At 26.4% G+C, this 144179-nt stretch overlaps 12 protein-coding genes across 13 annotated transcripts; 6 read left to right on the top strand and 6 right to left on the bottom strand.

Annotated features, from left to right (window-relative positions):
- Positions 1-2202: 2202 nt before the first annotated feature.
- LOC129613594 (uncharacterized) lies at positions 2203-3319 on the bottom strand. The gene is made up of 3 exons (XM_055527725.1): positions 3015-3319; positions 2571-2778; positions 2203-2351 (listed from the first exon to the last, which is right to left on the bottom strand). The coding sequence occupies exons 1-3, from the start codon at positions 3168-3170 to the stop codon at positions 2203-2205; spliced, it is 513 nt and encodes a 170-aa protein (XP_055383700.1). The 5' UTR covers positions 3171-3319.
- Positions 3320-17456: 14137 nt separating this feature from the next.
- LOC129613492 (elongation of very long chain fatty acids protein 6) lies at positions 17457-23170 on the top strand. The gene has a single exon (XM_055527592.1). The coding sequence runs from the start codon at positions 18810-18812 to the stop codon at positions 19737-19739; it is 930 nt and encodes a 309-aa protein (XP_055383567.1). The 5' UTR covers positions 17457-18809; the 3' UTR covers positions 19740-23170.
- Positions 23171-46969: 23799 nt separating this feature from the next.
- On the bottom strand, positions 46970-55210 carry LOC129613488 (neuralized-like protein 4). Of its 2 annotated transcripts, none has more exons than XM_055527585.1 (7): positions 54716-55210; positions 54162-54654; positions 51744-54118; positions 51369-51683; positions 50642-51309; positions 50476-50583; positions 46970-50419 (listed from the first exon to the last, which is right to left on the bottom strand). In XM_055527585.1, the coding sequence occupies exons 1-7, from the start codon at positions 54866-54868 to the stop codon at positions 48868-48870; spliced, it is 5664 nt and encodes a 1887-aa protein (XP_055383560.1). In that variant the 5' UTR covers positions 54869-55210; the 3' UTR covers positions 46970-48867. The 2 variants fall into 2 exon arrangements, with proteins under 2 accessions (XP_055383560.1, XP_055383561.1); XM_055527586.1 differs by having other exon boundaries at positions 51744-54109.
- A 716-nt stretch (positions 55211-55926) lies between these two features.
- LOC129613539 (N(6)-adenine-specific methyltransferase METTL4) lies at positions 55927-57396 on the top strand. Its single transcript, XM_055527648.1, has 2 exons — positions 55927-56490; positions 56555-57396. Exons 1-2 carry the CDS (start codon positions 56060-56062, stop codon positions 57213-57215), a joined length of 1092 nt encoding a protein of 363 aa, XP_055383623.1. The 5' UTR covers positions 55927-56059; the 3' UTR covers positions 57216-57396.
- Positions 57397-58722: 1326 nt separating this feature from the next.
- LOC129613510 (vacuolar ATPase assembly integral membrane protein VMA21 homolog) lies at positions 58723-59142 on the top strand. The gene is made up of 2 exons (XM_055527617.1): positions 58723-58854; positions 58912-59142. Exons 1-2 carry the CDS (start codon positions 58807-58809, stop codon positions 59140-59142), a joined length of 279 nt encoding a protein of 92 aa, XP_055383592.1. The 5' UTR covers positions 58723-58806.
- Positions 59143-59246: 104 nt separating this feature from the next.
- LOC129613509 (protein Exd1 homolog) lies at positions 59247-61329 on the top strand. Its single transcript, XM_055527616.1, has 2 exons — positions 59247-60017; positions 60078-61329. Exons 1-2 carry the CDS (start codon positions 59247-59249, stop codon positions 60360-60362), a joined length of 1056 nt encoding a protein of 351 aa, XP_055383591.1. The 3' UTR covers positions 60363-61329.
- A 2127-nt stretch (positions 61330-63456) lies between these two features.
- Positions 63457-92445, bottom strand: LOC129613593 (uncharacterized). The gene is made up of 5 exons (XM_055527724.1): positions 92319-92445; positions 77786-78548; positions 65007-65871; positions 63901-64741; positions 63457-63502 (listed from the first exon to the last, which is right to left on the bottom strand). Exons 2-5 carry the CDS (start codon positions 77969-77971, stop codon positions 63457-63459), a joined length of 1938 nt encoding a protein of 645 aa, XP_055383699.1. The 5' UTR covers positions 77972-78548; positions 92319-92445.
- A 1691-nt stretch (positions 92446-94136) lies between these two features.
- On the top strand, positions 94137-95875 carry LOC129613508 (NADH dehydrogenase [ubiquinone] 1 alpha subcomplex subunit 9, mitochondrial). Its single transcript, XM_055527615.1, has 5 exons — positions 94137-94216; positions 94277-94330; positions 94488-94920; positions 94980-95345; positions 95408-95875. The coding sequence occupies exons 2-5, from the start codon at positions 94291-94293 to the stop codon at positions 95796-95798; spliced, it is 1230 nt and encodes a 409-aa protein (XP_055383590.1). The 5' UTR covers positions 94137-94216; positions 94277-94290; the 3' UTR covers positions 95799-95875.
- Positions 95876-96555: 680 nt separating this feature from the next.
- Positions 96556-97684, top strand: LOC129613501 (aldo-keto reductase family 1 member B1-like). Its single transcript, XM_055527605.1, has one exon. It carries the CDS (start codon positions 96667-96669, stop codon positions 97558-97560), a length of 894 nt encoding a protein of 297 aa, XP_055383580.1. The 5' UTR covers positions 96556-96666; the 3' UTR covers positions 97561-97684.
- Positions 97685-97695: 11 nt separating this feature from the next.
- On the bottom strand, positions 97696-98304 carry LOC129613503 (copper transport protein ATOX1). Its single transcript, XM_055527606.1, is given in 2 exon segments — positions 97696-98030; positions 98223-98304. Coding segments are annotated over 2 exon segments (216 nt in total). The 3' UTR covers positions 97696-97896.
- Positions 98305-98983: 679 nt separating this feature from the next.
- Positions 98984-101626, bottom strand: LOC129613565 (uncharacterized). The gene is made up of 8 exons (XM_055527685.1): positions 101399-101626; positions 101065-101257; positions 100755-101000; positions 100580-100689; positions 100192-100383; positions 100003-100105; positions 99429-99469; positions 98984-99304 (listed from the first exon to the last, which is right to left on the bottom strand). The coding sequence occupies exons 1-8, from the start codon at positions 101522-101524 to the stop codon at positions 99047-99049; spliced, it is 1269 nt and encodes a 422-aa protein (XP_055383660.1). The 5' UTR covers positions 101525-101626; the 3' UTR covers positions 98984-99046.
- A 3811-nt stretch (positions 101627-105437) lies between these two features.
- On the bottom strand, positions 105438-106620 carry LOC129613542 (chondroitin proteoglycan-2-like). Its single transcript, XM_055527652.1, has 3 exons — positions 106503-106620; positions 106382-106422; positions 105438-106315 (listed from the first exon to the last, which is right to left on the bottom strand). The coding sequence occupies exons 1-3, from the start codon at positions 106507-106509 to the stop codon at positions 105506-105508; spliced, it is 858 nt and encodes a 285-aa protein (XP_055383627.1). The 5' UTR covers positions 106510-106620; the 3' UTR covers positions 105438-105505.
- Between the last annotated feature and the right edge of the window lie 37559 nt (positions 106621-144179).

The raw sequence follows: 144179 nt of genomic DNA, 5'->3' as shown, positions 1-144179 counted from the left end.
AAGAAATCAAGATAAAGAAAATAAGATTATAAGCAACGTATAGCTAGAAAATCTTATGTATCCTTTACTACTATACTCAAGAACGGATAAACAATACGGAGAGTGTTGCAAAAATATTATTATTTCGCTATAAATTTCAAATATCTTTACAATCATAAAATAGTTTTCTTTCTTTTTCTTGTATAACAGAATCGCGAATCTTTTCAAATTTATGATGAATTTACGATTTTTATTATAGTTTACTTCTCTTATCATAAAAGTTACATTTACCCCACCAAAATAATAGAACCAAAAAAAAAAGTGTGCTATTAAACAAACCACTAAAAAGAATCACTTTTTCTCTGTTTGTCCTTTAAATACTTTTGTATATTGTGCGGTCTTCAAAGTAAAAATAAAAAAATTTGAAAAGACAAAAATTATTTTTATTTATGCGAATTTGGGTCAAATTAATAGCCAGTTAGAACTCTTTAAGTGCGGGGACAATATTTATTAACATTTTATCGCGTCGTCATTTTTTTCTCGTTTTTTATAACTTTTGTTTTATAAGTAAATTTTCTATAATAATATTAATAGTTTTTGTTGTCTTTACGAAATAATTTTCAATTTTTATTTACTTTACATTTTTACTGAAATTTTATGTAATACAGATTTTCATTTTACAGAAAAAATTTAATTAATTTCGATGCATAAATTTCAAATGGTGCATAAAGTAATTGGACATTTTTAATATTAAAATTATGAGGGGGAGATGAAAGAGTGTGGTTTAGTAATTCCTTTTCGTAGAGTACAGTATAACTAACACTGCACTGCCAAAGTTAAATTACCAATACTAATTAAACTAAAATTTAAAAATTATCCACGATTTTTAAAATGAGAAATTACATTTTACTCTCACTATTTTTATATAAACGGAAAGATTCCATTTTATTTATATGTAATTATGGGACAGACTGTTGTACCATGAAGTGGCTTATATTTAAATATTACATACTTAATTGTTAACTTAAATTAAAGTTACTAATGTTATACCCCAAAATTTCTTATACAATTAATCGCGAATAAGATATATCAATACAATACGCTTTCCTTAGTTATTTTCTTACTTCTTTAATCATCATGGCCCGCTACAAAGCTTCTTCATCGCACTCTGTTTTTACCCATATTTGTTATTTCGGCCCAAATGTTATTTCTAACTGCAAAAATAATTTGTCTGCCAATAGTTTCGCATCATGTATTTTTGGGGCCGCCAATACCTCGTTTTCCTTGAAGATTCCTCTACTTAACCCAACTCCATTTTATTTTTTTTTATAGACATTAATATTTTTTCTTGTTTAATTACGGCCCATAAGTTGGAGTTGCTTATACGTTGAAGCCAGTATGACCCGGCCCTTAAACACCTATTTACAAAGACGTGCAGTTTATATGTTGTCTTTCTATGCCACCAAAATCTTTGAACCTTATAACAGGCTCGATTTTACACAGGCATCGGATGTTGTCAACTCTGTCTTCCTTGTATATGTGAAGGCTTTGGTTTAAAAAAAATGCTTTAAAATAATTAGTTCGTTAATATAATTACGCCTCTTAAATAGAAATTCTTCCTTTTTGTTAAAGACTTATGAAAATAAATATTTTCTAAAAATCTGGCCTTAAAATAAAAAATCATATACGATGAAAAGATTATTATATTACCAAACCTTTCATAATAAATAAATGCATTTTCTAAAAGTTTGTATATTCACATAAGTTAAGAAAAGCGAATACTAAAATAAATTTACGAAAGCAAGTAGCTTTTTCACAAAAAAAAAAAGGTTCGTGTACTTGCTAATAAACAAATTTCAGTATTGAAATAAGCTTTCTCTCAGCGAATTCGCTTATATATACTGTTTCGGCGAAAATATTTATGAAATATAACCGTTTTTTGCTAAAAAAACTGTTATATTAATTATTATTAATAAACAAAATTTGAATAAATTTGAACTATTTAATTTTTTTTTTCAAATTTTAAAAGTACATTGGGTTTGTAAATGTAAATTAATGCGTCTAAGCATTAAATGAATGAAATACTCTTAAAACTTATTAAGTAATTATATTAGAATTTTTAAAGTATTTTAATATGTATTTAAGTATATGTTCTAGTCTTATTTATGACAATTTCTATATTTTGAATATTTATATTCCAAATGATATCTAAACAACATACAATTATTTTTCAGTAAGTTCAGTTTGCAATAGAGATTCTAATTTTGATCTACGTCTAAATGAATTAGAATTTTTTGTATTTGGTAAAGTACTTTCATCCAATTGATTTTTATGATATCTAAGAATAATTTCAAATAAATCTTTTCGATAATCTTTCCATAATAATAAAAATAATATAAAATTAATTGAAGGACTAATAATACATGATAAATTAAATAATATTAATAAATAATCTAAATACAATTGTTTAATCATAAAATTTGATGGTAAAATAAATATTAAAAAATATGGAATATGAAATAATAATAAAATTGTTTTTGTATTAATAAAGGCTAATACTTGTGGCATATTAAAAATCCACCAAGATTTACAAATATTTTGATTTTGATTAATTATTTTAGATTGTGTAAGATCTAAACGTTTATAATATTGTTTTTTAAATAATACAATAAACATAATATTAATTATTAAAATTAAAATTATAGGCAATATATCAGTAATAAAAATTGTAATTTCTTTATATAAATTAATTGATGATCTATTGTAAATTTCTTCGAGACCAGGTAAATAGTACAAAACCTAAAAAGTAAATAATAAATGAGTAGCAAAATCTCTGAGCATTATCTTTTTGTATATAGTTTATAGTAATATAAGGAAGGCACTACTTTTTTTGAGCGGCGCTATTCTATATTCAAATTTACTACTAATGAGCCGCTCAAAGAAAACTAGTTCGTTGTGTAATTACAAAAATTACCTTCCTTATATCATTATAAATTATATACACAATGATATTATTTAAAGCAATACATATTTACATTTTGAAAATCATATTTGTCCGTTTTATGGATCAGTTCTTGATAGCTTTCATTATAATTTGTTTGTAATTTCGTTAATTCCCTTGTATCGTTATAAACTTCTTTCATCGCATTATCATTAACAATTTGTTTAACTAATATTGGATTGTTGTACATTATTGGAAATTTTATTATAAAATAAAGGAGAAACACAGAACCTAAAAATAAACAAAAAAAAATTATATTTAAGATTTAATGGATTCGATTTTAATTATTTCTAATGACACAAGAGCATTAATATTAGGGATAACTCATATGATCCAATTTCAGTTTCAATAGAAATTCCTTGAAATATTATAAAATATAAAGAGTATCGGAGATCTGATGGAACTTTCGAAACAGGTTGATAAAATATTTTTCGAGAAACAAAAAACACCTGGTGATATTTTGTTTTTTGGTTCCCCCTTCTCTGGTTATGAGGAAAACATCTTATTTATTCAAAATTAGAAAAATTTGTATAAATTTTCTGCTTCGAAAGTTCTATCGAGTCTCAGACACGATCTTTATATACTCTTTACCAATTGCCAAACATTTTATCCAAAGTTTGTCATTAAATTTATTCTTTCTAAAAGGATAGCAGCTAGATTTGTAATAACTTATTAGAAACAACAACAAAATGTAATCTAAAATTAAAATGAAAATTATAAATAAAATTATATGCTAAAAGTCGTTATAGAATTAACATACTTACTCATAGAACTTGCAATATTATCTATAGGTAACCTTATATACCAGTACGTTACATATCCAAAATGTAAAATTTGAAGATTTTCGAAATTTTGTACAAATATTAATAATAAATTGAAAATATCTAGAATGCATAAAGTTTTTAAAAATTTATTTGCTTGGGTTATTCTGCGCCTAAAATTTAAAAGAAATCAAAATCAATAAATTTGTTTTGTACTTTTTAAATATATAGATCGGAATACAAACTTTCGTTGCGTTTTGAGAACATAAATATTAATTAAATTTCCTCCAAGACCAAGAAAAATTAAAATTAATTTTATGCAAAATCTAATTAAATTAATTTCCGTAATCATTCTGTATTTCACTGAATTTGTACATAGCAGTTTTGTGAATTTTTATTAAATTTTCCCCAAATAATTTTCACATAAAAATGAATTTTGCGGAATTTTGCATTTTCATAGTAAACAAAAACTTTTGCTAAATAAATTTAATAAACTGAATCAAAAATATGGCGTGTCTATGTTATTGTCTAGCTAAAAGTTCTAATAAATTATTCCAATTTTTATTTACAAATCCAAAACCGAAGTTGCGGGTGCGTTGAATGAATAAAATATAAGAGAATATCACTTTCATTTGATATCTAAAAAATGTTGTGCGTGTGTGCATATGTGAATAATGCCGAAATAATCTGAAAATAAATTAAAAATAATATCATTTTAATATTAATAATTATATTACATTATTCTTTATCAACATATTATAAATAAGAATATGATATAAAATATTACGGTTCATTAATATCTAAAACATTCCAATATACATACATAAATTTCCGATATTTATGCGCATGTTGAACTACAACACATTCCAACAAAATAGTATTAATGAAGACTTTTATAATTCATTATAAAAATCTTCATTTATTAAGATTAAATTATTTTATTAATTCACAAAGGCTGTTAAAAATTACTTTAGAAAAGTTGCCGATACACCTCAAAAACTGTATACTTATGTATAATTTGTAGATACATAAGTTATAGTCATTATGGTAACAACTTCTTCAAAGACGACTAATATAACTATCCACAGATTTAGTTAACAATTTCAAACTTTTTGTAACTTAAAATGCAAGAGCTGAGCGCCCATCTGACTAACCGACATGTGACGTCAACAGGGTGACACTGCGTACTACACACACTAGCGGATTAACAAAACTTACAAAAGTAAATATGTCAGGTAAATATTTGATACGAGTATATACATATTATAAGCATGTATATATACTTTATGTGTGGTTTCTACATACAGCTTTACAAAGCTTAACATTTAACCACAAAATGTTAATTATCAACAATTTTTCATTTATCTTTATGACCGCAAAAAAAATTTTTATACTATATGTCACTATATGAAATAATTCAAAATATAAATTTTAAGTATAAAAGTAAATAAGTTAGTAAACCGGTGATTTTGCAGTGAAAATGCAGTAACATCGCACTGTTGCACAATTCAGCAACAACACCTTCTAAGCTGAATTGTATGATCGAAGGGGGAATCTTACTACCGCAGTTGGCATTTTGACAGGACACTGTTTTTTGGAAAAGATGGCAAAGCGGCCGGCGATCTCCTCATCGGAAGTTTGCCGTAGATGTTCAGACATCGGGGTGTTGGAGGACGTATACCTCTATACCAGCCCTATTTTAATGTGAAGTGCGCCTTAACTGACGATATGAGTAGATGTGGGAGTATATATGAACTTGGATGAATTTAGCGGAGAGAACAGTTTCATGGAGGGGGCGCCAAAGGGTCCTCTATTCACTTTCCTAACTAGCTTAACTAACTTAGCTGAATTGTGCTTTAATATCGTATTAATGTAATTTAGTCTGGAATAGTTTAACTTAATCCAATCAAATTTTAATTTCAAGTATCTAAAAGAATCTTAAAATTTTTCAAATAAACAGCTTCCATTTTTAAAGCAATACAAATATTCCATAAAAAGAAAAATAACAAGAATCTGGTAATCCTAACAATCATTGAATTTAACGAAAAAATTGCAGTGGCAGTAAGTGACAAAAACTTAATCTCCTTAACATATATCTTAAGAATTGTAATTTAAAAAAAAAAGAAAAGCAAAAACAAAGAACAAAGATCAAGTTCAATATTACAGCATAAGTATTTCATGGAAGTTTATCTTATACTCGTAATTAAAAATTCTGAGGATTCAAGTTCATCTAATACGAAAATCAAAGAGAAAAAGCTTTTAATTACATACTGTTATAACAAAAAGTTTAACTGTTGGTATCAATTTTATTCCATTACAGCGATATTCAATAAAAATTATTATTTCTCTCGTTTTCTTAACCTAAAAATACCCGATTTTAAAAAGCATCACAACTCTTATTATAATTGAATGAAATTTTTTTTTTAAGTGAAATGCAATTTTATCAAATACAATTACAAAATGCTATACTTGAATTGATTGAATTGTTTGCCCTACCATGTGTGTTTGGTGTGAAAGCTATTTTTCTTTCATTCATTAAATACTATATAAAAGTAAACGAAATGGCACACCTTTTATAATACAGCTAGCTATAAAATAAATAAAATAAATGAGGAAAAAATAGCTTTATATCACGCAACTGTAGGATATTCACAAGTATATACAATTAAATTGTTTTATAAGTTTTGTAAATTATTATTATTGGTTTTCTATTTCATATTAGTATTGGTTTTCTATTTCATAAGGTAATTTTATGAATATATTTAAAACATTAATACAGAGTTCACAAAATCCCAATTAACAAAAATGTCAAATGTTAGTAGCAAAATTGAACACTCATAATTTCAATTAAAAATTCATTAAATTTGCTGAACAAATAGTAGGATTACAACGAAAACCCCTATAAATATGCAATTGATTTAATGAATTCAATTCAATATACCCTTAAGAACTGTACGTTTCAGAATTATAAATTTTCTCTTCCCAAAAATACTGAAGTGCATTGTAAGTGTAATTTCAATCGTAATCACGAAATTTTAAAAATTTATGAAAAAAAACATAATGCTTCTAACTATGTTATAGCTCATTCAAGTACCAGTAATTTTTTTTTTATTGTAATTTTTAATAGCTCATAAATTTATGGCCATAAACTCATATAGCACACAATTAAATGATTGTTTTTGCATTATTGTTTGAGTCAAATGATTGCGTATAGCTGGTACCTACCATATTTTAAAAGATTTGTTTTATTTCTTTAATTTTCTTATTTTCTTGTCTTGTCTTCCTTTTTAAATATTCGAAAAACTTGTCTATTATGTAAAATAAAAAAGTTGTATATTAAATTCAACAGCTTATATGAATATGTATTTTGTTATGGTTACTTATGAACATAAGAGTTGCATAATAATAAAAACAAAAATTTGAAGAAAAAAAAATTTAATTTCTTTGTTTCTAAACTTTTTGAATGCTTTTTAAAGAAAAAAAATTTGCGCTACAAATATACACACTAATAATAAGTATATGTATAACAGTATACAAAGTGTTATATATAAATAATAAATTTATGATAATTATAAAAATCACCGTTTCTTCTTCTTGGTACAAGCGTACGTAACACCCAGGTGCGAATGTACTTTCCATTTTAGTCAAACAACATTATGCTATGTATGTAAGTATATTATGCAAAGCTTATATGATTAAACAAATATATGTATAACAATAATATGTATAACACATATAGGTACAAAACGGCATGAATATGGATCATTGTTTCAAAGCTTCAACTAAGTTCATACATACGAAATTTTTTTTTTGCATATTGGATTTTTGTTTTTATTTGCATTTATTCATTTTAAGGACAAATATAATTATGTTTTGAAAATCGATTGATTGATATGGTTTTAAAGACCTCTACCTATATATATGCAAGATATATATATACTACATATATATATATATTATAAATGTGCATACACTCGTATGTATATGGGGTTTATTTTGAGTATATAGTAGTAATGAGCTCTTGAAAATGGTATGAACATTGTGCTTGAAGTAAAATTAAAAAAACACGCAAAGAGACGCTTGCTTTACCCACTACAAGCATTTATTCTCGTTTATTAAAAATATATAATTCAGATTTCCTGTAATTATTAGACATTTTAAAATTCATCTAATTTTTAAGACAAACTCCAAAATAAATTTTTTTGAAAATTGTACAACTTGTCGCTTAATTAAAAAAAAAGGTATAATATCATAATAAAAACTTAATCAAATTAATTCAGTAAATACCCGTGTATACACGATGACCCGTGTATTCACGATGATTGACATATATACGTTTTACTCCTCTTTACATTAAGCTTTGTTTGTACTTTACACTGCTGCGTTGTATGAACGCAAATATTGATCACTATAACGCTGATGGTGGTGCTATCGGGAAAACAGAGGGTATAAATTTAAATTGTTGAATTTCAAATTTTTGCTTTAATATTCGTGAATATTTAATTTGAATATCGTATTCAAAAACACTATTATCGCAAAAATAACAGAGGAGTCAATGTTGTCATTATATTAATCTCAAAACCTTTAAGCAAATCATCTTATCGCAATAAATATTTTAATTATTACTTCATGATATTTTTCAATTATTACTATAATTGTTTTTAAATTGATAATAAATTAAAAACGAGAAAAAAAATAGAGTTGACCTTGTCAACTCTGTGATACCCGTACGAATTTGTTATCCTATGTGCAAATAAAGATGCCATAACTGACTAAGGGACACATTAATTTATGCAAAATTTCAATACTGTCTGTTTTTCATTTCAATACTGTGTGTGCCAAACTACTATTTAAGTTGTATGGCAGCTACCAGAAAAAGCTAAGAAATTTTAACAAATTTTATCAAAAACATTGGCCCTAGTAATATATTCGCTTGTGTGAAATTTCAATACCATAGCTTTTATAGTTTCTGAGATATAGCCAAATAACTTTTGAAGTTGTATGGCAGGTACCAGAAGCAGCCAAGTAATTTCAACGACTTTTATCATACACATTGGCCCTACTAGTGTATTCGTTTGTGTGAAATTTCAATACCACAGCTTTTACAGTTTCTGAGATATAGCCAAATAACTTTTGAAGTTGTATGGCAGGTACCAGAAGGAGCCAAGTAATTTCAACGACTTTTATCATACACATTGGCCCTACTAATATATTCGTTTGTGTGATATTTCAATACCACAACTTTTATAGTTTCTGAGATATAGCCAAATAAATTTTGAAGTTGTATGGCAGCTACCCGAACCGGTACCCCGATCATGTCCAATTTAAATAGGGTTCTGGCACTTACTACAATAAATCATTTGTGAAAATTTGGTGAACTTAGCTCAATTAGTTTTTGAGTTATCGTTCGGACGGACGGACGGACGGACGGACGGACGGACGGACGGACGGACGGACGGACGGACGGACGGACAGACAAAGCTAAATCAACTCAGAATTTAATGCTGATCAAAAACATACACTTGAGTCTATATCTAAGACCGTTATTTCTTAGCGTTACAAACGGTAAGGCAAATTTAGTATACCCTTCGAACATACGTTCGTACGGGTATAATGATAAACCATACATGATTTTACAAAATCTCTATTGATCTTATTAACGATTAGAATTGCATATATTTAAATATATAAATAATAACTACAATAAAAAAATTTATATTACAAAGTTCATTCAGTAATTCTCATAATAGGTATTAAAAAAAAAATATTGTTCACATCACGTCATATTTTAATAAAATGTTATTCTGGTTTAACTGATAACAAACACACCATGATCCGGTTTTCATACCATATATACTTTCATAAATATACTTAACAGTACATGTACAAAATATGATTTACTTTCAACTCATAACAAATTGTTTCATACCATTATTTTACCATACATATGTACATAATATAAGTGTATACACACATACAGATATACACAAAACGTAGAAAGAGCTTTAAATCAAAGCACTCTTATATATATTTTAGAAAAGTCGATTGAATCATTCAAAATTTAAAAAAAAAAAGTCATGAATTCTATATTAAAGTAGATTTGAGTCGGTTGCCGTGCTGTGCTATCATATAGAAATTTCGAAATATATAGGAGTTAAAATATTAAGGAAACATCAAAATTTAATCACATATTTTATACAAATATATAGGCGATTTATATATTTTTATTTGAAAAATAATAAAATCGTATGATCATTTATTATGTTATACGTACATTTTTTTGTATAAAAGATTGTAATAAAATTATATTAATAAAAATTATTAATTATGTTACAATTCAAAGTGAAAGAGGTACAAAATTTGATAGCACATCTCTCAGATACAGACAGTCAATATACACAAAATATGAAGGTACTTTCAAAAAACAGAACAACATAAAATGAAAATATTAAAATTTATTTAGAATTTTAATGTCTACACTTCTTAATTCTAGATTATTTTATTTTGATTTTTTCCTTTTCTTATTCTTTAAAAATGATACCGTTATTTACTCAGAGTCACCTCTTTTTATAATAAAATAAAATTTTTTGTTTCTATTCAAGCTAACAAATTGACTGAACTACTCGAGTTTTCCTATAAGTATGCAATAATGAGGAGACTACCAAAATATGTACCTACGTATGTTTTGTAACCTAATTATGAAGATGACGAAATTTTTGGATAAAAGAGCCAAAGCTTTGTTTGAAAGAGCCAAATTATTAAAACCTTTTTAAGGAAAGATAAGAATTGTATACAAAGCAAAAAGAGAGTAAATCAAATCTATTTCGAACAATGAAAGTGGACATATTATTAAATTAGAAAAGAAGTGTTTAATAGCCGATAGTGATATTATATCAAACTATAACAAGTTCCGAAACTATAATAAATCCTAAGCTTAATATACTTATCTAAATGTTTTGCGAGAAATATATATAAACATAAATATATTTTTGAAATTTTAAGTCAAAACAAATAAAATCTAACTTAACTCATAACATTCGTTTGGCTATTCAGGTTGACATTTAGATTATATTTTACTACAACTTTTAACAATAACTGATTTTTGCATAAGACAACCCTGTTTAGTACTAATCTCTGAATCTCTGAATGTTATAGGTACCCTTGAAACCTGAACTCAAACAAATTTGAAGATAATTGAATAAAAGGGGGATACAAAGGTTATACACATTTTTTGTTAAATTTTGTTTTCTTGTTTTTGTTTTTTTTTTTTGGTAAATTTTTTGCTTTCAAGTTTTGGTGAATCGATTAAAGATTTGCAAAAGAATGAGAAAAAGAAAATAACAAAAAAGAAAAGTAAAATCGCGTGATCTTATTAAGCAAAAAATTTTAAAACGTTACCAAAATTTTAAAGGAGGTAAAAAACATGTTGAACAACACAATATTGTTTGCGTTTATGTAAAAATTATGCTAACAGCTAGAATATATTTTAAGGTTTTGACATTAATATGAGCCTTCATTCAATCGGATTTATGTTAATTGAAGCTTCTCAGCCAGATTTCTTTAAGATGTACATAAAGGTTTAAGCTGAATAAAATGGCATTTTGCCAAATATTCATTAAAATTCTAATCAAAAATAACCAAAAACCACATTACCCATTTATACAGAATTATTTGCATATTATGTATTTCGGTGGCATAATCCAAAAACTGCTCAAATTTAATTTGTTAAGGTTTCCATCTAATTCAAATTTCCAAATTATCAAATTCAATTAGAATAAAAATTTTTTTTTAAATTTATATAAACTTGGAATTCGATTAAAGTATATATTTTCAACTAATTCATAAATTATACACAAAACTTTTAAACTTCTTAAAAATTAAATCGAAATTTAAATTTTAATTAGCTAAGCCAAATTTGATTATTCCCTTTAAAAATTAATTCAAATATAAATTCATCCAATAGCTCTACCCCATGATATCTACCCCATATTTAGAACCCTATAGCTCTAAAATTATTCTTAAAACATAATTTTTTGACTTAGAATTTTTTCCCCCTCAATTGCAGTGCAAAACAAAAATTTATCTATAATCTGACTAAATCGCTGAAATCTTTTAAAATCCTATAGATAATTAATACTTAATACATAAGTACTTTAAAACAAAAATCCTTTTTATAAACTTGTCTGTTTTTTTATAGCCCCATTATATAATAAATTTTACTTAAGAGCCATACTTTCTAAATTATCAAAAAAGAAAAACAAATCCCAACAAATTTCAATTGATTTCTTACTAGCTTTCCTCCTATATTTTTGTTAAACATTTTTTGCTATTATCATAATTCGCTCATACTTTTTAATTTCATATCATGACCATATAGGTATATACCTTTATATTTGGGTATATAACATTACTATTTTGTATAGTGAAATTGATAATGTACATATGCATATACAATTTTTGTTTACACACAGTCAAAATAAATATAATGTATAGTTGTGTATAGAAATACTACTCTAATCTACACACAAATAAACTCATTGTAAACATTATAAAAAAAAATCTCTTAAATTTTAAAGCATGCGTGCTTTCTATTAAATAATTCTGTCTAAGATATTAAATATTTTTAAGGTAACTATATAGCCAGCCACTCGTACATATACTCGTACATACAAATATAACGTATATAATTATGAAAATCATCGTAAAAACATCATACGATAAAGTTCAAAATTTGAACATTTCATACTACACCGCCGTCCTCTATTATAATAGACTGGGATTATTTATTATAAGATTTTTGCTTATGATTGTATTCATAATGTTATTATGAAAGTTTATTTTGCAAAAAAAAAAAAAAAAAAATAGCGAATAAGTTTTTTGTTATCAACGAATTAAAGTGACTATTAGTATGTGTTTATGTGTTTATAATATTATCATTTAATATTATTCATTTAATATTTTTGTACTTATCTTATAAAATTTAAAGATAACATTCACACAATCTTATCAACTTCTTTCACTTTTATAAATTATTTGTTTTTTTTTTTTTAGAAAACTCTTATCAGTGTTTCTATCAGCCCCTATCAAATTTTATCAAGTCTTCTTTAAAGAAAATTGACACTTTCATAATCAAGAGTGTTTTTTATAATTCAAAATAAGAACCTACTGTAATGGGAAATCGAAATGAATTTTGTACTATATACACAAATTGTATTTTTAACGCGTGCTACACTTATTATAGTATTATGTGTCTGTGTGGAATGACATTTTCTTAAATGAATTTCACACTTCTTCATTGTAAGAATTAAATTTGCACTCGATACAAGGTTGAAATTACACTTATTCATTAATAAGAACAACTACTTAACTAAGACGAGACTAAGTCACAATAATTAAATTCACAAAACACATGAGAGAGTTACTATGAAATTATAGTAAGAGACAAACTAATAAGATATTACTGGTATTGAAAACAATAGATGGTTTCCACACATGTCATAGAAACTCACTTTAATTTCCTGTCTTTCTACCCCCAAATTCTTACACTTTTTTCCTTTACACTTTCTCATTTTGTATATTTTATAGGAAAAGTATCACTTAATATTACATATACTTAAACAACTTTTGACACTTAATTTTTAATTGTTTTAAAAAAAAAATAAATTTTAATTTTATTTTTCCCTCTGTAGAATTGTAACTACCAAACTAATGAATTCGAACGTGTCCAATGATGTCACTCTATCAAGTTGCCAATTTGATAAACTCTTTTCGTACATTCTCTTGTTTATGTATGCCGCGATTTCTGTAAATATCATAGAATGTATACTTATTTACACTTTTGTTTACATGTCAAGTATTTAGGTAAAAAATTTTTTTTGCCTAAATAAAGGTAGTTTTTAAGAGTGGCACATTTCCATTTGACAATTAAGTCAAAAATTTGTAAACAATAAGTGAGAGACTTTTCTACATTATTTCCATATAATGTTACTAATATTATATTCTTACTGCCTGCAAAATTTCGACTTTTTATTCTACCCGTTGCCAAAGCTTTTACTTATAATGTAAAAGCTTTGGCAACGGGTAGAAATTAATTAGAAATCAAAAATTCTATAGATCAAAAATTTTTTTTGGTTCAACACCTTATTGAACCAATATGTTTCAAAAACAAAATTGACCTAATGTGTTTATTAAATATATTACAAAATGAATATAATATATATATTCATTTTGTAATATATTTAATGTACTTATTATGTACATAGGTTTACAAAAAATTAAAATAATAAATGAATTTTACACAATAATTAAAGTAAACTGCTATAGCAGTAAAATAATTGCTAAAATATGTGCATTTATAAAATTTTTATTAGATAATTCTGTTACAATACGTTTAATATTAATAAAATATTAAATATTTTTTATAAATTATTAATTATCACTTTTATTAAAGCAAATAAATCTAGGTTGGTCTCTTTTAAATACAAATGTATATAAGTGTAAACACTTTGCAATAATGATGTTATTTTAAAAGAGAAAGTACATAACTATGTAATGGTAATGTTTTCGTCACAGTTGGCAACCAACTAAATAATTTTGAAATTTTTGTTATATATTACACAATAAATTCATTAAAAGCAAATCTTCAATTGAACAGGCTATACGATTAGATATACTTTTGTAAATTGCTACATACATACATACATGTATGGTTTTTATATTAAAATTTAAGATCTGTTTAAGATCAACACAAAAATTTATGTAAGATTGTTGTATAAAAAGAGAAGTTTTGATTTGCGGCAGTAAATAAATATAGGATGTGCAATATATTTTGCAAATACCGAATAAAAACCACTGTACTAAAAATAATGTTATTAAATAATATCATTATGTAATTTGAGAAAATGCAATAATTTTATGTCAATTGTATTGAAGTTCATTGAACACAAACGAATTTTTTTTTGTTCAATAGACACCTGTATGCCTTTCAGTACTAACTTCAACATCAATAGCATCTACACAACGTATGTATGTATATATGTACATGCCTACTTGCAAATATGAATTGTGTACATGTTCATTTGTATGTAGGTATTCATAACTTTCTTTTCATATTTTTCATAAATAGTGTTAATTTAATAAATTATACTTAAATTCATCTAGACACATATACATACATATAAATATTATTTTGTATAGAAAGAAAATACCATATATGTATGTATCTACATAACAATATAAACACCTAAAAACTGCTGCGAAATTTCAAGGTTTTTAAAAAGTTTAAATATTCCAAGCCATTACCTATTAATAACGGTATCTTAAATTTTCTTTTTATATATTTCCTTATATAATATACATACATGATTTAACTTTTATTATTTATTAATGGCCGCGTTTGAGTGCATACATTTATATAGGAGATCATTTTCAAGTTAGTTTTTCCTACTTCATGCAACTCTTCATGCAAAAGTACATGTGTACGTACATACATATAAACAGTGGTATCAAAGGAAACTGCCAAAAAAAACTTAACAAGGTATGTACATTAAATACTAGAAATATGTATATGTATATCTTTATGTTAAACATCTAAGATTAACATTATTGTAATTTATATATACAATTATATTTTAATTATAATATGTTAATATGTATATAAACATTTCGATGTTGAAATGCATTTTTTTGTTTCAAGTTGAAGAAGAATATGTCCAAGTAAATTTTGCCCAATCAATTTAATTACATTCAAATATTTTTCAGAATCAATTTGATTTTTCATGATGATATTTTGTATAGATTATCTACATATTATGTTTACATCAATGTGTACGTAAGTGGCTTTGCATGGGTAATATATATATATATACAACGTAATATAGGTATATAAAGGTATATCCACATTATTTTTTAGTTCAATAACGTTAGAAGTGTGAAAGAGTGTTTGTATATTTCAACATAGTGATTGATGATTTATGACAGTTACTTGTCACTCAAACTTCAGAAAATTTTCGTTAAAATTATATTTTTGCTTCATTTTGAATAAAAATATTTTACTATAAAAATTTTATATTAATAGAAAAAAATTTATAACGTAAAATATTTTTGTTTTCATTTATTTCTTGTTTTTTTGTTAATATGCACATATATGCATAAAATTTATATTAAAAGGTTACCAGGTTGTTGTTATTGAACCAAATTGTTTTACAATATTATTATAGCTTTTGCAATAATATTTAATTATTTTTGTTGAATAAATAAAGCTGTATTATATTATTACACATAGTAAAATCACAAATAATTAATTAATTTAAAAAGTTTTCAAATAAATGAATTAAAACAGTGACGCACTTTTCAGTATTTATAGAAATAATTTATTTATATTATTACAATAACCTCACATATGTATGTACACATATTATATTTTAGTCATTATGCAATATAGTCTATAATTACTGCATTTAATATATTATACATATACATATGATTTTATTTAAATATTAAATTAAATTGACGTACCCACAAGCTTTGAGATTAATAAGATTTTTAAAGCTTTAATTATTCTTATTATTAAAATAAAAAATTCTTTGAAATTTATTTAGAAAATAAAGTACATTAAACTTAAATTAAGAAAAATGAAGTTCAAATAATTCAATATCATGTAAAACTTTTGCATCAATGGCTTACATATGTTTCATCACCCTTGCAAAAAAAAAAACCTTATTAGAAAGCTAAATGAAACATTTATGTCAACCTTTGATGCAAACTCCCTCGTGTAAACACAAGTAGTAATTGTATTCATGTCTAGATATATTTAAACAAACACGTGTATATAACATATGTATGTTGAATTTGCATACACAGATAAACATATGTATGTCAATTCCTTGTTGATTTGAAAATTAGACAATTGTGAGTTTAGTACGTTATTTCCTTTTGCTCATGAATGGAATTGCAGTTCAATCTCTTGCAAGAAATATTCAAACGATGTTATCAATAAATTTGGTAATATATTAGAACATTAAAACCCAAAGAAAGCCTCAATGTAACAATAATGATATATAATTCCAACAACTGTCCAATTATTCAACTTAGAATACAAACTCCTTTAAGAAAAACTGTAAATTAAAATTAATTTAACTATAATCAGTTTTAACAGATCATATTTTCTATAGTGAAACTATGTTAATTTATACACCTATAATTTGGGGTTTGTTTACACAATCTGGTTTTGACATTTGCAGGAGTTATAAGTTACGTGATCTTTCAAACATAATTTCGTTGACACAATGTTACTTTATTACTAAAATGTTTATTGGTAAATTTACGTATAAAATATGAAAAACCTACATTTTTATGCCATTTTACATGAATGTAATTTAGAGAATGAATTTTTCGTTTTCATTTTTTTTCCCTTCTATTATGATGCCATAAGTATTTGTAATTTTTTTTTTTTCTTACCACAAAATTATTAAAAATATTAAAAACGACAATAGCTATTATTTCACAAAATAATATTTAATCTAAATTTCGAGAAATTATGAAAAAAATATATTAAAAAAAATTATATCAACAAAATTCCTTACACAATAATATTCCCAAACGAAAATAAAGCCTTACGTCATCCTTTACTTTTTATGTATACAAAAAATGTTTATAAACATTAAAGAACTTTATTAATTTATATTCAGAGCGCAAGGGTAATAAGAATTTTTTTTCCGCAAAAATGACAGTTCGCGAAGAAGTGACATTTCAGTAACATCTAATCGCAATTTCTCACTGGCTGAAAGTAATAAAAAAAAAATTAATATTTTTAATTCAGTGAACGCATTTTAAACTTTTTTTTTTGGAAAAGAAAATTTTGCAGTTTTTACTCTCAATATATTATAGTTGCTACAATTTTATTAATTGTTGGAAAGCTTTATTTTGATGAAACCGGTTTTCATATTTTACCACAAGGTATAATAATTCTGACTAACCAGCCCACCATACCTCCAGAGACCAAAAAGAAAAAAAAAAGAAAAACGAAAATAATAAAGAAAAAAGTCACATCATACGAATTTCACATTCCTACTCATTCCTCATCAAATATTTAAAAAGAGTAATATTTTGTATATGAAAAGGAAGGAAAAATTTGATTACCTACCAAAAAGAAATTTTTAATCGTCATATTTTTGGCTTGCCTACTTGAAGTGTATGATAAAAATAATCGATCGGAATTTAACGAGAAAGGAAATCAAATCACACAAAAAGTTCATGGTTAAAATAATTGTTGAACAACCAAAACATATTTAAACTAGAGAGCAACTAAAATTTTTATTTGTATCGTGTTGTATTTTATATGAATTAAATATACTAAAATTTAATAAAATACTACTTATAGGTAGTAGGGTGGTATCATCTGCTGTTAGCTATTAAATGTTTAACAAGAAAATAAAAATAAATTTGAAAAGTTAATAAAGCTAAGCTTAAAAGCTTCATTTTATTCGTATTACTTACGCCGGTGAGATCGCGTGTTGCTGCTCTGTCTATTGAATTTATAAATTCAGTCAGTCTGTCGTATTCGCTAAAACTAAACTGTTCTTGTAAAAGGAAAAATAATTTTTTTGAAAATATTTTGTAAAAATTGCACAATAATTTGCATTAAATTTGTAAAATAATTTTATATTTAGTGAGGCTTTATACATGAATTCACTTATTTATACATCATTTATGAATTTTTAAAAATATTTTTTATTATTATTTTGGTTTTGTTTGTTTTTTTTTGTAACGAAAGTAATAAAAATAATAATTACTAAGTGGTGCGGTTTGAAAATACACAGTGTTCAATTACGTTAAATTTCAAACTGCTTAAAATGATTCATGTTTAAATTAAAAAAAATTTATTAATTTGTTATATTTATATAATATATTAATACATAAATGTATTAATAATAATTGTTCTTTAACAAAACAACAAAACAAAAAAAAAAAAGTGAAAATTTCAAAAAAATTTACACATTTACCTATCTACCTAAATAAAAAAAATATTTAATCTTTATATAAACAAAAAAAAATTAAGCACATTCAACATGAATATGGATACCAGTAGTGTTACACCAAATTATTCTTATATATTTAATTTTGAGAATGATTTTGTTCATTATAAAACCCGGCTGTGGATGATTGATAATTGGACATTAGTATTTTATTATAGTGCTGCATATATTATGGTTATATTTGGTGTACAACATTTTATGAAAAATCGACCAAAATATGAATTAAGAGGATTATTAATATTATGGAATACAGCATTAGCAATGTTCAGTTTTATGGGTTTTACACGCACAGCACCCGAATTAATTCATGTATTACGTAATTATGGTTTATATCATTCAATATGTGTACCAACATTTATTGAACAAGATCGTGTTAGTGGATTTTGGACATGGTTATTTGTTTTATCAAAATTACCAGAATTGGGTGATACAATATTTATTGTATTAAGAAAACAACCATTAATATTTTTACATTGGTATCATCATATTACTGTTTTAATGTATTCATGGTTTTCTTATTCAGAGTATACAGCATCAGCACGTTGGTTTATTGTTATGAATTATTGTGTACATTCCATAATGTATTCATATTATGCATTAAAAGCAGCTAAATTTCAACCACCACGTTTTATTGCAATGATTATAACAACATTACAATTAATTCAAATGATTGTTGGTTGTACAATTAATGTATGGGCTCGTGATTTTCTACAAACACATGGAAGACAAGCATGTCATATATCTACAACAAATATTAGAGTATCACTAGTCATGTATTTCAGTTATTTTATATTATTTGCAAGATTCTTCTATAAAGCATATATATCACCATCACCGTCCAAAAGGGAAAGCCATAAAAAACACATTTATGATCCGTCATCATCAAGAATAGAATCAACAAAAACCAAAGTAGATTTTACAAATAATCTGGATGCTACAACTGGAAAAGTAAAAGCTCATTAAATATGATAAAGTCTAATTCTAAATTATTCAACCTAATATATATTATATTACAATATATGTATTATGTATATTCAGAAAATTTTATTAATAATTATTATTATTATTTTTTTAATAATAAGAAAAAGTAGAAATGGTTAAAAGTTTCTAGTTTTTGTTTTTCTTGAAGAAAAGAATCAAATAAACAGAAAAAATAAAAAAAAAAAATTAGTTAAATTAGGTACTTAGCCTCAAAATAAAATTTATTTAAAAAGTAAATGCTTGGCCATTACAATATTTTGCAAGTCAAAAATAAGTAAATGTACCTAGGTAAAAAAAAAAAACAAGTAAACTATATATATTACATAGATATTAATATTTATTTAAGAAAAAAAAACCAACCAGAACAAATTTATCGCATTTTGATAGAAATTTAATTCAAAAATAAAATATGTAAAAAATATTTGAAAACACATTAAAAGCAGAAGAAAATGAATACTGCCCCACTGCTCGACTATTTGTGAGAATAATTAATTGTTTATTATTATAAAAGCGAAACGCAAAGAGCTAATAATCAAATAAATTGTAATTTTTCTTTCCATTTGCTAAATTTATTTTTATACCCAGCAAGGTATTTATTTTTTTTTTAATTTTCATTATGAAAAGTAGAAATTTGGAACCGGTAATTTAGAAAACAGGAAGAGTGTAGTTGTATTCGTTTTTGGTTATTTTCTTGTTCTACTTTAATAAAGTCTGAGATATTGATTAAAGTTTTCGCTTTTGCAAAATGCTTCTGCTTCTAATGTATTATTCATTTTAAAATTGAAAATTTGAAAAAAATAAAAATACCACACTATAAGAAAAAGGAATTAATTTATGATAATAGTAAAAAAATTAATAAAATGTTTCAATTATATATTAATATTATAAATGTAAATTATTTTTCAAAAAAAAAAAAAAAGAAATGTTAAGATAAATTATACTTACATACATATTTAGTTTTTTGATTGATTCAAATTTAAAAGAAATCAAAATTTCAAAAAAGAGAAAAAACAAAAAAAAAAACAAGATTTATTGACCTAAAAATTTAATTTATAAAAAAAAATTAGGTGTTAAGTAAAACAAAAAAATAATGTTACAAAAAAATTTATATACATACAACATATATATTATATATTTGGGGAAATATTTGATGAAAAAAAAAACATAAAACACAAAGTATTTTTTATTATTTGTTGGAAAAAAGGGATACAATGTAAAGCCTTCATTATATTTTATTTTGCTAGATTTAAGTTAAAAAAAAATGAGAACGAAATACAATGTAATTCATTCAGTTGGATAATATTCAATATTACGGTTATAGTTTATAATGGGATAATATTAAAACGTTTGTTGTCAAAAATTTTTATTAAAAATAAGTTGGCATACTGTGGATTATCGATCGTATCCAAATTAATGGGAAATTGCTCCTAATTATAAGTGTATCTACATTATATCTACAATATGAAACAACAGCATCTAATGTGACAACAAGTCATAATTGTGTAACCTATTCACGTAACAAACTCTCCTATTTTCTGTCATTCAATTCATAGAGTTGTTTAAAATTTATAAAAAAATTTAAGTTAACAATTATTCTTTCATTTATTTGATTTCATATCTCAATCTCATTAATTCCTGCTATAAAAAATTAAAAAAATTAATCAAAATGACAAAATTTAAATCATGTTTTTGTTTCTTTTTTTATATCATGTTTTGTTTTTAATTATATTTGATTGTATATATATATATTGTACCGGAAGATAATGAACTTTTTAGGTAAATAAATTGACATGAAAACTAAAAATACAAATAAAGCATTAATTATGCACGTTTTGCAATTGAATCTAGATAATGTAGGTATCTATTTTTTGCTAAAAATTATCCCAAAATACACACTCTTACCGTAATATATATATATATATATATATATTTATAATATAGACGCTTTATATAGAAAAACATGAAATGATTAAGGAATACGGCTATGTACATATACGTAAAAGAAAAAAAAGAAAAAAAAAAAAACAAAGAAAATTATTTAATAAAAAGAAAAAAAATTTACAAAATATTTAAAGTAGAACGAAACCAAAATAAACAAATTTTTAAAATTATATTAATATTTAAATTAATAAATTATTTTCATTACTATTTTTTTTTTTATAAATAAAATTGTAAGCAAAATAAATTCATTCATATATAAAATATCATTGTAAACAGCATATATTTTAATTTATTAGATTATTTTAATGATTATCCGAAATTTTCTTATTATCAGCTAATTAATATTCATATTTAACTTAAATATTCTATAGATTATTTAGTTTTCAAGAATTAATTTCCATATAATATTTTATTAAATAAATATTTTTTATACATATGCAAAAACTAAGAAGAAAAGTGATCGAGTATTAAGAATTATATTATTTCATGTAATAAGTATAACAAAATATTAAAATCATATTTTAATATGCATTTCTTTACTTGTCATTAAATAAATTAATAATTTTTTATCCCATTAATATGAGATTAACTTTGAATTTAATATGAATTTCTAATGGCTGTAATAAGACGTTTTTGTAATACAATTTCTTTAACAACCTCATATCCTTTCAAAGAATAGAGTAGTAAGAAACGATACAATATTGTGCATTTAAATATTTTCGTATATATGTACATATTTTTAAAAAACATATATATTTGTACTATTAAATATTTAAAAAAAAAATTAATAAGTATTTAAAATTTTCGTAAAATTCAACATCACCAATCAATGGATATAAAATTGTTTTCCCTTTACAATTATTTATTATATTGTATAAGTAAGGTTAAATTTAAATAATGATTCCTAATTTTTATCATAAAAAGAAAAAACTTTATCATTCCAAAATAATAAATGAAAATTAATATTTTTATAAAATATTTTTCACTGTTGTAAAAAATTTAGTGATGAAAAATACTTAGAAATATTTTTTTTTTTGTAATTTAAGATTATTTGTTATTAACTTGAAAGAAAATATTAATTTGTTAATTGCCTACATACTGAATGAATTTAAAACATATTGTAGTTTGTTTTAGGACGAATGAATTTATTTTGCTTTAAATATCGTTTTCCAAAATAGAAATATTTTCAAGTTTTAAAAGACTCCTGTTGTATTTTTTCAGTTTTTCTTTTCATTAATTATAAAATACATAAATATGTTACGATACATTTTTATTTTTAAGAAACGAAAACAAAAATTATTGAATTCAACCACTATTATTTAGAGATCCAAGAAAAAAAGAATAAAAACGATTTGTGAAAGCAGAAACATTTAAAATGAAAAAAAAAATAAGAAAACAAGAAAAATACACTTTTAGAAAAAGAAAAGAAAGTAAAGATAATAAAAAGTAAAAAAAATTGATCAAATTAAAAAGTTTATTTTTAATTAAAAGTTTTCAGGAATAAGACTTCCTCATGGGAACCACAAAAAAAATTTCCTTATTCAAAGTATTTAAAGCTACAAATAAAATACTTATATATGGCAGAGGCGCTAAAATTTTGATTTCTTTAAGGCATTCTAATCATCGCAAACAAGTAGTATTAAAACAATTAATAAATTCTTTGCAAATAGTGAGGGAATTTCGATAATTCAGGAATACACTCAAGGTTCTAAATTAAATTTTAAAAAGTATTTATTTTTATTTTTTATTACCTATAGTGAGTGCTTGGTTTATTAGTGAATTTATTTATGTATCGACATTAATTTTATTCTTTGTGTAGAGAGCGTAATAATTTTTATTACATTATTTTTAATTTTCATTACATTTTTTTACGTGTATAAGTATAATACTTAAATTTTTGTATATAGAAGTTACTAAACTGTAGGGGCTCAAATACTTTAATGAAATAATGTTATAAAATGTATAAAAATGTGATTATTAGCGCCTAAAAATTATACATACATTTTTAATATAATAGATATGTATATATTAATATAGTAGCTTAATTATTAGTGTTATATAGATACTTATAGAAACATCAACATACTAGTAATATTAAACATTCCAATACAAAAGAAAAAATTTCATTTTTATTATACTATTTAAAAAAAAATATATAATAATTGTTAAAAATATTTTGTGCATAATACTATCAATTTACAATGTACGTGATACAAAAAATTTGGATAATCAAATAGTAGTTGTATTGTATTTGAATGTGTAAATAATAGTATACTGAACAAAAGAAAAATTAAAGAAAAAAACCTTCGATTTCACAAATATTTAATAAAATATGCATAAACAAGTCAAAGTGTGACGTACGCCGAGTATGCAATTATAAACATAGTCACTTTTGCATACTTTTACAATTTTACATGTGGCTTAGGAGCCAATTTAATAGTTTTTTGTTTTACGTTTGAAGAATATTATTAGTTTAGTGTATTAAATTTTGTTTTTACGTTTTGAATGTAGAATATTTTGAAAATATTCTTAATTTCAACTAAACTGATAGTAAGCAAGTTGTCAAACAACAGAAAAATAAGGGCTTGATTGTGTATCCCGCTATTTTACTCATCAAGTGAGGAAAAAGTAAAAATGACATATCTTTGCATAATGTAGTGTTCGGGTGAGAAGAATGTCTCCGTATTACGTGTCTTGTCTTTTTCTAAAATGTATGCAAGATTTAATCAACTTTGTTTTTGAAGGTGATAGATTATTTAATTAATTTTTTAAAAATTTTCTTTTTGTAAATATGTATCTGATTTTCCTATTATTGACTTCATAAATATGAACGTATGTAAAGACACTTTAATTTGTAGATATGAATTATATTGTGTTAACACATTATAATTGATTAAAATTTTATGAGCTTTATTACATTACTAACAAAAAAAAACGATTATAAATTAGATAAATGTTAACGTTTTACGTACCAACACGTAGGTACACTATTTCGTATTCAACCAGACACGTCTAAAATTATTATTGAGTAATAGATACTTGTGATTACATGTATTGTTAGTTCAGAAACATTATTATGTACAGTAAATATATATGGAAGTTGTTTATGGATGTATGGAATGAATTCCATAATAATAAACATATATAATTTTTATCTTCAAGTTATATTAATATAAAAAGCTTCTAAATAGTAAGTAGTTTACAAAAACAACAAGAACAAAATATTTAATTATGCTTATATATGTACGTAAATTTCTAAGAAATATAAAAATTATAGAAGTATTTAATTTCTTTTTTTGTAAATATTAATCTTGTGCATGATACTAAAAATAGATCACTATGGGGGGTGTTATTGACTAAACCACAAAATTTTTGTAAATTTCAAAATAATTTTTTCCATAATTATATATTATATTTTAATTACACTAATGGTATATTAATTAATTCTAATAACATTAATGAATAGTTAAATAATTAAAATTAGTAACTTAATATATTTAGATATTTGTTTTGTAAAACAATGGCATGTGTTAATTTAGTTTTTAAACGAATTGTTAGGCTGCTGAAAATTGTGGTAGTTTTTGGAGATTATACACTTGTAGCGAAAAAAAAAAACATTTAGGTGACTTTATTTTCAACAGTAAAAAATATATTTTTTAGCCTCAACCAAGTTTTTGCATGTAATAATTAATATTAATCGAAGTGAAATTTTTTTCCATAAAATAAATTAAAACAAAATTCTTGAAAATTTTTTCAAACCACACAATATGAAAAATTAAAACTAGAATGATGTCGATTAATTTTGTTGTATTCATATCATCAACTTACTTAATCTTGTTAAATTGCATGAAAAGTTTGTTTATTTTCCTGATTTCCTCAACTTCCTATTAACCTACCGCAAAATGTTTTTAAATTCTAAGGCATATAAAAAAAAATCAAATAGTTTAACAAGTTTTATTTTCGAATTAACTTTTAGATTTCCAGTATGATAAAAAAAAAATTAATAAAACTTTCCGATATGAACTTTATAATGCCCTAAGGAATAAAATATTTGTATTTCAACTTAAAGTAAGTATAAATTTGATTGTGGTTTAACAAGAAAATGAAATATAAGTCAATAAGTTTTTTAACTAAAAACAAATAATAACAAAAACGACATTTTTTTTATTTCAACCACAATAATTTCAGGTTATTTGAACTGTAATAATTGTTAAAAAAAGTTACAAATCTTAAAAATATATTCACTAAAACTTGATTTTAATTACATTATGTTTTACATTTTTGAATAGAAGAAGAAACTTTATGATATTAACTTATAATTATAAAAATACAAATTTAGGATAACTCTTGGAAAGGGAAGAAGTGAATATTTAAAATTAAGGCTGTACTTTGATTAAACTTTCTTTTAATTGGAATTGTATAAGGCTGGCATTTTAAAATATCTTGAAATTGGAAGTGAAGTCTCTAACTATTAGAATAATGTTACTATCACATTTGATGTATGTGCTTCCCAAATTAATATATAATGAACTCTTTAAAATTGTTGTTTATTTCGAGCCCTTAATAAGTGCTTCGATTTTATACTAAAATTTATTTAAATTAATGCAGTAATCAAATATATTCATGAAATTGTTAAAAAGTTTTTAAGAAAAAAACGTAGGTCCTCATAATCTGCCTTACTTACGTTTATTAATGACGATAGTTCATTAAATATTTCTTTAAAAAACTTAAAAATACCTCGAAAGATTCTAATAATAAATGTAATTTTTTTATTTTAAAATTAGTAAAATTTTATAATGGTTGTAAACGCTCATATATGTATGTATACAAAATTAATTTAAAAATAATTTTTAAAAAATTTGAAACAGGTGCGTAAGTACTCAACAATTATTATTTAATTCACAAAATAAAATGTTTAAATTTAGATTTTATTTTTTAATTGTAATTCTCTTTTATATGTTTTTAGGTGTCTAAAATTTTAAATTACATATATACGATTGAAGGTACACGCGTGTTATATTAAAATTATTAAATCCTCCAATTACTGGCGATTTATTCCTTGAAAACTTATTATCACATTAGCGTTAACGTATTGTTTGTATAAAAAATAAATATATATTATGTACTTTAAAAATGTGTTATGAACTTTGAAAAAAGTGACATAAATAGGGACCTATTCTCAATTGAGAACAATCTATCGCATTCCCTACTTGCTTTCAGTCAATCTACATTTTGGAAATTTTCCAAGTTCTTGAAATGTGTTCCGAATCAAAAAGTATATTAAGAGATCATTCTGAAATTGCACAAATTTCATTGCGAAAGTTTTTTGAATATCTCGAAGCGATGTGAATTTTACTGGTTTATAAAAACTGATTATAAAGCATAACTTTTCTTTTTGTTTTTTATTTTATTGTAAGTTAAATTGTTTTTGGACACGATATGGTACTCCTCTATGGTGGTAAACATGAAATTTCGTTTCTTTTATCATTTTCTTGAGAATTTTAAGATTTTATTATGATTTGCTAAGGAAAAGGTAGTTCCACTACGCCAGAACCCCGCATGACTTATAGTAAGGTTGAAATACTCTCAGAGATGACCTGGTATCAGGGACACTACGTTTGAGGCAGTTAGTATACTAGTCAATTAGGTGCAGGTCGTATAACATCACTGGATTTGGGGGGTGGCAGCTCACTGAACACAGGTTTTACCGGTTATTTCAAACTGTTTGAGATTCTTTTGGTTTACGAACTCTCTCTCAACTTCTTCGATATGGTTGGACCTACCAGACAAAAGTTTATTTCGTAGAAGAAAAATTATCATCCACCTGCCTCCTTCTCAAATTGTCACTTTTCGAAATTTGAAAATTTTAAATTTTCAGCAAAATAAATTTTCGAAACTGAACGCTGCTCTAAAATTTCTATAAATGCAGAAAGCTAACGGTAAATATCATTTCATCAAAAAATATAATTATTTATCTTAACTCACTTAGTTAATTAGAACATTATGTTAACGCCTCTTTTAATCCTTTTTTTTGTCTCATGAAAGAAAGTAATTTAAAAAAAGTTGACGATTACGTATTTTTAACAGCAGTATTTTCAATTGTTGACCGAAAAATTGCTACTAAACAAACCATTGTTTGCATAAATAATTCGAATTAATTTCGAATTTTTACAAAAATATCACAGCTAATTACCCATAAAAATTATATTTATAAATTTCAAGCAAAGAAAATTATATTAATTATAAATTAATACAATTATTATTACCATATTAGTATAAGAAATCCATGAATTAAAAATTAAAAAGATATTTTAAACTGAAATTTTACGTACTTATCTATTTTTAATTTTGAAATTAATGGTTATTATTAAATCTTTAAAAATAATCTGTGTTTTTTATTAATAATATTTTCATCATAAATTTACGGATATTAAATACAGTTTAAAAGCTATAAATTTGTTAATAAATATATCAGTAACGAATTAACTTTAAATTAGATTTAATGTATTTATTAAGGAAAATTTCTTAATTTTTATTTATTTGAATATAAAGTTTCACATTGCATACTAACAAGTTAATATTATTTACAATTGCATTTATTGTATTAAAATCTTTTTATTAAGAAAAATGAATTTTAATAATGTTGAATTATTAAATTATAGTTATGTATTCAGTTTTGAGCGAGATTTTTCATACATTAAAACACGAAATTGGATAATAGATCAATGGAAAATGACATTTTTATATAGTTTTATATATTTAATAATAATATTTAGTATAAAAAATTTTATGAAAAATCATCAAAAATTTGAATTAAAATTATTAAATATATTATGGAATTTATTTTTGGCATTATTTAGTATGATTGGATTTTCACGTACAATACCAGAATTTATTTATATATTTAAAAATTATGGGTTTTCATATACAATATGTTCACCGACATATATATTTGCTGATAAAGTTAGTGGATTTTGGACATATTTATTTACAATGTCAAAATTAATTGAACTTGGTGATACAATATTTATTGTATTAAGAAAACAACCATTAATATTTTTACATTATTATCATCATATTACAGTTTTAATATATGGATGGTTTACATATGCTGATTTAGCACCATCAGGTGCTATACGTTGGTTTATTGTTATGAATTATTTTGTACATTCATTAATGTATTCATATTATATATTTAAGGCAGCAAAATTTAAAATACCACGATTTATTGCAATCACAATAACAACATTACAAATATTACAAATGGTTATAGGTTGTTTTATTAATATAATAAGTTTAATATATTTGGATAGATATCATGATCAGGGTTGTTTTGTATCATTAAAAAATGTAAAAGCATCATTTTTTATATATTTTACATATTTTACACTATTTGTAAAATATTTTTACGAAGCGTACATAGTAAAATCATCTAAAATTACAAAAAAAATAATTTGAATGTTAAGATTGTTTATTTGATAGTAAAGAAAGATATGTAATGATAAATGTTCTTAAGATTATTCTGATTTTTTAAATAATTCAGAAATTATAAAAATAAATTTAATCAAATCAAAAAAAAAAATTGAATTAAAAAAAATAGTACCCTAATTGAATTATGATTTAAGAAACTTTTAATATGTTTAAGTTAGAAATTTTGAAGATAAATTACAAATTTTTTGTAATTTTTGAAGATAAACTAAATAAGTATAATAAATAAAAAACAAAATTTTGATAAAGATAACAAAAATGTAGAATACAAGAATTTTTTAAGTTTCAAATAAATTTATGACTAAAGAACTTAACAACTATGGTTGTCTATAAAAATATTAACTCTTTATACTTACTTCATAGAAGTTATTTCCTAAAAATTATAAAATATCATTATAAAATTCAAATTGAAATGCAATATTTTACCAATTAAAGTGCAAAACTGAAACTCGTCATTGAATATTATGCAACTAGTGTATTTTCTTTTTATAATATTAAATATTAAAATAAATAATAAAATTTAATACTTGTGAATATTTCAGCTCGAATTCGTTAAATTCGACAAAACAATTAAATAAAAATTTTTATATGAAATTAAAATTCAAACGAAAAAAGAGCAGTTTTACAAAATACAAATTACAACAGCAGTTAAAATGACAGATGAAATTCCGTGTTCTTGTTATAATTACGCCTGTTTACACGGCGACTTTTGCATTAATTGTCGACATACATTTCTTATCAAAAAGCTTTGTTGGCAAGCATTAGTGAAAAAGCCGTCGTAATATCGGAAAAAAATTTTTACTCAATAATTTGTGAGGATAAACTAAATGACCAAATGAAAGAGAGTTAAATGATCATACGAATTCAGTTCAGCTATTTTGTCCGTCTTTTTTTTCACAAATAAGTACACATATTTATATGATATACGAATATTTTTATAGTTTAATTATTAAACAAATTTTTGCAAGCCAATTAATAAACTATGAATGTAAAAAAAATCAAACAAGTTTTATTACTTTTTCAAATTAAAAGTCTTTTTTAACTTTGAATTTAATATTGGGTTGTATGAATTTTTATTGCGTTCTTAATAATTACAATTACTGTACGTATACTATTTGTCTACAAATTAGCTCGTAACTGAGAACAATTAAATGTGTATAATTACATTGCTAATATTTAAATTCGTACTTGAAATTTTAAATAATAATAATGCACTTGTTCTTTTTAATTGAATTTTTTAAATCACATGTTTATGCATATTTATAAATTTTTATAATAATTTAGTTGATAGCAGCTATGAATTTAATTGTTTTTTTGCTTATCGTAAATGAAAGAAGTATAATTTCTAAAATATTGTATTTACGATAAGCGGCTGCAATTTCTTAAAATACTTGGCATATATACTTGGCATTGATACGAAATGTTAGTAGTACTTTGCGCCTACTAAATTGTAGTTTGTTGCTTTGAATGCACTTTGTTTATTTTCCCTATATTGTTTATTGATTGCATGAAACTTGACTTTACTTTATTTTTTAATTTTATTTTCTCCTGCATGGTTGTTTTAAGCATTACTTGATTTTTGCAAATTCTTGTATGTATAACAAGATTTTATATTAAAATGTTATTGATGACTTCTGTGTGCGGACTAGGTGGGATGAATGGCCGTGGGACATCATCATTATTATTATTATTGTTATTATTATACTGTGAATTGATACAATAGTTTAAAACTTCTAAGTCTTCCTTCTCTTTTGGGTTTTGCATAGTTAGTTCACGTTAGATTTATCCGTCATTTTATGTTTCATGGAATAGTTAATTTGGATTCGTGATAACGCATTTTCGTACTGATTTTCTTCTGCTAATACAATTTTTATTAATATGTTTAAATTTTCAAATAATGTAAGTTTCTTATAAGTTTAACGATATCTACAACCACATTTACCAGGTAAACTTTGTCCACTTTGTTAGCAATATTTATAAAATATTTTTTTATTTTTCATACTATAGCTTTGCAGTATAATAATATCAATATAATAATATCAATAAAATTCAAAGTTTTCATAAAACTTTCATTCATATTCAACAATACAATAAATCAGTCCATTTCCTCTTCTATAGTGAAAAAGAACTAGCAAAATATTAATTTCAATTAAGAATTAACATTAAAAATATTCAGACTATAAATGTACATTGAATATTGTATTTGATTACATTATAGTAATTGAATAAAATTATTGAATTCTTTTCTTGTTCTATTTTTAAATAGAATTTTGTATTAATATTATAAATTTCTTTTAACAAAACAATTTAACTTTTTAAAATACAATAAGCATTTATAAAAAAAAAACTTTTATAAAAAATGTTGTTAAAGGACAAAAAATATTATTAAAAGCTCACATAAAAATTGAAAAATGGATGGAACCATAAATTTAGTCTGGTATCTTAAGTATGTAAATGCAATGCTCGTAGAAGTGAAAAAAAAAAATTTAAAATAAAAATGTTTCGAAAAAAAAAATTTTGAAATAATAATGTTTCTTAAGATCCTCAGGCCTGCATACTCAGCCTTTATTGAAAAGATAAAATAAACCTCCCAATTAATTTGCTTTCCAAAATAAAAGCTATGCGCTGTTTGAAACTCTGTTAACCCTGTTTTTTTGCCGAGAGCTGAAGCAGAACGGCAGACCAAAAAACGACTTGTAGGATTATTTCAGAGCCAGGCGCCGAGAGGTTAAACGTTCGGTCCACATAATTCGCTTCATTAGAAAAAGATTTTATGTACATAGTAAAAATATAAAAACTGATTAAATAAGAATTCATACAAAAATTGAATGATTTTGAATTTTTTCACTTCATTACAAAGTTATTCGAAAGAAAAATAACCAAATAACGAAAGAACCAACTTAATACCATTTATGTTTCTTACACCTTCTCTCCATTAAAAATAAACTTTATTTTCAGAAGAGAGGGTGTAAAAGCACAACGTAAATACTATGTATACCGTCATTGCATACACGTGTAAATTTACCCAATAAGAGTGTCATAAAAAAGAAGTTACAAAATTTTATTACATTATTTTATTTTAGTTACAATATTGTGATTTTTCAATATTGTGATAATTCAATATTTTACGTCACAATATTGTGATTTTTCAATATACGGCAATAGTTTTTATTGTGTAGCTCCATTTTCAATAATTGGTCTTTCTATTGGAAAAAGTAAATATTTTATATAAAATATTTTTAATTTTTTTTTAATTATATTTGCATCTAAATTAAAAAATCACAAAATAATAAATAATTTAATATAATCACACAAGAATTACTATGTACATCGCATTTTTTAATAATAGATATTTACATACTTTGTTGTATAATTGTCTATATTATAGCAATTATTTAGTCCAATTAGATTTGTAACATGCACTGTATAATCTAGCTAGAATAATACAAAACTAAAAAGTAACTTTTATAATAAGCACGTAGCTGTGCTTTTCTACTTACTTACATATATAACAGATATATGTATTTAAATATGTTTTCATTGAATTTTATCGTTAAATAAAAATGCACTGACAATATAAGTCTGATATTTATCGTTTATTTTCGATGAAGAATTTTTAATCTACTCTACATTATTCTGTATGAATGAACACACTTTTACAAAACAACAAAGAATGAACTTTCTATAATCTAATATTGCATTCTTTTAATAATAGTATAATTGTTACATACATACCTTTTTATACTTCTTTAATTTAAAATTATAATATGAAAATTATTATACGAAATTAATAATAATGATAACAATCAAAGTTTATTTTAATCAACTTAAACTAGTAAGTAATACAAAAAACAGAATTCTAAATAAACTTAAATTAACTGTTTTTAAAAATAGTTGGTAAAAGTCGGATCCCATTGACGTTTGTCAGGAACGGGCACCGAGGGGTGGGGGAGTTCTAATTGATGTTAGGAATGCCTTTTGCACTAGCCTCGTTTCGGTCATAAACTCAGAATTCATTGAATTTGCAGTTGTTAGGATAGTTTCAAACCAAGAACTTAGTCGTAGTCAACTGTTACGTTCTATCAAGCTATATGTGTAAGGTTTGTAATAAACTCTTTTTGGCGGTGGAAACCTTGTGTAGCATTCTAAAAGCTGCTGATGAGATTATTGTCTGTGGAGACTTAATTATTGTCTGTGGATAACATTCCCAGGTTGGATTGGAGTGACGAGGAACCTTATCTAGTACCGATAGGTAGTGCTGCAGACTTTAAAATGGCTTATAGATTCACTCCAGTTAATTAAAGACAAAAAATCATAAAAGCTTAAAAATTCCATATACGAAACCTAAAACTAGGTCTATAATTTAGATTCAAATAGTTAGGAGTATTCTAAAATCAAAAAGAAAAAAGTTGAATGCACCATCATAATGTTATAATTCAAAAATATTCGACAAGACATTGGGGTATTTACAAAATAAATTGAAATTAAAAATTAGTATGAATATTCGAAGTCAATACATTAAGCATTAGGTTAGTTACTGGAGCCAGAAGAGATTCAATAGAATCATGATCAAAAGTAGAATGTCAATTTAATGACAAGCTCAATCAAAGTTGTTATATTAAAAAAGTTGTATAATTTGTGGTACAATGGTGAGAAATATTTCCATGTAGATTTAAATTACACCACTTCAATTTTGAGTTAAAAAAGGAGATGACTTTGAATTTAAATATTAACAATGTTATTCGAAAAACTATTTCGAATAATTAAATTTTGATAATTTCAATAAGTTAGCATATGAATTCAATCGCCTATGTACTCGAATGTATAAAATTAAAATAAATGAAGAAATTCTACAGGTGAGTGAACCTTTGTTCCAAAATATGTACATGTTATGCAAGAATTATAATTTAAAGAGTCAACAAGCTATTTTAATTAATATGTATATAAAATAAAGAATAATTACTTTATTTGGCTTTTTTTTCAAAATTATTTATCAATTAAACTATGTGTTATTTATATTTAATTGAATTTTAAATTTAACAATAGGTACCTACATATGTAGAAAATATTTCAAAAAACATACATATGTACGAAAATGAATATTTAATTGTAATGTGAAATTTTAAATGCGAATTTTTTTGCATTATCTATTAAATTGTCTTATATATAGTTCTATATATAGTTATATATGTGTAGAATTATTTAATTTTCATAAAATATAAATTGTATAACTTAGCTTCAAAACTATGGATGCCTAAAAGTCATTGAATTCGAATATTTTTTTAAGGGTCAGTTCCCAGTATAGTCCTTAGTCGGAAGGTCTATTCTGTGATATCCTCTCTTTATATTGAACAAAACCATGGTCTTAAGAGAAGGTGCATTAGCTTTCTAACAGGATCAGAAAGTACCTTTTTCCAATTGACAAAAATTAAATTAATTCAATAAATTTAAAAATCGGAGTTGGAAGTGTTTTAAAAATCAACTTCGTTTTAGTTTATATATACTAGCAATAAAAATTAAATTTTTATTTTTTAAGTACATATGTACATACACTTACATAATTTATGAGGATTAGTCTATATAAAGAGCGGTCTTAATATAGTTACTATGCGAGAAAAATTTTTTTATATTTTTTCACTAAGAAGAATAAATTCTTATCAACATATTGTAATTTTTTTTATAACCTTGACATATAAGCAGCCTTATTGTTTTATAAAACAAAAGGAATAACCAATATTTATTTGTATAAGCTTAAAGTTACTTGAATGATTATTTTGTATAATATTTATTTGCTTTACAATAATGTTCTATTCTATGTTGTAATGATGGGAACCTTTTAAACCTTTTTATCTACTATCTATCTATCTGTTAGATTTAGATGAATGGGTAATATAATACAATATACTTGCCACTATTATTAATAATACAATATGCGCCGCGCTTTTATGTAATTTTTGTTATTTTCTTAGTCCCATATGGTTACATTGTATTTTAACGTCACTTGTACAGAGGGAGTCGCATATAAAAATTTTACTATCATTCTTTACAGCCGTTTAGTTTACATCACAGTATTGGTAAAATTTTGAAAAACAATGAACGGGCTGCGATAAACAAAGAATTTTAAGAAAATTTCACAGATTTTTCGCTAATTGTTTTTTAGTTGCCTAAATGTTCTTCTCTATAATTATCAACTTTTCAAAGAAGGTATTGAAGCTTCAAATAAAAATTTTTTAGAACGTCAAAATAAACGGCTTAAAATTAAGGTGTTAACCAATTTTGTATCTTGTGTACGTTTAGAATTGCAAGCATTTATAATAAATATAATAAATTTATGTTAGTTGCTTTTTATATTACAAAAAAGTTTTTGAAATTTTTGGATATTAACTGAAACGCAATTAATTTTCAAGTAAACTCCTAATGTTGGAGCATTTTCAATAATATTCTACAGCCGTATATCTGAACCAGTGTGCGAGAGACCGCGCGAAGTCTCGAATGGTGCATTGTACAATGTAAAAATTAAATAAATGCATATTTCATAAATCCTTTTATACGGCAATGTTTATAACTAAAATTACAACTACAGTCTAGACTAAACGATGACTACGTAATAGTGAGGTTTTTTTTAATAAATCACCTTGTATAAGGAAGTTTAAGTAAAGAAAACTGCAATAATTAAGCTTTTGACACTAATTTCTTATTTTTTATTTTGTTTATTTAATCTTTTTTTTCTGCATAACATCAATTTTAGTTTTATTTCTAACAAATACATGTTAAATAAATTTCATAAAATATAAGAAAACGGTTATTAACCGCCATTTCTATCTCATTTTTCTCTATGATGCGATTTTTATTCATGGATCTAGATTCATTTATGTACAAAGTTAATTAAGGCGTACTACGTTTGGCCGACTTGAAATAACAATATCTATGACAGATATCAGACGAGAAAATGTCAGTTTACTATCTAATTTTTGTATATTTCGTATTTTAGGCACAAAAGCTTTAACTTTTTTGTAATTTTAACAATTGACTTTTCATTACATAATCTTACGTCTAACATACACACATATATATGTATGTAAATAATTTAATTACATACATATTTACATTTATGTTATTTGTTTATGTCACAAAATTATTCAGGTTGACGGAAGTACACATCAGAAAAATTTCTTATTCAAAATATATTGGTGTTAATTTTCATTATAAAATTTTTATCACCTTTATTATTAAAAAAAATATTGATAATGTAAACAGGCAATTTCAGTTTTCGAATTCTTATACATATATTAAAAGCTTGCATTAAATTTTCATGATATATTATGTATGTATGTACGTATATGTATCTATAATAAGAGAAAGCAAAATTGTCAAATTAATAAGAATTAAACATTAGACAAGAAATTTACGCAGCTTTATTTTGTTTATTGTATTGAATGGTTATAGAGCACTTAGTTAGACTGATCCCTAGCAATCCGAATAGCAGTGTATTGCATTCCATCTAGAATTCGTTCTGGATATTTGTTTAGCAGTATTTTTCTTATTAATTAAAATTTATTTGATTTCTTACCGTTTTAGCGAAAACTTTATAAAAATTTAAACAATATTGTACATATTTTATGTAGTTTAGTTCGATACGTCAGTTTTTGTAACAAAAATAGGCACCTACGCAAGAAATTTAAAGTTTACTTCATTTATTCAGCAATACATTTTTAATAGCTTAATAATGCATATATGTAGATGGCATGTTAGTTAACATTTATAGGATCATAGTTAAAATAACCTCAGTTTCTAGATACGGTAATTAATAATGCAGCACATACCACAGTACACATATTACGCCTTATCAGCTGTAACACTTGATATAAGAGACAAGTGAGTATTTCTAACATTATATATGTGGGTATATATGTATATAAAGTAAATATATGTATAATAATTCTAAAAAACACAAAATCGTTTTCTAATCTAATTTTAAAAAATGCAAATTATCTATAATGAAAGTACTTATAGGTACATACTTACTAATATAAAAGTCCAAGAGAATTGTGAAATTTTATTCACACATGCACAGTATTACATACATAAATATAATATAAATTGTCTATATCTATGTATATAATAATGTCACTTAATTTATAATAAATATTATTGAGTTAAAATTATGCATATTTCTATATAGATTCGGGTATACTTATATTAAGAATATTAAATTTTGCTATACTGTACTTGAAAATTTAAAAAAAAAACAATATTCATATAAAATATATATGTAAATATTTAATAGATTTTATAATAATCATTTTGAACTACTGATAACTTTATATTCAGTAAAGTTTCTAATTACTAGTTCATAAGAATTTTCACCTTTATTTGCATTGGATTTGTAAGAAGGAGAAAAAAAAATGTAATTTAAATAAAATTTTTAAAATTATTTTTTCATTGAATATTATTATTCATACATTATATACAAATTTACATAAGGTATATGTAAATTTTCTTACATAGGAATAAATATTTGTGGTCACAAGCAATCGTTATACTGTCTAAGTCAAATTTTGTGAGTTTGCATTCGATTTGAATTTGAAAATTCTCTGTAATAGTCTGTAATTTTCTAAAATTAATATCTTGCAAAATTTGCTTTGGAAAAGTAGGGATACGTAAATACGTTATGTAATTTTTTAAAATCGCCACTTAAACAAAATTTTATTTTAAAACAATTTTTCGCACCTTTCAATGCGAAATTCAAAATGAAGTAAAATAGCGATGGTATATTAGAATTTGTCAATGATAAGTATCATGAACAAGAGAAATCCCCTATTGCAAACGCTTCCATAAAAAACAAATCACTAACATCGGAATATGAAGAGTTAATGTAGATCTAGCTGTCGTTAACATCCATAAACGTTGTGTATCAATGAAACAAATTGAATTAAGTTTAAGAACCACACAATTTTTGGGAACTGCCTATACGCGGGGCTCGTAAACTACCCTTTATGTATGTTTGTCTATGAAATTTTTCAATAGAATTTAAACCTTCACTACTTCAAAATTACATAAGAATAATTGGCATAAAAACAGACTTTGCTTTACTTAACGATACTATACTGTATGGACTCGTTCATAGCATGACGCATATTACGTGTATATATATTATGTGCATATATCTCTTCAGTTTCGAGTTAGCATATCTTAAATATTATCTCATATAGCTTAACATCTTCTAGTTAATCTAATTATGATTTCTTAATTACACTTATTTATGAATTAGTTTATTGGCGCTAACAAAAGTTATAGCCTCACATTGCACAAATACATATATACTCGTATAACATATTCGCATTTTGTATCGGTAAATACAACATTATAACAATAATCAATCAAATCATTTACATGTAGAATTTTTTAAAAAATTTTGTTTAAAAGGTAATAAATACAATATAATTATAATTATATATATAGTATAATTGTATATGTTAATTAATATTTCTTAAATAATTCAATTTATTAGCGATCTTATTTGAACTTTTAACACTATTTTATTTATTTTTTTATTTTTTCGTACTTAAATTAAGATAGGCGCAATATAGAAAATTCTATATAATATTGAACAATATGAATGCGAAGAGTTCAATTTGTATATCAATTATTTAATATATAAATGCGAATATAAGTAAATAGAGCTAAAATATATGGACGAAAGTATTCTGTACATTATTTGACATAAATTAATTAATAATGACTTTAAATAAATAAACAATTAAATTTGATAAATAAAATATAATTAATAAAATTAAGTAATTTTTTTTTTTATAAAAAACCCACACGTTATTTAAACAGTATAACACTTTATTTTCTGTCATTAAATTTTTTATATAAATCGAAATGTTAAGATTTTTAATTTCAAAAAAAATTGAAAATGATTGCTCTAATGTGTGTATATGTTTGTATGCATATGTATAAAAGATCATTAATATTATTTTGCGGGATATTTACGTACTTTAGGAATTAGCTTTTAATTTTATTAATAGTATAATAAAATTCTGATATATTAAAATATTTCTTCAGTCGTTGACGTTGAATAATTGTCTAAATCCAAAATTGATTAATATTTTTTCAATGAAACGATTCTATTTTAAATATATTTTAAACTGAGTCAATTTTCAAACTACATTCCGAAAAATAAAATCAACTTTATTCTATTTAAACCTATGCGATTAGAGTGTGGTTGTTTTCGACATTTCACTTCTTCAACAATTTTTTGTTTAATGTCAGAGAAAAAAAACAAAAATTATTGAATATTTGAAATATATTTGAACTAAATTATTCCCAAAGCCAATACTCTCGTCACTCCTCTCGTCCCACAGTCAACACTGTATAAATTTGAACTGAAAGACCCTTCGAAAACTAAGTCTAGATACAGACCCGGTTTATTAGCAATTAAGAGAATGAAAATGATATTCTCAAATAAATTGTCTAGATGAATGTACACGATAGATAACTCATACAATGTATTATATCTGTAATTGGCCGATAAACACCATTAACAGCTGCATTCGACTGCTTTTGAACATTCCTATAGAATTTATCTGGATATATTAAACGACCCAGCGCTAACTTTAACGATTCATTTAATTTTTGAAATTAACAAAAATATTCGAATTCAAATAAAAAGAAACTCTATATTAGATCATACTACTGGCTATTTACATATTCATTTTGAAAAGTTGCGCCATTAAAGGAGTGACTGCTTCCATTTCTATCTGATTTTATTTCAGTAACGATAATTCAAAATAGTTTTAAATGAGATTCAATAATTAATTGACCAGTTAATTTTTTACAACTTTTATTTTCCTTTTTTATTTTATTATATTGTATATACACATATGTACATACATAATTACTTAGTTTTAAAATGCAAATAAAACACTAACCTATGCTCATCATTCTAAATTTTAATTAGTTATATAGATTTACTTAGAATTTAAAATTCAATAGATTTGTAGAAAATCAATAAATTTTCTTCTTTGAGAGTTTGTCAAAGTGTCAACAAAAAAAAAATTTAGCACGAAAATTAAATAAAAATATTTATATTTAAATTTGATAATTAAAATAATAAATACGTTATATACAAAACTAAGTGTCATGTAAACAATATATAAAATAAAAAACAGAATTTTAGAAAAAAAAAAATAATTTGTAAAAAATAAAATTATATAAGGTAATAACCTGAAAGTTGTATCCGCACGTACACTTTAAACATTCACATACACATACGTCATGTAAGTACGTTTATTTGTCGTCAGAGGTTTATCGGAAAAAAAAATCAAAAAAAAAACGACGCCTGAAGGTCAATTTTAAAACTGAAAAAAAAATTTAAAAGAAACAATTTAAAACTTTAATTCCAAAACGTTTGCTTATGGATGGATAAAGTTCAAGTGTGAATTTATTTACGTTTTAGAAAATAAAAAAAAAATCTAAGCGTGACGCAAAACACATAAAATTCATTCATGAAATTCTGTACTGTATGCACTTATCGTATGAAATATTGATGTACTTACCTGTAACAAAAAGAAAGTGTGTAAAAATCTAAAAGAAAGAAGAAAATTAATTTGATAAAATTTTTATTTTGTAGCTAACAATAATATAAGAGAATTTCAATACACATATTCTTTGTACAGTCGACCGCGCTTATTTGTCACACGCATATAAGCCAAACTCCTATATATGTAATGCACATAAGGAAGTTTTATCCCAAGTTTGTTCGACTGTATTTTCGAAATTCAAATTAATTTCAACATGTATACAATTTAACAGTACTCTTCAAAATTTCCCTTTAGAATACTACTCGTATATTAAAAAGGTATAAGCAGTATGCCTATTAGTTTAACACTCTTCACTGTTCTGGATGAGTAGAAAATCTATAAATATAAGTAATAGTAAAATATAATATTTGTGCTTGAATCGTATTGGCTTCCTAAAGGGTCGGGTGTTTTTAGGGCGGAAATTTTCAGCATAGTCAGAGTCCAGAGTCGTAATTCTAATTCTAAATTCGCCTAGGATGTTCTCGAAGTTGGTGGGCCAATGTTTGACTGGACAAGATATCGAAGATTAGCATCGTTCATTTAGATAGATCTCTCAAGAGAACTAGATGACTTAGATATGAAACCTATAATAGTACGCTCAATGACGGTCTGGCACATTTGTGCTAATTGGGATGCGGTGAACCTGTTGCACCATTCTATATTTGTATAAAGTATAAATGTTTTATACATTTTATTATATTATTCTTATTTCAATTAGAGAATTAAAGTAAATTTAATACAATGTCTTAATTAATTAATTACATTAAAACTATAAAGACACTAAATTGTTACAAACATAAGGATTGTGTGTATTTTTAATAAACCATTTATTTTATTTTTTAAAATTCTCGATACCGATTTGAAAAATTCGGGAATAATAACATTTATGAGTCCGGCAGTAAGAGTTTCCATTATCTAAACGAAGGAAAACTCCAATTAGTTGACTAATTTTCACACGCGGCAGCCCCCAAGTAGAATGTAATAACGCCGAGGATGTAATAGAAATTTTATTTCGCCTTTAAGATATGCAATTTAAATGTTCAAATTTATTAAAAGTTTTACATAATATTGTAAATAGCTAGCCATCCAACTAACTCGCTAGTACATAATATTAATACAGCTATTTAATTTATAAGTATTTTTTTTATTATGAAAAATTTAAATTATTTAAATTATTTAAATAAATAATATTATTATTCAGCAGGTATATCGTAGAAAATCTGTACAAACATTCTTCGTTTAATGTTCTTTATTAATTAAGTATATATACTTATATAATATTGTAATTAGATAATTGTAATACATCATTCAATACTAATGACTGTAGATAATAGCCATATCTATACTAAATGATTTTTATTGCATAGCATGCAATGATAATAACGGTATATAAGTAGGTATAATAATGGTAAACAATAATAAAATTACATTAAATATTAAAATAATTGTAATTTTGAAGTTTATTTTTAAAATTTAATATTTTTCATTTTGCAAATTACATAATTTATAATTGAGAAAATCTTATATGATCGTGTGTGTGTGCTCATATACTTATTTAAATTAATTGAAATTGGCAAACTAAAGTACATACTTTTACTCATAACCAAAATGATGGATAAGTCTTTTATAATCTTGGATATCGTTATCTTGTCGCTATTAACTGCACAAATAATAACTGCACAATAATCCGAATACTACCACTGTTTATGCATAGTTTATGTAGTAAAATTCGTACGCACTACGAATATGTCACGGGAATATATAAATTTATTGATTTCAAAGTGTTAATTTAAAATTTTCACTAATAAACCTAATTATATATAGTAAATTCATATTCGCCCGCGAATTAAAGGTATAACTAATTTCAATTTCAAATAATTTATAACTCCAATGATTCAAATCAATTTTAAATGTAATAATTTGTCTATTTAATGCTGTAAAAATTCCTATACTTGTTGTATGTTATGTTAGCCAACCAAATATGTTAATTACGTAGATAGTTAAATCTCACTTATACGAAATTATTCTATAATATTCGCATATTACTTAATTATTAATATTGTATGAATATTTACTGTTTATATTTAATTAAGTATATTTATTAAATTGTCTATATATACATATGTGTTTAATTAATTTAATATAATTTTATGAACTTTGGGTTTAAAATTGTACACCATATTAGAAATTTACATTATTATACAATATTATTTAAGCTTTTTCTTTATATCTGTGTAAATATTTAATTAGTTCAATGTTGTAAAACTTTACACCGCATTTACTTATATAATTGGCAATAATAAATTAAAAAATATCTAATGTGGTCAAAATATATTCGATTTTATATTGTACTCGTATGTACGTATGCATTTTTTTAAATGGCTTTTAAAAAATTGAATAAAATCATTTTTATTTTATTAACAAAATCTTTAAATTCTCTTTTTCCGGACAAGGGTTACTGTATAAAAGTTGTATAATTGTGGCTTAAGCGAAATCTATGCCGCACGCCAGATCCCTTCTGCGAATCATCGAAGCTGTGATAGGGTTTTTAACTGGGTATTGTTTGATTGGATCATGTGAGAATGGAACGTTCCACTAACGATCTCTGTATGAGCTTGTGTGGCCAGAACGGGCAGGAGACGGACCGGGTTTATAAAATATTCGGGTTCGTTCAAGTGAATATTCAGCGGAATCACCATTGGTCTTTCTGGCCTAAGTGTATCTTGTGATAACCGAGTCAACCTAATTTCTAATAAAAAACGTAACTAGACACCATCTGCTTCTACTAAAATTTCTATATTCATAAATATAAACTTTGGTACAAAAACTATACTTGTTTTATTTTAAACCAAACAGTTAATAAAAAATATTTTGCCACATTTATGTTACTTAACTTGTGTGGAAAAAATTTTAATTTTTCCTCTTCATTAAAACAAAAGTGAACAAAAGCCATAATATTTTCTTTTTGTTTTTGCTTTTCATTTCATACCAATACTTCACATAATATTATTTACTTTCATATGTACCTACATTTAATATGCTTGTGTACATATACATATGCTTTCATAAATGTTAACTACAAATATAAGTCGATGGTCACATGTAGAAGTATATTAACTAGGATATGTTAAACTAGGATTTCTCTGGTGTGAATTCGAGAACTAAGAAAAATATTGATTTCGGATTTGTGTCAAAGTTTTTTGAATGAATTTAATTCTTGATAGAAATACCAAACCAATTCAAATTAGGTTTAAGGTACAATGTGGTATTTCAACACACATTTCAATGATACAAAATAATGCAATGACAATGATACTGTCAAATAGCCCAAGCATTTGTCAAAAATTTAACCGTTACGAAAATCCTGAAACATTTTAGCTTTTAACAATGTTTGCTTCTTATTACGCTAAGGCAAGTAACAATTTCAAAATGATATAGTTCCACATTCTCCATTTTTCAACCAATTTCAAACAAAAATTTACAGTCGATGTTCTTTTGTATAATTTTTCAAATAAGACTATCGGCGAGAAAAAGCCTAAACTGACTTGTCCTGATTTTGCATGGGATCATCGAAGTGAAAATAAAGCTTACATGCAAACATATATATATGTACATACATATTTTGAAAAAATTTCGCAATTATTTATTTTCTAAAAAGTCTACTAAACTTATACATAAATTCATAACGAAAAAAAGAAGAAAAAATATTTAAAAAAAAAAAAAAAAAAAATGGTGACATTTGAACGCGCTCTAATGAACTAAAAAATGAATTGTGTTTTATAGACTAAATAGACCTTAAATAGGTAAAAAACCAATAACAACGAAGAAGTCGCGTGAGCCAAATAAATAGACATAAGACACATCCAACAATGCAATATCCAACAAAATATATGCGATACGACATTGTTAATGCCTATACTTATAAGGCATAAACATTTGTATGTGTATATAGGTTTATATTACAGTACCTATATACATTATACGCATTCAATAGAAAAATGTACATACATACATACATTTGTATATAGTAAACAAATTGACTTTGAGTAGGTTTTAACATAGTATGCAAATATATGTATTCCAAAATTGGCGTTATTTAGTTCATATACCTATGTATGTAAGTATTTGGCAATTATCAATAAATTTTTACATAATAAAATAATTTTAAAAAATCAATATCATTAAAATTCATAATTTTGTTATGCAATTTTAAAAAACTTTATTTCAATTAAAATTAAATAAAGATTACTTATTACTGAATATGGATTTAATGATATTCTCGCAATGTATGTTCATAAATATATATATATACATATGTATGTACATAACGTATGTTCAATGTAGTCTTTGTCAATATATCGAAAATTTCAAAAAACCAGAAATAATTCAAAACTCCGATCGGTTGTTACAAATTATACCAGCAAAAATCTATTAAATTTTTTTGCCAAAAGAAAAAGTGAAAAGAACAAAATCTATGAGTGAACTCACAGTACAAATATTTACGCATAGCTAAACGCGCATAACAAAAAATAGCTGAGATCGTTCTGTACAACATGCAAATTATAATATTACAATTCGAAAACACAATGTAATATTTTACCATACTAAATACCAAATAGGCATACTATATGTATGTACATACATACATACTCTACATACATAATAGTTTTTATTTCTGTGGTTAATAAAAAAGTTTAACTAAAAACACTATAACTAAATGTAATTTAAATGTCTTTATTAGCTTTTTTACCCACGTATAAAATATATTTATGTAAGTAAGTAAGTATATACATATGTAGGTATATAATAATTACTATAAATTTCTATCTAATGTAAAAATAAAAGCCTATAATATAGTGTTATATTTTTATGTACATACATATGTAGATATAAAACATTTATGTATGTACTTACTGTATAGGAGTGGAAAAAATTATGTGTAAAAATTTATTATGTATGACCAAAAGTTTATTATGCCGCATTAAAAATTAAATTATTTGAATACGAAAACATTAAAAAAATTTTCAGTGTGAAAAAATAAATTTTCATTTAATGCTACATTATTTAACCATATTTTTTAAGTATTTTATATAATTTAATTATAATTAAAATAATATATTTGTATATACTTATTATCAGATGTATTGCTTAGGCCAAGCATCAGTTATTATCATGCAAATTGTAATATTGCACGAAGAAGTCAAAACATTCATCATTTAGACGCACACAAAATATAGTTATTTGCCAAGCAAAATCATCAATTAGTAAGGGTTGGAATTTATTAGTACAAAAAATCCTCCCTCCCCCGCCTCCATACGATTTGTTTCCTAAAAACACTCTTGAGAATCACCCCACGAGAGCTTTAACACCAGAACTGGACCACCTTGTATTACAGTCGCTTTCTATATATTTTATTTTTTCTATTTTAGCATAATTTTTATAACTTAATCTATCGCTTCCCTTTGTATGATAATGGTTACTCATGTTAATCATACCCTGAAATTACATATTGTAAAATTTGTTATTGTATTATCTGATGTGAAGTAGTAAGCATTGACATTGTTTTTTTTTTAAATTTTGTTGTTACTATGAAATTGCATTGGATTATCTCATTTATTAAATAAAATAAATCTACCCCGTTGGCTTGCTATCTACATATTATATAGTAGGTGTTATGGAAAATGTTATTTATTAATATGATTATTAAATTATTATTATTTTGTTTCTAGACTGCGTACGACCATTTCAATTTAGGCGGCACTCTATAATATACAAACAATTTCAGCTCATTTTTAATCTCCCAGATTATATAATTTTATTTAAGTAAAAAGAACAAATTAATTTTTCAACTGAAATTAAAATAAAAATTATCTTTATTTCTTTTTCTTGTGTGGTTTTTGCTTTTTTTATATTAATAATCTCAAATTTTATTTTTAATTTTTTTTTTTTTAATTCATACATACATACATGTATTATATATCCTTTTTTTTTTTTGTCTAAAATCTTATAATTTTTGATTTGCATTTTGTTTTTTTTTAAACGTAAAATTAAAAAAATAAATTAATAACTCTTAAAATAATTCGATAATTCTTTGCTATTCTTTCTATTTTTAAAAGCTCAAAGCTACCGAATTTTTAAATATCTACTACAAGTAATTAAAATTTTAATTGTATTTATGACCTTATTATACACTTGAAATAATATAGAATAATTATGAAAAAAAAGAAGAGTCTAAAAACATAAATTATTTAAAGATGTTAGTCTTTACTTTCAGTTTTTATTTACAATTAGTCATCTTATTTAAATTATTATTTTGCACAAAAGTTTGTACATAATAGATTTTTTTATAAACGAAATATATCGCGTTATATTTTTGTTCATAAATGCATAATAACAGCATAAATTTTACTCATATGATTTTACTGCGCTACTCATAATAATTTCATTATATTGCAAAAATTTAGTAACATTTATGAACAAACTAGGTTAGCCACATTTGTTTGTGACCATAAATATAGCACAGTTTTCTCAATATGCCACGATATAATGCGTTTATTAAAAAGCATGGTATGTACACATTATATAATATAGTATATTTGAAACTGAGATATGAAAAAAATAAAACAAAAATTCTAAAATAGTAAAAAAAAAAACAATATTTTTAGTACATACAATTATTTAAATATGCAACCTATTTAATCTAAGCTAGAAAATTTGTAAAAATATATTATATATAGTTACTTTTTACTTAATTTATTAACTGCTTCAAGTGTATATATAAATGGACATTTTAATTTTCAAATTACATTTTATTAACAGAATTAATTCTTTTGTCTTTTTTTTTTTCTATTTAAATTTTTATTTAAAAAAATTTTCTTTAAATTTAAATGCTTAAATTTTCTTTTTAAATAAAATTATATATATTTTTAAATTAAATTAATTAAAAAAAAATTATTTTATATGCAGCCTTTATTTAATTTTCCTCATGTTTTTTTGCTTTTAATACTTTAAGTTTTTTTTTTAATATCTTAATATTAAATTACTACATATACAGTATCCTATAATTACCCTGTAAGTAATATAAGGAATAGAATAGCTATAATTCCTCTGAGCTAATGATTTTTTTCTATCCTTAAGCTTGGAAAATGATTATTTTATTGAGTGCATTATGTTTTAGTTTTGTTATAAAAAAAATACATAGTTACTTCTTTAACATATGGGTGGGACTCAAATTCATTTTCTAACAATAGTTAAACGAATAGCTATTTTATCATACCATCAAAGCACCACTTTTTTTTTTTTTTAATATTTTCTTATGATAAAATGAAAAGAAATTATTGTATAGCATAAATCTGTATTCTAAAACTATAGAGAAAGTATAGTATGAAAACAAATTAATTTAATTGAAAATAAAATTAACAATAGGAAAATAATAGAAAATTTACATTCACATAATTTGTCTTAGTCACTTTAATTGAGGTGATGGGATATTATTGAAAAGTACTTTGATTTCCAGTATAGAATTACGAATTTCGAAATTAATTTTATTCAGATAATTACAAGTTTTTTCAATAACAACCTATCATGTCAAGGGATGTAACTACCAAAATGTGGCTGAATACTCGATTTTAATATTTCCTTTAATTTTAAAATTTTTTTAATTAATTTTAATTATTCTTGTAGTATATTATATATATATAATTGAATTTTTGAAACACTTTGACTAGCGTAAGAACTTGAGAACTTAATTCGAGATGGAAATTTAAAATTATGTAAAAAAATCTTAAGTGCAATAGGTTGGTAATTACTTATAATATTTTAATTTTTAATTTAAATTCTATTTAATGTATATTTTGTAGCAAAATAACTTCCATTAGATTTTGGTTTTGTTTTGGACTTACATAATTATAATTTTATAGCAGTATAATTTTTTGGTTTTTTTGTTGTTTTTTTTTTTTTTAACTTTTGTGTGTATATTAGTATTTTTTTTGTTAATTTTTTTTCTCTCGTTTTGTACAAAAGACAGAAAAAATTATTGAAACATAATTAATTGATAAATTTTAATTTATAAACATTTAATGCTTGAATATTTTTATCTACTGTTGTTGTGGTTGTGTTTGTTGCTGCTGATGGTGATGTCCCTCTAACGAATCACCCTCAACAGGAACTAATTTTAATATCAAAGCTGTTAAAATGCAAGCGCCTGCTTCTTTTGTAAACATTGTAGGTTGCTGGGAATGGGTATGGAAGAAATCTTTACAATTGGCATTACCAGTTGAATTTGAACGTGTATTCCATGAGTTATTACTACTTGTTCCAGTGCTATTTAAACTATCATCAACGGTATCTCTTTCATCATCAATACTACGTGCGGTTAATAGACTTGTTGACGGTTTATTGGATCCATTCGATGACGAAGATGCAAAACATAATGATTGTTTTCGTACTAGAACTTCAAAAGCAGTTTCAATAGTATATCCTATATCATTTGAATAATATCGATGAGCTGCATTTAAAGCTTTTATATCTGGCGGTGGATACCAATGTAATAATAAATGCGTTCCTGGTTCATCTTTTTGTTTTGTTTTTGCAGTACCAGAATTATTACAACTGGTATTGCTTCCGCTGATACTGCTATTACTACTATTAACATTAGTATTACTACATTTATTACCAAGATGTGAGCTATCATTATTGCATGATGACTCTATCGGTATGGGTTGTCCATGATCTAATATTGCACGAATTTTATCAACTCTTGTTGCATAGTAAACTTTCATCCAATCACTTGAATCGAAATTATGTTGCTGTGTTGCACTATTAGGATTATTAATCGACTGTGTATTTAATTTAAAATAGACCCAATTCAAAAGACAATGAGAGTTATCGCTATTCATTAGAGAACGATTCGCACCGACTGAATAACAATTCTGACACAAACATATTGGTGGTTTTAATTGAAAAAATGCATCTGGTAATACAAGTGTGCGCTTAAAGCCACATACAACTTTTAAGTATTCACAATCTTTTGCTTCTATGCTCGGAATAGATTCAAAATCTGAATAACTTCTATATGTACTTAGAGAATCAATTTGAGTTTCTGACAATTGTCTTGACAATTCATCTTCTATCGTTTCTAATGACTCCAAATTAGAATCTATTAGATTGCCCAGATGTTGAAATGGTTGAGTTTGTTGAGAAAGTTGTTGTGACGGTTGATTTTGAATAGAAATTGGAGCAGAGTTTGACAAATTTTGTTGAACATTTAAGTTTGAACTGTTATTTAAATTACTATCATTTAATATATTACTATTGCTGTTATTGTTGTCATCGTCAGCGTTGTCAAGGTTTTCGAACAAATTTTCGCGTGAATTCTTCGATGAAATATTATCAGATGATGTGGATGGAATGTTATTATTAGGAATGCAAGATACATTTGTTGTTGTGGGGGCCATAACATTCGTAGTTGTACCGGAGAACGAGTTTTGAGCACCTTCTTGAATTGGTTGCTCAGCATGGTATTGTTGATCTTTATTAGTGTCGTTATTTGTTGGTGTACTAGATGATGCGTTGAACCGTTGCGTGCTTTGGCTGCGCTGAATGTTTAAATTTGTATTGTGTTGTAGTTGCAATGATTCACGTAAACAACTAAAAATTTATAAATTAATTATTTGGGAACTGCAAAACCAAAATTTTAATCTCACCATGATGAATTAGAGGAACTTGGTTCTACTTTAGATTCTAGTGAGCGATTCTTAATTGAAATATTTAATAATAAATTCTCTGACATACTTTCCATGACAGAACGATTCCTGTGTTAAAATATAAACCTTAATAAAAATAAATAAATTAATTTTTTTAAAAACTTACATTGTATTAGACCCTGTGCTACCCGACATAATGACACTATTACTATTTGATTCCATATTGCCACTTGGATTTGCGGTTGTGGAAGCCTGTGGTGTTGAAGAAGTTCCAGTTGTTGTTTGAGACGATATTGCCACGGAATTCGTAGCTGCTACTGGAATTATTCCATTAACCTGTTGTATTTCTGTTTCTTTCTCATGTACTTCTAAGTCAGCTTTTTCACACTGTGGTACATTATGATCCGATTCAATCAAATTATCGTGATCCAGCGAAACTTCTTCAATTATAGGTGTACCGTTGCGTAATTCACCATTTATTATAGAAATTTTTTCACATTTTCCATATACATCAAAAACCGGGTACACATGATTTGGCAGACCAGCTGCTAATTCATCCAAATTTGTTTGACCAACAGTCAATGCTAAAGTACCAGCATGAGATAATGACATGGTTATAACAGTTCCAGGCTGAATATGTTCTAATACTTCCGCATATTTTGATGCAATTTTGTTACTATTAATATTAATGTAATCATGAGTTGCAACCCAACAAGGTCTCTTCGATAGCACTATGGATGTTGGAAATTGGAAGTTATTGATTTGCGGGCACAAACCCAGAGCTCCAACACCAATTGTTCCTTTCCACTTCGAATTAATAGCATCTATTTTAATCTATAACAGAAATCTTGCAATAAAATAGGTCATTTTTTATAAAATATTTTTAAAGTTACACTAATGCTATGTCCTTTGCAAAGAGGTTTCGTTATATAAACCAAAGCCTGATTATAAGACTGAATTCTTTGTGCACAACGTCTTTCATCAGAAAGCTTAATATTTTTCCCATGAAAATCAGAAAATTCGAAACTTAACGATTCAGAATCAATTGACTCTAGCATAGAGTCTTGCTTATTGAGGGGATCTATTCCTAGCTCCAAAGAATCCTGTAACCTTAAACTACAAGGTCGTAATGGTGAGGTAGGACCTTGTGAAGAAATCACTTCCACAGCCATTGTTGAACCTTGAAGCTCCACAACAACATAAACATCCTAAATAAAATTAAATTAAAACTAAATAAAAATGTTTATCATTTTGAACAATTGATTTACATTTGAAATATTTTGAAAGTTGATGTTCATATCCTCTGAATTCAATAATATTCTCAAGGTTCTCGCTGGTGTTAGTTCTAGGACAATTCTATCACCAACCCTTAACCATTCCAGAGATGCCATTGAATGATGTAGCAATGACCGGTTATAACGGACTTCATTACCAGAAACATACCACACATTTGCTGGAATTCTTTTCATACTTAAAGGAATATTTTTTCGAACATGCTCATCAGACAAATTTAAATCAGTTACACCAATATTTAAACAGCCTGCAAATAATGGATTATGTGAAGTTATAGTAACTTCAAAGGGTGACCCAACAGCCAAAGGATGCTCTGAGAATACTAAACATCTTGACAATGCAGCTGAAGCTCCAGTTACCCTTGAAGCGATAGTCCAATTTTGTGAAAGAGTAACATTTCCGGAAATACATGTCCATCTGTGTTTTGTTTCTAAGGCAGGCTGAATTACCGAAGTCGCTTGAAAACTTTGGGAATTTTCGCTGGTTGCATATGGAGCTCTAATATCACCACTTTGGCCGCTTGTTAAACTGACTTGAGCGCATTGGCCGTATAAATCAATCACGGCCCAAACATTTTGCATTCGGCATTCGCAAACTGGCCCCTGCTCAACGCCATTTATAAAAAAGTGTACGCCGTCTCCATTTCTCATAACTCCAACTTTTGTTCCCGCTACTAAAGTGTCCAAGTCAAATGCAATATTATTTCGAATTATTTTACGATTATGAAAGACTACACTACCGCACAAAATTATTGTATCACATTCGAGATCAGTTGCATTACTAGTTAATTGAATATCCTCGGGCCGAACACCAGTTACACCAATTTCAATATTCCCAGACCAATGGCCAACAATTGTTTCAAGAACAACTTCAAATAACTCACGTTGCCTCAAAGGTCTATTAGAGAAAACGATTGCGTCGCTAAACTCTGCTAAAGCTTTAGGTCTACTTGCCGTAAGTCCACCATGTGTAATACGAGCATTCTTCCCATGAATAGAGTGAAAACGCAAAGGCGGTTCGCTATACAGTGTAGTATTTGAGATGGTCGAATTTCCTGTATCAGGACTACCACATTCGGACGTATCGACTATGCTGGCTTGAGCAGCTTGACCATAAAGGTCAATTACTCCATACACTTTTTCGGGGACATTAGTTGCAGCAGCACCTTGATCTACACCATTAACCCAAAAATGAAGTGTCCCATCATCTTTTCTAACTACACCTACTCTATCACCAACTTGCAAACGATCTAAGTTTTGTCCATATTGTTCTATAACAGTGGTTCCATTATGCATGACTCCATTACCAGTCATCATCCATGTCCCAGATCGAACATTTGTCATTGTGAAAGGAAATTCAAGCTCTTGTGGTGTATGAGTCGTAACACCCATTTCGATTGAACCGGCCCATTTTGTAACAACTCTCTCCAATCTTACTTGGAACAATTCATTCGGTTTCAACGTACGTCTGGTAAGCACAACCCCATTATTAAAATCATCTGAAGCATTTGGACGCAATGCTGTTCTGCCACTATGCGTAACTGTGGCGTGAGAACCACATATGGGATGAAATGTCAAGCGATCTTCACTTCGCCCTCCAATAGCTCTTGCTAAATCTCCAGGATACATAATATCTTCGAATTCCGCTGTGTCTGAAGGGTTTTGATATACTATAGTGCCGTTTGGTATTCCATTTGTGCTTGCATTTGCATTTCCGATAGATGATACTCCCCCACTTTGCATTGTCATTAAATTGTTACGCCTTGTAACTAAATTTTGCTGCTCCCTTTCATCACGATCTACAATTGTAACCTTAATCGTCATTCCATAAAGATCTATTACACCCCACAAAGTCTGAGCTACGCGTGTAGCTGCTACACCCTGATCCTGGCCATTTATGTAGTAATGTAAGTTTCCATTGGATTTTCTCATCATTCCCACACGATCGCCTTCTCTGAGTTCGTCTAGATTAAATTCGCCATATTGCCTTCTAGTACCCTTACCATTTGTCAATATACCACAACCAGACATCATAATAGTTCCGCTTCTCATGTTTGTCATTGTTGCAGGAAAATGTAAGGCTAGTGGATTATGTGCAGTAACCCCAACTTCAATGCTCCCTGACCATTTGTCAACTAATTTATCTATTCGAATTTCAAATAACTCATTGTCTTTTAAAGGACGATGTGTCATAACAACTCCATTATTAAACTCGTCCAGCGGTCGACGTCGCTCAGCTGTTCTATAATTTGGAGAGAGTTTTACTAATGAACCACATCTTGTATGAAATCTTAAGCGATCATTCATATCTATAAAGTCACCTATTTGACTAGTTGTTGCACCTGAAATACCTATTCTTATAATATTACCTTCAAGATTTTAAATTAAATTTACCTGGGATAGAACAATTTGAAGTTGTAACAGATACATCAATTGGAATGTCTAGGCTTTGTGTTGAAGAAACTTGTAATGATGTACCGCTAGCTTCATTTAGCCCAATATTATTTGCTATACAACCTGCTCCAGCATTTGAGTACTCTAAAGAGTCAGATGGACAAACTGTCACTTGAACACATCTTCCATATAAATTAATTAAGGCCCAAACTGTTTTCGGAATATTAGTTTCAGCCACTCCTTGTGACTCCCCATTTATATAAAATATCAATTCATCTTTTGATGTTCTCATAACTCCGACTTGATCACCTTCTGCTAAAGAATCTAAATCAGTTCCGTAAAATTCTATTAAACTCATTCCATCTTTAAGAACACTAATTCCAGACATAACCCATGTTCCAGTTCTCATTTTAGTTGCACAAGATGGTAATTCGATATTTTCTGGGTTTTCTGTTGTAACACCAATTTCGATGCTGCCGCTCCAGTTATGGTTCTATAAATTTTTTTTTTTTTTTTTTGAGTTTTTTATTTTTCAAACAAATTATGAAACTTACTTTTAAATCTATTGTGACCTCAAAAAGGACATCATCCATTAAAGGCTCTGCACTTAAAACTAACCCATGATTAAAATCAGAAATATTTCGCATTGCTGTGCGATTTGAATTCGTCAGAGTAACTCGTCGACCACATCGCGGATGAAATGACATTTTAATAATAGGATTTTCTGATAATTTATTTTAATACACGAAATTTCTTATAAAACAATATCCTAATGAAAAACCATGACATAAAAAATAAATTTTTCAAGAATTGACAGCGTAAGGGCTTGCGCAAATCATTTAATTGAAAAATTTTCTATCGTCTGCTTAAGAATGAAGTTTCTTTTGTTTTCAAATAACTATTTTGTCTAGGACTTGAATTCCATTTTAAGCCCGAAAATTCACTAATAAAATTTATACAATAACAGATTCTTTTTTATGAAAAAAATTAATGTATTTATTTAGTAATTTTTTTACAAAACTATGTTTGACAGATTAATAAAACCAAAACAAATTCTCTGCCCTTAAAATAAACAAAAACACTTGGATGAAATGTCACAATAAGGGTTTGAATAACATATGGTAAACAGTTAGATCCAAATATTAGGAGACTTGCCGTTGAAAGTAGAAAGACGGGAAATAATAACTTATAGCAGAATTAATAAAATTACTACACAATCAGTAATATGTCAAAAATGCTATCTGAAATTGTGCCAAAATTAGTTCCAGGTTTTTTACGAATATTTTTAGAATGTAGTATTTTCTAGTAATTCGCCTAACGTCATACCTATTAGTTACAAAATTTTAAATACCAATTAGTTCAAATTAATCTAATATTCTTTCAAATATTTTACAAAAATTGTTATCGTTATTTTTTCCTGGACTGAAATATACTCGACCCAAACCCATATATATAATATAAATATTTGCTTATGCAGTAATTCCAGTTTTGAGACAGAACCACTAAATTTATATTCAAACCAATTAACATTACAGCAATCATAGTAATATTTACTTTGAAATTTAAATTTTCGAAAATACCTTCTTATCGTTCAGATAAGAAGGTATTTTTTGATTTATTTTACAGAGAAGTACAGTATCGTGAGAACCGTTACTATCCAATAGGTACTGTCTTAATGTTTAAGGTATGAGAAAAGTATTGTGGCATAATTATACCAATATTATGTTTTATCAATTATACATTTTTGCTGATGTTATTATATAATTAATGTAATTCCGATTTTCGTACGTACATCAAAGGTGAAACGATCCTCTGACTAAATCACACATTTAAGGCAATACTGTTCTGTGACAAATCATTATTGTTTTTTCATTGTGGATCAGGCTAGCCCTTGAATTATGTGTACTTCACTAGTAGAAATTGAAGAAAATGGAAAAAGTGTTTATTTATTAAATCATAATTTAATTATCCAAAATGCATACCTTGAACAGTGTGAAGATGAAATATTTTGTTATAAACTTAAAGAGCAAATTTTCCGATTTACGAAAAAGAAGAAAAGCGCGGAAAAACGTAAGATTGCTGGAACATCTTCCGAAACTACGGATAAAGAAAATGAACTAAACAATATTTCTATTGTTTTGAACAAAGTACTGGAAAAACAAGATTTGCTAAAAAGATGCTTCGGAACAATTTCAAATGGTTCTCCTGATTTAGAACTTAATGTTGATGAGAATTATTCTTTACATAGATCTTATGGTGATAATATGTTTAACACTTTAAAAGTAATTGAAATTTTAGATTCTAAATATATAATTCCAGGAAAAAGTAGGTAGGAACTTACAATTTTTAATTTGAGGATGTTTACCAAACAAAATAATACTTTATTTTTATAGATATTACAATATGCGAGTTGATGAATTTTGTAAAATTATCATTGATGAAACTTTCGATTTTATTATAATTGATCCACCTTGGCGAAATAAATATATAAGAAGATTAAGAAAATCAGAATTTAAGAAAAAATTTGCCTATGAAATGATGTCCCACTTAGAAATTGAGAATATACCAGTAGAAAAGTTCACAGCCAAAAATTCAATTGTTATTATTTGGTGTACAAATTCTCAGCAACACCAAGAAGCGATATTAAATCATTTTCTTCCAAAATGGAATTTAAAATTTCTAACTAAATTTTTTTGGATAAAGCTAAGCTCTAATTGTGGAAAATTCGAACTTCACCACGATCTTAATAGTGAATCTGGAAAAAAACAACCTTTCGAAGTTCTTTTTGTTGCCAGCCCCATGGATTCTGAATTAAACACATTAGAAAATAATTCTAATTTTCTGTTGAGCGTGCCAAGTGCAATTCATTCTCATAAACCTCCATTACTTGAATTATTCAAAAAATGGTTACCGAAAGACAGAGAACCAAACTGCTTAGAATTATTTGCAAGGTATTTACAGCCAGGTTTTACGAGTGTAGGAACTGAAGTCCTCAAATTAATGAATATAAATCTCTATGACCGTGAAAAAGTAGAATCCCCTTCGGTGAAATAATATTTGTGTTCATATTACATTTTGTTGAAGATATCTCCAAGAAGCAGCAGTTCTTTAATTTAAGTTATTAAGGCAGCAAAGTCGCAATTGGTCTTTCCGTGTCCGATGTCAACATTCAAAAATGGGTGTTTTTGATAATGCAGTTCTTAGGTTAGAAGTTTTGCTAATAAAGACAATTTGATTTTAATAAAACATGTAGTATTTTTTTGAGTCGCATACAGTTCGTCCGCGTGCAGCACAACCAAAATGCACAAAAATGTACATTTTGCATTGGAAAAATGCCTCTCACGGCACTAATGTGCGCATTCCAAGAATAACGACCTCTTTCAAAAATAAGGCCAGAAATATTTGTTTTTGAATTGAAAAATTGACATACCAAAAATAAAGCAAAACTGACCTTTTAACAAAATAAGTCTTTAATATCCCACTCCTCTCATTTTTTCCACTTTCTTGTTATTAAATTAGAAAATCGAATAAAAAAATATACATAATTCAAATTAAACATAGAAATATAAAGAGAAAAAATGGCATACTGTGATAAAAAGTAAATATCAAATGTAATGTATGCAGTTTTTTCTTCAATGTCAAAAACATCTCTTTGCAACAAAGAAACACCTGGACAGTAATTCGTAGTTTCGAATTTGCAGTAACTTTATATTAAGTCGACTAAATAGCAAGCTTTAAACTGAATTGCAACTTGCAAGCTGTAAACAGTAAAGTGACATTGTTAAACTGAATTGCAACTTGCAAGCTGTAAACAGTAAAGTGACATTGCAAGTTACTTGCAGATCATTATGAAAAAAAAAATTTCCTGTCTACCACCACCTACAAAAATAAATTTCGAATTTAAAATGCGCATATGTATTTAATTTAAGCTGCATTTAGTAACTGCAGTTCTAACATAAGATACCCATATACCATTCAACTTAGTTCCCCAACACGTTGAAAAACACATTGGTCAACATAGCCAGTCACACCTAGCCACATATTTCAATTTTTGTTAAAACTGCAGATGCAGTTTTATACAATATACAAAGTTATAATTTCTTCAACTAGGTTGATCAACTAGTTCACTAACAATTCGATGTGTTAAAAAATTACTATTTTCAAAACTTATAAAATGCACTCGTTTTTCTTGACAACATCTGGTTTTATATTTGTGTGAAATACTGAACAGCTGATTTTGCCGTTTCGTTGGTGCTCTGTGTTAACACCGGAAATCGTTCGCTGTTTTTGTTTTTCACTTAACAAAGCTTACAAAAATATTTAAAAGCATAGAAACAATTAAGTTTAAAACAAAAACTGCTTTTTTTCATGCTGCTCCTACTGGCATCCTTTAGATGCAAGTTTGATCACAAATAAATTTATTATAAAAGTACATAACGGCAGCACCATTTTTCAAAATTCGGTGATGCCATTGTTGAAAAAGTCATGTGATTTTGATTTCTTGCTTCTATTTTGTTTTATTTCTGTCATTTCCACTCAGTAATATTTCATACCTTATAACATTTATTAAAAGGTTTCGCTAGAAATTTTGTTTGTATAAATATAAAAGAATAAATGAAAAACTATTAAATTTCCTTTTTAAAATATGGGTAATAAAAATAAATTAAACAAACAAGTGAAGCAGTCTAATAACGTAAAGAATTTTATGAACATATTTAATAAATTGAATCAAATATTTTTGTTTTAACAGGAGGCATATAATTCATTTAAAGTTGTGTTATTTTATTGTTTACTTATAATATTCTTACCAATTGTATCATTCTTCGGTACAAAGTATATTCTAGAGAGTAATTTTGATATAAATCATATTCAAACAAATATTTACTCAGCTATATCGGCTGTAATAGGATTACATATTGCATTAGGATTATACATTGCCAAAGCCTACTTCAGTGAACCAGGAGATTTCAAACAAGATTAAATATCAAATACTATTGTAATAGTTCAGTCACGTGCATTTATATCAATCTTTAATTTTACAATACTATACAAAAACAAAACTTATGATTTTTCGTAGACATAAAAATGAACACTAATTTTGAAATTGGTCAGAAAGTAATTTTAGATTTAAATGTAGAAAGTTTTGTTGGCAACATATGTTCGATTGATTCAAACCATATGAGAATACGATTGAAAAACGTGGAAAATCTGCAAACTAAAATTAAATATTCAGGAATACAAAATTTTTATTTTTCCAACATTAAATCAATTATTCCATTATATGATGATCAAATTCAGGAAAGTGCTTTAGAACCTACATCATTTTCATCACCTCAAGAAGATAACAATCTATTTGAAAAAAAGGATACAAATAATAGAAATGTAAAAGTTGAACTATCAAAACAGGAATGGGATTCAATAAATATAACTTTAGATAATATAAAATTGCTACATCAAAATGATGTATCATATTTCGAAGCAATAAAAGATTTAAGTAGTCAGGAAAGTTATGTCATTTTAATGGAAGATTGTAATTTTGGACGAAACAATTTATCAACTATTATTACATTATATTCACCAATTACTAAGCTAGTCTATATATTCGATATGATATGCATGCGAAAAATTCAAAAAGAGCTCCGACAAATTTTAGAATTGGAAAAGCCTAGAAAAATTATGTATGATAGTAAAATATTATGTGATCATTTAAAATATGCACAAAATGTTAAAAGTATAAATGGAATTTTTGACGTTTTAGTTGCTTATCTAGTTACTTTTAAAGAAGAAAAAAGTTTAGATTTGATATCGTGCGTTAATAAATATTTCTTAATCCCGACAAACTATTTTAAGACTCAAGTAAGCATTGAAGTTAATAAATTTTTCATTTCATTATAGTATATATATATCTAATTTTAGATTAATTGGCGTGTACGTCCACTTTCTTCAGATCATATTCAATTTACAGCTAAAAAAGCAATATTTTTGTATAAATTATATGATTATTTATTGCATGAACATTTATTAAAGCAGTTTTATCAAACATGCCAAATATTTTCGTCTACATATTGTGAAAATAATGATAAAGTTGAAGTAGCTCATTTAATGTCAAATAATGATAATACAGCAGATAAATTAGCGCAAGAGACTGATGTAGAATTATCTTTTTCAATAGAACGATTTGGTTTACAAGAAACAAATTAGAAAAATAACAAAGACATTTTTTAGTAAGTTCCCATTTCATGTAGTTAAATATATCTTGATCTTTTTTTTCTTTTTGTAAATTTTGTATCTATTTATAGAGCAACGTCAAGATAAATAAAAATTAAGTTAGATATGAAAAATGGACAGTAATAATTCAAGAGAAATTCTTTGCAAAAAATTAGACCCTTTGCCCTTACGTATTTAAATATTTGTTCCATTTGTATATAAAAAATTATATATGCATTCAAATATTCGAAAAAACAAAAATTACCATTGGTTATTTCTACACAAGTTTTCTTATTTCATCATAGATCTTAAATTTTTGATAGAATTAAATTCTAACTTGAACCAGCCCAAGTCCTTTATAAACCGAACTTTAAATGCCTGGCATTTACATTTACAACAAGCTCGTAACTCTCAAAAAGAAATGCGATCCAAGAAATTTATCTGTTTTATCCATGCTAAAGTTGGGCATGAACACTGAAAATGAGCCATCCACTCATTTTCTAATAACATAACTCGGTTATCTTATTGAAAAATAATAAACTTTTTCTCGTGAACGTGTTTTTTTTTTCAGAAAATATTATTATTTAATTTTTTGATAAGTTGTATAAATTTTTACATGTACTTGGACTTTAATAACTTTGTTTTTATTTAATCAGATTATATTAAATCTAGTCTCGGGGTTTATTTTTTAATAAGTGAGTTATCTTATAGTGGGATGCTTTTATTTGATTTGTGTAAAAGCGTTGATCATGTTACACAGCTTTATAATATAGGAGACTGAACAATCCAGATGATTGTCAAGAATTATAATTTAACTGAATTATTTTTTAATTTTTATCACGTCAAGAGAGTTAAATGCATTCAATTTCTTTTATTTTATTTTCTCTAAGATTGAGCTTTCCTATTCCACATTTTTAACTTGAAAGTATTTATTTACTTACTTAATTTGTTTTTATAATTGAAATAATAAAAAATTAGTGAAAAATTGATGAAAGATTTTTTATTTTGTAAAATAAACAACACTTTTCAAAGAGCAGGCAAAGAAATGCATTATGTACATAAATAATAAATTTGATATTGTAATTTTGTTTAAAGTTATTAGAAATAAATAATTTTTTTTTTTAATTTGAATTCATTTTGATTGTATTGTTAATGAATTTAAAATTAATTTGAAGGGTTCTTTGCTTTGCGTATTTTAGTATTAAATTAGGTTTAGTAGAAAACTAATTGGCCTTTCCCCTTTCAAAATAACAAAAAATACAATAATATTAATCTTTACAACAATTAAACTTGTTTTAATTCTGTTTTGAAATTTTACCGCGTTTATCGTTTATTGCAAATGTTAAATTTAACAAAAATATCATTTTATAATTTAAAGTCTTAATCATAAATTTTTATTCGTTCTGAATTAAAATTGTTTATTTGATTGAATTTTCTATTAGAAAAATAAAATGTGTTTCAATGTTTTGTTTTATGTGCGAAAATAAAATACAATTAGAAATTCATAATTGACCCTTCCAATTTTAAAATAAATTCAAAATTTGTTTAACCAATTTTTTTATAAGCATACACTAAAAATGTAAATTTCATGCAATAATATAAAAAAAAAGAACAAAATTATATTTAATAATTATTTAAATTATTAATTTATAATAACTTTCTGATGATTATATAAAAAAATGTAATATTATTATTTTGTATAAAATAATAAAGGAATGAACGTTTTTGAATTTATAGAAAAAATATTTACTTAAGTTTCAAAAAAATTAAATTATTTTTTACTTATCCTTTTTTATTTTGAGTACATATATATTTTTTTATTCAGCTTTGAATTAAATTTTGTTTATTTTTTAAAGAAAAGAAATAGTATTTTTATTTAAATAATATGATATACGAAGTTAATTTTAGAAGAAATGTTTTAATTTTATTCATTTGTATAATTGAACTATCTAAGAATATTAAAGTTTTCTAATTGAAGAGTTGTAATAATAATAACATACATAATATATAATTTAATTCTTACAAATTGTAATTCCAATTTTATAAATTAATAAAATATAATTCTTGAAGAAAATGTATTTTTGCTGAAATGTAAAAAGTTTTTTAGAAATTAAAAAAAATTTGTTTTATGATAATAATAATAATTTCTATTGTAAATACTTACATACATACTTTAAAGCTTTTATAAAATGAAACAGCAAAATTTATTATTTTTTATTTTGGTACAATAGTTAGTTTATTGAATTATAATAATATTTTCAAATTTATTTTCTATATAAAAAGTGTAAATTCGATTAAAGTAAATTAAAAAATTTTCCAAATTTTATAATTTACATTCTCATTCTGTATCTTAATTTTTCGGTTATCTTGATTTTCTTATTATTAAAACTTAATAATATAGATTATTCATTTTCGTGTAATCTTAATCACAGAGATACAAAAGATTAAGACAAAAAATTATTAATTTTTTTAAATTTAATTTTCTCATATTTTCTGGATGCATTACATTATAAATGTAATGATTACATTTTAAAATATTAAGTAAATTTCAAATATTAATTATTAGTACGTTCTAAAATAAAGTGACTGATTGGTGATTAAATTTTGTATATTTTTGGTATAAAGCTGAAACTTAAGATACAGAATGAGACCCTTAGTTTTTCAATTTTAATACTTTAATAATTAAAAATTATTTGTTCACAAATACTATCTATATGTTACAAATTTATTTACATGTTCTTATAATTTAAAAATAATACGTCTTTTTAAATTAATTTTTAAATTCTGTTATACTTCTTTAATAATAGAATTAGTTTTGTTTCTGTTTTTAATATTATTTTTCATAAAAATTTTATTGACTTTTTTTAAATGTTTTAGGAAATTTTAAATTACTTAGGTTTGAATTGAGGTTCTTAATTTTATCTATTGGCAATATTATTATATGGGAAATATTTAAATAAAATTGAAATTCCACTCTTTTGGATTTATATAAAAAATTATGTATATTAATAAATCCCAACATTCGTAATTAACTATATGATTAATTAATTAATTTATACATTAAAATTTTTACAAATTCACTTAATTATTAGTTTTTAACTTTTTGAAACGATTTTACATTAATGCGACATACTCTGTAATAAAAAATACAATTTAAACACAAAGTTTATATAGTTTAGGCAGCATAATTGGCACATTTTAATAATTTTGGCCTAGATTTGAAACCTAGAATCCAAAGTATCTAAAATATTTTAAAAGCACGATTATTGTAAAAATATGTTTGATTTTTAAAAAACGAATTCATACATAAAATTAAAATATCCATGACATTAATTACAAATAGTAACATTACCAATTATTTAACAATTTAAAAAGTGCACAAATAAATACAATGCAAGTTTTATTTTTTAAATTTTAAAAGTTACTTCGGAATTCATTATAAAAATTAAATTTTCTATAAATTAAAAATTAATGATTTTCACTATTTTGTGAGAATTTTTCATTAATTTCTAAATTTTCATTTAAATTCTGCTTAAATTCTGATGAACAATTTCCATTTATAGTGTTATTATTTGGCAATTGTAATGAATTATTTTTAAAATAATTTTTATCATTATTTTGTTCTAATAATCTATAATTACCATTTAATTCTTGTAAATTATATTCCAGATTTCGATTACATTTATTATTAAATTTTATTATGTGACTAGATTTAATATTTTCTAAATTATTAACATCAAGTGTTTGTAATTGCTTTGATTGATGTGATGGTGATTGTTCTTGTAATTTTCCATCAGTTGATAATTTCCTTTGATTGTATATTAAAGATGCTACTGTTGTTTGACATGTAACAATATTTGTATAGCATGGTGAATTATTAATATTTTCTAATGATGATACAGATAGAATTTCTTTTAGTTCTGTATTAATATTACAACATGATTTTTCAGCACAAGCTAATGCTAAACATGGTACTAAACAATTATCACATGAAATATTTGTATTTGTATTGTATGTTAATGTTGACAAATTTTCTTTATCATCTGTTGGCAGTTTTTGAATAATTTCATTATTTTTTTTATTCGGAATCATTGTAGATCGTATCTTAGCACATAAAAATTCCGGTTGTATTGAAACTGTTGCAATACCTTGTTCATAAAAATATTTTTTTATTTCTTGTATCGTATTCAAATATAGATTTGGATCTTTAAAAATTATATGAACGGTTGAAACATATTTTTTTGATGTAAGTGACCAAATATGTAAATCATGTACAGAAATTTCTTGGAATTTTTCCAATAAATTCTTACGAAAAACTTGTATATTGATTGTACCTGGTATTGTTTGTAGCAATATCATACAGGATTGTTTCACTATAGAAAAAAATAAGAAAAATTAGAAATAAGTTAAAATATTTTAAAAAATAATTTAATTTATTTTGTTTTTTTAAATAATTATAAAAGGTTTCTTTCTTTAGTCTTTTGTTTAAAATTTAGAATTTTATAAATTTTTGTTAAAAAACCGTATTTTCAGAACAAATAATCAAACTTAATAATTAAAGTAAAATAATAAAATAATTCTAAATTGTTTTAAAAAAAAAAATTATTTTAAATTTGAGCAATTACTTCCAATACTTACTATATGGGAATATCATCACTAGTAATATAAATGATGAAGATATTGCCAAAATTGGATCAATATATTTTCCATTGTTGCAATCGACACAATATGTTGTAAATAGGTGTACTGTTAATCCACAAATCATTACAAGTAATGAACTTGATATATCAGTAAATATGTCATACCATCCTGGACGGAAATTTTCATTCAATACGATAGAATCATCGTTTGTATAATATTGTGTCTGTTTTACTTGTGTATTCCGAATATTATCAATTGTCTGTTGCATATTCTTTTCTTCTGAATTTTGTTTAATTGTTGATAATATCTCATTATTTTTAATTTTTTCAATATCACTGCATATAGATGAATAATTTGAAAGATTTTTAAATTTACAAAAATTAACTAAATGTATTGTATAACCACCAATTAGAAAATATGTTAAACTATCTAAAACTAATCCAATTGCACCACATGTAAGCACTGGTAAAGGATAATGAATAATATCTTTATGTGACATATGTATGAAAGCTTTAATAGCTTCAATAACATTTGAAAACGATAATGATGCTAATACAATGAATATTACTGACATTGTAAGTACATTTATACGTGTCCAACCAAATGTATTTTTTAATTTCTTCTCATAATCTTCACGTTCTTTTTGCGTTACTGGTTTAATTTTACTTTCTTCAATAAATTTATTTTCTTCTAAATTATGATTTGCATTTTTATGACCATTTAAACCATTTGTTATGTTACCATTATGATGGTATGGTGATTTTAATGTACCATTTGGTGTTAATGTTGATTGTGTTGTGCCATTATTTGATGTTGTATGAACATTTTGTAAATTTTTAAATCGATTTGAATTCTTTGAGTACTGCAAGTAAAAAGAAAAAAAACAATAAATAATTAGAGTGTAAGTATAAAATAAGCAAATTTTATAAACTGATTAAATTAAGATGACCAGTCTTGAAAAATACTTCATATCTAGATTTATCATATATGTGTACTTTTGCTCTATGTATTGAGATTAATTATAGGAGAATTTTTAAGCTAGAATAATCAAGATACAATAACCAAATACATTCAATTTTATTAAAAATTCTTAGATTCACTGTATTAACATTAATTATAAGCCCCTTAATCGTAAAAAAATTGTATAATATCATATTTTATTAATGTTATACAAATTATTTCATATGCATCGTATATTAAAATTCTCAATTCGAAGGAAGATTAAATAAATTAAATTAAATATTTTTATATACGTAGTTTAGTCTAGCCTTTTCCATTATCATCATTAATTTCAATTATTTTTCATTTATTAAAATTAATATACAAAACATATTTAAACGAAATTATGTCACATTTATTCATGTTTAATATTAACAAAAATTTCATTAGCTCTCATCAAATCTCCAATTCATATCATTATTAAATACAATAAAATAAATTTTCCCAAACAAGAAAATTATTTTTATTCACAATAATATGGATTGAGAAAAAAAATAACAATAGAGGAAAATATTCTGTGCTATTTTGAATTGATTATTGTCACCATTAATATACGATATGCTAGATAATTGACGTTTTTATAGCTTAGACTTTGGAGACTATTATTTATAATTATAATTATACTGATATACATTGCTAATTCAAATATTAGTTGAAAAGTAGTGTATATGTATATGTATGTAAGAGATTTTAAGCCAAAATGTAGCGAATGAAAAATAATATTTAAAATTTTTTTATTTGTTCGTCCTGTAACAAAAAAAAAGTATATATCTCATAAAATCTGACAGTTTAGTGGACGTGTACGGAGTGCAGTGATTTAGTCTTTCTAGCCCAATGGAATTCCTTTAAAAGACGAAAATGTGTACAGCGTTAGATCCGCACTAACGAGATTCACATCTAACTGGTTCTGATAACAGTTTGTCATCGTTTATTCTCAGAGTCAGAACAAAATAACATATTTTTATTCTGAAGAAGATTTTCAGGCAGCACATGTATATTCAAAAATGTTATAAAACTCATAAGAAATATTATTAATAAACTATGTATGTATATAAAATTATTAATAAGATCATATAAAAGTCTCATTTTGTGCATCACACTTTTACTCACAATGGTAAAGAGAAAGTGAACGAATATCATATAAATGTTTGTATAATATCAGTTAGAAGTAATATATTTGACATTTAATTTAGATTTTAATTTTGTTTATTGTTCTATATAATATAACAGTATATGTATTTTTCTATAACTAATACTTCCATATACTCTATTACATAATCTTTGTTAAAAAGCTGTGGTTTTAAAATAATTTAACTGATATTATAAATTTTTATATTTTGAATGAAATAAAATATAGATTCCACTAAATTGTGTTGAACATACTCTGAAGTTCATTAATCAATTGGCATTATATTTTATGCAGTAGATAATAATTTATCGAATAAATATTAAACAAAATGTTTTATTAAACACGTAGGTACTTCGAAAAATTTCTGTATTACATTGTTGTCGAATTGATAAATTTATTTATTGTAATGTAAATTATATATGTATGTATATTTGATAATGAGAGTTAATGAATGTCTTTCTTTATAGAATTTTTAGAAAAAGCATTATATTTTGAGTGAAAACCTTAAACATTTTGAATACTTGATGAATTACCGCACAAATTTACTCTGAAATAATAAATTCTTTAAAATTTCAATTATAGATATTTCGTACTTTAAATGTGTAATAAATTGTATTCGACAATAATTAAAATTAGCAAAAATTACTCAAATTATTCTAATGTCAATATATTTATTAAAATTCATTTTTGACAATTTTATGTTGTGACATTTAAATTAACATTTAATATTTACTTTTTATTTTATTAGAGTTTTCCTGTTTCTGAATGCACGCAATCATATTTTTCGTAAATTATAGTAATAAAACGAAATTTGAAAAAAAAAGTGAATTTAGTTAATTGATTTACTACATTGAATGAGATACACTATTTCTTTCTACATACATACATAAGCATATAAGTACTTACATTATTTTCCATTGTTAAAGCTTTCAGATTATATTGTGTTTGCAATTTGCATGTGTGTATCAACATTTATATGAACAACTAATGAATAGAGAATTGTGAATAAAATTTTCTAATGCGTTTCATTTCTTAAAATTTAATACTAAAATTATTTTGAATAATTTTTGTCATATATTTTTCCTCTTAGAATGCACTTTACTTAACTCAAGACTAAAGTATGTTTAAATTATCCTGATTGAGTTTAGCCTGCTTCATTTTTATTAAATATGGTCAAATACTTCAGTTTAAATTTTTCCTTTTACTTTTACCAACACGGTGTTGTTCACATTTGTGGTTACAATTGGCATATTATGCAGTATAATATTAAATATAAATGCAGGTTAGTACTACAACAGGCTCTATGATTTTCACAAAAAAAAGAGTAAATTATTTACTCCTAAAAAAAGTTAACCTACATAGTAAAAGTATCAAAGCATTACGAATTATATGGGTAAAAATTTTAATAGCTCAATCATTTATTTTAAAAATTTCTAATTTAAAATGATATTTTCAAATGGGACAGAAAGTACAATCGTTTTCATCAAATTCAGAGATATTTTACTATTTTAAGGTACTATTCTTGTAATGATAATGTTCTATATCTATATTCACGTGCGCATACACAATACACCCACATACATAAATTAATAATATTAAATTATACAATTATTTAGTACATATATGAACGTAGATAATAACAATAAACTTAAATAGCTCATTAACACTATTGTGACTTTTTAACTTACTAGCATATATAATACACATTGCATCTACATATACATATTCACCGTATGATTTACTAATTTAGACGATTAAATAATTCACATTATAATAAATTTTCATCATCAAGGTTAATCCGATTTTCAAATCATTTCATTGACTTAAAGACGTGCAGTGCATATATGCATGCATTATGAATAAAAATAAAAATTTAGCATAAAAATGTGTATATACGGAACGGATCAAATGAAATATTTTTATTGTATTTGTTTGATTTTCAAATGTATGAAAGCAACATGTATTATATGGTGTATTATGACTGACTGTGTATGTTAAAAATTAATTCATGTATTAATAATTATGTATTCGTATAGGGTAAGGTAATATGGGGTTAATAATTGAAAATTTTATATAAGTTTTCTTAATAGCACGTTTTATTTTCTATATTATGTAGGCATTTATATAAAATTTAAATGCATTTCATATACGTATGGATCATATGTAAAAATAAATTTATATAAAAATAATGTTGCAAATATTAGTCAAGAGTAATTGTAATAATAATAAATTTTAATTGAATTTACGTAATTCCGTACTTTTATAATTGAAAAATATGGAATGTATTCCAAATTTGTTTTGAGCGGGAAAATATTTAATTATATTTCTTTGTCTTTTATTTGGATGGTAAAACTCATACAAGTTGTACTGAATATTTTTATCATAATTTGAAAATTCTTGTGTTTTAAAATTTCAGCAACAGAGTACTGAAATTATATAGCTTTTCGCGTTCAAAACCAGAGGGATTACACTCTTGAGAATGAAGTGAAATATTAATTACTCATACAATTTTAATTAATTAATTACTCATTAATTATGTACTTATGGTCATCATTTCGTCAATGTACTGTTAGTCAAATAATATTATTTAATGACAAGTATACTATAATGTAAATGACAACCGAAAAACAAATTTCAAAATTTTCCATTGACTTTCAGTAAATTTATATAAGACAATATTAAATTAATAGTGTCTATATTAGTATTATTTCTATGAATAATCAACAAAAGTTTTTCATAAATGATCAAGGATGAATAACTATTTCGATATTAGAATTAATAAATTAAATAAACACTTTAATTGTTAAAAAGTCAATCACTTTTCCGGCATATTTTTGATTTGCAAATTATTCCATAAAGTTGTGTAGAACCTTTGAATATTTTTGGTATTAAAGCAACAAATTTTTAAACAATTTCGAAATGTGTATAAGGAATGCGAAGTACCTACAATCGGAGATTTTGGAGAACACAGGTACGACACGAGTTTTATAGGTACGTTGATAAATTACCGTGAACTGTAACCGCAGTGAGAGAAAAATTTTAAAGTCCATCTTCTGCTAGTTTTAACCATAGTTAAAAAAATTGAGATTGTGGAATTCGGATTATATTTTAATTTGGGCTTTTTTTAATTTTAAAGACATTTCTCTTTTTCTTTCCAATATAACGTAATACTTATGGAAAACCAGGTTTATTTCGGTAGTCTTAATATGTTATCAACAAAATCAAATACTTGTAAAGTATTTCAGTAAAATATTGCACGTTTCACGTGTTTTAAAAAGGGGGTGTTGAAATATTTGAAAAAATCAATCAGTATTTTGATATATCGTGTAGGAAGAAATATTTGCCAATATTAAAATATTAATTGAAATGTGTTTGCTCAAAAATAATATCAATGTATACTTATGTACATAATACTGATTGATATGTGATTAATATTATTTAATATTATTTAGCTTTTGTGATATCATAAAAAATAGGTAACTAGTTAGTATGCTAAACTTAAAATTTTCGAAAAAAAAAATCAACTCATTAAAATTCATTTCAATCGATTGAAATTCACAATATTATAATTGATTAATGAAGGCAAAATTTTTAGATTTTAAGTTACTTTTAATTTTTTCAAATAACAAGTATTTGTTTTTAAAACATTTTATTTAAGTAATGATGGCCAAATTAAACCCAAAATACTCCGAAAGATAAGTGTTAAAATTATTTTAATTAAAATCAAATAACAGGGTTTTTAAAGTTCAATAAAAAAAAGAATAAAGGTTAACATGGGTCAAATTTTATGTTATAAGGAAAAATAATGTTAGAAAACAATTGTTCGTGTAAGTGATTATTAATATTTTGGTTTCTCTATAATAAATACTAATTGTAAATTCTAAAAAATTTGACCTTGAAATAATATGTAAAATTTTTACCGTTTGTTCAGTGAGTCTATAATATGTGTTTAATGTAATTATTTACTATTTTTATTTTGTTAATTTTTAATTATTAATAAATTTTTACTATTACTGTGTGGTTTATTATTATAGTAGCAAGCTTTACTTAATACGCTCAATTACCTAAATTAAACAAATTTGAAGGATCAAGAGGAAGAATAAATAAGTGAATAACAAAGACAAGAGAGAGAAAAAACAGAGGGGTCAATGAACACCACTATTTATATTTAATAATTTTTTGACAAATAAATTAATATAAAAAATGTAACAATGTTAACTGTTTAATTCTATACATTAATAATGACATAAAATTTATATTTTATGAGCATTGTTAAAGCTTTTTGAAAGGTTATAAATGTGTTTTTTTTATTGAATAAGAAATTTATTGTAATTTCTATATAATTATGTAGTTGAATTTTCTAATCACGTAATTGCACCTCTAATCATAATTTAAGATTATCATTATATAGAATGAAATTTTAAAATTAACATGTCTATCAAATATTTCACACCTTTTCTCATGAAATATACACATGTATGTATAATTATGGTGTATGAGACTAAAAGCATGCCGTGAATTATACAAAATTAAATAAACTATGGAAATTATAAAGTTTAATTTATTTTATATAAATTAAAATGTAATTTAATTTCTAAAGTTACACCTATTTATTCTCAGAGGGATGATTGTAGCGTACAGGTTTTCGTCATAAAATTTATGACGTTATTTCGTCAAAGTTTATGTTTTCGTCAATTATTTCTGACGTTACAGCCAATTTTATATTCTATATTGAGCTATACAATATTAAGTAAAGTTTTTACCAAGTTTTGAAACCCGGGACCTTCGGTTAAAGAACCCGTATCATGACCACTTGTTAGATAAAATTAATCGGAATGAAATTTCGACAAAATTAATCGAACAGTTTACATTTGTTGTATCCTTGCAATTAGAATGTATGAAATTTGCATTAATGATGTCAATTATGAAAGTCGCTAAATTAAAAAAATATGAAGTTATGTCTGTCAGGAACACAATTTTTATGAAAAATATATAAAATATGAAAATGTTTTTGCTCATGAGGACGACTGATTAATACATTAAGAAAATATTCTGGAAAATATTTAACGGACTGAAATATTGTTTTCACTTGTTACTTCATACACCAGCACAATAATTCTATATTGGGAATTTTTCGAATAAATAGCACCGCTACTACACAAATCACACTTAACGCTGTAACGCAGTTAGTCAAAAAAGACAATGACTTGAGGCAGATTTATCATCACCCTTTGGAAGACATTTTTTGTTCAGATTGAACAGTAAACAAGGTATGTTGTCAAAGTGTTATATTAATTAACTTTCTTAGTTAATTTTAATATAACATATTAAATAAGTATTTGTGTACATATATTTTATTGAATATCTAAGGCACTTGAAATTCACAACACTATTATTGTACTTCATTATTATTCCTTTATAATAAATAGAAGTATGTCTGTACTCTATAATGCTTATAGTTAATTAAAATATTAATAACAAATCTGTTAAGCATTCTTATTAATATTTATAAATTCTATAATGATTTCAGCATAGTTATATTTGATTTGATGACGATCTATATACGCTTTCAATCATATTGAAATTCTTTTATATGTAAGTTATGTAAAAAAAAAGTAATGAAAAAGGCTTGTTTACACATTGTTTTACATTACAAATTACATATCTCTTAATATTTTACATATCTCTTATATTCAATCATTTAAAAAAATATTACATCAAACCTTATTTATAAATAATATAAAAAAAAAATTAATATTTTTTGTTCAAATAAACATCCTGTCTCTTATATACGATTATGTGTTTGTATTACAATTAATTTAATTTAAAATCGACTACATGCTATGCATAATAAGATTTTTAAAATTTTGGTTCAATATAAAAAATATTGTGATGGCAAGTAACTATAAAGACTTAATTATATTGCAAAACAAAAAAGGCTAAGAAATAAAAATATCTTTATATTTTTGTTTATTTTTTGGAATTTTGGTTCCAAAATTTTTTAGAACAGCTACTGTTATTGTACGATATTTACCCGGACCTAGTGAATCATATGAATATACGAGTATTTATATGGAAATATACGTATATGCATACAGGCATATTATATAATTAATAGAGGGAGAACGATTCTTCTACATAATTCTGAAATTTTTATTTTGATAATTTCATTTTCCAATCACGGAAAAGCTATTCGTCACATCATAAAAATAATTTTAAAAGTGAATAAGTATTTCTTTTTTTTTTGTTTCTTATAAAACGGATACGTTTTTATAACTTATATTATATAGAATCTACACATATGTATGTATAGCTTCATTTGTTGGGTTTGATACATAGATGCACATAATAATAAGACTATTCAAGGAGTTTTATATGTATATATGTATAAAATTTAAATAAAAATAGTGGGACTGACATTGGAAAAATAAGGACAAAATAACAATTAGTATTTCAATTTTTATTACTTTCTGTTTTCATATTCAAAATATTTTTTTTCCGTTCTTCTTTTCAAAATTTTGAAGTAATTTCTTGGCGGCTCCATTCTATATTTGCTTATATTAAATTTTAGTATAAAATGTTTTGAAACTTATTAAGTCCGATTTTTTGTTTAAAATTTTTTAAATCTTTGGCTAAATGTGATCTAAACCAACTACACTATAGTACCGCTATCGGTCCCCTGAACGAACTTGCGCAGATTTAACTTAAGGTCATAGTTTCCTAAAAGCTTATTGCAATGTCGCAATACTGGATTAGTTCTCCACAGTTCTGACCTCCCTTAATCAATTTCTTTTTGTGCTTCTCTCAATTCATCTATCACGCGGTCTATTCTCCAAAAGGTCTTCACTAATACTTTAACCAATTAATTGCCCTTTATTTCAAAGTGCCTTGATACCTAAAAGAGATTTATCATGTTTTTCCTGTTCAGTTCATTTATTCTTACAAGATAGCAACGTGCTCTACAATTTTGCGGAAGCGGCCGAGCATGAGCTCAGAGCTGTTATACAAGCCCGAGTATTTGCAAAATAATTTACAAAACTTTAAATAATGCATCTAAAAAATAGCTTACATAATTCATACATGCTTATATGAATTTTATATGTTTAGGTATTTTATAATTTGCTGATGATTAGATTTCCAATTTCAAGCACTTACCGTTATGTTTACATTTATGGGCTTCTAGTTTAAATGACCCGATTTAATATTTCTCATACATTATACTCAAAAATTTTACATAATAATTATTCTTTCATGATCTCGAATATTCGATTAATAAAATTAGAGTAAATAAAATTTTTCATAATAAATTTCGAGTAAATTTTTTCTTTATAATAAATATTCAATTCTTTGTATAATTTGAAACAGTTTTGAAACTTCAATTGTATTTAGACTAACAAAATCATTCAATTGTCCAAATCAATTTTTTTTTGTTTACATTTTATTTTGAAACTGAACATGAACTTGATCAATTCTTTATTAAAATTACAGTACATAACATTGTATACCATTATTATAACTGTTATACGTATATAAACTATATAAAATACATAGAGAATTGACAATATTTATTTTGATCGCGTATACAAAACAAAATATACTTTATAGTATATTGCCTTATTTAAAATGCCGTCAAAACAATTTTTGTTTTTGTGTCATGTTGTATATTTCGTAATTTCAATTACCGGAAAAGTCTATGCTATTCAATAAAAACCAAAAAAAAAAGTGCAACTAATTTAAAAATGAAAAAAAATTAAATAAAATTTTTAATTTTTTAAAAGTTAATAGCGCATGAAATTCATTTCCATTCTTGTTATTTACTACTATATGGCACCTCTGTACCGCAGTCACAGTTATAAAATTTTTGACATCTGAATAAATAATTTGTCGCATGCATTTCAACAATACGTCAGTATATGGAAAAACAGTTCAATTCATAATATTAAATTTACTCTTCTACGAATTAATTTTCAACGTACCTAAATTTTTTACAAAAATTTATTTAAATTTTAAATAAAATAAGGAAAAAAATAATAATAAAACAAAATTTAATTTCGTCTCAAAAAGGTAAAACCTATACTGAACTAATCACGTAATGGAATTCCACTGATCAACAATATAATCAAATATTTTGAATTTCGAATACTAAAAATAGGATTTAAAAATAAAAAGCAAGGCAATACGAAAATGGAAAAAAATTAAGAACTTTGAAACTAGTCTTTATCAAAAATGTTGTCTGCTACAATTAACACTTTTTTAATATTAAAAATATGTTGTCATAATTGTGAAGATTACATGGGTATTAAAATTTTTATTACTCATTCATAAGGTTACATGTATATTTTTTAACGGTTATCTTTTCAAGCAATGTGATTTGATTTATTCCTCCCGTGGGTTTGCATTCATGAAATCAAAAGAAAAAGTGCCAACATGCGAAGAATAAGAACAGAACTTTGATAAGAATTTTATGTAGAGGAGGAAGACGATGAATACCGTTCTTGTAAGCCTATATGATTAGGAGTGGAAGGTTTTAGTCAATAGAGAATTTATAAATTTTGATGCTCTAGTTCAATGGCACTGAAACATTACAATTGAATTATCTGGAATTGATATCAAAGTAAACCGAAAAGCAACCATGAAAACAACTGCCAAAGTAACATTAATTTATGTATATACATTTGAAAGGAGCAGCAAAAGTTGATAGAAAGGAACTAAGATATTACAATCAGAATAATATGAAAGGTCGCACAATTTGCATATAAAAGTAGTAGAAAAAAATAGATGCTTGTAAAGTGAAAAAATATCGCTTTAGTGACATCATTGGGATTGCAATATACTCGCACATATTATTATTACAGAAAGCTAGTGACATTCCAAAGGCGGCAACTTAAAGTATGAATTTCCAAGACATCACATCGGAAAGAAAAACATCTTTCGGCAGAACAGAGGTGAGTATATTTATAAAATGTGTAAATTTGAGGTAAACATAGGTGTTCATTTAGAAAGGAATTATCCTATAATTCTCTTGAATAAGTTAAAATTTTCTTTTGCAATATTTTGATTTAAAATTTGTTTTTTTTTTCATATACCTATTTAATTTTACACCTGATTAAAAAAAAGAAGGCATGTTCTATATTAATATATAGAATTTAATGAATTAAATTTATTGTTTACTTATTTAGATTTTGTTAAAATTTATATAAATAATTAACATATGGAAATTTTTACAATGAAAATGTTGACAACATCATTACTAGTTGAAATTGGAAATTAATACAAAGAGAACAGAAGATAGAAAAGAAGTTTATAAAAGAAAAGAGTATTAGGTTGTTGTCAAATGTTCTTAACACAAGCGTTCTGTTTTAATAACAATTATCATACGATTATGAATTAACACAATTGAATTTTTTAATTTTATTTATAATTGATAAAGCCTTAGAATTTTTAAAATTATAAATGTTTTCTTCTCTTATATACATATTTATTTTAAAAATCATTATTATCTATTGGAAATTTTTAGAATACATTAATAAAATATAAAAGATTTTTATTACGCCAAATTTGTAAGAGAAAAACTTGCAATAATTTAAAAAGTATTGTATAGATTGTAAAATTATTAAAGAAATTTTGAAGACAAATAGAATTTTTGTCATTTAAATTAAGATATACATATTCATATAGTAATATTTATGTCAATTTATAAGATTTTCACTATATTGCAGTTTCTAATCTACATATCGGGTTCTACAGCCTATGTACATAATATATATTGTTAATTATGAATAGCAACAACTCGAACAATTGAAAATGAAATTAAACATAATATGTCAATAAGATTAAGTAAAAAATTATAAGTATTAAGAAATATTCATCGATGGAAATTTAACTTGAGAAATACAAATACTATAGACCTGATAAAGAAAACCAGAAAAATTGCTGGAATAATTAAATTATACTACAGCATGTTTTATTCAGCAGTATTATTCTTACAATATTTTAATTGGGGGAAACACATTGTTTAAACATAAGTATTACTACAATTTAAAATGAACAATAGGATACGGCAAAGAAATGAATTCAATACGGAAACCGAATACTACCATTTAATTTACCATACATGATAAACTTGCGCTTCAAGGACATTTAATAGTAAAGAACAACATAAATACAACTATCAAAACAAATTTTAGCAAAAACATTTGCTCATATATCACAAGAAATAAAACGATAACTCAATCGTCTAAAATAAGGTTTAATTAGGATGATACAGTGCATAACGTCGCCTACAAAATTTATATCGAATTACAGAAATTGAAAATTGTGATATGCTTAATTTATATAAAAAAATTCAACGAATATTTTATTAACAAAATATAATCTATCTTTGGATGATTTGAAGAAATTCATTTTATACATAATTGTATATGCGTTATTATCTCCAGATCAGGACATTCCATCAGCTTATTTTAATCCATAGTGTCTATGTACACATAATACTCATTATTTTTAATTAAATTTTAATTCTATTTAGTTAAACTAAAAATAATAAAATTAAGTGTTCCATATTCTTTAAAAATACATATATTATGTTGTATTTATAATTTAATTTATAATTTAAATTTTGATTTAAAATTAAAATGAATATACTTACTTTTTCAGTTATAATACGTCCAGTTAAAGCTATTATTTTACATATCATATGATATGAATCAAATTGTAATGTTAAAGAATGTGTTATGTGACTTAAAATTAATTGCAATATTAAATAAATTATTGATAATAATTCAATTATATATAATTGAATCGGTTGCTCATGTAAATATTCTTTAATAGGCATTATTAAATTTATTTGTAATTTGTCCAATGCGCGGGAATTATAAAAAAAAATATTTTGTTTCCTCAATTTTGTTATTAAACCGTATCTTAATATTATTGTAGGTTTATAATACAATAACTTTGAATTAAATATGTATATAGTTTTATTTATAGAAGTATTTACATAATATATATTGTTTAATTAAAACAAATAATAAAGTAAAATATGGGAAAAATGAATTTTACACCGGCGCGGTATTTTATCATAAAATTTGAATCATTCAGTTAAAAAATTCGCATAACGCGATCAAAGGTTACTTTATTTTTTTTTTGTTGTTTTTGTTTTAATATTTCGTTTGTTTTGATTATGTTTTGTTAATGTTTTCGATATTTTTTTGCATTTTTCTTACAATTTTAGACTTATTTAATAGAATCTACTGCCAGTCACTTGCATATTTTGTTACTTTTATTTTTTCTATTAAATTGTTAATTTAAGTCTTACAATAATTATTTCGGAACAAACAAAATTAATGAAGATCTTCTTTTTACAATTTGATTCGCATTTGATTTAAATAATTTTGAAAAACGAGTGAAGAAATCTGAAAAGAAAAAAAGAAATAAATTTAGAAGGTGAAAAATTTATTTATAGCTATTTTATAATGAAATTTTATGAGAATTTTATTTAAATATTTGAAAGATAATTGGAACATTAACCAAATAATAATTGGGTTACTTATAATAGAATTTATATACAAATTTTACAGTTTTAATGTCTTAATAATGACGACAAATTGTTATATAGATTACGCGGATTCTTCTATAATGAAATTAATAAAAATTTAGCAGGAAAAAATTTTAAATCCAAAAAAAAAATTTTAATAACAAATGTGTACTATTTGATATATAAAAGCTTTTAAATGGATTGACACAAAATTATTGCAGATAATTTTGATTTTGAAGAATTAAAAGAAAAAAATTTTTACAATATATAGCCTTATTATGATCGTCGAATCGAATTGCTAAGCGAGTCAAATGGACTAGATGAATCGAATGATATTGTAAATTATGATCGGCGAATGCTTTCATTCGCCAGATCCAAAACATCATCAGAAAACAGAAACACATAAAAAAACAATTGAATTTTTCTATCCTTTGGCAATTATGGGGTTGCTGCCCATTAATTTATTTAAATGCTTGAATTGTTTTTGGTTTATTTTTTCCACGCTTTTATTAATATTAAACAATCAATATTTTTTATAATAATTTGTAGAATTTTATGAACTTATTTTACAGATAGTTTAGATTTTTTCATTATATCAATATAAATGCTATAATATCCCATAAAAAAAATACTTAACGTATCTATTAATTTGATTTTTGCTTTCATTTGACAAGCTTGTCACACAGAATTTTCATTCGACAGATTTGACCGCTCATTCGCCTAAATTTTTGGCGAATTCGCTAATCATAATACCAAAAATTCATATTCGTCAAAAATTTCATTCGCTTCGCCGATCATAATAACAGCCATAATGTAATTTTAAGTATATGTAGTAATAAAATTATACGGTATGCCGGTTTGTAGTTTGAAATACATGTGTAATATTTAAAAATTGTTAAATGTAACTATTGTCATTTTAATCTTAAGTGCTATGCATATAATTGCTTAATTTTCTTATGCAGCATTATACACAGATTAAAAATTTTTATTGAATTAAGAACAAATTTGTCATAATGGAAATAATAAAATGTAAATTAAGTATTGCAGTGATTTTGTATCTTACCCTATTTGAAATATAAGTACATTTTTTCTGTTTTAATTTATTAGAAATTTGCTCTAGTTTAATTTGAAATATAATACATGTATGTATACATACATGTACTACAAATAAAATAAAATTCTATTGTTTGCATTTTGGATGATAACCATAAAGAAATTGTTTTATTATTTTGAGTGCACTTTGTGTATACATATAGTTGTTGTACATAGATAGGTGGATTGGTATCATTAGCAAGTTGTATAATACTTATAAGTATAATTAAATAATCCCCGATTTTATCATAAATTATAATTACAACATGTTGGAAAAAAGTTTATTTACTGCACTTACTATAAAACTATAAAATTTAGCTTTACCACATGTGTAATTACAAAATATGATTTACAATATTAAAAGAATAATATTTATTTCCTGACCTTTAAATATAATATATGGGTACTTCTTGAAAAAATACTTTGTACGTGTATTTTAAAAGGTTATTGAACTTAAGAATTAAATATTATTATTAATTAATTGTAAAGCTTAAAGATAAGATTACTATTTAACTATCATAAAATATTGAAATAATGAATTTTATTAAATAAAAAAATAAATAAAAAAGATTCCTGGTAAATCACAATATAATTACGGGAATAGAATATAAATAATTTGACTCAAACCTAAAAAATTGATTACAATTTACTAAAATTAATGAAATGAAAATCAACAAAGTCACAGCTAATATTGAAGTTTAACAGGACCGCCACTTTTCAACTTGCGTATATATACAGCTTACAATCAACAAGAAATGATGTTGTTATATTTCTATATGCTGATGAAATTTGTTTAGATTTTTGAACTGATAAAGGGATCTATTAGCTCAATAATATCTCGGAATGGATGTCAAGGTATAAACTTATAACAAATATTAAAAAAATAGATATATATTTGATAATTGTTTTTTATACTCTAAATTCAATTAAATAATCAAGTACTGGAACAAATTAAGAAATATGCACACTTCAGTTTGCGGGTTGATGAACAACATACGTGGAATGTGCGCACATACCTAAATTAATGTTCCTAAAAATCTTTCAATGTTGTGGAATTCAACAATCAATGAATCAAATAACATGGTATATATTTTGCATACAAATTTTAACATTCAAATATGTACCTGTAATTATTATGTGTTTGATAGCTCAGTTTAGCTTTGTTTCAATATTTAAATTTGTGCTCCTTAAAGCACTATTTAATTTAGTAATTTAACTGAACTAAAAAGTATTTAACTCATTTTTAAATTAGTAATTGTAATGTAAATGATTTACTCGCATTTTCAACAATTTTTAAATTCCGTATGTTCATAAATTATGTACTCCTCCCGAATGAACGTCAACACTTAAATTAATTAAAAAATTGGCTATAATGACTATTTAGATCTAATGAAATCATTATGTTAATTATTTTTTTTGTATATAATATAAGCATTTACTTTCGTTTTTAATTTGGTTTTAAAAATTGCTTAAATTTTTTATTTTATCTTATCAAAATTAGAATTACCTTACTATTTTAAAAGTGTGTTCTACGTAGTTTACTAATTGTAATTAATTTATTGTAATGTAATAGAATTTGTAATGTATGAATTTGTGATTGTATTTGTATTTACTTTGAATTAATAATATGATTAATTTTTAGTTCTTTTATCACTTTTACAATTGGTTTTACTAATATTTCTAATTTATTTTCGAAAATTTTAGGTTAGGACAGTTTAACAGATGCAATGCAATTAATTTTCGGGTATCGCTTCTATTTTAAAATTTTATTCCTTTTAAAAAATTATAATAATTTTGCTTACAGTAATTTTATATAATAGTTTCTTAAAATAATCTTGTTACTTAATCTTTTTATCTTTTTTCCAAAATATCTTGTTCTTTTCTTGTTCTTTTTTAAGCGTTTATTTATCACTAAAATTTCTTATTTCAAGTTCATTTAAATTTGATGTATTTTTATAACCTAGATACAACCGCGGAAATTAAATTCTAATGTTAATCTGAGGACATTAATATTTGGTAGCATGTATATAAATCATTTAAATCACCAAATATGCACATCTTTTATTACCCTTGTAGAATGTAGACAATAAATGAGATATTTTTGTTAAATTTATTTGAAATTTATTTTCATTTTAAAATAATGGTAATGCAAACAATGTATATATGTATGTAAAAATATTTTTAATTTTTATTTATTTAGTCTAATATTTATTATTTATGTGTTTCCTTTTTTGCTTTAGTTTATTTAACAAAAAGTATACAATTTTAGTGGTAAGGCTATTGAAATGAAAAATGTATAAAATTTATTTATTATCACAACACTATTTAAATATATTATTTAATTATATTTAATTAATATTAAAACTATAGTAATCTTAGATAGTGGTACTATATATAAATAGCAGGGCATTTTAAATAAATTATTAAATTAAGATTAGAAAATGAAATTTTAATTTTTATTTATTATATAAATATATTTAAAAATCATATTGCCCTAGAGTATAAAGAATAGAGTAATGTTCTATTAGAAGGTCTTATTTTTGAGATGTTTTTAACAGAGATAAAAATTAATTGTGACTGACGATTGTAATTGGAATATGCCCACATACTAAATGCGATAAAGTACTTAATATAAATGCATATGATAAATGTCATTAAGTATGGCATAGTAAAAATAAGAAAATTGAATTTAACTAAAATTAAATAGAACTGATAAAAAATTTTACTATTTAGTTCATAATTCTATCAGTTAAGAGTTTCTTTTAAGGTGTTTTATACAGTTATATAAGAGTTTTTATTAATTATATTATACTTTTATCTATTTATACCTATACCAATTTATTTTCCATTTCTTTATTATACAGTTAATTCTAAAATTACATATTAAATTTTGGTGAAATGGACTATTTGATAAAATTTTCAGCACGCCGTTTTAGGGCATATAACACTTTTAACATAATATGTATAACAGTCCAAATGTAGTAATGCCCTCAATTAAATCAACTTATGAATTGAAGTAGCTGAGATCCACAGTTGTAGCCACATTTTTTTCGGCAGGTGGCTTTTGATTTTTATATACATTGACAAAATTATTTTACAAAAACAGTGTTTCATATAATATTATATTAACAAAATACTCTCAATTAGTCCGGAGTGTTATATATAGAAATATCCTCAATTGGAACACAAACAATGTGAATAAATTATTCAATTGAAACACTTTAATCTACTCATGATTCTGGACTCCAGAGTAATTAAGAGTAAAATTAGTATCACAGTTTTGGTTGAAAATTGTATTATACAGGAATAAAAAGTAACTCATAAATTTAGTAAGCGCCAGTGTATATATACTTATAAAATAACTTATTACAGTACTTATAAAATAATTTATTTGAAAGCCACCTATTAGAAATTCTTCAAATAGTTATGTTTATTCAAAATATAATACTCTAGAAAGTTATGCCATCTAGAGGAATAAAATTTTACATTAACTATTACTTTTAAATTAAACTATTTTAAATACAAATTTACTTATTTTCTATTTTTATTTATCAAACAATATTCTAATATATTTGTATTACTAACCAATGTTGTTGATGTTAAATAATAGTAGTTCAAAAATTTGGATTAAAATGTAAATATTTTTTTCGCCATAATTATTAATTTTATGTGATCCATCTATAATCAAAAATAAACATAGATGCGTAGGTGAATTGTTTCCGCTTTAAAATTTTGTTTCAAATATTTGGATTAAATTATGAATAAATATATACTTTGTATATTTAACTTTAATACTTTCACTTAATTTTAATAAATTATTGGCAATACAATTGTTATTAGATTTTTTTTTCTTAAAATTATTATTATTAATTTACAATCTTAGGTTTTATATCTGCATCAACATACGCTTTTGAAATTTGTGTTCAATTTTTAAATTTAAAATGGAAAAAATTGTACATGAAATATTTTAATCCAAAATAAGGAAGAGTTTTGTTTTTGAATTGGGAAATTTTATTCAAAATTTATTAATTTGAATATAATTTTTGTTTAACCATTTTCATAATTAATAATTTCTATAATACGAGTACACACGCATATTCAACTAATAGCATTTAATGTAAAATAGAAATCTAAATGTAAAATAGTTTTAACATACAATTTTAATATATGTACAAATTTTTGAAAATTGTTCGAAAATATGCAATATTCATAATTTAAAATGAGAACTTAATAATGTGAGTATAAGTGTATGTACCCATTTGGCGCAAAAAACAGATACAGTTTTTTTAAAATAACTATGTTATGTTATACATGCTTTATATTTATATGTTAATAATACAACCCTGTTTTAAATATCAATAAAACTCCATAGTGTTGGGGCTTTTAGATCTTAGATTGAATAAATAAATAAATGATAAACAAAACTCCATAGCGTACATACATATTTAAAATTCAAAATAGCTAATAAGTACAATTTTGTACAATATAATAAACATTTTTATAAATAGCGGTATATTCTTACGTATTTTAAATGATTGTTTAATGGCTATTTTAATACAATAGAAAAATAGAATACATTTTCGAAAATATATATATATAGTAATTTATATATTTAGAATTTACAATTATGTAATATTTAATAAAATTTCAATTAACTTATTATTATTAGAGTTTAATACACTATAAAAACCTTGATTAAAATTTTAAAACAATCAGCTGTAAATTTTATTGTATTTTCCCATCAAAATATTCGTATTTTCACATATAAGTCGAAGTATCCACATAATAGAGGGTAAGGTTATTATTCCCATATAAAATGAAAAAAAAAATACAATGGTGCTAGAAAATCACATTAAACAGTTACATGTACTACCTAGGTACTATATAATATAAGTATGTATTAGAAAATATTGTGAATAGTTTAACATTTACATAACTAATTGTTTATAAATAGCTAAATTTAATTATTGTGAATATTTTATTTATATGTAATTAAAATACTCACAGTTTATTAATTTTTTTTACACAAAATTTTTTTTGAATACAGTTTCTTATCTTTACTTATTTTAATATGGAATTAAAATTTTCTTTTTTAGGTCATATTGTTGAATTTTTTTGAAGTTAATTGAAAGTTGCCTATGAAGAAGACAATTGAGTGTTAAATGTCGCTTTTATAGAAGTTCTGTATTTGAGAAATGTTGTTATTTTATGGTTGAATTCAATTTCAGACACAAGAATTAAAGGATGGATTTATAACATAATAAATTTGATTTGAATTTGAAAAAAAAAATAGTTCAATTCAGTAAGCGTTATCAAATTTTTAACATCAAACAACTAACATTTTTTAACATCAAATCAAAAACAAAGTTCGTAGGAACAACAATAATTGATAATGAGAGCTTACGGCATATATTAGCCTGAAAGATGTTTACAGTAACTAATTGGGACAAAGAGTACATATATAGTTTTATTTTTAAACAAAAGAATATTTTGTTCCATATACAAGTAACTAAAAATTAATAATTATTTTTAGAGTGATTTGAACCGAATAATTACATTCAACACTAAAAAAAATATATGTATGATCTACAACTAAAGCTCAAGTACAAGTATTATGGTACATAAAGTTGGATATGAAAATGAAGTGAAGATTCAACTATTGAAATTACTTTTTGTCAATTACGTTAAACTGGAAAAATTGAACATCTCACCAGGTTTTCTGCAGGGAAATACCATGAAACCCGAGACGATTTTAGAAAAGTTGGAAAATCTCTCTGATGTTATTACATTGTTTTCAAATTTTTAAAGCAAAATTTTTATAATATTAATAGCTCTTTAATTCGTTATATAATTTATTGTTCTATTTAGTTGCCATGTTGTTTCTGACATAATATTTATGTATACATACAAAATATCTCGCAGTTATAATTAAATATGTACATATGTTTCTGATGCTGAACTCCTGTATTACAAATCTGTAGCATTTTATTTTTATCTAAATCAATTTTCTCACTAAACAAACACAATCTAAATAAAATTTCATCATTAATAAAATAGTTAATAAGTGAAAATTACTACCCCATATTCCGATTAAACATACAGACGTACATTCATTATATAATTTTATAAGTTTATAGTTAAATAAATAAAAAAACATAGATTTTTACAATTTGTTTATTAAAATTATTCTATTTTTTTTTAAGTTCGCTAAATTTATCTATTGTCACAGTATGACGTAATAAAGAAGTTAATAATATAAAACATATTATTGTATAAATACAAATTTTGACACGAAAAATTTTGGGGTACTTTAGAAAAAGGTACTTTTTTATATAAAATTTAAGTCAAAGCAATCAAACAATTAGTATTTTATTTAGTATACATGCGTATATCAATGAATTTATAAATATTCTCACTACTAAATTTTGCAAAGAATTCATTCATTTGAAATTTATAAAGAAAATGAATAATTGAGTTCAAAATTAATAAACTGAAGACATTGAACTGATATTAAAATTAATATTCGAACTTAATCAAAGATGACAATAATGACAAATAATTATAAAGTATATGTTTAATATTTTTGACTCAACTGAATTTGTAAAACAAATTCTTAAACTAATTAATTAATTTTGTTCTTACAGTACGTGCTATAATAATATACTGTTACAATAAAGTACCAAAATAATTTTGTAAATCAAAAACGAAACATGACATTTAGAATTAAATCATTTTCTTTGACATTTTTTAAATAGAAAAAAAATATTCACATAATACCTACACATGTAGGTACTCAAGTATGTACATAAATACCTATTTATCTATTTTTAGTCTATTTGAAAAGCTTCTATATCAAAAGTATAGCTTGACTTAATTAATATAATATGTAATTCCGAAAAATGTGTGATTATCAAAATAGAAAATTGTAATAATAGGTACCTAGTCTATTTTATATAATTCTAGAATAACTATAATATTGTAGGTATACCTGTCAACATAATGTATAGATATCAAAAAATTAGAATTAGGGGTGATGATAGAGGAAATAACTATAAAAACATAATAAAAAATAAAAACAAAAACAAAAGAAAGAAGAAACAAAGTAAAAATGCTACTGAACTTTACTTTTAAATTATTCGCAATTTAAACAATTCATGGTACACCAGATTGTACAAAAAATTTTTTTATTCTTTTGATTTAATTTTTTATTATTTTGATGATTTAGAATAATAAATGGATATTTTCTAAATTAATAAAATGTTTGTAGAGGGTTTAATTTAGAGAGAGCTTTAATGGATTTATTGTAGAATATTATGGGTACTTTATAGTTTTTGCAATCACTTATGGTTTTGTTTATATTCAATTCTTTTATTCCGGTTTGACATTTGTTTTTTTTTTGTGTCTCTGATCGCGATTACGATCGCTCTTTATATACAATTATTATTGACAATTTTTTTTTTTGTTTTAATTTCAAATATAGAAATCAATTTCGTAATTTAAATATAGAGTACCTTTTTTTTATTTTAATTATAATTTTATAATAATAATAAAATTTTATCTTACAATGTTTTGGAATGATTTTTACTTTTGAAATTTTTTGTTATGCTTCTGTATTTGGCGTAATATCATCGGTTAATATCCGGAATGCGTTAAATCAGTTTTTATTAAATCTTTGCTTTCTAATAATTGCTACTATGTCTAGATAATAATGATTTTTAAGATATATCATTAGTTTTAAAAGTAATTAGCCAACCATTTTATATACTAGAACATGTTTTATTCAAAATTGAAATACTTTTTATACAAAACTCAATTTTTTGACTTAGCCCGTTTTCAACTAATCGACAATATATTTTTTGTCACTCAATTTATTTACAATAATAAACAAATTATCACTCATTTTTTTTTTCTCGCAATAGTAAAATTGATCTTGACATTCAATATAATTATTGAAAAGGGAATAATAATAATACTGATGGTTGGTTGATTGTAAGTAGATAGCAGTTATGTAATTCTATAATAGTTGAATTTTATCTAAAAAATCAAATTTTGCTAAAAATATTGTTAAAAATGTGACATCATATTTTGGGATTAAAAGTTGATTAGGTGTTGGAGGAATAACTGGAGGCGTTCTATATACTTACAAATAATTTTAAGATAATCGAATTTAAGGATCTAAAAATATTTTGAATAATTTAAGATTTTGCAAAAAAAAAAATTAATAGATTATGTAACTTTTGGTTTTTTTTTTTTGACTTTGTATTGAGATTATTTTAAGTTGGTGTACTTGAAATAAAAATTCTATTTTGTAATCCGGTTATTAAACTTTGAATTTTTGTAATTAAATAATTGATTAATAGAATTGTTAAAATTTTATTTAAAAATTATTGATTCCTATTAAAAGAAAATCGTGTAGAATTATTTTTTTAATGAATAATTTAATGAAATTTTATTCTTTAAATGACTTTGAAGGAGTTTACACTAACAAAAAATTTATTAAAGAATTTTGTTTGATTTGATGAATGTTTGATATTTGTTTGATACCAAAACTAGAACGTTATCCAATTTTCATCAAACAAAATCCATTAATTACGTATATTTAGTTCTTAAGCCCCATTTTAGGAATTCGACAATTTTTATATCATTCCCAATTTATTGATATATAAAACTGAAGAGACTTTGTTACAACAAAAACTCAAGTAATATTTTTGAGTATAACACAAACTTAAACTAAATTAGAAGAGAAAATAAGAGATAATTTAATTTCATTTTACTATGATGCCATAGTACATTCGAAACGTCATGTGGTTTTGAAATTTACTACTAAAATACGTAATTTATTTTTTAAAGAATGCTTTCTCTTCAATCGAAAATACAAAAAAATGCTGTCAAGAATAAAAATAAAAACACGTGAGGTTTCTTATATATGTATATATGTATGTTTGTATGTAGATTTTATAGAATTTAAAGTGTAAAATATAGTTTGTATGGCGCGTAAATTTTTGTATTTTTTAATTTGTTTTTTAAGTTCAATTTAAAAATTCTTTTATAAAATTGTGATAAATTTATTTGTTTGTTTAAGTTCAAATGTTTTTTATAATTATTTATTTTTCTTTTTTGTTTTTTCTTTACGGGATTTAATTTAATTTTGGTAATCTTATTAGTATTGTTTAATTATAATTAGACTAATTCAATTTTAAAATTTTTTAATATTATCATAGTTTTAAAGGTGGAGGCATCTTAATCGATTAGGAATTAGTTTTTGTTTTTGTATAAAATTAATTGTTCTATTTATTTTTTCTTTTGTCATTGTTTTTATTATAAAAATGTGTAGTAAAGGAGCATTGAACTATATTAAAATGCACATGTATATAACATTAATAATATTAAAAGATTTTAGATTACAATAGGTACAATACAATTTACTAAGTACTCAATTTTGTTGTCATAATAAATTTTTCAAGTGTAATCGGAAATCCCGAATTTCTATATTAAATATATATTTTATTGTAGGTAACTGAACCAAACCATATAATTTTAGTTACAATGTCGAAGAGTACTTTTGGATTATAACAGTTAACAAGTACCTTATATTATTTATAGGAAGCATTTATTTAAAATTTTAAGTACATAATGCATTAAGTAAATATAAATAACTTGATTCGATATTTTATTAGTTTAGCTAGTATAGTAGGTACTTGATAAATATAACCTTTATCTTCTTTCTTAGAAACTTAGTTTTTAAATTTATTTAATAAATTAAATTTTCTATTGTTGTTTGCTTTTTTAAATTTTATGATATCCTAGCCATATGTACATTATTAAAAATGGTTGCCATCTTCAAATTTTATCAAATTTCATATAAAAATAGCATTGATTACATTTACAAGTAAAATATTTTAATTACAATCTTTTGATTTATTGTTATATTATCAATAATTAAAATTGAAAAGTAAATGGGAAGAATGTACGAATAAAAATGTTATATCGTAAAACGTATAATATTATATCGTATCATATTTTGATATCGTAATAAATTAATACTGAATAACCCTCAGTAATTAATAATAAAGAAATTGTATTTGTAATCAATTATAAAATCACAGTAAACTAAATATAAAAATTTGTTATTTCGCTAGTTTAAAATGTCAAATGGGAAAATAGGGAAAGTATATACGAGTTAATATCGGAGTACATAAGAATAATTTATTTTCGCATGAATTATATTAACTACTATAATCACTTTACGGTGGTTAGTACATGTTATAATGAATTTGTCACTGCACCGATGTAAAAATGTTTCATTCAAAATTCCTGTCATCTTTATTTTTTGCTCTTTCATATAGAATTAAGAATACCACTATTTACCAGTTTAATTAGTAGCAAATCTGATTTTATTTCGTTTTGATAATTTCAATAATTTAATTAATTTTTTAAGTCAAAAAACAAATTGAATTTTGCACAATTCATTTGTTAATATCGCAAAATGATTTCATATATAAATGAGTAAAAATACAAAAGCGTATTATTAAATGCAAATTAATTTATTAAAAAATAAAATTTGTAAAATTTTTTTTTAAAATAACTATATATGTATATAATTTGCAAATCATTTCGATTAAATTAAATTTTTGTTAAATTTTTAAAACTTAAATTCTATCATAAATTATTTTAAATTAATATTTTTTTTTTTTTGCAAATTATAACATTAAAAATTTATTCTAAAATTTATAAACACCCTGTATTATATACAAGTATTAACAATATACGTATATAAATATAGTACATAACCTAATTACATATGAGTAATTTGAGCTCTTTATTTTGAACTAAGTTTTAAATAGGAGAAATTATTATTTTTGCAATATTTACACATTTATTACAAAATACTTGTATTAAGCTTGTTAATTAATATTTGATATTCCCTAAATATTCCAGTTTTTAACAAATTATTCATATATGAAATTTAAAATCATAAAAGTACGTATACGCTGTAAAAAACCAATGAGATTTTGTTTTTATTATATGTGTTTCTTGTCTATGGTAAGGTACTTAAATATGTAATTTGCTAAAAGAATTCACATAAGGTACAACATACGATATACACTTATTTAACTAAATACATAATTATATGAGTAGTTTAGGGTTTAAATAATTTTTAAGCAATGTAATCTGACGTAAAACATAAAATTATAAGTCATAATATTGTCAAATTATTTTCTATAAATTTTCTAATAAATCCCACCTAGCGTATGAAATGTAAATTATTAATGTACGTAAATTTTGGAAATTAATATTAAGTAAAAACTATAATAGAACTAATTATTAAATATAATTATCTAAGAATTAATTAGAAAAATCTTAGTTTAATACTTAGTATAATAGTGCAATCAATTAAGCAAATTAAAATTTTAAATTGAACCAAACAAAATTTTTAATTATCTCAAGTTATGAAAAGTGCTGGTTTATAAAATTTTAAATTTTAATAAATTGTAAAATAAATTTAACTATATTTTTTTTTTCAAAAATATCGTAAAACCGGTATTTACCGAAAATATTTTATAATTTAAGGGCATTTAACTAAAATACACACTGATCAGCAAATCTACTTTATTTGATAAAATGTCAAGTTGACCTTAGAGTTGTATTTTGGTATGTGCTTTAAATGTAAAAAGAAATTGTGATTATGTATGTATGTAAGTATGAAATTAAAATTGCAACTCGATGTTTACAATTCAACATGTGGTTATTATTATTGTTGTTTTTTTTTCAATTTATATAGCTACTTGGAATTTTTGCGAAAGATTAGAAAATTTTTACAAAAGACAATATAGGTACTTAATCCTTTTACAAAGCAAAATGTTATTTATGTACATATATATATATATATATGATAAAACAAAGAAATTGAATCTGATTTAATATTATTAATTAAAATTAAAATTTAAGAATTATTTTATTAACATTATGGAAGAATTCTATAAGGGTCAATTATTTTTTTTCAGTCATTTATTTACCGATTATAATTTAAATAATTTTATAATTATATATGTATATATAATCATATCAATCAAAATAATCATTGTGTCACATTGATAATCAACTTCATTATCTCAATTATATAATTCAATTATAAATTTAAAAAATAACATAAATTACAATATAACAGAAAGCATATACTGTTAGAACGTTAACAGCCGGATAATCCCGATATTTTCTATTTAATATTATATTATTGAATTGAATTTAAATGAAAATTATTAATTTTTAATTTATATCAATTAAAATTAAATCGAATTTCTATACTCTTGGTGATTTTCCCCGAAAAATTCTCATACAAAATATTTAAAAACGTTTTAAAATTAATAACATAACCATGTTAGCTAGCAGAGTTACAACATAGAACATGTTTATGAATAAAATTTGAACTCGTATTTTTACGATATAAAATTTGGAACACATTTATATATATAATGTATGTGTAATTATACGCACTAGTGCAATGAAATGAAAAATTAAAATTATATAGAATTAAATTTCATTAAATAAAAAATACCTTATGAAAATTTTGTTTATAATTATCCGTCAAATAATATTCTAAACATTTTTTAGTTAAAAAGAAAAATATTAAAGATAAAAAATTTATTTTCAGATTAAAAACCACAATTAATATTGTACTCAAGTATTTTTTTTTTTGTTTCAAAATTCACCACAAAAAATAAAATTTGAAATTTTTCAAAATTGAGATTATCATAAAAATTTTTTTTCTTTTCTTATAATTAAATATAGATATTTACGTATTTATAATTTATTTTCAATTAAAATAAATAAAAATTAATATTTCTGTAATTAATTATTTTTATTTTAAAATTCACTTGTTATATTGCTCAAGTTTCTTATATACTGAAACTAAAAAACCGCGATAAAATTTTTGAATTTTTTTTGCGAAAATTTTTAAATTGCTCTCTTAATTTTTTTTTTACGTTACACTTATATGAAAAATATACAAAATTTTTAATATAGCGGTAAATTCACTTATTTTCTGCTTGACAGTTTATCGTTAACTAACGGATAATTCACAACAAAATCGTATTTAAATAATTAAAAAAAAAAAGCAAAAAAAAATAAAAACGGAAAGATAACATTTTTTGTTTTTCTATTTATGCATGTATTTGTACGTACTTAACGATCGTCAGTTTTACGATCTTGTATTTTATTTTTATCGTATATAATTGTTTTTATTTTACATACGTACATAGAAGGGTTATTTTCAATTTTCTATTTTTCAATTAAATATTTTCATTTTCTGTTTTCATTTCATTTGTTACTTGATAATTTTCAGTTTAATTTTGAAAGAAATCGATCGTAAAAAAATTGTAGCTGAAAGTAAATACATGCATACATAGGCATACATAGGTATAATTTGTTTAATGGTCATAATTTGTGGCACACAATAAATCTATGTTAATGAAATTAAAATATTTGGTATATATTTTAGGTTTTTTCTTTGTTTTGTTAAATTTTATGCTAAAAATTTTCAATAATAGGAAAGAAGCTGAATATTTTAATTTAATTATAAATATAGAGTTAAATGTAGATTTTTAGATCCTATAATATATAACGTTTGATAGGAAAATTTCTTTACATTTGCTGTTGGTATATCATATATGTACGTTATGCATGTAAATGTTATGTGTTTGTTTTTGTTTATTTCAAATATTTTGTCTAGAATATCTAAGCAAAGGAAAGTCTAGAATATAGCAATTATATAATTGAAATTATTAATTATGTATATTAAAAATAAAAAAATATTAATTATCTCATTCGTTAATTGAGCTATAGTCTAACAATTAAAATGTTTTGAAAAGACAATATTATTTTCTATTAAAGCTTAATTTACATACTTAATGTATAGTACATATTCGGTATAACGGTGTAGTATAATAGTATTTGGTATATTTATTATATAACAATCTATTATATTTATTATATAACTAGGTTTGAACGTAAGTAAAAGTACGTAGTTTTACTATATGTGCAGTACTATAAAATTAAGAAATTGTATTACCCAGGAAATTAAAAATAAATATTCAGCGAGCAATGTTTTTCCAATAAGCTCCTTCAAATTAGTAGAATATGTTTATTATTATTAAATCTTTTTATATTAATTTATGAGATTTTTTAATTTTAACAGAATTTAACAATGCAAATTCCATTAAATTACTCTGAGTTTATTTGAAATTCGCCACTTCGTATATTTGCCGCACGACTCGCATTGTAGGTTAAAATAATATATATCGATAACATTAGCTTTAGTGAATCTTCTTTAGGCTTATCAATAAAATAAGCGCCGCTACTTCGCAATATTTATTATTGAATGGCGGCTTATGTTTATATTTTTCAAATGTCAAATACTGTCATGAAATCTGACATATGAAAAATTTTTTGTCGACGGTAATTTGTGTAATCAAAACTTTTTAAATTAAGAATACTAAAATTAAAATTTATTTTTAGGATCCATTGTAATAATGGCATCTTTAATGCTTTTTAAAAGTGCTCAAATAGCAAGTAAGCCATCAATTTTAAGAAAAAATTTAGTTCAATTTATGTTATGTATGTTTTTTATTATGTAATTTACTTGAGGTTATAAGATTTCCATTGTAATATCAGCTGGCTAAATTGAATATAAAAATAAAATTTTTAATTTATATTTATTATTTTATAGAGCAACAAACTGGGGCATTAGGTATTGTATGTTTAAGGGCTTCGTATGCAACTGATGGACCTCGACCATTAAAAACAACAGATTTAGCTGCCCTTAAACGTGGTACTGGTGGACGCAGCAGTTTTAATGGTATTGTTGCCACTGTATTTGGAAACTCAGGATTTTTAGGACGTTATGTTTGCAATAAGCTTGGTAAAATAGGCACACAACTAATATTACCATACAGAGGAGATCACGGTGAAGTTATTCGATTGAAAGTTTGTGGTGATTTAGGACAAGTTCTTTTTCACTTCTTTCATCTAAATGATGAACATTCCATTAGAGAAGCTGTAAAATACTCTAATGTTGTCATTAATTTGGTGGGTCGTGATTTTGAAACCAAAAATTTTAAATTTAATGATGTGCATGTAGATGGTGCTCGCCGCATTGCCAGGTAAATTATATTGCCGGTTTTTATAAGTGAGTTTAAAAATAAAAATATTAAAATTTTAGGATATGTAAAGAAATGGGAGTCGAGCGCTTAATTCATGTTTCAGCTTTAAATGCTGATCCATATCCAACACCACATATTTTACCAAATGGCAGTGGATTTCTTAAAAGTAAATTCCATGGCGAAGAAGCAGTAAGATCTGAATTTCCTGAAGCAACTATTATTAGGCCATCCGATATGTATGGCCAAGAAGATAGGTTCTTACGTTATTATGCACATATCTGGCGTAGGCAACTCCGTGGAATGCCCTTATGGTACAAAGGAGAACGCACTATTAAACAGCCTGTTTGTGTAAGTGACGTAGCTCAGGCTATAGTCAATTGTTGCAAAGATCCAGATACTGCTGGAAAAGTTTATCAAGCTGTTGGGTAAGCTGATTTTCGAAAATTAAATAGAAGTTATTCACACAAATTTCAAATATTATTTTAAGGCCAAAACGATACCTTTTGAGCGAATTGGTAGATTGGTTCCATCGTGTAATGCGCAAAGATGAAAAATGGTGGGGCTATTTGCGCTATGATATGCGTTACGACCCAACTTTTACTCTGAAAGCTAAACTTACAGAATTAATTTGCCCTGGAAATCCAATAGGCGAATTACATATGGAACGTATTGAACGAGAATGTATTACAGATAAAGTTGAAAGAGGTGTACCCACTTTAGAAGATTTGGATGTACATTTAACAACAATGGAAAGCCAAGTACCATGGGAATTAAGACCATTTAGAGCTGCATTATATTATGACGCAGAATTAGGTGAATTTGAGGATCCCAAACCACCTAAAACTGTCGATCCACGTCTTGAAGCTTCATTATATTAGATCAATTTTATATTAAAAAAAATATATTAAAATATTATATTTTTAAATCTGAAAAATAAATAGGTTTAAAAATGTAATTTTGTTACATTAATAATCAAATCGAGTAAATAAAAGCAGAATAAACAAGATTAAGTTTCAGGAAAATACTAAACACTTTATATATTGAAATTTTATGATTTATTGTTGATTTGTTCTGAATTCCGCTTCTAATTTCGGAAGTCATTTTGTTGAACCTAATTTAGGCATCACTTGGCGGGTAAAATAATAAATAAAAGTAAGATACACTATTTAGTCCTAAATATTGCGTCTTTCAAGTGGTCAAATTTAAAGTTTATATATTTTTTATTTTTATTGGTATTTTTTACACTCGTATGAAATGAATGCGGCACACCGCACAGAAAATGTTTTTCATGAGATTTATTTTACATCATGTTGTATAAAAAAAGCAAAAAATCTATGAATCATAATATATACATATGTACATTAATAAGTACATAAAACAGAATATGAAGTCAAGAGCTTTATTCAAAAGAATATCAGTGTAAAAAGGCCGATTGATACGTCACCTTTTACAACACAATTGTTAGATTTTGAATGTTTATTTACTAAATTATGGGAATTCCATCAGTGACGAAATCTTATGAAAAGCTTTTTTAAACTTTGAAAGTAGTTTACGATGACGTCATCATTCCTCTTACAGGTAGTGGTATCATAAAACTATATAAATTGTGTTATGATCCAATTGCTGGTCAGTTTTCACTTGTCATTCAACGCTAAAGAAAAAATAAATACTTTTTTTAACTTTCTTAAAATCTGGTTATTATATTGTCTTATCTAAAGGTTAACAAATACAATATAAATAAAAAAAATGGCGTTAAAATTAGCCCCAAAGGTTAAATTAAATGATGGAAATGAAATGCCGGTTTTGGGTTTGGGAACTTGGCGTTCATATGAAAATGATGCAGAATTTTCTGTTAAATGTGCAATTGATTGTGGTTATAGACATATAGATACAGCATATGTTTATGAAAATGAAGCTGAAGTTGGTCGTGCTGTTCGAGCAAAAATTCAAGAAGGTGTTGTCAAACGTGAAGATTTATTTATTGTAACAAAATTAGCTAGCCATCATCATGATCCAAATGTAGTTGAAAAAGCTTGCCGTGAATCATTATCTAATTTACAATTGGATTATGTAGATTTATATTTGATACATTTTCCAGTTGGAATGGATTTTGATTATTTAGATACATGGAAAGCAATGGAAAAATTAGTTCCATTAGGTTTAACGAAATCGATTGGTATTTCAAATTTCAATAGCGAACAAACAAAGAGAATTGTTGAAAATTGTACCATTAAACCAGTGACAAATCAAGTTGAATGTCATCCCGGATTTAATCAACAAAAATTAATTGATTTTTCTAAAAAATATGATATAATAATAACAGCATATTGCCCATTAGCAAGGCCAAAACCTGAAATGAAATTACCATCATTTTTATTTGATGAAAAAACGGAAGCAATTGCATCAAAACATGGAAAGACTGCAACTCAAGTTGTGTTAAGATATTTAATTCAACATGGTGTTGTGCCGATTCCCAAATCAGTAAATCCACAAAGAATCAAGCAAAATTTTGATGTGTTCGATTTTGAATTGAATTCCGATGAAATGAAAGTTATGGACAGTTTTAACACAAAACACCGTACAATACCATTTTCACAACTAAGAACAGCAAAACATTTTCCATTTAACATTGAATTTTAATTAAAAGACATAGGTAACATATAGTAGCATACTTCAAATATGCATTTCTATGTATTCGATAATTTTAAAATTTAATTTGTAATAAAAATACAGTTGATCTATTTTGTATAAGGTAATATTCTTTTTACATAATGTACTTTTTACATGCAAATATGCAATTAATATATTAATTGTTTACTTAATAACGATAATTCAGTGCCTTTAATTTTTAAAATACAATAAATTGCACAAAAATAATTAAATTATATAATGTAAATAAATTCAAATAAAAGCAAAAATATCTGGTTTGATTTTTAAAGAAAAATAATATCTTATCATTTTTTCGATAAAAGTATTTTACTTTGCTTCTCCTACATAGCTTGTTTCTTTTCCAGTCTTCTTGATTACTTCTAAAAGTTCATCACCTGATATATCCGATGTTACATGAACAATTTTCTTATCTAAGTCAATATCAACATTTTGAATTTTATCTAAAAATATATACATATTTTTAAGTAATACTCTTAATTTATAAAGTACATATGAAGATTGTAGATATTTTTATGTACATAATTATGCATATAGTACACAATATTATGTATTGGGAGTTTTAGTATTTAAAATTATGGAGTATATTTGAAGTATGTAAATAGAAAATTCATATTTAGGTTTTATTTACATACCGCCTAATTTCCCAAGAACTTTTTTGACTTGATTGGAACAACCTTCGCAAGTCATTTCCACTTTAAATTCGTGTACCTACATAAATAATTTTTGATTAAACTTATTCTAAAGAATTTCAAAAAATTATTACCGGCATTTTTTATAATAATAAATTTTATTAAAAAATTAGTAAAAATTTAATTGTTTCGATTTTTTAGATTACTTTAACAAAAAAAGGTTTGGCACTTTTCAAAATTGAAGTGATGTGACATTTTTTGATATAAGAGAAGCCTTGTGTTGTATTTATCTTGACATTAATGCTTTTGATAGATGAAAAGCTTAATATTATGTTTACAATTTATTAAAAAATATTAAACGATTTTGGCGCTTTTAACGACAGATATGCATACTATTAAAATGGTATAGAATATTTTGCTTTATATTTTATTTTATAATATGACATGATATAGACTTACCGTCGATATCTAAAGCGTGTAGTAATAATACTCGAAATAAGCAGCGTACTTATTCTAATATATTCAATTTTAGTATATTTGTCAAATTAATTTAAAGATCATAAATATTTTAAATATCAAAAAGTTTTATCGTTGTAATTAATAATAACAAAATAATGTTAATAAAATATGCAAATATTTTAATAGCTTAATTATAATAATAGGAATATAATAATCTGTTTACATTAGTACACAAAATAAAGGCAAAAATATAAATGATTTTATTTACTACATACATTATGTATGTAGTAAATAAAAATTATGTATGTAGTATAACGTAAACATGCATACATATGTATTGTATATTTTTATTTAAATAATATATGTTATCAATAAAATAAGCAATACGACTTAGAATTTGATTTCAATGTAATATAAGCATTAAATGTAAAATAATATGAGTGATTTCCGTAAAATATAAAACAATTCCAATTTCCTCCAAAAATATCCTGCATACAATGAATGATTTCTTTGGGTTGCTTATTATTTGTACATAACCTTAAAGCTATATTCTCCATCATTTTTGTTATATTTTTATTCTTTTTAAGTTCTGTATAGTTTTTAATTAAAAATTGCTTTTCAATATTCTGAAATATATTAATAAAAAAAAATTTTGTATGTATTTAACATATATAATATGTTAAGTACTTTAAATGAAAACTACTTATGTATATAAAGTATAATGAAGTATGGGCAAGGTGGTAGACTTACGTTATAGAATGCTTCGTTGAATTTATTTGGGATGCTGATAGCTTTAATAAAAAAGAAATAAATTTAATATTAATTAAATTTAATAACAGAATATTTTATTCATAATTATTTTTTATAAATTAAGACATTTTTCAAATAGTACTGCATTAGCGATATTTTTTTTTCAATTAGAATCACTGATAATAAATTTTTAATAGTGCAAGTTATTAAATAAATATTATTAATTATTTTAGAATTTTTTTTGGAAAAACTAATAAGTGACATGACACCACTAATAAAAATGATAACTAATAAGTGACATGACAACACTCTATAGTTAGATTGTACGAACTATTTGAGCGGTCAAGTCAATTGAAGATATTCAAATTTTTTTACTAATATTATGTAGGTGTAATTTAAGTACTACTCGTATAAAGCAAAAATTAGTGATTATGTGTAAATTGATTATAAGTAGCCGGTTTAAGCTTTTTCCATTGTATTTAATTTCCGAATTGAAATATCAGAAAAATCATGGACCAGAAAAAAATATTTTAAGAATCATAATGATAACAAGGAATTAAAAAAAAGGAATCACCTGGAACAAATATAACAAAATCATATCCATGAATGTTCACGTTCATAAAATGTTTTGGTTTTGGGTTAATGTCATATAAGCATAAATCGTTCCCACAAAAAACCTTGAATAAAATAATTTTTTAAATTTTGGTAAAATTTAAATTTCGTAAAAAAAAATTTTTTTTTGTTGAAAAATAGTGCAATTCACCTGCCACTTCTCTTTTTCAAATCCGAACTCTTTATTAATAGCTTGAAATAATTTTTCTGTATTTTGTATTTCATCTTTGGCTGCATTGAGAAAATGTCCAGCTATTATTATAATTTTTCGCTGAATATTTAAATTTGGCATTTCCGTACATTTTGATATTTCATAAGATTTTGGTAATAAAACATGGTAATCCTATATAAAAATTGAAATACATATAATTAAATATTAAATGTACAATATGTATGTACGTATTTTAAGGAAACTGATTCAGATCACGTCTTGACTTTGAAAGAAAATATTATTGATATTCTAATGAAGTCAAGTATTGGAAATTTATTATATTTAACTCAAAAATTATATAAAATAAAGCAAATAGATTTAAACTTACTTCAAATAATTTAACTGAATTCTCTCCTTCTTTTAAAATCGGATCATTTTCTAATGGATCACATTTTACATCATCACCATAAAGTAATGTTGCACTTAAAATTACTCCAACTATATATAATGAAACAAAATTATAAAAGAAAAAAACAAATAAAATCAAATATAAATAAAATTACAAGCTGGTAAAGCACCAGAACATGTTAAAGCAAATATTGAAGCAGCTGTTATTCCAGCAGTTCCAATTAAATTAAACCAATTACTATGACGTTTTGCATTCATGTCATCTAATTTCTTTTCTGTATCGATATGAACCCATTCAATTAATATTTCATCGTTTTCTGTATCATATTCATAATGAAAATCTTTTGGAAAAGCGATTTTTCCAGGTAGCATATGATTATTTTCAATAAAATCTTGTACATCTATCAAAAAAATGAATTAAAATAATAAAATTGAGTACATTTTGTAATTTATAAAAGTTTTTACCATTGTATACTTGTCCTGTTAAATCAAAAAATTTAAATTCTTTGATTTTATCAGCTTTTCTAACACAAAATATCGGTAATAAATATATTTTATCAAAAATCTGGTCATCTTCACTATAAACTTGCAATAATACAGGATATATAATCATATACGGTGTTATTCCTCCATATTCAGTAACTTCATTGAAAATTTCCTGTGAATATAAAATTAGGAGTACGAAAGTTATTCTAATTCTAAAAATTTATATTAAGCTGATCTAGATTTATATGAATATATTTTAATTTGGGTCTATAATAAATTTTAAAATAAAAATTTTATAGTTTAGAATTTATACCGGTTCAAGTGTGCAATAAAATTTTGCATTTTTATCGTATAACTTCCAAGTATTTCCATATTGTTTCATATGAGCCAAAGAAATTTTCTTTGCTAAATTAAGAAATGCTTCGTGATTACTTTGCATTTTTTCAAATTTCAAATAAAATGTGGATATTTTGTTTTAAAAATTTATTTAAGATCGTCACCATAAGATGAAATACCGTATTAATGCGATCTTCAATGAAATCTTTGCAACTATATTTTGTATTTTTGAAGTATGAGCGAGCTAAATTAATTTTTTTTATTGTTATCATCTTTAAAATCTATTATTTGTTTGCTTTTAATATCTGTATGTATATATAGGGAGCGCTGTTAATTAATGTCACTTGTCATAAAGCAATTTCACTCTTTATACATACAATTTATTTGTATGTATATGAGTTAAAAGAAAATTGGATCAACAATATGTAATATCAAATAGTAGAATTAACAAGCTTATGCTGCCATTTATAGTACGCTCGGCAATTTAAATATTTTACAAAATATAGAGATGGTTCTGAGTATATTTATTAGATACTGGTAGAAATACTTATTTGTGTATTTTCTTAATACAAAACTACAAAATTTTAAAAATTTCAAGTAATGGAAGATTTCTGAATTTTTTCGGAGTTATTATAGTAAAAAAATTTTTCGGAATGTTTCCGAAAATTAGAATAATTCCGAGAATTAGAATAAGAATAATATTTTCTTTTTCGGAATGTTTCCGAAAATTTTCGGAGTAATTATATATTTTAAAAGTTGATAAGTTTATATTCATATTGTCGAATAATTTATGTTTACAGTCTTTACTTAGCAACTTATTTAATTTTTGTGATATTCAATAACTAATTTGTTTAACATATTGTTATACAATTTTCTATATAATTTAAAATTTCATAAAATATAAGTAAGTAAATTTTAAAGTTTAACCTAGCTTAACCTTTTTTTTTTAGTTCAAGCTTTTATGGCTTTACTTCTTCTTGTATTTCTAGATAGGCGCTAATTTTACTTTTCTCTATTTATACATATTTATACAAATTGTTAGCTTAATTGAATTAAATTGTTTAAATAAGATAAATTTAACAAAAAATTAGTTTGTTTTTTATTTTTTTGCTTTAAATTTTGTTTATAATATTAATTTGGGAATCTCTTCAATTTTCGTTGGTTGTGTTAAAAAAGTAATGTCGCGTTTCGTTATTAATTAAAAAAAAATCTAAAAGTACAAAGAAATTGTGAAAGGAAAATTATGGTTGATTACGCCTAACAGAAAACTATATGTTAGTCACATATCAAATGTTATATCGCGTCTAAGAAGATTTGTTAAAGTGTTTTTAATACTATCATCAACTATGTTATGGCCTGACCCAAAAAATTGACAAATGTTTAGGATATTTAATTGGTATAGGTAAAAAAACAACATAAAAGAAAGAGGGTTGAAATCTTGAAAGCTTGATGAAGTCATTGAAAAAAGAAATCTGGTGTGTTTAGCACCAATTACAAAATGTATTTTCTGGTTTGACGGATTTATTGCACATCATTATGAAAATATCCCAATGAACATTTGAAAGCTTAGTTATATAGTTATATACTTATAAGAAAAATTGAAATTAGAAGCTGTTAGAAGGGAAGGGAAAAATGGAAATTTGGCTAGCTTTATTTTATCTGAATTCTTTGAAAAATTCTTCAGTTAATTCCGGTGGCATACACAACGCAAAGGCGTTCTTAAAGGTGTAGCAAGCTTATTCAAGTTGCCTGTAAACTCTGGCAAATTCGCAGATTTTTATTCAATTATTTTTAATCACAAACGGTTTTTATATTGTATGACTTCAAAATTTACATACATACATACATGCATTATAAAGAGTGGCTACACTTATTTATTATAAAAAAATATATGTATATTTTATAATATATTTGGTACCTCAATAATAACCCATCAGTATATTGATTACGTTCATTGAATCAATAAACCATAAAGTGTTTGTTCATAATCGAAATATTGCACTCTTGCGATATTATCGTATACGATCGGAGTATATAAGTACAGTTAGTTTCAATTCAATTCGTAAAAGGGGACAAAAGTGCATACATATATGTACATACCTGTAATATTAAAGTGCATATATGCATACACTTATGTAAACGTATACTGTTATTTATTGTAGTTGATGGTATTAGCAATGCTTAAAGTCTTTTACAATCTTTTTCATTCATTTCCTTTTGTATTGTGTTGTCATGTTGAATTTGGTTTCCTTGAGAAAATTTCATATTCTATGAAGAAAGAAAAAGAAAAAAAAAATTTTTTTTTACAGTTATATTATTATTAATTCATATTTTCTTTTTATTTAGATTCATTCTGTAATCCGTAAGAATCCTAAAATAAAGAATATGAATGAAAAACAGAAGGAAGTAGAAGAACACTAAAACTGCTTCTTGTGTAACTATGTATTTAGTGTATACAATAGGGGCTTGTGTTCTTTTATTTGCACAGGTATAGGAAGAAAAGAAAAAAAATAAAAATAAAATGATTTTTTTTTTAACTTCTTTAAAGCACCTTTACAAAGGTCCTTGACTTATGTATGTAACTGTATAAGATATACATACTTCGTCTTGTAATTTTAAAATGATTTAATTTTGCTCGGTATTTAATACAGCATTATGTGGAAGGGTTAAAAATTTCAATGAGTAGGTACGGTTTTCAGCATTATTACTTATTGCACTGTGTAGGATATGGAAAGTATTATCGGTTGCACGGAATTTCAAATAAAAAATTCTCAATGGAAATTTATTCTTTTTTTCTAATTTTTAAGACTAAAATAGGTGTGTATGCATATTTATTGTAATTACTATTATCGAGACCCATATTTCTGATAAATCCGAGCAACCTTTCCGGGGAAATATCCCAAAACGACATACCCACTCAAGCTGTACTTTCTTTTATGTATCAACGCTTCACGTTAATTAAGATGCATAGCGGTGTCTCCTTCGGTTTCCCACCGACCCTGCAAGACCCTTCAGTTCCGAAGCTCAATTTGTTTAGGTTTTTCTTCCCGTCAGCAAATCCGCGAGAAGTCTCACACGACTCCTCGTATTATTACGATCGCACCAAAGCGATTCTGATTGTAATTGTCCAAAAGCCCCTTTTTATTACCGAAGCACTATGGACGCGCCCTCCATAGTTCCAACATTTTTTCCTCCACTTCGCTTCTTAGCACCACATGGATTTTGTTTAGTCTAGTACCGCAAAAGGGCTCCGTCCTTATTCGATTATGACTTATTAAAATAATTCGTTTAAAACTCTATTGAAATCATTCTGCTCTATTTACTCGTAAAACCAATAATGAAACAATTAGATTAAATTGGGAAAAATAAAAAAAAACGAACTTGTTTTTGGTTTAACGCGTGTTCTTATATAAGGTTTTTCTTTATTAAAATAGTAAGAATTCAGAAATTTAATCGGGAATCTTATGAAATGCTCGGTCTTTTTATTTCTCCTATATTTTGAATTTGGTACTCAGTAAAAAAAAACGCTTGTGTAGGAATAGGAAAATGTAATAAAAATACATTTACTTTCTCTTTTTCGCTTTTGCTCTTGTAAAATATTTATAAATTTTTTGTCACATTTCTTGTAAAATTGGAATATTTATAAACTTAAAAAATACAATAATTGTTCTTTTAAGGTAAAATTGAAAAAATAAGGTACAGAAGAAAAAGTGGTAACTAGAAAAAAGGACAGTTTAAAATTTTTTTATGTAAAAGGTTAAGTTGAGAAAAGATAGCACAGTTCAGGTAGCTGTGAAATGATTATTTGAATAATTAAGGAAAATAACGTAATCTTTGAGTTCGGTAATATCGTACACGATTTTTAAATTCTATTGAGAAAATTGTTACGATAAAGCTCTATTTAGCAATGTTTAACAATGTTTTAATACGGAAACACAAGGAAAGTTAGAAAGTTAAAATAAAAATTTTCTTATTCCTAATACAAGAAGGTAAAGTTTGAGGTTAAAATAACACTATTCAATTTCTAGATATTTATTTCATCGTTTTTAAAAAATTATTTTAACAAATATTTTGTTATTAAATTTTAATGTTTTATTTTACAACCAGCAACTTCTGGCCAATCACAAACTAGAAGAACTGGATTAAATTCTAAAATTCCTGGACAATGCTTGACTGCACCTCTACCGTTATCGCAATGAACGAATTTTTGACAATCATCTGGATGCGGATAAAGGGTACCATGCGGAACATTACTGCAATCAATACCTGGTGGTAATGGTTCAGGAGTCGTTGATGGTGTTGACCCGGTAGGATTTATTGTACTTTCAGTTGTAGAATCAGTTGTAGACTCGGTTGAACTTTCAGTTGAACTTTCAGTTGAAGATTCAGTTGAACTTTCAGTTGTAGATTGAGTTGTACTTTCGGTTGTAGTTTCTGCATTAGGATCACATTTTGCAACTATTGGCCAATCGCATCTATCAATTTTAACACCAAAATGTTCACCTAATGGACAATTCATTGGATAAGCTAAACCATATGAGCATTTATAAAATTTTGTGCAATCATTTGGATATGGTAAATGTTTTGGTCGTTGTGGATCATCAATTTCTGGGCAATCTTTATGTTTAATACCACCTTCTTTTACTTCTTTTATTTGTTGAAATTTCATTAGAAATTTTTGTGGTATACAATTGGCTACACTTGGCCAATCACAAATTTTTGCTTTATCATTCCAATGTAAACCAGCTGGACATTCTAGCGGATAAGCTAAACCATTAGAACACTTATAGAATTTTTTACAATCTTTTGGATATGATAATAAAGTTGGATTTATTGGATCATCATTTAATGGACAATTAGGATGACGTATTGGAGCTTCAGCTGCGCTAGCAACCTATAGAAAATTTTTTAAAGTAAAACTATGTTGTTAAAACTTCATTTGTGTTATGATTTTACTTACATTAGCAATAACCAAAGTAGCTAAAAATCCAATGATAAAAGCTTTAAAATACAAAATTTAAATTAATGTAAATAATCTCTTAATATGAAACAAGAAAAAAAAAATTCAAGCTTGTAAGTACCTCGCATTGTGAAAATAATATTAATCCAAATTGACTTTGCGTTTGTTATGGCGTTCGTAGTTACAAAATAAGTAATAAGGTTCGTAATTTTAAACTACTTTTTATAGTTTAATTTTTAAAGTGATAAGGTGTTTAAATGTAAATAAAATATTATTTTAATTATTTTGTACATAAGTGGCTCTTATAATCGGTATTTGTAAATAATACTTAAAATGTAAAAATGATAGCCAATAAGTGGACATTCATTGATTTATTTATCACACTTTAACAAGAAAAATTGTTGCAATTTCGATTACATTACACATTCCTACATGTTTTATGCATATTCGATAAAAAATGATGTGATCAGCACATAACCGACATCAATTTATATTGCCTAGTTAAGTGAAAGTGTTACAGAATATTATAAAAATGCCTGTTAAATACTTCTTCACAATTTTAAGGACACTAATAAGCTTTTTCTAGTTCACATAACTAGAAAAATATGAATTTGAATTTTAAAAGAGCTCATTTTGTGCCGCTCAAATTATACGAAAAGTTCGTCTGTAACATCTGGTAACAACCAGAACTCAAATATTAGATTTCAACAAATTCCTTCATAAATTCCTTCTGTAAATATGGTAAAACATGTGAAATCGGCACCAGATCAGTTTCCGGGCCCTGATCTTTTAAAAAAATTTAAAGATTCCTTGTTTTAATACCTCCAACTTAAATATTGAATTTAATCAATAAAATCGATTATTTTTCTTTATATACGCAAAACTGTATATTTGGCCGGTAGTAAACGCCCAGTTGCTCAAACATGATTTCTTCTAAAAGTTAGGTGGTATCTATCTTATTGTATACACAATGCGGTCAGTAAAAATTAACCTACAAATTTAAATGCGATTGAAAATTTGACATTTATTTTCTATTCACAAAATTTTAAGTTATCTATCGGAATAAATATTTATTACTACTGGTGTCAATTATTCTTTTATATTTAGTGGTGACTGTTTCGAATCGCTATTGTTTTGCGTTTGGTGTGTTTTATTCTTATAAAAAGAACGAAGCTATTAAAATTATTCGGGATTTACATATTTTATGTAATTTTAATTTAAACTAGAATTATATTGATTATTTAATTTTTTTTCGTTTTGAGTAAGAGTTCAAACATTGTGTTTAAGAAGTTTTTTAATAGTTTTCGATAAGATTATATTTAAGTTTCTTCAATATTATTATTGACTATTGTATAATAAAAGTGAAATATTTATATTGATTTTTCAATATTAATTAATTATATTTCTAGTTCATACATATATTATTATGTCAATAATAATTGGAAAAGTTTATTTATTTCTCGAAAAAATTTTATCGAAATTATTTAAAAAAATAAGTAATCCCCTCTTCCCGTCCTTATTTGAGCAGTATGTAAAGAATTCATATAGTATAGGTGATAGAATAGAAACATTAATCATAATATAGTTTTACGTGGAATTCGATATTGAGAAGAACGCTAAATTGTTGGCATTGGAGCGCTTCTTTGTTACAGTCTTGTTAAATACGTATACATTCATTTAAAAACATTTTCTTCAACATTTGTTGCTTTGCACTTCTTTAATATTATTTATAAATATTGATTTTGAGATGTTCAAAACCTGAAAAAGGCGTCACCTGTAATTCACCTGTGCAAAAAACTACTGCAGGTGAAAGGCGCGTCATTTGTCATACATATCGTGATTTTAATAATACTTTATAAAAAGTGGTGTTAAGTCGCCAGTGGGACCGTACTTCAAAGTGGAAACAAGCCTTGAAGAATGTAATTCTACTGAATAGAATACCGACTAAGAGATGCAGGCGCTATCGCGGTCTTCGTCATCCACGATGATCCTGGGTGAGAAGGATTTTGAGATTAGCTCAGAATTCAACTCACAACGGGAGGTCTTGCTCGAGCTCTGGGACGGAGGATGGTGGTGACATAACCATCATCAGTAAGACTGACTCCGTTTCGATGTCGGGAGACGGTGGCATTAGCACCAGGACCGTCAGTGAAGTTGGCTTCAGCAGGATCAATCCGTTTACAAATTACGCAGTGCTAGGAGCAAGCTGCAGCGGCTATCGCTCAAAACCCCGGAGGAGCTTAGTCCTTGAGAGATAGAGCAGATGGAGAAAGCGAAGACGATCCTGGGCTCGACGGAGATCAGAGAGGTTGCGAAACCCATGATTCCGGAGAGAATGAGGCCTGCGCTGGCTGCTCTGGTTTTATCGGGTTCCGGTGCGCCTAACAGGGCTAGGGAATCCGCTGGGGCTGCAGCGAAATCCGAGGGGAAGGTGGCTCACCCAACCAAGGGCAAAGTCGAGGTTAGAAGGGACCACTTCCATAAGAAGAGAAAGCGAAAGGCACAGCTTCGCAGAAGGGAGATGTGAGGCAGGTTGCCATCGTGGATGAGAGCGACCCGGAAGGCCGGTTGGATCTTGGGAAATGGCAAAGGATGGAAGAAAGGATCCAGGATGAGCTACTGGAGGTGTTTTCATCTGGCTCAGCAGATGAAATCATCTTCGATGGAGCTGGATGAGATGGAGGCTACAAGGTGGTAGCGTGCTCCAACATGGTTTCCAAGAAGTTCTTGAAGGACACGTTGCCGAAGCTTGGAGGCATTTGGGAGGAGGCCAAACTACGGCCTATCCCTAGGTCCGATGTTGGTAGGTACCGGGGCCGAAAGCGTGGCTGTGGATACCCAAACCCTACGTTGCAGCGGAGAGGATCCTCAGGCTACTGATTGCACAGAATCGGAAGCTTGGGGCTGAGGACTGGACTGTGGTTAGGGAGGAGCCTCGGAAGGAAACTGGACAACACTTCCTTCTGAGCATAAATAGGAAATCGGTGCCCTATATAGAGAATAATGGCGGATTGGTAAGGTTCAGCTTATTAAAGGTGATGCTTAGGACTGTTAGGGCGGGCCGTTCGGGAGATGGATGAAGTGAACCTCCATCACAATAGGACCGCTATTGGCAATCTTGTGGGATACATGAGCGCTAATGGCATCCACATTGCGCTCATTCAGAATCCGTGGTTAGATAGAAAGGGGAGAAAACGGGGCCTGAGACTTAAGGACTATGTCCTGTATTACAAAATCGGAGTAAGTAGACAGAGATCCTGTATTTTCGTCAGGAAGGAACTAAAACTTTTTCTTTTAGATAACTTTTTTGACGGCGATACAACTGTGGTGAGGCGGGACAGGAAGAAGAAGGATTTGCCTCTTCTTCTGATCTCATGTTATATGCCCTACGACAGCGAGGCAGGATGTGGAGACACGATTTACTGGCAGGGTGTGATGCGAATGCGCACTACACTCTATGGGGAAGCTCGAATGTTAATCGGCGAGGTGAGTCGTTAGGAATAGGAGTGAGGTGATAGACCTTACTTTGGCTACTAATTTAGGGACCTTAATGGTCAGTAACTGGATAGTATCGGAAGAGTCTTCCATCTCGGATATTGCTGGATCGATTCCATATTGCTGGATTCGTTTTAGGATAAATTTGCAACCGGAGATGGGGACGCCATTTAGGAACTTCCGAAGGGAAAATTGGGATGAGTACTGGGCGGCCCTTGAATCTGACATGGCTAGGCCGGTACATGAACTGATAAGAAGAGGTAAGTCAGTGGACAATGCGGTTGAGTGTTTGAGTGCGGATATGAGGGGGGACTTCGAGGTCAATTGCCGAATTAGCCGCCCTGCAAAGTGTGGTAGACCATGGTGGTGTAACGAAATGAGTGAATCCAGGAGGAAAGTAAGGAGGCTACATAATTTGGCGAAGCGGGGCAGCAGCTCATCCATGTGGGAATAGTATAAGAAGGAACTGAGGGCTTTTAAGTACACAATAAGTAGTCCAAACGGAGGTCTTGGAGGAGCTATTGCACGTCATTGGAAAATACCAATGAAGTTGCAAGATTAGGGAAACTACTATCGGGGGAGCCCCTGGTACCTGGTTTTGTTAAAAGGGATGATGGCACTTGGGCTGGCTCTAGTATAGAAACGTTGGGGAAGCTGATGGAGGTTTACTTTTCGGGATCAATTCCCGAGGGAAAAGGAAGAGCAAAGTCCAAGGGAGACTGTACGAGCTTTAGGTAAAGAAATTTTCACGGGGGGGAGGATACAGTGGGCTATTAAGTCTTTTGGCCCCTACAAGTCTTCGGGAACGGATGGGGTGTGGCCTATTATGCTGCGGAGGACACCGACAGTAATCATTGATTGGTTGGTGGTAATTTTTCGTCGCTGCCTGTATATGGGGTATATCCCAAGAGAATGGAGAGAGGTAAGGACGGTTTTTGTGCCGAAGCTTGGTAGGAGTGGTCATGTCAGCGCGAGGGATTTCCGGCCAATCAGCTTGTCGTTTTTTGTGCTGAGGACCATGGAGAGGTTAGTGGAAAAATATATACGGAATGAGGAATGGGAGTCGGGTCTGTCAAATGACTAGCATGCCTACAGAAGAGGATGATCTGCGGAGACGGCGCTGCACGCGGTGGTCACGCAGGTAGAGGTGTCTCTGCAGTACAAGGAGTATACATTGGCTGCTTTCTTGGATTTTGAGGGTGCTTTCAATAATGTAAAGGTTGAGGCAATAGTGGGGGTTCTCGAAAATGTAGAAGTAGAGGAGGACATAATCAAATGGATAGAGCAAATGCTTACTACTACTATCGCCATATCTGTGGGTCCTGGTTAGGAAGGGTTATCTTAGGCTCATGAGGGATAGTGGATGTAGAGTTACTACCTATGCGGATGATGTGGCAATCCTGGTCTCGGGTAAATACCCAGAAGTACTGAGTGCAATAATGCAGGGGGGTCTTGATATACTGGATGGTTAAGCGCGAGGATGCGATCTTTCTGTGAACCCCGTAAAAACGGAGCTGGTGTTGTTCACGAGGAAAAGGAAGGTGCACAGTTTTGCCCTGCCTAGGATGACGGGAATCGAACTGTGTTTGGCGGGCGGGTTGTGCGAGATTCCTGGGCGTGATTAGGGATAGTAAGCTGCTGTGGAGGGAAAACATAGAGAATAGGGTAAGGAGGACCATGACTGCGTTGTTTGCCTGCAAGAGGGCGGCTGGTAGACGGTGGGGAGTGTGTTCTCGGCATTGGTCTGGTGGCCAGCGGTGCTTCGGGACAGGGAAAGGAGGAAGTTGGAGAGGGCGCAGCGTATGGCGTGTATTTAGGTGACGGGTGAATTGCGTACTACACCCATTTTGGGTTTGGAGGTTATTCTCGACCTGGATCCCGTGGGTGAGTACGTAAAAGCGGCGGCTGCGAGGAGTGCCTTGAGGCTACAGGCGATGGACATACTTAAAAACAGGGAATGCACACACAGTAGAATTCTTTGAGAATATGGAATGCGGCCTATGGATTAGGCCTGATTTTGTGGTGCCATACACCAAATGGAGAGTTGATTATGGGGTTGTGGTTCCACAAAGGGAGGATTGGAGTGTGGGGGGGTTATGCACGCATGAGGCGTTATCGGATCTACACGGATGGTTCTAAGACCATTTATGGTATGGGGGCGGGGATCTTCCCCGAGGAGTTGGGGATAGAGCTATCGATTAGGCTGCCTGATAGATTTAGGGTCTTTCAGGCAGAGATTTAGGCGGTGCTCAGGGCGGCACAATTGGCTGCAACAAAACCGATGGGGGGATGCGAGCTGGCATTTTTTGTGGATAGTAGGCTGGCGGTTGGAGCCCTCGCGTCTTATTCGTTTGGGTCGGCTTTGATGGGTCGATGCAGAGGATCACTTGGGGCACTTTGTACTATGTGCAGGGTGGCTGTGTTCCCGGTCATCCGGTCATAGCGAGATACGAGGTAATGAGATGGCAGATCGTCTTCCGAGGGCTGGGGCTGTCGGGGATGCTGACGTGGTGGATGCGTCGGTTCGTCTGTCGCTGAGGGTTTATCTTACCGTCATAGATGTTGAGTGTAGGAGGAGGAGCGGGGTCTTGTGGGCGGAGGCTCACACGTGTAGGGTGACTAGGGCAATGTGGCCTATCAGGGACGAAAGGAGGACGAGGATGCTGTTGAGATATAATAAGGCTGATCTCAGCACACTGGTTGGTGTCCTGACGGGGCATTGCCCTCTGGGGAAAATGACCAGGAGGCTTGGGATTGCTATGACGGATGTATGTCGTGGGTGTCGGGATGTGGCGGAGGTGAAGGATGTAGAGCATGTCCTCTGTGCCTGTCCGTTTCTGATGTCGAAGAGAAGGCATGTCTTGCGGGCTTATTTTTACGACGACCTTGAGGACCTTTCCGAAATGTCTCTTTGTTTGCTGGTTTGGATATGGGGTCTTGTGAGTCGAGCTGCATGGAGGTTGATGGGTGTTTTTTTTTTCTGATGGTTGCCGATGGCTTTTTCTGTTGACCTAGTGTTGACCTCTTACTACTACTACGAGATATTGGCTTTATATGACGTCCAATGTCTCGAAAACATTATTAAATAGTTTATACGAGCTCTGCTCAATACGGGGTTATATTTGATCAGTATTAAATTTTTTTTCAATTTTTGATCAACTTTTCTGTATACATTTATTAGCAAGCTATTCATTTTAAAATATTTTTTTATTATAATTTTAAATATTAATTTTGAGTTTTAAAATTTGAAACAAACTTTTAATTTGAAAACCTATGTATTTTCTCCGCAGTGCATCGTATATTAAAAATTTATTTTAATAACAGTTTTACTCGAAGAAAATTATTTTTTTTTATGCAGAAAATCTTATAAAAAAATGTTGTTCCATTTACTCGAATTCATAAATGTAGATTTGAAGATGCAGTAATAAAAAAGTAATAGTAAAAAAGTAGTTCAAAAGTATTTTTTTTGAAAAATTTATATGTACTTACATATGTACATATGTTAGTATATAATGTAAGTGAAAAATAATAGAAAAAAATATTTTATATATTGTTTATTTTAAATTTTTTATATTACGGTATGTTATATAATATCATACACAAAAGCAACACAGCTCTACCTCCACAAAATGTGTAAAAGAATTGGAAAATTTAAAAGAAAAGAAAAAATTTTTCATTCAATTTTCAATTAGAACAGAAAAAAATATTAAGTAAAAAAAATATAATTTTTATACAGCAATACAATTGAAGAGAATAAAACATTTGCATAAACATACAAACATAAATATATGTATACAATTTTAGCGTGGTGAGAAAACATGTATTGTTGTCTCACGATATATGATTTTTTCACTCTCATGTGTTTTATTTTATAAAGAAAATACATTAAAATCTCTTATGATAACTTTTAAGAATAAAAATAAATTATATATTTTTATAAAAATGATATATACATACATACATATACATACATATCTGTATGTAAGCTGTTGAATACTAAAGCACCTATCTAACTCTTATGAAACTGAATTAAGAAATCAAAATTTTTAATTATAAACAGGTAGTTATAGCATGAATCGGACTTTAAACTAAATTTAAATGGAAAAAACATACTGCATACGGTTATAAAAAAAAATTTACATTTTAAATATATTCACAATACCGAAATTTCTGAAGGACGCTAATGCACCTTAAATTTTAAATTCCAAGCGTCCAAAATTATACTAAAAATCGTTAATTATAAATTTTTAAAAAAAATTAATTGCCTTTCGTTTAAATTGCCGTTGACATAATTTTGATATACTGCATCGGAAATACAAAATTTTTAACAACCGCATGCCCCATATCGTACTAATTTTCATGTAGCACTTAATTAAATTTTGAAAGACAGCCGAAATTGACGAAATATTGAAGTTTTGAGAAGCAGTATATTTTAAGATTAAAAGAAAAATTAACGACAAATTGTAATTTTGCATATACTTTGGCGAAATTTTAGAGTAGGTAATAATTTTCAATATAATGATTGAATTAGTTAAGTACGAGTGTGAGGTGATGTTTTGCCTAAGATATTTTCAGAGGAGATATGTGACCACGGCGGGGGGTTCGTTCCTTAACGTAGTTATAGTGCTGCAGTTTGTCAGGAGCCTTGGTATAGGACTGATGTAGGCGGGGATGAGAATCACAAAAGATCTTATTGGTAGACGTGAAAAAGGACAAAATATTTGGCATATCTTACTGCATTTATTATACATATGTACATTTGCACCTACATACATGTAATTATAACATGCATTAATGTACTACTTTAAAAGTGTTTATTCTTAACGTCATTAGAATTATTGCATTTGTTTCTTTCATAAATATAAAAGTGATGAATCTCGTCATGGTTATTTCTAGAAAAAAAAATAAATGAATATTTTATTGTTATAACTTTTAACTTATATAAGAGTATAAGTGCTATTATTTTAAAATTTCTTGTGGGATTTAGGAAAAAAAGAATTTTTTTTTGTGTAGAATAACATTATGACTTGGCTTTGAAACCTTTTAAATCTCTTTCTTTTATATACTTCGTTTTTAAGGTTTGCTTGTATTGTTGTAATCTATGTATGTCTCTTGTTCCTTGTTGAATTGTTGAAATGAGGTTACAAATTTCGTACAATTAAAATTTTACACTTTCATACTCACGTAATTTTTGTTTAAGTATCTAAATGAGTTTATAATGCAGGTTCGTTTATTCTTCGAAATTTGTTTATTATATAAAATAAATTTAAAATTAGTGCATTAGATAAAGAAAATCATAAAATTTTTTTAACCTGAATTTTAATGACAATTTATCAAGACAAAATTGCCGCTAGCCATAAGATTTTTAAAAAAATAATCGCTTCAGCAATTATTGTGTTAACAGCAATTATTTTTCATAATGTTTTGACATTTAAAAAAGGAGTTTATATTATGTCAAATATGCATACATAGTTTAAATTATGAAATGGTTAACCTTATTTTGACTCCTTGGAGAAGAAGGCCTTTAAGCTAAGCTTAAGGTTTTATAATTTACAATGTTTTAGTTTTACAAAATATTTGGAAAAGAAAAATCATATGGGTAACCTATTTTTTGTTATATAAATGGTTAGTTTGCTGTTATATAAATATACTTTACTGCTATTGTTACTATTATATATGTTGTTATATTAATGAGATAGAATTAAGAGTAATATAACATTTAATACTTAAAAAGAGAAAGACTTTTGTCTTAATTTTTTTAGATGTTAATTATTTGGATGCGTTGTACATATTACATTATTTAATTTTAAAGTCTATTTTATTTCTTGTTACAATTTTCTAGTGCACGAACAGGGACGTGAATGGCATCGTTCCTTTCTTTTTCTAAATTGGAACTTTGCATAAAATTAAAATGCGTAATAATTATTTAATATTGTGTTGTGTCACATGCAATGCACCATTTTGTCCCAATTGTCTAAATTGTTCAAGAGACACAACAAAATGAATTGAGTTGCCGTGTGAAACAGTTTAGGTATACTGCTTTTATATAATTAGTTAACTTATAAGGTACTTTTATATCTAGTTTAATGATATATGTAGCTGTTTCTAGTATTTTTCAAGTATATTTTATTCAAGTTACTCTTATTTTATTGAAAATATTATTACGAAATTTAAATTAAGTGAGCCTAACAAGCATATTAAATTTAAAACTCTACCAAATAGTACAACAATTTTGTTACAAAAGATTATCTATATGAAATGACCAGTGTCATCTAGTTACATAAAATCGGATGGTAACATGAGATTGTTTATAACTTATCGTATCATATGTACATATGTTTTATGCTTTATATGTATGAAAATGTAAGGATGCATACTTACATTTCATATAGCCCGTAATTCCTAATTATTTTGAATCCGACAGTAAATGATTATATCCTAACAATATGCAACACCAATGTGAAGGTGTAAAATGACATTTCTGTTTTGTATAGCATTTGTAGCTTTACTCAACTTTTATTTCTTATAGTTCTATTCCAAATCCTGTCGAATCTATATACTTACATATATGATGTAACATAGTAGATATAAACGCTATGAAATAAACTTTTTATTAGATTAAAAATTTTAAATGCCAAAAATAGTTTCAAATGGTTCTACATTTTTATTGTAATGCATAATATCATAAATTTTATTCAATTTAATTAAATTTTAGGAAAACAATGCATTTGTATTATATGTTATAGTTGAAAAATTTAATAAGAGTAAAAAAAGCAATCTGAGCATAAAAGAGAAAAATTATTTTAAATGCAATGGTACTCGTAAATGTATGAACAATATGAAAATTATTTTTTGAATTCCTTGTTTTTTTTTTTGTTAATAATAGAAAATGTTTCTCAATATTGTTTTAATATTGAATTATGTATGTGTTGTTATTTTGTTGTTATGCTAATTGCAGAATCTTTTTAATATTATTTTACATGTACTTATTTGAATTAAACCCGTGTTTATAATATTTGGGTATAATGTTGTATAAAATGTGTACAAGGTGTTTCGAATCTAAGTTCACTGCTGTATACCATTGTATAAGGCGTTCACAGCTCAACAAATTCGGAGTTACAGGGATATAAGGTCACCCTCGACTGAGTTTTTTAATTTTTGACATTTTTAATATAATTTTGTGCCTATGTCAGATACGTCCGTCATTTAGTATCGGAGCAAGGGCTTTCTAATGATTATCTAGTTATAATCTGTTCAGATTTCAGAATCACACACGACTTTAAAGCAATCCTGTCAACTGAGCTTTAATTTCGTATATCAGTCAATTTCCGAAGTACTATGGTTTAGGAATTATTGAGAAAAATTAAGTACTGCAAATAATTTTTTAATGTCAAATTTTTTTCTTCAATAACTTGTAAAATTGTACAACAGCCGTTTAAAATAGTGTCTCTCTTCTGTTATTTAAAGTTAACAATCGAGTTTATTTACATTTGCAAAAATTAATGATCCGGAGAATATCATAATAATCTTTAATTGACGTCTTGCTCTGTAAGCTGTGAACATTGTTTCTATACAAAAGTTTTGTTTTATGATAGCCTATATATTGACGTATGGTAGTGAACCTAGATACGACCCACACCGTATAATTTAACATTAGATTCAGATTACTTAATTGAAATTTGCAGCAAAATGTTTAAAGTCCAAAAATTTATTCCTTTAATCCTCGAAAATCTTGATTTAGCAGATCTTTACTTTTTGATAAATTTTTAATATTTTTCAACTTACCAATTTTTTATGACTTTCAAAGGCTTTTAAATAAGAAGCTTTGGTTTCCACTGGGATCCGAATGGAGAAAATTCTCAAAAGATTATCATTATTATTTAAATTAAAATATCAAATAACGCGTAAATATTTGAAAAAAAAATTGAGAATTATTCTTGTCAACTACAAGGTTTTACGAGAAATTCTGCATTATATTGAATAATGTAATAATTAAATATTTTTAGTAAAAGAAAAACAAAGTTCGAATACTATATTGTTAACCCGATATGGTACATGTATATAAAAACTGAGTGATTGCGACAATTTCTTTATTGTACACGACGGGGTTCAGCAACAGAACGGGTTACATATTTCATATAGATAATCAAATATTCTCAAAATTCTGACTAATAGGATATTATTTAATTATTATTATGGGCCTTTATTTAATATTCAGAAATTATTAATAATATTATAATTTTTTTACGATTAGAAAGTGAATAAAATTACACATTTATCTGGAAAAAGCTACGATTAATATTCACGAATAATATTTTGTTAAATTCATTGAATAAATATTAATCCTATACAACACTTTTACTTCCCTTTATTCCAGAACAATTTCAAAAGGAAAATGATAAACGTTATCTCAACCCAATCATTTTGGTATACGTATACTAGAATCGCGGTTTGACTTTAAATAAACGAACAAGTGACCGGTGTCTATTTAATCTGAACACCTTTTATTTATTTCCTTGTAATTGTACACAAGAATTTAATTTCTACGTATAAAATAACTATGAGCACAATAAAATGCTCATACATGTATACACTATATATGTTCGTATGTGTATTGCGATAAAAATAATGATAATAGTTATTATTATTCGATAAAAGTAGTAGTTGATTGTTCGGTCACTGTTGACATACGATATGATGATGCGGAGGAGAGAATAAAAATTTTTTTTTTTTGACTTTTTAAAATTATGCTGAATTTTTATCAGGGTTTTCACTTTTTTTTTTTATTTTCCTCTGTTCTTATGGGTTTAATACTTCGCTTGGTTTGGTTTTTGCCTTATCGAAAATTTATGAGTGTCTGCATATTATTAAAGTGTTGATAATGAACAATTGGAGAGAAAATAAAAATTGTAAACAATATTTTTGTGTATGTTATAGCGAAAATATACTGAGAAATTGTCTATAGTTATAAATTTGTTGTATTGCACTTGTATCTGTCAAAGAATGCATGCATATGTATGTGGTGAATATGGAGTGTAGGACTGTGAATGACTTGGTGCATTTGGTTCATTGATACACATTTCATTTTTACCATAATGGAATAATAAAATTTTATAATATTTAAATGAGTTTTTCACATTCCAAATTGAGGATAAAGTGGACATTTGTGTAATAATGATAATTATTATAAGAATAACTATAAAAAAAGCGTTCAATATAAATAAATTGAGAATTAAAAATGGAAGACAAATGAAAGAAATTACGTAATTCAAATATTTTCTTTTTTTTTTTTTGTTTTTTTAATTTCTTAACTGATTAATATTCAAAAGGACGATTTTATTTAAACCAAGTTTTAATGATTTTTTTTTCTCTTTTCCAGGGTAATTCTTTTTATCGACCTCACTGCATACCGTAAGAGAAGTTATATGGTGGAACCAAATTTCAAATATCAAGTTTTTTGTGATAAGAAAGCTCAATTCTCCATGGTAGGGAAGTGTAGATAAAATATTTTTAGAGATGTTGTCGGCCTTTCAGTCTGTCAGGAATTGATTAACGCATTTATAAATATGTGAGGCTTCGGGAACTGGACGGTATTTATAGGTCGGTATTAAGTTTGTGATCGCATTTTAAGGAAAATATTCAACAGGAAACAACCAGTTTTCTTGAAATTCAATTAGTTAAAGGAACTAATTGGGAAATTTATTCTTACAACATGGGAGAATAACTGTTCGGGGAATTCGGGTGGCGAAAGCCGAGCGAAGAGAGCGAAAGTTACACTTTTCTATAGGTATGTTAGCAATCTAAAAGCTAGTAACCTTTAAAAAATTCAAGGGAACTGTTCAAAATTCATTTTCGTGATCTTATGCAACACTTTTGTTATTATTTAGACAACAGAAGTTACGGCCGGTTATATGTTGACCACATCAGATGTTTTTTTTTTCTTTTCAGTCTTTGTAATTAGAAAAAGTTGTTTGCTCTCATTTAAATTATTGAATTTCCTTTTTTTGTAAAATATTTCCTTGTTTTTTTTTATTTCAATTAATTATATAATAAATTTTTTAATATAAATACCATAGGGAAATTAAGGCAGAAAAAAAACGACTTTGAAATTCTTAAAGGAATGAAATTAAATAAAAAATTTTATTAAAAATAAATAGGAAGGCTTTTATACGTGATCGCTTTTGAAAAAAATTGTTTTATATTAGAAGTGTAAATTTCATTTGTTTAAGAGGTCATTGGAAGGCATTCTATAATTTATTTGTTTGGTTATTTAATAAAATTTTAATAATAATTATTTTTATAATTATTTTAATTTATAATGACGCATAAATATAATTCTGGTTTTAAAAAGAGAAATTCTTTTAGAAAGATTTTGCACACAATTGTCTTGAATAGAAATTCAACATTGTTTGAAGTAAATGGTTAAGATTTGATCTCTATTTTATGGCAGTTATGAAAGGCAGTTCTGTGAACTTTGGCTGTTTCTTATATAAGAAAAAAATCACATGGGTTGTATTATGAAAGTCCATATACTATTAGGTTGATTTTATTTTTGTTGTATAAGACCTTCTATAGCTTAGTCACAGATATTAGAGTATTGCTTTGATAAAGAACATGGAGCACGTTCATTGCGCTTTCCCGTTTATACTGTGAAAGAAGACGTGATTTTTGGAATGCTTCTTTTACTACAGTTTGGAAGAAATATCGGCATCATCATTGATATGATTTTTGGGATTTGTCAAGGTGATTGATTGGTTATGCTACAGATATGTTGGCAAATTTTTAATTTTTTGCTGAAAAGTATTGTTAACGTAAGGGTTGTCTTTTTTAAATTGGGTGTTGCCGATCGTCATTATTATTGATGTCGCGTAAATGATCTTTCTTACCAAAACTAAGAATAAGGTTTTCTACCGGAACAGTAGTTTATCATAAAATAACACCTAAAATAACAGTGTATAAAATAATAGTTATACTTATAAATTTTAAACGATCTTTGTAGGAGCCACTGTGACTAGGGGAGGAGGAAACGGTGACCCACCTTCTATGCTCATGTCCGGAACTGGCGAACTCCAGGCAGAGACGCCTTTGGTCTTACTTCTTCAGGCACGCTACTGACTTAGCGGATGTAAGCGGTAGAAATTTGAACCGATTTTCAAAGGGTTCGGGCTGGTTCAGATGAGGGGCGGGAGAGAAGAGATGCGGCGGTACCACAACGGGCCTAGTTGGCCTATGTGTACCCTTCGGGGAGCCGCGACAACCTAACCTAACCTATAAATTTTAAGTGTAAACTTTAAACAAAAATTAAAACTTTTTATTGCTGCATACTATAAAATGTGCCTACATATTGTGTATACGAGTATTTATATACAATAAGTACTTATATATTATAGGTATAGTTGTGAACTAGGTGTGAACACAATTTATTAAAATAATATTTGCTTTATCACTTTGCATGATAAGAGCTTTGAAAAAAATTTTTTCCAAAAAATTTTCTAAATTTCTATAAAACATACATATTTACATAGGTACTATTCAACACATAAACCTTTATATACATTCACATGTTTATAAATATATAACAAATATAAAGTTTTTAAAGAATCAAGAAAATTTAAAGAAAAGGATTTTCTTTTTACATAAGAAAAACAAGAAAAAAATAAAAAAAATAAATTAAAAAAAAAACAACAAAAAACTAAAATAACATGCTTTGAACATTAAATTGTTTGTCATCGAATTAAATCGAATAGATTTTATTAGATCTGATTGATTAAGAGAAATGATTTTTAGTATTTTTTTATGAATACATGACAATGACATGACATAATCTTAAAATCCATTAATCATCGCGTTTTATTTAAAATGCTTAAAATCTAATTTAATTAGAGAAAATATTGTTAAAAGTTACAACTCGTGCGTGCTTATTAAATTTTTTGTGTGTGTTATTTTTTTGCCGTGTGTCGGTATCCACCCTTTGTCAACTTACAAATTTTAATAACAAAGGTGAATTTTATTTGACATTAATGTCTGAGATTTTACATATTATACAATGTGATTTAATGTTTTCTGTTCTTCTACAATTCTACATGATTTGATGAAATATTTTAATTGTATATAATAAAGGTTAAAACTCTAATGAAATGGAATGACATTAATTGTTGTAGTGCCTTTTTTTTACATAAGATTTGAATTTGCAAAGTCTTAATACTGAAAGTATTAAAATATTTATCGACAAGGTGAGAACGTTTCGATCGACCTTATTCTATTGAATTATACCGCACACTTACAGCATAGCAATTAACTTTCAGAATTTTTATGGTAGCTACCCGAACATATTAAGCGGTTGTACGAATATTCCTAAATAAGTGTATCTGAGTTGTAATTTAATACATTTTTGTTTTTTTTCTCTACTAGGTGAAAAAATTTTGAAAGACAAAGGAGGACGGCGCTATCTGCCTTTTTCCTCCGACATTGGGTGAGTGTGACTCCTACCCTAAAAAATCAGCTAAACTCTAAACTGATAAAACTGGTCCTACAGATAAACTATTACCTCTGCGCTAAGTGGGTTTTCCATTCAGGAATTAAATACCTTCCATAAGGAAATTGATATTTTGTGTTAAATTGAAAGGTCTTGTTCGTTTAAGTCTTTCTGTCATAACGCCGTTGTCTAGCAGCCGAGCTGCTTTCATATTTACATGCTGTTCTAGACGAGCACTATGCTTTGTAGCGCAACTCCTAATTTCATCTACAACCACAGGAACCTGTTACGTATATACCATGGCGCATTTACCATGCCAAGTAGAACTTTATTCTGGAAGGTTTGAATTTTCTTGATGTGAGTCTTCTTGGCACAACCCCACAGTTGAATGCCATATAGTCATATTGGTTTAATGATTTAGCTATAAATCAATATCTTATTATCAATTGCCAAATTGGATATACGACCTAGGAGCCAATAATTTTCTCTATAAGAATTGAATACATAATTACCAAAGTTCAAGCAATAAATCTTTTGTTATACAATATGCACCTAAACATTTTGTTCAAATTGGTTCAATTATAGTTACATTCATCCTAAGCGAAAAAGTTTGATGATCTTTGCTCTTATCATTTTTGAGTTATCGTGCGAATGGCCGGACGAACGGACATGTTTAATTCAACGCCGAATTTTACTCTGAGCAAGAATATACAATATACGTTACATGTTTATACCTCAAAAGATTCCTTCAAGTGATAATACACCTTTCACAAAACGGATTGGCAATGTTAATGGCACATAATATGCAATAAAATTCATATTACGTGCGGGAAAAGAATACAAAAGTGCATATTTAAATTTTTTTGCATAAAATTTTCTAAATAATTAAATTGAATTTTTCGAAATTTTTTGTCATTTCCCGTCAAAAAATATAAATTGTTTATTCCTTTTAAATGTTTGTTCTCATCCTAAACGTATGCAATTTTTATGATTATATATTTTTTATAATAATGAGAACCAATTTAAGTTAAATTCTCATAAATCTTTCTTACAATAATAATAGAATAGAAACTATTGATAGATGTATTTGCAATAATTGCTATTTGAAATAAACTTGTTATCATTATTAATGGAAACAAAGTAATTATAAAATTCTATAATTCAAAACTCAATTACCTTTATTAAATTTAATTTTAAACCCATTAATCTATAATGTATTTCGATAATAACCTTGTAAGCCATTCAATTGTTCTGAAAGTTCTGATCTTAATTTCAATTATTAATTAATAGCCATTTAACAATAATGTGCAAGTAACTTTTCATATAGATTGCGAGTAGAATAAGAAGAGAAATTGCAATAAAAAATTAAAAAAGAGAAAAATACAAAATTCGTAAATTTCATTTAATTTTTTAATCCTTTTATATAGTGGTAGCCTTATTTATATTTAAATTGTACTTCATATATATTTTTTTATTTTAAATCTTATATCGTAAACGTTAACCACCGACATGATGAAAAATTCAATTGTTTTTTTTTTGTTCATTCATCCTTCTCCTATAATAATCTTATATTGTTGAATAAAATGAGAAAAAATTATTTTATTAAAAATTATACTCGTATATTTTCATGTTACATTTATGCCAGTACAATCATATATTATGTGTATAGAGAATTGCACTCATATCCTTGCTCTTATCCACAAATTTAATACTGTGTATGGGTTCCCATATCTACATGTTGAAATATTTTCTATTGTTATTCATATAAGTCGGTTCTATTCTTGTAGTCCTTTTTTTAACAATAAAGTAAGATTTTATTTTTTCTTTTTAAAATTTAAAAAATATTTTACCGTTGTATTTTCATAAGATGAGTGCATGCAAGAAGTTATATAGAAGAAAAATTTTTTCATATAAATTTTTTGTCGTAATATTTTTTTTATTCTTTAATTTTGAACTTATTTTCTTTTCTTATGTAATTCTATAGATTCAAATATATATATATACAGCACTGTTCATAAAAATCTGGACACCTAAAAGTTCAAGAATGAAAAACCTCTAACAGATAATTGAGGTAAGGCGATAATTGAGATAATTGAGACGATATCTTTATTGTATATAATATTGCAAAATAATATTCACAATACACACCATTTTTCAAAGTGTGCCGATTTTTACAAACTCTACTGTATAACATATTTAAGATTGCATCATATTACGTTCAAAATAATGTACATGTGGAGAAAAATAATATATGAGAGGACTTAACTAATAGTATACCCCCGCATATTAAATTTAAAAAGTAAAATTCTATAGTATCCTTTAAAAATTGAAAGAAATATAAAAAATCTGAAGAAAGTTCTTTTCTAAGACTTTGAAAACTTAACTAAAATCTTTTAAAATATTAGTCTTGTTATACGTGTATCATGTTTGTACATATAAGTAAAAGTTTTCTTTATATATAAATAAATAATTAAATAAAGGAAATTTTGAAAAATTGAAATATGAAATGGCATTGGTTTGTGTATTATGTCCAATTTGTTGTCATTTAATTTGTCATCAATTTAATTTGATAATGTTATGGTGAATTTTTTTATACTTTTAGGTATTTTAAATTTATTGGTAAATTAGCTGTTATACAGAGTATTATTGTTTTCTTTTATAAATTTTAATGGTATACACTGGCAATTTTATAACTAAAGGGTAGCGTTGTATTAAGTGTCTTTGGTGAACGATTCCCATGCTGTTTGGCAAAAATTCAGCATCTGAAGGTGAAGGCAGGTGTAAATATAAGATTACGAAGCTATATTATCCACAGATAAAAAAAGGTCTTTCGGTCACAGTAATCTCCCAGCGCGAGAATTGCTTACACCTAAGAAGTGTCCATAGTAACACTGTGTACGTCTACTCTAAAATTTATATTTAAGATATTCAAGAGCTTGGAAGCATTTTTAAGGTTTTTCGTAATATCAGTATGCAACAATCTAAGGAAAAGGAAGAACATGGTACATATATGTATGTTAATGAACCTATTAAGACGGAAGTGTAGTGAAATGTTACGTACCTGTGAATAACTTTTGGTGTTTTTGTCGAGCATATAGAAAGAGCTGAATTACCATTTGTACAAATCAGAATTGGAATATGGGACTTATAAAAAAGGATGCTTTATTAGAATTTTTGTTTGGTGTGGAGTGTGGGTTTGTTGCAAAACTTTATAAATGTTGGTATTCTACAATTCTAAGTGAGGTATTAGAACAATCTAAACGTTAATGTTATTAATCTTATGCTTTTACAATTAATTTCCATAATTTTATTAGCAGGTAAGTTTCAGAATATGTCCAGCACATGATCCTTCGCTTTTCCTTGTATTTGTTTTTTTGTAATTTTTGAAAGAATACTAGAAATTATGAAAGAATAAACACAACCAAAGCATGTCAATTTACCTTGAAAATTTCCGTTTTATTTCGCTGATCTTTATTTATGTTCTCGAACCTTACATACATGAAGTTCCACAACAATTATATAAAGCTATCCTGGTTTTATTACAGATATACAAATTTATATTTATATGTGAGAGGTTGCATTTTGTTGGAGATAAAGTTAAACGATATCTTGATTACTTCATATTCTTCATGTCTTATATGTGCTTCCTTTCTGTTTTGTGGTCGAATGAGTTATGTATATAGAAATTTCTAATATATGGAAAGAAAAATATCATTCATGCATGTTTAAAAATTCTAGAGTTGTATCCTTTATCTACAATATACTGAGTATACATGTATAGGTAAAGAGTTTTTGTGTGAAAAATAAATGATTTCTATTATAGAACCATTATTAAAAGATAAAAAACCCAGATTTGATAGGATAAACGAAAATTTTATTGAATATTTTACAAGAACAATTTGAGAAAATTTCAAGGGTTGCTTTTATAGTTTAAAATTTTTTTAATGCTGGTAAATTTAAAAATGTTCATAAAAAGGTGATATTTATAAAAATTGTTCTTAATTTTGAAATAAATTAAGTATAATTGAAACACGATTAACTTGTAAGTGAGGAAATTTTTACTAGAAAGGTGAGAGATAGCTTAAAATCACTTTCCATTCTATTAATTTGAAATATACAAACTGAGTATAAAGTTTAAATTGTAGGATTATTGTGCAAAATTCTTAATAAATAACGTATAGAACAATTGAATTTTTAATCAGACTGGCCGGATTGTAGAGTCAACGTTAAAATAATTTCATAAGTGGACTAGTTACCAAAAAGTTGTGTCTGAATTAAATGTCTTTACCTTATTATTTCGTGTGAAAAATATTTTAATATCCCTAGCGTAATACAACTGAAGCAATATATAGACGCTTTAGAACATTGCATTCGTGATATTGGGCTCCAAGTATTCCATAAGGTGAGTGGAAAATAAAGTTCATCGTAACGAATTATAACTATAACGAATATCGAACAAAAACCTCTCTTTAACCAAACAGCAAGCTCGTAAACTCCTTTAAATTTTATAACTAAGTACAGATTCTTTAATTTCATGGAAAATTTTCATCTTATCCTGAAAACCTGTTGATTACTAATTAGTTTTACAAAATAGTGTTACAAAATATTATTCAATAAATTTTGATTACACAATACAATGTAAATTTTATTGACAAAATTAAATGTACATCGTGAAAACTCTAATTAAATCAATAGAATTAAAATATTCTTCTACTATTTAATTATTGCTTTCATACAAACAATAGGAGATTTAAGGTCCTATAATGTATTTAAGGATAGCTTATACCTATAGCTTTACAGCTGGATATTCTTTATAACAAATTTATGTAAATAACTGACACGTCCTATTATAAATAATATTAAAAGTTTATATGCGGACAATTGAGTTAATTTAGCGGTTAATCTAATACAAGTTACATGAATTTTAAGGATATCCAAATTTAATTTAGTTTATTGTTTTAATTGTTAATGGTATTTACATATTAATTACATTGATTTAAGATTTTAAGGTATTTAAAACTTTGTTAATTCTATTATAATCACTTTAACTTAATGAACATTTAAGAAGGTAAACAAACTTACATACATAAAAAACCAGACATTAAAAAAAAAAGAATTCTTTAATTAAAGTCGAAAACGTTTAACTAAATTTGTCTGTTATCTATTTAATTACATATACATATTATGTGCTGATGTATATGTGCGTATACTATTTATACATATATACTTATGTCCCTACAATTTACATTAATTTGCATTACATACCACGATAGAGTTTTTGAAAATAAAACGCACATAAACTGTCTGCCTTATCTAATTTTGTGAAAATTCAATTGTATAGCATATATACACACACATTCACTGTATATATTATTATATTAAAGATAGTTCTAGTACATCTCTATATAATGTAGTTAAGTACATTTTGCATTACAATATTTTAAAATATTTATTCAACAGGAATGATTGCGGCGGGTGTCGGAATTTTATCATTTTGTTTATGTAAAATAGAATACGATAGAGATTAAAAGCAGGTAACAAGTATAGACGAGTATAAACGAGATTGAAATTGTTGGTAATAGAAAAATAAGGAGGCAGATGAGGCAGATACATATAATAAAGCTTAAATTTAAGCTTATGATTTAAAGTCCAATATTAATCCATAAAATGAATAGCATTTTACAAATATAATAATTTTTAGAATGTTTTTAAACTTCATCTTTTGTTTAATGTGGATTTAATTCATCACACCATATTATTTGCCTATTTTTTTAGTGTTAAAATATAGTTAAGCCAACAGCAGACTGATTTGCATATACATATGAGACATATAAATGCATAAAATATGTGAACTATATTATGTAGATTTGTGAAAATGTTGTATGTATGTCGAATAATAATAAAATAAAATTCAAGTCTACACACATATACATATGTATTTATGTGTAAGTCTCAAAGGATAAACTAATAAAATATGGCGCCTAAAATAATCCTGTCTGATGTTTTAAGCCGTAAAATTTTCTACATTTTTAAGTAATGAGCATCTAAAATAATAATAAGGGAAAATTAGAATTAAGAATAAAAAGAGAGGGAAACCATTTTCATAATAAAGAATAAAAATTAAAATAAAAACCAGAAGGAAAATACCTTCATATAATATGAGGGGAAGAAAGAGATATTTGAGAGTGAGAATAGGAGCTTTTATTTTTAAATTTTTTTTTAAAAATAAGTGGATTTATATGAATTTTCTTTGTATAGTAAGTTGCTTTATTCATAAAAAAAATATCCGCATTTTTAATACTTGTATATTTAAATTAATTTTTTAATAACACTTTAAGCACATCTTTATAAACCAGTATAATTTTTATTTTCAAGAATAATAGTTACCTAAATTTCGCACTATGAAACTATATATGCGTTTCTTATTTGAATAATATGAGAAATTAAATAATTTTGGTGGGATATTAACCCTTTAGTAGATAATGTTGTCTGGATGAAACATGAGGTAAGAAATTCATTAACCTACATAATAAGAAATGTGGTGCAGAGAACCAAAAATTTACGTTCAATAAAAAGTATTCTGATTTTACTATGTATATATGCATATGCAACATAATGTAAATATTGTACATTAAATCCTGTAATTTGAAAAGAATGCATATGCGTACAATTAATTTACGTAAAGTACATATACTTATATTATATTAGCATAAAAATTGTGATATCTTAAAATATTTAATAGAGAAAATATTATTATACAGACCCGTACGGGGAAAACAAAAAGTAAACATTGTTGTAGCAATGTAGCAAGATGTTGCAACAATGACAGTTGCAAAATGATCAAAAATTTAACATATGTGTCTTACAATTGAACAATACACTTAAGCATTGCAAATTAATATGATAGTGTTCAAGTAATAACGCAGTAATACTCACGCAGTGTTACATTTTATGTTTACTTTTTGATTTCACCCATTGTTTTGAATAGCATCAGAATATAGCATAAAGCAATCAAAAGTTAATTTAATCAATGTTAAAGATCTTGGCAACTTTCGTTCAGTGATATTGTTGGAAATTAAATATGGGCGTGCCAAGCCTCAAAACAGGTTCTGGGGAATCTGTGAATTAAGTTGTAGAATTTATCGCTATTTAGTTCAAAATGATCTTTGAGGTGGTCTACTCAAGAAAGGCTCAAATTTGGCAACTTCCAAAGTCTCCTCAAAGCCAAGAATTATAGAATTGCAAACTTCTTAAAATAAATAAGAACAAATAGTAACAATAAGGGCCATTATGCTTTAGTTTTAAGGAACGGTGTTTATGTATTCTTTTTTATTGTATTAAGTATTTGTTAATATGTATGTGTATGCTTATATGACCACACATAAATTTTGTAACTACGTACGTTTTTAATTATATTGCTCGTTGTAATTGATGTAAATTTAATAATTTTTTTTTTGTGAAAAATTCATAACTACCTGTCGACATCATTAAAAATTTTATAATTATCATTTTGACATTTTCATGACAATATAAAAAATGGGCAGAAAAAATAAACCTTAAAAAAATATGAAACGAATTTTTAATTAAAATTTAATTATTAAAATGAAATTCATGTGTTGTTCAATTAATTCGAAATTATATTTTTATGTGATTAAAATCGGTGTTCATGAATAAAATTAATTGATTGTAGATTTATGTGTATTTGCGTGATTATATTCGTATGTGAAATGATATAATTGATAAATAGTGGGGTTGATACAGGGAAGTAAAGTCTATATGATTTTTAAATACCACTGTAACATATATTATAGACTGTAGCTGACAGTGATGGAAATTTAAAACAAAAGGTAGAGCTGAGTATCACTTTATCAATATGACTAACATGTACGGTAATCACACGTACCCGTACATGTATATTATAGTCATACAAACGCAGTTTTAGTTAAATTTAGTTCATTGTTGTTATTTTAAGTAAATTTTTCAAAATTAATAGTCTATTTTTTTTGTTTTTCTAAAAATTTGTGCATCAGAATCATGCCTTCCAATGTAAAGATTTTGTAGATTTTAAGGGAACCGAGTGGGACAGGAGTAACAACCCAAGCAACCGCAGCCATCCTTGACTTATTGTAGCCTCCCCACGCTCCCGCCTATAATATCCCCGTCCTAACCACAAAGCCGGAGATATCCCTAAGGGAGTTCGACAACAGTTTCCGAACACTTAGGGACCCATGTCCAAGGCAATTGCGGCGCCGAACAGCCAGTGCCGGACAGTCGCAGAGAATGTGCACGGCGGCCTCATCGCCGCCGCCACAAAATCTGCACAGGGGGGAGCCCGACTTCCCCAGCCTATGCAGGTGGTACTTCACTGGGCAGTGCCCCTTGAAGAAATTCGCAATAGTGTGAACCCGGCTTCTGCTTATCCCCAGTAACTCTGCGCTGAAACCGCTGGAGCACGCCGAAAGAAACGCTTTCGCATAACGGCAACCTTTCGTGTCCTGCCAGTGACGGCCGCATTCCGCCGCGAGCAGGCAGGCAAGCCTGGCCCCCACGGCGAAAGAAGGCAGACCGCAGAAAGGCAGCGGCTGCACAAAGTCAGCCCCAGATCCCCTCCGCGCCAGCCCATCGGCATTTTCGCTGCCCGCATGGCCACTATGGCCCGGCACTCAAATGAGCGTAACTCTGTTCTCCGATGCCAATTCCATAAGTGCAAGAAGGCAGCCCCAGACCAGCTTGGATGTGACCTGAGCTAAACGAAGCGCCAGCAGGGCAGCCCTGCTGTCCGAGAACACATAGATGGTGCGGTTTCTATACCCCCTTTCTAAATTGATTCTCAGACAGATCTCTATTGCATGTATTTCGGCCTGGAACACCGTGCAATACGGGTCAATGGTTGCATATACACGCGTGTCCGGGCGGACACCGTATACACCCGAACCCATACCCGACTCCGTTTTGGACCCGTCCGCATACCACACGCTCGAACCCGACTCAAGTACCGGGCCACCCCGATCCCACGTCCATCGATCGGGAAACAGAACCCTGTACTTGTGGTCGAAGTTGTACCGCGGCAGACAGGTATCCGACATGGTTATTCTTAGAATCGGATCGCTCTCAATGAAGTCTCTGTGAGTCCTGTGGGCCAACTTTAGCTATGCCCTGTCCTCGCCAGACAGAGGTCGGTAAGTCACTAGCCGAGCTTCCTTCAATATATGGAGGTGAAGTGGCGGCAACCCGGCCATCACCTCCAATGCAGCGGCAGGAGCCGTCCGCATTGCCCCGGTCACTCCCATGCAGGCCAGGCTCTGTAGCTTTTCCACCTTGGCCCGCACACCCGTCTGCTGAGCCTTACGGCACCATGCAATCGACGCATAGGTGACGATGGGCTTAGCAAGGGCCGTATATAGCCACAGTGCTATTCTGAGACTAATTCCCAGGTCCACCCGATGAAGCTCCTACACGTCCACATGGCCGCCGTAGCTCTCTCGACAACTCTATTTATATGGGTATTTCGGGAGAGACGATCATCCAGGGTTAACCCCAGATACTTCACCTCCCTAGAGCAACTAATATGTTCACCAAACAGAACTGGGCTCGTTAATCTATTCCTGCTTCTGCGTCTGTTGAAGTGCTCTTGCTTGGATTTATATTTAACTCAACACGTTCACACTACCTCTCCACAACACGTAAATTTTGCTGTAGAAGATCAGAAATAGTGCTTTCAAATTTTCCCCACACGACGAAGGCCACATCGTCGGCGTATTCCCAGACACGTGCCCCGGAGCCCCTGACAGCAGCGATTAGATCATCCACTACAATTGACCACAGGAGGGACGAAAGAACTCCGCCCTGCGGACACCCTTTTGCAGCGGAGATGAAGAGTATATCGTCAGCTATGGTGGACTTAATAATCCTATCCTGTAGCAGCCTTCCAATGTAAAAAATGTTTCCAACAATCGGAATGTTACACATACTTGTATTATACATCACTTCACATTTTGGAATAAAGGATTATTTGATTGTAATCAAGAATTTGTTTTTTTGCAGATAGCTGAAATCTCCTTGGACTTTAAAGAAATAAGTTTCTACTAAAAATGTCAGCTATTTATCATCAATGGTGTGGAAGTTTTGCATATATGGACAGACAAAAGGACGAACACAATGAAACTAATAAACATTTTGGAAAATTCCAAAAAAAATGGTAAAATTTGGGTTTGAACTCAAGCATACTCGTATTATTTTCGTATAAAAGCAAAAGATATCAAAATTTTGATGGCTGAGCCTAGAATAAAATGTGACGATCCACTTTTTTTTTGAAATGTTGAAATGTCGTCTAATTCTCAAGATTACATTCTTGCAAAAAATGCTCTGAAAACTCGCTCTCATTAATAACAAAACCTGCAGCCTGTAACTGATTGCCGAAGAAGTTAACAGAAATCAATGAGGCTATACAAAATGCGTATGCCTACAGCTCGCCGTTAATAGGAATGATTTGATAATAACAAAAGTGATGTGCCTTGGTCGAATTCTGTGCCTCTCGGGAGGCTAACAAGGACATCCAGGAGGCTGTTTAACAGAGCCAAAAACACAGAGGACTGGGAGCCCTATAGGGAGCCCTTAACACACTATAACAAAACATCACGGAGAAGCAAGAGATTGAGCTGGTGAAGTCTCTGTGGGGGAATCGAGGGACTCCCGCCAGCATGTAGGCTGCAGGGAGGTTATGTCGATGGACCGCAGAAAGCTGGGCGGGTGCGTAGGAATCATTATATCACATGGTTCTTGCGCGCGCTTAGAAGGTCGCAAAGACTATTTTCACCGAAGGGAGGGTAGACTGGGTAATTAATTCGTTTGGCCCCCACAAGAGTCCCGGTGGCGATGGGGAGCCGATATTCATGCAAAGGGTGCTGGGTGTTCTTCTGCCACATATTACAAATATGTTCAGGGCAAGTCTGGCCCTAGAGTACGTTCCGACTATTTGGAGGCGGGATCATACAGGCCTATCAGCTTGATATCTTTTCAACTAAAAGCTATGGAAAAGGTGTTAGCTTTAGAAATCAAGTAGAAACATCTCGTTACACATCCAATACATCCCGGTTAACATGCCTACCAGGCCGGAAGATTCACGGACACCACTCTTCATGAGCTTGTCAATAGGGTTGAAAGTACGCTGCGCTATTAGGAGATACTGGCGGGTACTTTCATAGGTATTTCGGATGCTTTCGACAGTACTAGTTTTGGGGTCACTGAGCAAGCGATGACGTCGAGGGGCAGCTGCTCCCCCATCATTGGATGGACTACTGGCATGCTCAGGGGTGGAAAAATCGAGGCGATAATTGGTACTGACTCCTTGATGGTCTCGGCCACTAGGAGCTGCCCACAGGGTGGAGTTCTTTACCCATTTCCGTGGCTTCTGGTTATGGGCCAGCTACTTCTGAGATGAGAGCGATCAGGATTCGGATGCATTAGCTATGTTGACGACCTGGTTGTGATGGTCTAGGGTAAGTTCGAGACTACAGTGTCGGAGCACACTCAATTGGCTCTGGCTGTAGTTGAGGACTGGTGTAAGAGGGCGGATTTAACTGTGAATGCGCAAAAAGTAAAGTGTGTACTTTTCACCAACAGGAGGGGCGTTACTTTCCATGCACGTGATGTTGAACAGGCGTCCAACGTCGAACCCACACGTCAAGTCCGTGAAAACCAAGACCATCAAGGCCTTCTTCCTTGCCTGCAGGTCCTTATTCGGGGGAACTTGGGGCCTGAGTCCCCAACTGGTGGTTTGGCTGTGCAAAACTGTGGTGCGGTCAATGGTATCGTATGCTGCTTTTGTATGGTGGGCCAAGACGGGGGAGGCAGGGGCCCAAACTGTCCTTACCATGATACAAAAGTATGCCTGTCTGGGCGCCACTGATGCTCGCTCTAAATACACATTTCTCGGGGTTTTGAAATTGGATTCTCATGAATCGTTGTACATGGCGAACCTATTAAAATTTAATCTTGAGTTGTAGTGATCTGGCTCGGGGTTGCATAAAAGACCTGTATGATGGAGGTGCTGATTAAATTCGTCTCATACGTAACATAGCATAACCTGTCGAATAAATTCTACTTCACTCGGACAGCACCCCTTCTAATTCCTTCCTTAGTTTTATGCGAATAAATTATATAGAAAAAGCTCATTATTCCGCTTTGTTTTTCATCTTAATTCAACAATTTTTTGTTAACTTTGTATGAAGTTATTATTGCGTATAACTGTTTCATTTAAAATGAATGACTGTTGAAAATAGTTTTAATGATAGCAATGCAATTGTTGTTTTTTTAATATAAATTTCAATTTCAGTCAGAATAACTAATAATAATAACAATAAATTTAATATTATCAACAAGTCTTTTCAAACTTCGAAAAGTTGAATTAAATTTTCTACATTTTACAAATTATAAACGTAAATATGACATAAATCTACTTTAATAACAGTATTGACTCTAAGAACGTGTCGAGAAAATGATAATAATAAGAAAATCAAATGAAATGTGCATATTTTATCACACTCTCGCATAAGCATTTCCTGAAGAAAACTTTAATTAAATTATTTTATTAACGCAAACTTTACACATAGTGTTTGTTGGTTTCTAATTTAACTTTAAGATTTTTAAGATGATTTTTTTTTTGTATTACTATTTAGTTTTCGCATTTATTTCTAAAATATCCTTGAACTTTATTTCCGATATATACTGAGATTAAATAAGTTTCCAGCTTTACTCTCATATAATAAAGTTTGTATAATAAAAAAAAATACAGAAAACAATATTTTTTTCCTTCAAAATCTCAAAACTATTGTAAAGGTTTTTTATATAAAGTGTACATTTTATTGCAAAGTCTTTAATAGCACAATAAAATAGTTAAACTATAAAAAAAAAGAAATCGTACCTTTTTAGGAGTGTAGTTATTGTTATATTCTTCGTTTTCACTAACGAAACTTACGGTTGTTTTGTATATTTTATTGTTGCGTATATAAAAATAACATTGAAGCCGATTAGCTTGTAAATCACAATCTTATTTTGGCAAGATATTTTATATATGATATGAATAAATTTTTAGGTTACGTTCTTTTAGAATTAAAAATCACATGGAATAGACGCATTTTTTTGCTAAGGATATTTTATATTGTATTACTTTTCTAGCTCTAGGACAATAAATTTTCATTTTCACAAAAAAAGGCTAAGTTTTAAGAAAACTATAAGCATAAATACCTACACATATATTTTTTTTATTACATTATATTATACTATCGTATATTGGTTATTAGAATTATATGAATACCGGGTGCTTCATGATCTCATTAAATTTGACATCGTTACAGGGTAACAGAAAGAATTGCAAACGCGAATTTTTTGGGTTACCCAGTGGGATCACACCATCAGGTGGTACGGGGACTGGTGGGAAAGTGTTTACTTTAAGAACCAAATTCTTCAAACCTATGGCAATGATTCTAACCGTGTTTCAGGCCTTGAAAGAGCTAGGTAATGATTACTATTGAAGAGGGTGGCGACCACAGCAGCGCTAAATTCATTTTCAGTATCTTGCGCGGCAGTGTGAAGCTCCCTTCGAAACTTCAATGAATGGGTCCTAGGCCATGTGGGTGTAGAAGTTTAAGAGGCAGCTGACGTGCTGGCAAGAAGATTATATGGTTAGGCAACAGTCAGGTGAGAATTCTCGCCGTAGTTTTGTCAGTATTCTACAGACTTTGGCGCGCCTCAGTGAGATGAGCGCGGAAAGTGAAGGCATTTGCACATTCTGTTGAGGAGATCTTAGTACACCTTCTGGGAGAATGTGACGCTCTCGCTTGTAAGATGGTCGGGGAAAGTGAGATCATTTGATTCCACAATTATCGACCAGTTTCCTTGTAAACACACTGTACATAATATGTGTCAGAACTTTAAACGTATATAGTGTTAAAATTATTGATCTGATTTCGGTATACAAAACAAAGCACATACCAGATGAGTGTTGTAAGCAATAAATATACAACTGCACTTATATACAATTAAGAATGTATGTATAATATAGAGAGCGCAACGTGTATGTGTGGATTTCAGAACTGTCAATATAAGTTTGTTTATTATAATATACATATGACATGGAAATAGAGCAGCGGTTTATAATAGAACAGTAATTTTGTTGTAATGCACGTATAACATACAAACATAAAAACATATGTATTTTTTTTTTTTGAATTACACATTATTGTAAGCTTTAAGACCTTCAAGGAAGAAAAGTCACAATATATTTTTTGTCCTTTTTTAACAAAAAAAAAAATAAGAACCGAAAATGTTTATTCTTTATTTATGGCGCACAAAACTACTCGTATTTTATGAGAAATGAATTTATTTTAGTGCAAAGAAAATATTTTATGTAATTATATTTATTAGTAAGCGTTTTATAAATTTATGGAATTGAATTTATTAAAAATGTTTTATTTAGAAAAATGGAATAAATGAGCATATTTTAGAGAAAATATAGTCATTTGTTTTATTTTAAATGGCATAATATGAATAATAAAATGTAGATAAAGAAATAAGGATTATAAATTTACAATTCTGAGTAAATGTTTTTGAAATTTTTAATAATGGTTTGGTTTTTATATTGTTTTAATTCAAATATGATTTTAATTTATAAAAAATTTCTTGAGTGAAGTAAATGAAATTTGTATGTCCGGCTTTGTGTAGAACGCGGAATGAGTGTGGTTTGAAGCACGGCGCTTTACCGTGATTTTTCCATTTCTCATGGCAATGCTCCCATATATTCTGCCCGAGGTTACACCGCACACTATGAATACCCTTGCAGTTTTTTGGTTCACATTTTCCTTATGCTTCCGCCCACATTAAATTTTTCTTCAATTATTTTAATTTTCGGCTTTGTGAAATTCAAATGTTCTTGTCTAAATAGAGAGTATTCTTTAAACTATTTAAATATGAACAATAATACCAATATGAGAATGAGAAGCACCTTTAACAATTTTTACGAACAACAATAGTGGTGGGATAACTTATGAGTAATAACTTATGAGAGAATCGTAGATGGCTGTAATTTAATGAAAGCATATAAATCTTTGATTAAACTAAACGTCTTCAAAAGGCATTAATAACTACGTTACAAGTAATCAGGAACTCAATGAAATAAATTAAATATTAAGATGCAATGAGTGGTTAGGTATTTGGGATAGGAACTGCTAACGAAAGAAGAAATCTGTCAGGGTTATCAAATAAGATTGATAATGATGAGAACGAATAAGCGAATTTTTTAAGAAGAATATTACCGAGGCAAAAATTCACCCGATATTGCTATGCAAAAGAAGGAGAAGAAGAAGCAGAGAGTAAGATTTTATGTATACAGTGTAAAGATTAATATAGATTTCACTGATTTTAGTCGGTTTCTGTGAAAGAATATTATAACTACTAAATTAAATCCCGTTATTTAAATTTTTAGTTCAAATTTTGAGTATTTAAATATTCCTTTACAAATGATTCTTTAAGCCCTTTTGATTTCTTGTGATTTTATTAAATTTATTTAAGATTTAATTTTTAACACCACAAGTTTATAACGGTTTCAAATCATTAAGACTAAATGTATAGCTAAACGTATATAACGCATATGAATATTCTCTTTGTTCTTCCTTATTTTAACAATTCGTCCAACCATAAATTACATTTGAGCGTCGTATTGTAATACAAAAACAGTTAAAAGATGACAATGCCATATTTTATATAGGGGAAAAAAAACTTTTTTTTTTGCTTTTTTGTTTGTGTAAAACTTAAATTTCTTAAAAGTTAATGTAAATGTTTTCAAAAAAAAAAAAAACAAAAAAATTTTTTTTTCAGTATAGAAAAATAGAAAAAAAATTGACTTGTGAACAGATGATGCGCTAAAGAAAATTTCTCAACTAGAAAAGAACAAGAAAAAGGACATTTTTATTAGAAGTCCACTTCAATGGAAACCATTACTTATGAGTTAAAAAATTTTCTTTATTTTTATGCTTGTGCATATTGTCTTTGAATTTTGAAAACTTATGGTTTTTCTTTTACTTAAGAAATAAAGTCATCTATTGAAATATTTCCCAGTTTTAAAAATAATTCTAGAAGTTTTTTAATATTCACTTTTCAAAGAAAAACAAAAAAAAGAGGTGAGAGAGAGAGAGAGAGGAAAATTTTGAAAACTTTATCCTTAATATCAATTTTTTTTCTTATTATTGTTTTTTTTTTTTTTATTTCGTATCATGATGATCTCTTTATTAAATACGAAATCTAAAATTTAAAACAAAAATGAAAGAATTTTCATTTCTTACTGCTTAAATATTTTGGTATTTTTTCAAAAAAAAAAAAAAAATGTGGAAAAGCAAAAATTGAAATTTTTAATCCAAAAACAAAAAAAAAAGAAGCAAAATAAACGAACTTTTTTGGCGAATAAAACCCTAACTTTCTTCCCCGATGTGTTTTTTTTTTCACATTAATTGTAAAAAGGTACTAGGGAGTTGGTTTTTTAAATAGTATTTTTTTTCGTAAAAACAAAGTTATTTGTTAAGGTATACTTGTAATTATGAGTGGTCAAACTTTTAAATGTATGTTAAGGTCAAATTTCGAAAATTTTTAAAATTCAATATCATTTTAAAGAATTTGGAATTGTTTTAAAGAGAAGGTGAATAAATGGTGATATAATTTTTTTTAATAAATAGACTGGGTGTAATCGAGTGCAGAACTCAATATAGCCCGTATCATACCGTGTTGTTCCATTTAATTTTTAATCTGAGAGGATTATTTTGTTTGTATGACCTCTGCCTGATTTATTTTGTCTAAAAATTTTAGTATTGTCTTTCATTTTACACGATATTTTACATGATAAGGTGTTGACGGTATGTTCCATTTCAACTCCTTTATTCCTCATTCAAGATTCCTGATTTTTCTCATTATATTGATTTATTTCATTATACTTACGCTCTACCCGTATGGTGCCGCAATTTTAAACTATCTTAAATAACTATCTTAAAAAAACCAGAGAAAAGGAGGGGGAGACTTTGAATGTCCTCTAGTTTTTTCGAAATATTCCATTTTATTTTTTTATTTTAATTAGATGTCAATACGTTTAAAAAATAATCATTACTCCTCTTGTAATATAATTTTTCTTTAAAAAATCCAAAAATTTATAATAAAATTTTTTAATTTAAGTACTTAATTAAATAAGTGGTAATTTTTAAAAAATAAAAAACATTGAATAATAATTGTGGATTTCTTCACTAACATTAACCGTAATCCTGTTAACATTAATATTAACAACATTAAACATAATCAACATTTACGGTTATAAATTAACAGCCATGTTAAAAGAAACCATAGCAGAAACATGAAGAATATATGTAGCTAACCGCATCTCTTATTATAAATTTGTTGAGTATCTCGAACGAATAATGTTAAAATAAAAGAAAATAACAAAAACTATTATGTAAATTGAAGAGAGTTGAGCATAGTGAGAAGTAGAATGTAAAGAGAATGTTGTTTCTTTTAACAAGATTTCTTAAACTTTTCATAATCCTAGAACATTTTTGTAATATTGTAATCGCTTTAAATAAAACTTAAGAAACGACCGCAAGATGGTGTGGTTTAACAATATTTTTCTTTTTCTTCTTCTTATTCTTCTTCTTCATTTTGTTGATTACAGCGGTTTCGATGTTTGAACATAACATTATAACACTCTACTTCTTTATATTAAAGTATATTATATGTGATTTTTATAAGGGATTACAATAAATTTTTTTTTCCGGTATTATATTTAAATGTATTGCGGGTTACAAAAGGAATATACATAAGAATAAAAATATAAGAAATATACAATAAAATTTTTGTTATGGTCTCCGTCCGACACATAATCCTTCCTTTACTTATTTCCTTTTAATTTAATTTTTTTGTAGGTTATTTTCGTTGTTTCATTTTATTCTGTTACTTTTAGATCTACTAAATCCGATTTTTTTTTTGTTCTCTCTATAAAATTTAAGAAAAGGCCATTGACCACGACGGGTTTATTCACATTTTGTTGTTAGCTAGAGCCAAAAAAAATGAAATTTTTTTGTTTTTCTTTTTTAATTTTTCTACTTTATTCCATAAATTATTTTTATTAAATTTGTGTTTCCTCTGCGAAGATATTTATCTACTTATGTATGTATGTAAAATTTTCTCAACAAACATAAACCGAAAACAAAAACTTACAAATTAAAGAAGAAATTCACAAAATTTATTGTTAAAGGTTTTGTTGAAGAGGGAAGGAGAGGAAGAGGAGTAAGAATTTTAAGAATTCAAATTTTTTGAAAATTTTTAGGAAAAATTGAGATTTGAAAAATTTGTACAAAATTTATATAAGAAATTTCAATTTATAAAATTCAAAAACATTTTTTTCTCTTTAATTGGTATTTGAAAGATTTTTGTTTTTGTATTTTGATTAAAATTTTGATCAGGGTTCGGGCAATATTATTAATCCAGGAAAATTTTTTTTTTTTGTGTTGGGTCATTAAGTTAATTATGACTATAAATTTCTTAAACCTTCTGGAACGCTGGTTGAAATGATGTTCTGGAAAAAAAATTATATTAAATTTTTAAAGGAAAACTGCTTACATCAATTACTAATGCTAAAATAAACTCATAAGCTGTTGGGAGTCTTGTAAATAGAAACAATTGATTTGACTAAATTTATGCCCAAGAGATGATTTTGTGTGAATAGAATTTTACTGTGCATTACTTTTTCCAACTTCTTACAATAAAAAGTGACACTATTTATACCCTACTCTTTAGTGAAGGGCATAATGTATATATTAACTTTAATACGTAATTTATATCCACTTGAAATTACCGTCTGTAGTGTGAACATGTTAAAAATTACATGTATAAAGGACTGCAGTGAAGCAAAATCGGAAAAAGAATTAAAACAGGCAAGGTTGACTGGAAGACCCTGCAGTTGTTTAGAATAAATTTTTAATTTAACGTCTTCAGCGGAATAGATTCATTACTTCAAGAAAACTAAGAGCTGAGTTAGAGGATGACAAAGAACCAAAATATCAACTCTCACAGTATGTAAACAGCTTCTAGAGCTAGAACGTGACTTAGATCACAGTGTTCTATGCAAAAGTTCTTTTTGAAGCCTTCCAGTAAAAATGTAGGATTAAAATTGGCTAAAGAATATTCAATGTATTCTAATGATATTTGTGATAATGTTATCTTCTTAGATGAATCCAAAATTCAAAGATCATGTTGGCGAGGGACGCCTGATGAATTCATTTAAGAAGTATCTAATAAAACAGAAAGTAAAATGGTCCTTATTGTTTTGACTTACTTTAATATGACACCAGTTTTTTATTTTCAGAGACCGACCAATATTGAAAAACAACTCTAGACCGTATGTCTTTTGATTTAACAACAATAACTGTTTGGCAAAATGTCTCGATTTTTATGAGTACTTCTGTAGTTATTGCATAATTATATGAAATTTTTCAGTTCCTATAATACCAACTATTTCGGATAGCTCTCACACAAGTTTCAAAACAGATTGAACATGGTGTAGGGTGTAATTCAGTTAAGATCAACTGAAACGGTTTTCAAATTTGCTATATATAAAAAACGAATCTATTGAATTTGATTTTTTATGATAGTCTCAAATTCCATTTTCCTTTTTTTTTTATTTTTATAATAAAAAAAGAACCATTTTTCAAAACAAAATTTTTATATTTGTTTTTGGGAATGGCACTGCAGTTATAAAATATTCAATTTTACTCAGTTCCCTATATAATATTGTCTAGACTTGATCTCTTTCATTCAGAGAATTTTCTTTCTTTCCTAAAACAAAAAAACAAAAAATTTTATTTAGAAAAAAAATTTTCCTTTTTTTTTAATTTTTGATTTTCACTCTAAAGAAAGTAATTGCATTCAAGAAAAGAAAAAAATTAAAGTAATTCTATTTTCTATTCAGATCATTTTAGGTCAAATTGGAACAATGCATTGCCAATTTCATTTTCATACCAGATGTAATTTACTGTTTTACTTGTTTAAATAAAAAATGTGTAATATATATATATATATATATATATATATATATGTATATATATATAAATATATAAAGAGAATATATAATTTTGTTTTCTCACTACAGAGTCCGTATTGGAGAATGAAGAAAACAAAGGATTTAAAGAGATTTTCTTAAGAAAATATATTAATATTGCATATTTACAGGATGAAACGTAAACATAATACTTGTATAGTTCATACACCAGCAAAATATGTATGTATAGTAAAAAAATTTCAATTTGAAATTGAATAAAATTGTTTAATAAAATGTCTTAGTTAAAAAATCCGAGATTATTTTATAGAAAGGTTTGTGCTTTTTTTTATTGATCACGTCGAAAATTTTAATAACAAACACTTGTATGGTTTTATACGTGATTGAAAAGAGACGTGATTTTCTAAATGATTTTATTTTTCTTCAACTATAATATTTAAAGTTTTTATTTTAAATAAAATAGTACTAAGATAAGCAATAAAAATTTCAGACTGTAGTTTTTAGATTGCTTCAACAATTGATTGATGTTATTCTACACGTTCGAAGATTATTGTGAATTTCTTCCAAATTATGCTTTCCTGTGTGTCGACTACAACATTTGCTTAAAAAAAATTGCTCAATTGATGGATTTAATCTCATTTTAGTTATTTATAACTTTTACAATTTGATTTTAATCCGAATTTTCTCTTTTATTAAAATTTTCCTTTAACCTCCTGACTTTTAAACGCCTACTCATACTTCATATTGAATTTTACGTCGAGTTCACGTGTTTATTGAAAAAATTGCGTTCTAAAACAACTTTATATTTTTAATATTTTTATAAAGAAATTTAATTATAATAAAAATTATTTTAAAGCAAAAAAATTCTATTTAATAGTATGAATAATTTGAAATTAATCCTTAAATATTAAATACTTACAAAAAGGATATTTTAATTTACTTAAATAAATATATTATACGAAAAATTTTCCCTCTTCTTCTTTTCACATGCAAAATACTCCTTTTTCTTATATTTACCAACCTACGTAATAATATAACGCGTTAATTTCTTTACTATAAATATTTTTTGTGCATTATTCATTTTAAATGAGAAAATAGAATATAAAAAAAAAAAATTACTTTCAATTTAAATTTTCCTCTACCCTTACACATAAAGCACGAACATTTTTTCTTCATATAGAGACCAAAAGTAAAAGAAAGTATGCAACAAAGATCCTTTTGCAACCGTTATAAATCGTAGGATATTTAAATTTTAGTATACTGTTTGTTATACAATCTAAAATGCGCGTGGATATATAAATATATTATTTTTACTTCCAACATTAAATGTCCCAATTAGGTATAAATTTATTTTCCTAGTAATTCAAAAAGAATTTCAAAAAGGAATTAATTATAAAAAGCACAGGATTTTATTACGACCGTATACTCGCGTCTATATAATAATTTTGGCACAGCAGCAGCATTTTACAATGAGTAGTTACCTATATGTATAACATTATGAGTTATATATTTATATAATTATAACTATTTACAAAACACATGATATATACGAACGCTTACTTTTTGTTTTTGTCAAAACATTAATAATTTTCAAAAGTTGAGGCTCTTATCATTATTTTAAATGCAATGCAAATGCAATGGTCTATATAAAAAATAATTTTTAGAAAACATAAGAAGGTTATTTTTAAAATTTTGAATTTTTTTTTTTTTTGCAGAAAGATACCTTGAATAGCTGCTCTGTA

The sequence above is a fragment of the Condylostylus longicornis genome, unplaced genomic scaffold (assembly GCF_029603195.1).
Source record: "Condylostylus longicornis isolate FDR11 unplaced genomic scaffold, ASM2960319v2 ptg000084l, whole genome shotgun sequence".
NCBI classification, from domain to species: Eukaryota; Metazoa; Arthropoda; class Insecta; order Diptera; family Dolichopodidae; genus Condylostylus; species Condylostylus longicornis.
The sequence above is the reverse complement of the archived record's forward strand: the minus strand, read 5'-3'. Positions and strand labels throughout refer to the sequence as shown.

Coding starts and splice junctions, on each gene's coding strand:
- LOC129613594 (XM_055527725.1), bottom strand. CDS start 3,170: ATGTACAACAATCCAATATTAGTTAAACAAATTGTTAATGATAATGCG. Junction 2,779..3,014: donor ACAAATATGATTTTCAAAAT/GTAAATATGTAT, acceptor TTTACTTTTTAG/GTTTTGTACTATTTACCTGG. Junction 2,352..2,570: donor TAATCAAAATCAAAATATTT/GTAAATCTTGGT, acceptor TATTATGGAAAG/ATTATCGAAAAGATTTATTT.
- LOC129613539 (XM_055527648.1), top strand. CDS start 56,060: ATGTGTACTTCACTAGTAGAAATTGAAGAAAATGGAAAAAGTGTTTAT. Junction 56,491..56,554: donor ATAATTCCAGGAAAAAGTAG/GTAGGAACTTAC, acceptor TTATTTTTATAG/ATATTACAATATGCGAGTTG.
- LOC129613508 (XM_055527615.1), top strand. CDS start 94,291: ATGGCATCTTTAATGCTTTTTAAAAGTGCTCAAATAGCAA. Junction 94,331..94,487: donor TAAAAGTGCTCAAATAGCAA/GTAAGCCATCAA, acceptor ATTATTTTATAG/AGCAACAAACTGGGGCATTA. Junction 94,921..94,979: donor GGTGCTCGCCGCATTGCCAG/GTAAATTATATT, acceptor TTAAAATTTTAG/GATATGTAAAGAAATGGGAG.
- LOC129613593 (XM_055527724.1), bottom strand. CDS start 77,971: ATGCCTATTAAAGAATATTTACATGAGCAACCGATTCAATTATATATA. Junction 64,742..65,006: donor AGTGATGATATTCCCATATA/GTAAGTATTGGA, acceptor TTTTTTCTATAG/TGAAACAATCCTGTATGATA. Junction 63,503..63,900: donor AATTGTTCATCAGAATTTAA/GCAGAATTTAAA, acceptor TTTTTATTACAG/AGTATGTCGCATTAATGTAA.
- LOC129613565 (XM_055527685.1), bottom strand. CDS start 101,524: ATGCAAAGTAATCACGAAGCATTTCTTAATTTAGCAAAGAAAATTTCT. Junction 100,690..100,754: donor TTCTGGTGCTTTACCAGCTT/GTAATTTTATTT, acceptor CATTATATATAG/TTGGAGTAATTTTAAGTGCA. Junction 99,305..99,428: donor TCAACGAAGCATTCTATAAC/GTAAGTCTACCA, acceptor AATATATTTCAG/AATATTGAAAAGCAATTTTT.
- LOC129613510 (XM_055527617.1), top strand. CDS start 58,807: ATGGGTAATAAAAATAAATTAAACAAACAAGTGAAGCAGTCTAATAAC. Junction 58,855..58,911: donor AAGTGAAGCAGTCTAATAAC/GTAAAGAATTTT, acceptor TTGTTTTAACAG/GAGGCATATAATTCATTTAA.
- LOC129613509 (XM_055527616.1), top strand. CDS start 59,247: ATGAACACTAATTTTGAAATTGGTCAGAAAGTAATTTTAGATTTAAAT. Junction 60,018..60,077: donor CAAACTATTTTAAGACTCAA/GTAAGCATTGAA, acceptor ATCTAATTTTAG/ATTAATTGGCGTGTACGTCC.
- LOC129613492 (XM_055527592.1), top strand. CDS start 18,810: ATGAATATGGATACCAGTAGTGTTACACCAAATTATTCTTATATATTT.
- LOC129613501 (XM_055527605.1), top strand. CDS start 96,667: ATGGCGTTAAAATTAGCCCCAAAGGTTAAATTAAATGATGGAAATGAA.
- LOC129613542 (XM_055527652.1), bottom strand. Junction 106,316..106,381: donor CTACTTTGGTTATTGCTAAT/GTAAGTAAAATC, acceptor AATTTTCTATAG/GTTGCTAGCGCAGCTGAAGC.
- LOC129613488 (XM_055527585.1), bottom strand. CDS start 54,868: ATGTCATTTCATCCGCGATGTGGTCGACGAGTTACTCTGACGAATTCA. Junction 51,684..51,743: donor ACTTTCAAAATATTTCAAAT/GTAAATCAATTG, acceptor AATTTTATTTAG/GATGTTTATGTTGTTGTGGA. Junction 50,584..50,641: donor AGCACAGGGTCTAATACAAT/GTAAGTTTTTAA, acceptor ATTTTAACACAG/GAATCGTTCTGTCATGGAAA.